Genomic DNA, 144,179 nt, shown 5'->3' with positions numbered 1-144,179 from the left:
TGAATGTTCAATTGAAAGAGACCATCAGCAAGTATAAATAATTGTATGCTTATTGCATAAGAAATGGAATTAGAGGAGAGGAGGTGGTAACAATGAGTATGCAATTTCAGCAAAATGTATTCATCTGTGTTAATACACTCAGAATCTACCTCAGCCATTTACAGAGGCAGAGAGTGGTAGAGAGACAGTTTTACAAAGCATATAAAACCCTCACTGATAAAACCACACTGTGCAAATGTGTTCCTCCTCACCGTAAAACAACAGTCAATTTAATTGTTTCTCACAATATTAGAGAACAGGGCCTTAGAATTACAGAAGAAATAAAAAAAACACAGACATTTAGCTAGTGTTTCAAATTAAACTAGGGCGCCAAGCTCCAATTCCTCAGGGAAGGAGAGGTGGGGAGGGGCTCTCTCTGAGAAACAACATACAGTATGGTGAAAAAGTACAGCAGGCAAGCTGATAAAGGTTATGTAAACATGGGCATCTCCTGTTAACCACTCTGAAAGATGGAGCCCACTCCCACACAGGGTAAGCACAAGAAGCTTTAACAAAGTATATATCTCCATTCATTCTGCTTTTACTTTTGTTCCATACACATGTGGTTTGTAGAGACATAGTGTGTGAAGATTGTATCAAAACACTGCCATTGTTACCACTCTGAAAAAAAAGGTAATAGTCAATAACCTAGAAACCTATGCCTGGAACCAACCAGATATCTCATTAGCAAGCAAGTCCATTAAGATTTATTGATTCCAAGAAGAAGAAAACAACACAAAATGCCAGATGCTCTCACCAACAAAAATGAAGAATAGTGAATTGGGCTTGGATTTACTAACCAAATAGTCGCAAACATAGAGGCTATTTATGAGTGCGATGGGAAGATATTTTAGCATTTGATCCAGACATTGGATTAGTCATCTTTAAGTCAATTGGCCAGACAGAGTAAAACTGGGCTTTTCTTTGGCAGAGGGGCAAGACTTGAGACTTTTCAAATAGCACAAAACACAGAGTACATAGCTTTCAATTTCTACAGGACATCGAAAGGGCTGAGATTATGGAACAGCATATAACATGTCTGCAAGAGCATTTCGCTCCCAGATAGAGGGAGAGAGGGAGCGAAAGAAATACAAGACCCCAACACTGTAATTCCACTTCTGGAGGCAAATTAATGTTTTTGAAAATGAATGCAAATGTATGCAGATTTTCTCTATCTCTTTTCTCTTTTTTCTAAACCTTTAGTCTAAAACTGCAGGCAGACAACAGCAAGCTGTTTAAAATTCATGAAACATTTATTTAATTCACTGGGCATAGACCTTTCCCGACAACCTTATTCTTTCCCTGCTTGAGTGCTGCTAGGATGGCTTGACATTTGTTAGAGCTGCATTGGACATGATGTATGTTCGAGGACAGATTCCTTAACTGCATCATTCTCTTGGGCCTCCCCCCATTCGCCAGGTAAAATCTACATTACCCACATAACACATTGCTCCCACTGATACAACCATGAGTAGGGTTAAACAAACATACACATATATATAATACAAACATATACACATAAACAAATACACATACATTAATGCACACTGAAATGAACAAAGTTAATTTTCACCTGACTATCACACAACTGTTAGTTGGTGTAGGGGCTGTTCTACAGGTTATGGCCCTGTCACTTGTGGGGTAAGGCAAACCACAGCTGGCCATGGACCGCTCCAGTGTGAGACTGACGGGGGGCTGCAGAGAGAGGCACTAGACCGGTCAGTGTGGATGTGGTTCCTTTAAAGCCGCCAGGTTCTTTTCTTTAAGCCCAGGCTCTGTAAAACCCTATCCATGCCCTCCTTAACCTCCTCTTCCCCTGAACACCAATCCCCCAACAACCCCCCATCCACCTCCATATCCTGGCTCCCTAAGCCAGTGACCCCTCCATATCCCACTCCTCCAAGGAGCACACAATCTTTCCAATAATCCCCAAAGGAAATTAGTCAATACACTATCCTCCACCTCCACATGGCTGTAGGTGTGGTACAGAATTTAACCTGGGTAAAAGACAGCCCTGCATCCTTTTATTCTCCTGGATTTAGTTCAGAGAAACACTCCCTAACCATATGGACAGAGCGACAAAGAGGTGTGTGACTAAATGGCAAGATGAACTCAAAGAAAGTAGGAATTTACACACCAACTCACAAACAGAGACTGGTCCTTTCTGCTTTCACAAAACTTAAACGCCACTTGAGGTACTTGAGAAAGTAAATAAGGTGTTTAACCCCTATAGCTGAATATATTTGTGCCATCTGTTTCACAGAGCTTAACACCCATTGTGTTCAACAATCAAAGTTATAAGATCAATAAGGGTAAGATGGAGGATTCCCTCTTCATATGTTACAGTATGTGTACAAAGCATTAGTGACACACACACATCTTCCATTTATACAATTCCTATGAGTGACAAGATATTAACACAATTTTAATCAAACTGAATCCAAAACCTCCATCCCTCAAAAAACATCTCAAACACCCCATACCAAGTGACGATTTCAATTCAAATATTCAATGCACTCCATCACAAATGTCATCTCAAATCACCAAACATAACTACTTCTCTTTCTTTCATAAGGCAATATTCAACTGAAATCAAAAAGATGCATCATGTGGCACAAAATAGTCATGACAGAAAATGTGAAGTGGAGGTGGGGTCAAAGTAGAGCAAGGGGGATATGGAGAGAACCATAGTGATGTGAAGAATTACACCACATTACTTTCTGAATAATTTGAGAGAGCCAAGGGCAGTCTTGCGGAGAAGGGGTAATCTGGTGTGGCCAGACCCCATCTGGACCGACAGCAGCTTAGTTCCATAGACTTCAGACCCTGCATCACCAAAAAGTAAAAGTTAGCCCTCCTTGTCACGCTCCATCAGATGCCTGAAATTTGTCCATTCTCCCTGGCTAATGAAACGGGCTCCCCACCCCGCCACACCACCTCTGGCCCGTGACTAAGGCCTGGTTCATTATGAGGGGATGGAGGCGCCCCAATGTCAAGCCCTGCCACGCACAAAGACAGCTGAGGCCAGAGATGGGAATGCTGCAATTTCCCTCCATTTCACCCCGGCCAGCCCATGTCCACAGGGACACGGTGCTCCTGTCTTTGATCCTCTCAGCCTCCCCTTTCACCAGGAGAGTCACAGCTGCCTCTCAGCCTTAACACCCACATGCATTTAACACTGCTAGAGGAAAAAGGTAGTCAGCTAAAAAAAGACTGTCAATTACACACTGTCCATTACAAGACACACCCGCAGTATGGATGAATTGCATAACGATAGCCATTTATTTGGTTAGTATGTATAGAATGTCACTTGATAAAGTCATAAGAATGGATATCTTAATTGTATGTTATATTGACTGAATGGCTGATAAGTCAAATAGATGGTGGACTGGCAGTTTCAGAAGGTAATGTATTGACTGGTTAATGGTTAATTGATTATCCAATTAAATGGCATGCTTTTTTGATTGGTTAATACACAGAAGGATGGTTGATAACACACTTTGGGAGCTCGGCTTATTGACTTGAAGATAAGATATTGGATCATCTGAATGGTTGATTGATCACAGACAAGGACAACAATAGCACCATTTCCAATGATGAGCCACTAGTTGAAGACCTTGGTAGGTTTATATGACTTGGCTCATTAGACCATAATGTTTTAGTGCACCAACAGACCAACAAAGAGAATAGAACGAGAGAGGGCTATAAGGTAAGAACAAAACATTTCTAGAAATTCACAGCTGTTTAAAATAAGTTAGCTTAATGTACTTGTTAGACATCTCTTATATTCATGTGTTTAATATATGTTGACAGCCACAGTACAGAGTGTAATAGCTCAGGCATTTAGGGATCCAGCTAATTCACTCCTCATGAAAACTTAATGAATGTGCTCTGTTATGCAGAATATAAATGTGCATGCAGAATCAGAGCATGGTGGAGTTGGCCTAATTCGGAGGATACAGAATCATCATTTGTCAGTTTAGATCTCACCTTTCCATGCTAATCTCATTTCAATAGCATCATTACCAATAAAACTAAAGAAAACAGACCAAGAGGTTTTCCTCATAGCCTCTCAAGTGGAAATCTGTAAGAAAATACAGAAATGCAAAACAATGTAGTGAAAAAAAAGAAATTGATAGTGCAGGAGGGTATCTTGTAATTTCTCCTTGCCATTGATTGTCTTGGGGGAAAATAGAAAATGAGTTGTGGAGAATCACCCTCTCTATGCGCGCTGCTGCTTTTTTTTCACTTAGTCATTCCGTCTGGTATTACACCACCTGATGGCATCAAACTGTCCATTACTCCCTGGAGGCACCCTCCGTCAGCCAAGGGCCTGATGGTAATTCTTAACGACACCCCTCTCAATCCTGAGAGAAGGTAAAGAAGCACCTCGATGATATCACTGATATTAAGTTTCAGAGAAGTCATCACTCACAGTCTGAGGGTCTGGGGATGGAGGCAGGGTGAAGAAAGGGCAACTGGGCTGATAAGAATCTCTTTGTCTCAGAGTGATGACCTGCACTGCTGGGTCAACTTCCTGTGGAGCTGGTTGGTGTGAGACATTTTTCACCATGGGAAGTTGCTGATACATGGAAGGGTGGTGTGGATGGGGCTATTGGGTTACCGCAAAGGGGAGGGGAGGGGTGAGTGCTTGTCTGGTGCCCTGAGGCTTTTGTAATGGAATAAGAAGCCCAACAGCTCTCCTCTTTCTCCCTTAGGTCCATGATCTGCAAACGTGTGACACCTGCCCCTTCACACCTGACTCAAAGCCAGCCAAGGACTGGTGTTAATCAAAACCTCGATCTTCACATGCAACATTGGCCACACTGGTAGAGGGTGAGAAATGTTGAGCTATTGTGTTGAAAAACTTGGTCACGGTACTGACCACGGTACTGACTGAAGTCAGGCTTCAGCCAAAATCAAAATAAATACACAGCCAACATCTCGAAGTCCACCTCCAATGATCAGGGCTCAATTTCCAGAAGGCTTCATAGAGAAGTACTTAAAAATCCAGGACCACTCATCTTCTAGGAAATTTCTAGCAAATCTCCAGCAAATTTTGTTCACCCACAGAAGATTGACCTGCAAACATTGATTTTGCAATTGTTACTCTCTTGGGGCTTTGCAGCTGGGGTTGTCGGGAGAAATTGAGCTACAAAGCTTTTGGGAAACTAACCCCTGGATGGAAAGAACTAGTGTGGAGAGACAAACACACACACACACACACACACACACACATACACAAACATCCAGATCTGAGGGCCAGCATACAGTACAAACTGATAATCACAAACAGACAATTACAAACGCATGACTTTTGAAGGTCATGAAGCAGAGAAAGGAGCTGTTATTGCTTGTTCACTGTGCAGTGCTGCTTACCCTAACCCATTTCCTCCCTTGATTGCTATTTGAGTAAGGAAGCACAGGGACAGCATTCTCACTCTCTTTCACTCTGATAGAGTGGAATACTTGGCTAATGAAACAAAAGCTTCAACATTCACTCAAGCCTTGAAGCCCTTTTGCCATCTCTTTTTGGACAGTTAAAAAGAAAGCTGGTGAAATGTGCAATGATAAACATCCATAAAGATGTCTCATTTTACTGCACAACTATTACAGTGCCATACTGAGAAGTGCTTTCATTCTACTACAGTTAGTAAGCCTAGTCTCCTCATCTATAAAACATGCAGGTTATGATGAGAGGTAGCTGTAAACTGCCAGTTTGCTCGTTTAGAAATGTCTGGGGAGTGGAGCGATCAGGTATTCATCTTCTGCCTCCTGGCCTCTCACTGTGGCCCTGACTGGGAGGAGACAGCCTCATGGTCATAAATAAATAAATGAATGAATGAATAAAATCTGCTGTCTATCAAAAACAATTGCAACAAATAGTTCATCTTGTCTTGGTTGAAGCCTGGCTTTGTTTTCCTGTGTGGAAAGAATAATACTAAATATGGCATATTTGGCATATTACCTTGTAACAATTCCCATCATAAAGGTTTAAAACAAACCTGTTGAACCATACCTTAATACCATAACTTGACATTGGAAACCATGAAGAATCGTACAAATGCTAGAATGTGTGGCAGAACACTTTCTCTCCATTTGTGGTATGTGTTGTGTTCATGGTCACTCTGTTAAATTGAGAGTCTCTCTTAATCCAAGTTTCTAAACTCCATTCTCCTCGGGTTGTTGTCTGCTTCACATTATGTGGCCCATGAATCACAGCCATAGACCCAGAAAAGTCCCCTAATTGAAAAAGTACATAGTATCGATGAGAAGGCTATCCAACTGGCCTTTGTGCAATAACAATAACAATGCATTCAGAGGGGGAGCGTGGAGAAGAATCTGTTAACCGCTAATTACAATCAGTGTATTTTCCAAATGAAACCTGGCCTGACCCTAATGTGTGCCTCTGACCAGAACTGACTATCTGGAATACTGTGTGTGTGTGTGTGTGTGTGTGTGTGTGTGCATGTAAAGATTTTAAAAATGCATAGAGCTTTTCCTAATATATCAGTTGTATAAGAACACAACTTCTAGTCAGGTTTTAAAGGTTGACTACCGGTAACTATTCTTATTAATAATTGGGAGGCATGACTCAATCCTCTTTCCTCTCTAGTGACCCATAAATGTCTTTTTTTTTAAGTAGTATGAAATTAAATATTGAATTCTATGTGTGCAATGATGGAATAATCAATTCACCCCTTCACCTGATTTGTATGTCCCTCAAATCATGCCAATTAAAAATGTGGAATGTTTCAGATTGTTGAACTTTAATACTACTTACATATGATTAAATATTTAACAACCTCAAAACTACATAGGAACAAAACTGCCTCAAACTGGATTCATCTTATATCAATTGAAGTTACAGTAGCATGCCCCAAAGAGGCCTTAATAAAATAATCTTGCTATGGGTTCCCCTGTTCAACCACATAACAGACCTTTCAGCAGCAGGCTTTCCTATACTGGCTTCCTATAATTTGTCCACAATTGATGATAATTGATAGTTGATGATACGTTAAGGCATCCATCTATGGGGCTTTTCTTGACTGTAACATGCATGTGAATACTGTTGTTGTTGTTGTTGTTGTTGTTGTTTTTTAAATTAAGCCTACTGTATCTCAAATCTTTGGGTTACGGTATGTAACCCTGGTTCTCTGAAGGAGATGAGGGAGACATCTCACTATGGGATATGCACCCTTACCAAAATAAATTGTTTGCAGTAAACTTGCAGCTAACTTGTGCCATATTTGCAGCCACAAAATATTGCCAGAAGTTTGCAGCACTTTGCCAATAGCAGTGAATCTTTAACAAACCTTTGGCAACAATGAACATATTGCCGCTATAAGCAAACATGTATTGCCACTCGAGGCAAAGAGTTTCCCAGTAGCAGCAATCTTCCAGCCAACCTTTTGCAACAATGAACATTAATTGCCACTAGCGGTGACCAGTTAAGCAGAAGTGGCAAAAAGCGGCAAACCTCCAGCAATCCTTTGGCAACAAGGTAACAAACTCTAATAAGGTCACACAATAAGGGCAACAGTTCTAAACCTGATTTGATTTTGTATTTTTTTCCAGTAGCTTTTTCATCTTTTTCACTCTCCTTATACATCAATTGTAGCAGTTCTATCTGAACATCACTTTTCTCCCTGTAAAACCTACCTTAATAATAACTAGATCTTTGCTCTTTTTCTTCAATATCATGGTTAAAGGTGAGTAGATCTTCATAATGCATGCAATGAATTCTGGAATATTTTTGTCTTTGTACTAAAGTTGTTTTATTTATTTTTTTAAATAAGTTGAGTTATGCAAAGTATGATTTTGTCCTGTGTTCACAGATCAGTCCATGTATCACCACAAATGGTAGAACGAAGTGTTGAGTTCTCTTTTAGAACGAAGTGCTATAATTACTTGCCAGAGATTTACCAGAGGTTTGTCACAAAACTTTGCACGTGAAAATATTACCTTGCCACTAATTTGCAGCAACATCTGCCAAAGGTCTGCCACAACAGTGTGCCAGAAGATAATGCAATTTGATAAGGGCACCACTGTGTATCCTATTAGCTGAAACCCTATTTAACAATGCCAGGAACGGCCCAGCCTAGCCAATAAGACGATTGCAATGCGTCCCCATTTAATTCTGTCAACCACCTCTTCACAAGCCCATAGAAAAGGTGCAATCTGGTGAGATGACTCATTCAGAGAACTGTGGTTACATACCGTAACCCAAAGTTCTCTCAGTTCAACATCTCACTATGGGACATATGCAACGCCCCGATTGCCAAAGCCCATACAGAAAACTTGAGTGAGTACATGCAAATGTACCTAGTTCACCCTTCAAAGTTCCAGTGCCAAGGACCGTATGAGATAGAGGCAGTGACATCCAGGTGGTAGAATCTCATGGTGGCTGCAGGCTTTTAGAACTGTACACTTCTGCAATAGCTTCTACTATACAACGGGAAGGCACTGTTTGGATAGTGACCTACCCCATACAAGGTTGGCGAAATACACAAACACACACCCTGAAAGCCTCAGATCTGTCCATGTAAATGAGTAGTGCGCGCACTGAGAGTGTTCAGACGCCTATCCTCCAGAGAAGAAAAGGTGGAAGGAAAACAGTTCAGTAGCACTATTATATGTCATAGAAACTACTTTGGGATTGAACGTGGCATTAGGATGCATCTTAACCCTTGAGTCACCAAGGGCAAACTCAGTGCATGAAGGATGAACCATGGAGGTCGCTACCGTGCTTGACCGTGGTCAAGGCTAGCAACAAAGTCTCAAAGTCAACATGGGACTACCACTATTAGGAGGCCATGTGCCCAAGTAGCCTCAGACACATCCAATATGACTGCCGTGGCTAGACGAAACGCTTCGAAGCATAGGCGAAAAGCCTCTCTCCTCCACGATGGGGGCAGCTGGAGCCCAGAGTCACTGACAAGGTTTGTCCTTTGGGGCGGTAAGCTTTTGGCATGATTTATCCAGAAGCCTAGGATGACGAGGTGCAACACCAGGAACTCTGTGTGCTCTGCTGTCTGATCCAAGGTGTCACATATCAACCAATCGTTGATATACAATCACCGGCCACTTTATTAGGTACACCTGTTCAACTGCTCGGTAACACAATATCTAATCAGCCAATCACATGACAGCAACTCAATGCATTTAGGCATGTAGACGTGGTCAAGACGACCTGCTAAAGTTCAAACCGAGCATCAGAATGGGGAAGAAAGGTGATTTAAGTGACTTTGAACGTGGCATGGTTGTTGGTGCCAGGCGGGCTGGTCTGAGTATTTCAGAAACTGCTGATCTACTGGGATTTTCACGCACAACCATCTAAGGTTTACAGAGAATGGTCAGAAAAAGAGAAAATAGACTGATGATATGCAATGATAGGCAATCTTGAAAGCCAGGCATATGCATACGCATGAATGGGGGCTTGCCTGTTTCCAGTGCAACACTCTCCACAAAGCTCTCGTCAGATTCCCAAACCTAACAATTGGGAGCAAGCTCACCAAAAGAAGGATAGAGAAGCTGTCCTCCTGTGTGTAACATCAAGGCAAGTGGGACACGTGAGATGAAAATCCCATGGAGCCTCCGGAATTATGAGCAATATGCCTTCCTCACTCTGTTTTCTTGGCACTGATTACTATTGTCCTTATTCGGAGGACGCAAATAAAGTGGTATGGAGATAGCCCTATTGACAACCACCCACCTCAGCGTAGTAGTCAACGAATCTGACCATGCACAGGGTAGGAGCGAAGACTGAAGCTCATCACCAGGTAAGTTGAAATCCCCTATGGCTATGTCAACAGTGTGACTTCTGTATGCTAGCAAGCTCTGAATGCATGCAAACAGGCCAGTAGCAACACGTGTAATGTGTCAACGCACTGACAACGCATCTGACAAAAATCTAAATCACCTGAAAGGAGAGAAAGTAGCCAGGTAACGGTTTATAGTAATTACCTAGTGTGGGTTTATTACTATCCAACCACCCTGTTGTTAGCCAGCTAGCGTAGCCTCATGTAGTGTGGTGAATGCTAGGTGGTATGCTGTAAATCTTGGGCAGATCCTTTTTTCTCCAAACTTTCCTCTTGCAAACACTCTGGTACATGATAAAATGTGTGTTATCTGTTTTAGAGACATCTACAGGTTTTTTTAGCTACTTTTTAGCAAACTGTAACCTGACCATCCTTTTTGAGGATAACTAGTGGTTTTCATCTTGCAGTGAAGCCTCTGTAGTTCAGCTGGTGAAGTATTCTGCGGATGGTAGTCTCACATCACCTCCTGGAGAATGTTCCTGATCTGTTTTTTTTTTTTTTTTCTTAATAATGGTGAGCATGATTCGGTCATCCACTGTAGAAGTCTTTCTTGGCCTACTAGCGTGTTTGTGATTGCTGAGCTCACCAGTGCTTTCTTTCTTTTTGTAATAACATTACAAACTGTTGATTATAAAGTATAATGTTTTGGCTATGTTTCTGATTGATTTGTCAGATAATTCAGCCTCATAATGGCTTCCTTGACTTTCATTGACGTCTCTTTGAACCTCATGTTGACAGGCATCAATAGCAGACTCCTGTCACAACCACCACCACAATCCACATCCTCAGCCTACCAATCACCCTCATGTGTCCCTCATTAGTTCCCAATTACCCTTTGTTCTCACTCCCTTTATATTCCCTTCAGTCTCACTCCACCTCAGGCAGTATTACAGTCCCCACCTCGGTGTTTCCTGACTTGCCTGTTCCCGCATGGTCCCGCCCGTGCCTTTTGATAGCTTTGTTATTTTTGACCACTTTGTTGCTGAACTCTTTTCTAACCCTTACTACGGATTTTGCCCGTCATGTTTTTGTACCTTTGCCTGGATTATAATAGATGTAATTGCCTGCAGTTGTATCCTCTGGAGTACTCCAAAGGCAAATGCAAAGCCTAGAATCAATACTAGACATTGACAGCTCTCTTATACCTGCACAAATGATGTGATGGAACACATCTAAATAACCAGAAACACTGGTCAAGTCAATTTTCCAATACTGTTGGTGCCCTGAAATAGGGGGACTATGTATAAAAAAGGGTTGTAATTTCTAAATGGTGAAACCAATCTGAAAAAATAAAACACTGAATTAAAGCTGAGAATATCTAATTTAACCTTGTGGTAATTGTTTGATTTCAAATCCAAACTGTTGGAGTATAGAGCTAAATACTTACTTATACCAATACTTATGGAAGGCACTGTATATTGAAGAGTGACATGTAAATATGAAGTTTCTAACTCTGCATGGCAGGTGAAGGAAACACAGACCAATGCTAAATGCTGTCATGAGAGAGTGACATGGTAGGTACTGTAATGGCTCCCAGCTTGGCTTTAATGTCAGCCTTTGCCGTATTGTTAAACAAAAGAAATGGTAAATGCATCCATGGAACTTTCTTTTAATAGTGCCATATGTACCTTTGAGTGCTGCATTCTTACAGGCATCTTTTAAGAAAAATAAATCACAGACATGTTGCCTTTTATGATGACTAATCTTCCAAAACCAAGGTTTTCAATGCCTTTCTGTCTGCTTGCTGGGTGCAGTGGCAGGAATCAGGCAAAGGAACACTGTGCAAATGAAACCCACCCCCACCCCCACCTCACCTCCCATACACCACAACCACAGAAAAGTGAGTAATATGCATCAGATTAGCACTGCAGCACCCACAGACAGCTACTAGGGTCTTTATCAAAGCCCTCAGAGAAGACATGAATACATAAGTGGCAAGATAGCGTAAATTAAAGTTACAGGATTTAAAAAAAGGGAATGTATTGTAATGGCGATGTTTGAAAATCCCTCTGTGCAGACCACACTGTCTGGCTCTAATGTTCTAGATAGGCTGGATGCACGCATACCGGGTATTGAATTAGGTGATCAAGACACAAAATAATGATTTGGAAAATGAAAGAAAGAAAAATCTGATATTGACAAGAGATTATCTTCAACATTAATCAGACATTACCGGAGGATATTCACAATCTGTATGAAGTAGTGATAAAGTTACAGTACACGACTGGTCAGCCATCACCATGGTAACCCTTACGGAGGAAGAGAAGTAAGATAATGAGGATGAGTGGTGAATAAGACCACACAGTAGAGCACACTGTCCATCAGCAGTTCTCAGACACAACACCAACAACCCTTTCTGCATTATCCTACTGTAGTCTCTATATGATATTCTACTTCATGCATGCCTCTGATTTAATATTTGACAGATTCAATATATGATCGGCAGCATCACATAGTCTTGACAGTTTGTGCCACATATTGCAGATCATGACTTATGTTGACCATAATAAGCAAACATGAACAAGGAATATGTCATGAAACTTGTTCACATTGCAACTTGTCCTTCACAATGCATAAGTAAGTGAGAAAATGATGCAGTCATCATTAATATTATTGTCAATACTGTCAGGGGCTTTGTTTGATGCAAATGCAATATAACCTCTGGCATGCAGGTTAAAGCAGACAGAGAAATAGAAACCCTTCTCATCCAGATATGTTTACATACCACAGCAGAACGTTGTGATTAAGATGCCAGCTGGTGTTTAGAGTGAGAGACTAAATCCAGTTTGCCATAATGATCCACTCAAAAGGATGCAGTTTTACTTAGCTTTGTCACACCTCCAAAAATGTAACCATATACACAGAGATGGAATTTGGGACCACTAGTGTGATCCTACCAGTCATTCCTGCTCAGAGTCAATTCTCCTTAGTGGACCCATGTTTACTGGGCTAGAAAGATACTGAAAAGAGTAGAACATAAGAGAAAATTATTTGGGGGGGCCACAATGTCTCGATGGATTTGTAAACACAATTTTCCAATGATACATTGCTTGTTGTATTGTCTATGGATGGGTTAAGCTGTGATGAGTTGACCAAGCTGTTGCAGAGTTGCAAACCACACACTTAAAAAGGTGACTGAGAGCAACCGTGTGTTTATTTGCAATCCGCAAATGACTTACAAAGTAACCTGTGTAACATTGCCTGGTCATGATGACCCTCGTTCTCTCTCCTCCTCTCTCCCTCTCTTTCGCTCTCGTGGGGGGTTGGAGGTATACAACACAATCAGATAATTTAGTCACTTTGTAAAACGGTTCCCAAATCAGCCCATTTAATTGCAGAACATACAATCAATGGCAATTGCCTTGAAACTCCCCTTCTCCTCCCTCACCATTGCCCTATTTTTTCCCTGTTCTTAACCCATTCTTTTTAAGATAAAAACTGGAGCATGCCTAGAATTAATTGCAGTTAAAGGAGTATTTATCTAAATGAAAATCTTTTTCTTAAGTCAAAGGAGTATTTATCTAAATGAAAATCTGTTTCTTGTCTTTACAGTACCCTGTAGTGAAGCAGTTTTTCTTCTTTTGGCTCTATACTCCAAAAGTTGGGATTTGATATCAAACAATTACTATGAGGTTAAAGTATAGATCCATCAAAGCTTTTTTTGATGGTATTTGTGTGTACACATTAGTTTCACCATTAAGAAATGTATACAGAGTTCCTCTATTTCAGGGCACCTAAAGTAATGGGACAGATTCATATAATGTCCAAATTAAGCACTCATGTTTAGTATTTGGTCGACAATACTGTGCATTGACCCCACCAGATGCTGGGTATCTTCTCTGGTGATGCTCTGCCAGGCCTGTACTGTAGCCATTTTCAGCTGACAACTGAAGAGTATAGAGCCAAAAGAAGAAGAAATGCTTCACTTTCCCATTACTTATGGAGGGCAATGTATTTGTTGGGAAGGTTCAGCCTATTTTCATGTTTAGGTGAAATATCATCTTACCCTGAGTTGTCCTCATAGGCCAGTAAACTTTGGAACTTTTTTGAAGTTTCTCTGAGGAGATTTTGGCATGTCATTTAAATTATGCTAACTTAAGGTCCGTCAGAATCCTGTATATCGGAGAGGGTGCTGCCAAAGCCTCTTTAAAGGAAGCCAGTTCACTCCACCGCAATGTTGGCAACAAGCTCTTTTGGCGCTTATTTACAATAAGTAGACTAACACAGTTAGATAGGTCACCTATGGGAAGGGCAGGACATTTGATCGTTAAATGGTAAAAGACACTTTATTTGGCTTTGCTACGGAAATGGCAAGGCTAACTAAAATAAACTAATCAACATTTTTGATGGTAATTGGTCTGAAATGTATGCCCAAGTGGGATTAGCTCCATCTTCCCTGTGTCTCACAAACCAATAGTAAATCAAGCAAGTGGCATATAGTTGTGGGTGTACTATTATGGGGTGTGTCCATCTCATGTCTATGTATGCAATTGTTCATGTCTACCTTTCCCTACCCGGTGTGTGCTCAGTACCCTGTTTGATATACTAATGGCTTGCGTCTTGCTCTACATGCGGTGGATATTATCCCGTAGTGTTGGAGCTAGCAGCCTTGTTGTATTGTGGTACACATTATTATTATCACTAAACCGAAGATAAACAGAACAACAGGTTGTCATGCATATCTCTCGCCTCCTGTGAGTATTCTTGTATCAAGACAAGAAGATCCTGATTGCTATTTGGATAAAGTTACCTTGCTAGGCTGTAGTATAAGACAACAATAACTCATCATCATTACAACCCAAAACATGACAATATATCTAGTATATACAATCTCTGGACAACCCAGGGTAAGATGACATTTTACCTAAATATGAAAATAGGCTGAGCCATCCCTTTAAGGCTTTGTTGTACATTCAATGCAAAATGTCATGGCACAGCAGAATGCAACATGAAAAACAGAAACAGCACAATAGTATAAACCTGTTGTACAAAAGCAATAACACACTCAAGGGTGTGCTATATTATGGATATCGCAACCACTGTGATGCGGTCATAGACACGAGGCGCAGCCGAATGCCGTCGACCATAACAGTTGTTCAGATATCCTAAATATAGAACACCCTTGAGTGTGTTATTGCCTTTATACAACGATTTACACTGACAGCAACAATTCTGACAACAAGAAGCAATGGTGCTAGTTGGTTTTTTACAATACATATTGTATTTGTTTATGCCCTCCACCTATAAAAGTAGTTCTTAAAACTATTACTGTACTTTGAGAACGTTCGTTGATAGTTGTATAGCTGTATGAAATATCAATGTATGTGTGAATGTATGAAATATCACTGTAGTTAGGGATGCAGGTTGGTTGATAGTTCTGGAACGCATGGTCTAATATCATTGGCATGGTAATCCAGTAAACAAATCTCAACCTGGCTGGCTTATAAAAGCTAGCTAGCCAGTTCAGTTTTTGAGGAGTGTAGCAGCATGAGGATGACAAAAACAACTATGTATGATCCACCTTTGTCAGAATCCTTCCATTGGTCTAGTAATGTTCATTACTGAAAAAAATGTTTTAAAAGAGCTACAATAGAACGTTTATGCTGTATGTATACATTTTGGGTAACACTTTATATGAAAGGGGTGTACCTAACATCTGACAAACACTTTATAGCACCAAGCTGTAATTGTTTCTAGAATGCTTTAGCTTGTTTTCTAATTCATGATTGAGTTTATGATGTAAAATGGTGTTTAATGTGACCTGTCTCTGTTTTGGGCTGCAAGGAAGCTATATGGTTTAACAATTTTTAAAATCGTATAGAATGTTGCATTGTGCCCATTTTGTGGTCAAATATTGATCACAGATTCACACTTGGCTTCGCCATGACAGCTTGAGATGTACCCCTGAGCAATCCCCTTCTACATCCATGAGGTCATCTGCATCTACTCTGCAAACCCCCTGACATGGTAAGGCATTGGATAATGATCAGTCATATAGGCACCTCTGATTTCTAAAAGGGAGTGGCAGGAAATCTGCAACTCTCACACATTATCACATGACATCAGGTGACTTCCATTGTACAGATCAAAATATACAACTGTGCCAGCATGTTTGCATTTTCTCATCAACCACAAACGACTACCCCTATGCATTTGTGTGGGCCTGAGAGTGGATAGGTGTACCTAGTGAATTGGTGTAAATTTAACCTGCCCTATCAGAGAGCTAGATGAAATGACTGTCATATTACTTACACCTTTACAATCCTCTCAGATCTCTGCAAAGTGGCTAGAGGGTAGGGGCTTGAGGTTGTTATCAGATCTCTTTGAGCAGGAACTCATCTTGTAGTGTAATTGTCATTGTCATTGTCATTGTCGTTGTCATATTGCTAAGTCTACCTAAAACACTGATGGCAACATAAATAGGATAATGAGATGTATACGATGGATAGCTATATTCCTTTCCTTTAACACATTTTTGGGTTTAAATCTGGAGGACCATGGAGGACTGCCCGACAACATTTGTGCCTTAGAGATGCAGAAGCCCCCCTCCAAAACCATGACATCATCTACTCTGCAGACCACCAGATGTGGTAAGTCAAATACTACAATGATCAGTCATATTATAACGTGTGAAATCACTGTGACTTGTGAAGTTAGTATGATGTGAAATAAGACTGTTAGACCTGTAGAACTAGGATCCATTATGTCTTGCTCATTGTGTACAATAATAATTCAAGGAATTCATTTAGCATTATATTTCTGTTTTTCTGTTTTTATTTTCCCGTCTCTGTTCATGTGGTTGCTGCAGTCATGAAAAATGATTCACAGACAATCGGCAATGAGATCAAGGACTATCTTAGTCCTCCATGGCCCTCTTTCACCATCTTTTCAACTTTAACATACAGTATGCCCCTGAAATTAATGTGGCATCAACGTTGGGCATAGACGTCTTTCAAATGTTGAATCAACAACAAAATGTTTACTGGGATGCCATGATTCACTTTGATTGAAAAGGTATCCTCATCTGTTCAGTAATGGAGGAGAGATGTAAGAACACACACTTGCTGCATCTGTATTCTGTACAGCAATTTGTTTAGGTGGCTCTGTCTCAAAGTGAGCCCTGGTGTTTTGGTTTTGTTTCATCAAGTTTTGTTTTATCATGGCATATTAAAAATAATACCCTTTTTTCTTCTTTTCGTCAACTTTTTTATTGACTCCCTTTAATATCCTTAATACCTCTTCCCCTCAGCTTATTGAAGTATTCATAGATATAGAATTGTAAGTCACTTTAATATGCAGTATCCAAAAACTTCTATAGATATGCTATGAAATTGCCATTTCATTCAAGTAAGTATATCAGTTCAGTTAATTACATAATTGTGATAAAAGGGTAAAGACCAATTATTGGGTGTATGCAATTTCGGACAGAAAAATGTATAGTTTGGGGGGACTTTTATTTTGACATCCAGTCCCGATTTAATCTGACATACTGTTCCACATCTGTCATATAGGATATAGATGTTACATACATACTTTAGAAAAGGCTGACAACACTTATGAAGGTGTTATGAAGTGTTCATGTCAGATGTTATGAATGTGTATAAAAAGTGTTACCACATTTTGTGAAAGTGTTGAGGTAGCCGTGCTGATATCATGGATATCGGAACGACTGGAATCTCGGCCAATCACAATGCTGTATTTTATCAACCCGTTGTATGAATCTAAAATAAATATACCACAGATGTCACCCCTAATTTAATCTAATGATGTATACAAAAAGGGCCCCTCTCCATAGTTGAACAGACAACACCCCTGTAGCATGAAATGTTTTAAAAACTTGGAAGGTAATTTGTTGATAGGGAACATGTCTATGTGTTTAACTGGGTTGTGGGTAGGAGGGAAGTGGGGCTAACTGTATGAAAGGCTCCCATTTCAACAAGCCAAAGAGGGAATCAAAATTAGTCACAGTTGTTGTGAGAGCCTTTCAGCACCAAGGGCAGTCAAGTTTGACATCACTCTTGAAGTAATATGCTTACCTGCTCCGTGGCTATCTACAAAGGCTTGGATCAGACGGATGTCTTTGAAGTGTCACAACAGGAAAAACAGCTCTGACTCATATTTCTCACAGTGAACATTTATCACTTTACAAAAGACATCTATATAGTTGGAACTCAAAGAGCCATTTAGGGAAAACACGTTTTCCAAACTATTCTCAAAAGAGAATACACCACACAAATATCCTACAGGTTCTAGTCTTGTATACAGTCCTATCTGACAGTATGTCCTATCTACTCCTACAGTTTAAAGTCTAACACCCACACACACACACCCACACACTGAGATGACGGCCTAAACAGCAAAAGCATGAAAGCACAACAGCCTGCTGTACTCTATAACACTTCATCAATACAGCCCCTTGCACGGCACCCACAGGACTGGCAGTTAGATGGCAGCATGGTGCCTGATTATCCTGGGAACATGGGTAATTAAATCTGCTGAGAGTACACTAAATCCACGTCTGAGTCCCCTGCCTGTCACTACCTCCTATCTCTCCTTCTCGTCTTCTCCTAGCAGTGTTTGAAAGTATACCTAAAAATATACAACACGTCTGCACCTTGTCTTCATGTTCGTCAGAGTAGTGCAACCCATGACAAGAAAACACCCAAATGACAAAAATGTGAGATTGTCTCCAGGACATTTTGTTTCTCAAATTCCAAATTTTCGTACCAAATGACACTTTTCCACATCAATCAACACCTGCTCACCGGAAGGACTGCCAAGGCAAAGAGACAAAAGAGAGTCTTTTTAGTGCTCATATCAAAGGGAAGACTGTGAGGGGACTGCTGAGGAGCTGACTACTTATGACAGACAACATGGCCACCATTCTCCGGATATAATTAGCTTCACCATCATTCTGAGGCTGTACTATTGAAATAAAGCAGCAGAGACAGCACTATGGCTTTCTCACTGTTCCATTAAAAGTGTGATGTGTCTCTCCATATAAATGATACCCACCGAATTAGGAATTATATTCCTTCATAAAGGCTGTATGGTCTATGCCTTATTAGGAGCCTAAATCTCCATTGTGTGTATGTGAGGGAGGGGGTTAAGATTCTATTAAAGAGATTAAATTGTTTCCATAGACAACTGCACCATCAAAGGCCAACAAAACAGCAGCCCTTTACATAAAAGGGCTTCGCTCAAGTCACTTATTTGTCCATTTCATCATGCTAATGGTGGGAGCCATCATCCCATTATACCACCAGAGCCCAGGAAGGTTAAGCAAATGCAGTTTGTCTAAGGTCACTAGTTTTAAATCAGGTTTCACTGCTCTCCTCTGTACATCATGACAAATCATCAGCTTGTCTATATCTACTCTATATGAGCAGCCTCTGAACTCCGCTGCAGTACTCTGCCCTCTCTCGCTCATAAGCATTCCCTAACAATTCTCTCACTTTCTCCCCTCCTTTCTCCGCTCATCTTTCACATTCTCTCTCTGTGATGGATATAAAGCCTATTCATTGATATACAGCCACATTTTTGATAATCCCAGCCCCCCTACCCCATCCCCCCCACCACCCACACACACACACACACACACACATTTTAACAGGGACAATTAATTGAATTAATTAGCCCGTGTTTACAATAAAACCCTGTTTTATTAACCCTGTTTTATTGTTCCCTTAAAGACATGAAAACAGGCAATTTTGAGAAAATAATTTAAACAATCCTTTTCCCCTGCCAAAGACTGCAATTACCAACATTGCAGACGCTATTAGGTCATACTTCAGCTACAGTAAATGGAGAGCGTGTCTGGAAAACCGATACACCCCACGCTTTTTCTGACAATCCAAACTGTTTTTACCTACTGTTGCGTGAACAAGGGGTATCAAACCCGGACATCTCAGTGACAGAGGCAAGAAGTGCTTACCCTATAACTGATAGATCTCTACAGCCAATACAGAGATTTAACTGAGGAGAAAGCTTAACATCTGTTTGTTATAACACAGTTGTGTTAAGCTCTGAAAACTAGTAGTAGTGTAGCATCTCCCTCACATTTCACAACACCACCAAGTTGATAGAGAGGGCACTGGACTACTGATGCCCTATTCTCTAAAGCAGCTACTACTCTGTAACAACAGAATCAGTTGTGTCAACAGAAGCCAGAACCAGAACCATGTCTTCAGGGGGTCCAGTAAGTTAAAGCTTAATTAGCATAGAAATACAAGAACAACTACTATATAGCCACCAAGCAAGAGAGGTTGTGGTAAGTTCAATTAATTCACTTGGAGTGGATTTTCATTATGATTACAGATCAAGCAATACTTGTTCAATTAAAACCTGATCACAGGTTGTTTTTTATCAGGCTGAAATATTGCATCATAACAATTCTCCAATGCTCTGATATGTAATTGCTTTTTAGAGTAATGATAAGGAGGATACAGAATAACACCACATGGTAAGTGTTGCATTCAATTTAAATAACCATCTAAATTTCACCCCTTAATGTGTAGCTCTGTAGCATATGTTTTAATATTATGGATTGTTAATTAAAGCACACTTCAAAAACATAACAGTATAATTCATTACAGGCGCTTAGCGGTCTGTCCTCCATATGTAGAAGCGCTCAATCTGAAACAACTTGTAAATATTCGGATGCCAAGCACTGAGGAGAGAAATATTGAGATCTCCTTTTATGATTGATTACAGAGGAGAGTTAGAATAAGTCAGGTCGTCAATGTACAGCTCGCTCAGCAACACTGCATTTATTATGTGCATCTTATTTCTAAAGCCAAGACAGCAAACAATTTTGAAACCCTCAATTTGACATTTTCAAACAATTCAAACAGTTTCAAACAATTTCAAACAGTTATCATCTCCTCTGATATGGACATTGTACAGCAGAACCGAAATAAACTCAAACAAGATTTTTAGCGAGAGGGAATATTGTGTACATCAAAGCAAATAGAGTGTGTTCTTTATAATTTCTACCTATTTGTGGTAATGGACTGGCCATTACCTAGACAAGCCATTATGGAAAACCTTTCCACCGCAGGCCAGCAACCAAGTACCTCATCAGTGTTTCTGCTAAGGCACACACTTCTGCAGGCTCTCTGTGTTGATGGCTTGCTTTCACATGTTTTAACAAAGGTTTACATCATCCACAGGGCTACCGATTAGCTGCCAAAAATGAGGGAATTGAAGAAAAGAGTGAAAAAAAGAAATAGGGGTATTGTGGAGGCCAGTGGAGTACCAGATGGTAACCATGCAGATATAACTGCTGGGGAATTGTGAACATCAAAAAAGTGACAAGGTAGTGCATAAATACTAACTTGGTGACCCCGCGAGACCATTTTGACTGGCAAAAAGCACTTGTTTTTCAAGCAAAAAATAAATGTGTGTTCAATTATTTTAGGGTTGAAAAATGACTTAACCGTATAGAAAATGCTTAGAAATGATTGTGTAGAATAATTTTTTTTCCTTAGTTTTGGTTTGTATCCTATATTTTCAATATTGGTGTGATTCCACATTGGACATACTTACATGAAGCATCAAACATGATTAACAAATCATCAAATGAAACAATGATGATATTAATCATGTATGAGTGTAACTTTATAGTAGTTCATTTGTAGTAAATGATTTGTTAAAAATGTTGCATGCACGCACGCACGCACACATGCACACACACACACACACACACACACACACACACACACACACACACACACACACACACACACACACACACACACACACAGTATCACACTCTCACAACAGTCAAAACTCTCAAAGCCAGGCCAATCTTACATTTCTATCCTCTCTCTCTTTTTCCTCAACTGTAGCACACCTCTCCACAATCCCTGGTGTTCTTTCAGGACTAGACATGGAAACAACAAGGCAGTATAATTTCTCATAGGACGCAAAAATGTGCCAGCAAAACACAGATTCAGAGTGTTGCATTAGAATGATGTCGCTGTCGGAGGACCATGTTGTATACCTACAGTACATCTACCTCCTGGATCTGTGTTGATTATTCTCCCTCATAATCAGTTGTCATCATGAGTATATGAGCATCTTTGTTATCCTTTTATCTTTCTCTCCTTATTCCCTTCTCTTTTCCTGCTCCTTGTGTTCCTTGTATGCATGTTCATATGTAGGCACACAGTAGGCACTTCATGTGCTTATCTAGACCGGGTCCATATTAGCTTTCCTCAACACCTGTTTTGTGGGTCTCTGTCTGGTCTTCTGTGTGTGATTGTACTGGACTAATACAAAAGCAAATTGTGAGGTGTTTAGAAGTAAATATTAAAAGAAAAAGAAAAGGCAGCATGAAGTCAAAGGATTTCTAGTGGTCACACAGACAATGCAAACAAAACATCTAGGCAGAGGGAGGACGAGAGAGAAGAGATTTAGCAGTTTCAAATGCCCCCAGCAGCTCACTCATCTCTCCTCTCCAGACTGCCGTGTTCTTGATGTAGCCATGGAACAACAGTGCCCCCTACAGGCCGCCAGGTAGACCAGCGTGGCCTCAGAGTCAGTTTGCCTGCTTGCTAGGACACCTGCTCTGTGAGAGCTTTACATCCTTCAGGGAACAAAAGAGCCTTTCATTCTTCAACAAGATGAGTTATTGAGAGGTTTCACACACACAGACACACACACACACTAATTTCTGACTGGAGAGGGTCTGGATGTGAGTCATTGTTTCAGTACCTACACTCTCCACTCAGACAGCACTCTGCTTTGTGTCTCAGCAGGGAGAGCTCTAATGAATATGATTGGACCATCCCAGACCCACCACCCAGCCCACTATGCCTGTGGGGAATAGGAGGCGGAGTGAGTATTGAACAAGATCAATGAACTGATGTAACACTTACTGCGGTGAACTTAAATAAATTCACTCTAATTGTACTTGTTTCTACTGATGTATTTAGCTCTTCTCCTCCTCCAAACTTCCTCACTATTCTTTAAAAGCAGCTCCTGATCTACAGATGGAAAACACAGGGAGTACAGAGGGGTTGTACGTAATGCTAGAACAATGGTTGGATAGAGAGCCCTTCCTCCTCTCAGACAAACGCCTGTGTCCCTGTCTGAGTACCCTCCCAATTACTCAAGGCCATGATGGATGGAGACTGGCATGTCTGCACCAGGGAGTGTCCTCAAAGTGTTCTTTTCAGGGAGGGGAGAAGGGGAAGAGGGGAGGAGGCTGATAGCTCCTGGTCGATGGCTTTTAGGGGACAGAGAGCCCCCTCACCTCCATAATGATGACTTACGTTCTCTGTTAGACAAGGGGAGAACAAGTCAAGACCTGCCCTCCTGCCACTCAAGGGCCTCTTCATGAACACTGTCAAGGCTTTGAGTAATACGTCACTTTTGCTCTCTAAACACTCCATCCAAGTGTGTGTGTGTGTGTGTGTGTGTGTGTGTGTGTGTGTGTGTGTGTGTGTGTGTGTGTGTGTATACTATCCGCGCTCTAAAAAAAGCAAAACATTTCTCTAATTCTCAGTACATCATGACAGCAAGGATTCCCCTTATTAGTTTCCTTAACCAACTTATCATAGGATAGATTAGTTTGTTGAGTTTTAGTATAAGAAGGTGTAAAAAGTTATTTTGGCACGAGATTAACAAAATTATCCAAAAATCAATCCATCAAATTATAAGGAATTTAAAGTTACAGTAAATAATTACAAGAACTGTCGCAGCTTGAACATAACAAGTCTGTACCAGCACAGGATGGCTGATGTGAGGGTTCAGCTATTCATGTCTGTGTACATACTGTATACTGTAGCATACACTTCAAAAGCAAGGAAAATCCAATCCCTGTACTGTATCTTTCTTGTGTCACTGATACTGTGAACTAGGCTTTTTAGAGCAGGATTCAATGCAGCTCTCTCTCCGCAGTCATTTCACTGTTCAACAGAGCAGCAATTTCTCCCAGCCAGAGGCATCGATTTTCATTCCTGGTGCAACAGTGCAACAATCACAAGTTTGTACAAGAGGTTATTGTCCCCTGTCCATCCCACAGCTAAAGAATATGTATGCATGTGATGAGAGTGTGCATATGTACAGTATGAGTGATTGTATGTGTGTATGAGGAAGAACATGCAGAGATAACTGCTGGGGAATTGTGCACATCAAAAAAGTGACAAGGTAGTGCATAAATACTAAATTGACAAGATGATTTTGAGTTTGAATTTGAATTTTTGCCCCCAAGCAAAAAATTAAAAAATAAAACACAACTTAAATTCTTTTGGGGTTGAAAAATAACTAAACCGTATATCGAATTCTTAGAAATGACTGTGGAACTATTTATTTTTTCCTTAGTTTTAATTTGTATCCTATATTTTCAAGATTGGTGTGATTCAACTTTGGACACATTTACATAAAGCATCAAACATGATTTACATATCATCAAACACACACATGCACATAGGAAGTAAATCTGTTGAGAGATACATAGACAGTCCTCTCAAAGTCTCTGGGGGCAGCACGTGTTGGGCAGCCTGTCCATGGTCTAACAGCATGTAATGGAGAGAAGCTGAGTTATATCACAAGCTACACTTCACGCCAATAAAGGGAACAGTCTCTGAGACACCCAGCACTGTGATCTGAGTCACTGAGGCAAAACATACTCTAGGTCTACACATAGTGAAGACTTATAGTATTAAAAGTAGCCTACAAGATTTCCAGTTATTTCAAATAATGAAACACTGTATTGATTATGATGAATATGCCCCATAGATAACTTGAAACTTGAAAATGCCTTTTCTAATCATTTAATTTAATAATAATCTTTATGGTGGCCTTCTCTTTGAGAGAACTTACAGTGTATCGTTAAGCTCTTCATTCCTTTGTCACATTAGTAAAACAAGACACGGCTAGTGATACAGTTTGGAATATGAAATAAATATGTTTCGCAGGAGAGCATTATGCTTTGCTACAGTAAATCCAGAGACAATTCAAAGCGTCAGGTGATATTTTACCGTTTTACCGTTCTAACATCTTTATGAGAGAAAGAGCATTCAAAAAGCGCTCATTTTGAGTTTGTCTACAGAGTGCACTCAGAGAGAATGGCCTCTTTTCACTCTGTAACTCCTCTCTACGAAGTAACCATTACAAAAGTACTCAAAGCCTTCTTTATATAAATATGGAAGTGCTCTCCATTAAGGCTGGAGACATGTAATGTGCTTTGGACATTAAACACCATTACGCAATGTTGCATCTGTGCTGTTACCATAGTTGACTGTGCTTACCACTGTGTCACGAAGGGGGGGGCTCCAATATATATATATATATACACACACACACACACACATATATATATACAAAATATTATATGTATATATACAAAATACGGTTGCTTTCATACAAATAGTTTGTGTTTTCTATTTAATTCTGTGGTGCTTTTTCTCATTTTTCTGAGTCTAGTGAAACCCTTGTAGGAATAACTGCAGAGAAAAAAACTATAAACGTGTCCTTGTACTGACTGAAGAATATCGTTCTTCAGTCGTCAGAATGAAGAATATCGTTCTTCAGTCATCTGGCGCTCCATCTATTCAATATAGGCTACAACATGTAGGTGCAATCACGCCAATGCTTCAATTACCAATCAGTAACTAACAATACAGTCTGGTATTTCTGAGATTCTAGCATTCCTACACTCATCCAACCCAGTATGCTCAGAGTGAATCCCCTGCACATCACAAACAAACAGAAGTCAATCTCTGGATCATGGTTTTATGCCTTCTACAGATCACTAATAATCTCATCTAGGGATGGACTGATCTGTTTATTGGGGCCGATACTGATAGATCTTCTGCCTGCAGTATTGGTCGATAGCGATATCGGTCAGGAGGGGTTTCTTTGACTGTAGTGAAAGTTAAGTATCTCCAGTATATTGGCCTATTTATTGTCCAGAAATATTTGTGACTGTTTTTAACTATCCAATAAAGAAATGTAAAATAGTCAAAAACTAAAGAATGCTGAACTGAAATGTGTTTAAAATAAACTCTGACAGTAATTGAGTGATATGTACAAGCAAATTATTTAGAATGTATTAAACCACTCAATCAAATAACACAGTCAATGATTGCTATTCAAGCTATGAAGCTATTCAGATCAACAGTAGAGACAAATAAACTTTTAAAATGTTGTGAAATGTTGGACCTTGGACACAAGCTGGATGGCTTAGTCAATATGCTTCCCTGAAAAAACAACCGCCCATGTTTGCTAGCAATATAAGGCATAGCTGGAAACCATGACTGGTGCTATTTTGGCAAAAAAAAGCCTTTGTTCTGTCACTTTATCAACATTATTGTCTGTGAATGAATAAACAACAGGCAAAAAGGAACAGATAACGCTTCTCTCCGCAGCTCCCTTTGTGTGTGACGTGTCTGTCAGTGTGTGTGTGTGTGTGTGTGTGTGTGTGTGTGTGTGTGTGTGTGTGTGTGTGTGTGTGTGTGTGTGTGTGTATGTGTGTGTGTGTGCGCAGCCCCTCCCCCTCGTGTTTTCTCACAGTTTAGGGGGGAAAAACTGCTTTGAGACAACTCCTCAAAACATTACTCCATTGTATAAATACCGAAGGGCCCAGTGTAGACATTTTGTTTACATGCACCAGCAGCACCTATGACAACTCACTGTAGAGAAATTTTGGTAGATCGGTTTGCTGTATCTGAAAAATGAAAGGAATATCAGACGATTACGGATCTCATATTTAGCAAGAAAATTGGCCGATTGATCGGTCCATCCCTAATCTCATCAAAAGTGTGATGCATGCTATATGAGTGGTTGCATACTCCGGAATACCAATAACCTCTCTGGCCCTCATCTCAGTTCAGACCCCTAGGGTTATTTATTGTGTTCATAACCAGATGGCCTGCACACTAAATTGGCTCTTATGAAAAACTATCTAATACAGAAGGATGGGAAAGGTTTACAATTGGTAATTGATCCAATGTCAACCCCTCTGTATAATTACAACAGTCATCATTATAGTAAGTCCTTTCCACTCCACACTGCTATCTTTATGACCTCATTCTGGTCAGAATGCAGGAGGATGAACTTCAGACGCATTCCTTGTGAAAGACAGGGAGGAAAATGATGGGCATTAAATTATGTTGTTGGTTCAAAAGGAAAATAAAATAACATGGATTAGCTGTAAATCCTGCAAGCCTCATTTCATCAATCCACTGGGCCCCAAAATGCAGCATGAAGTCACAACTTGAAATCTGCATCATTTCTCTGTCCATCTAACATTGCAAGATGCCAGATCCCACTGACATAAGCCTCTAAATGCAATGGATTAGCAATCAGTGAAATTGCCTGATAGATTTAACAAATCTCTGTGGGATCACACAAGACAATGTCTGCACCTGTTCCTTAAACATGCCTGGGCTCACAGACTAACAAGATAATTAAACATCATCTATAAGGGAATCCAGACATGCAGTCTGCCAGTCAAACCCCCTGGATCAATAGCTAAGACAAATCAACCAAGCGTTGTCCATAATCCCAATGAATTTAATGAACACATTAGCAGTATGTATGATAGTGTGTTGAATATAAAACCTGAACAGTAGGCTAGTGGTAGATTTGAGAATCCACTACATGTCGTCCGTGTATAAGAGTTGGTTTAAGAACCACACATTCCATTACAGGATATCATTTTACTCTGTAAAATGTTTAATCAAGGCCACTGTTTGTCAACAGCGTTACCAGGATGACTCACTATGCTAGAGAGAAAGTCCAGGAATACTTATGCAAAATAGGAGGGGTGGGGCTGCTCTAAGGGGGATGAAAAAGGGATATTGCTGGCAACAAAGAGTGAGGTTAAAATAAGAGATAGTGTGGAACAAACGTAAATAGAGGATATAAAGCATCCTGAGATCCTTTAAAAGCTATTGAGAGCTGTAAAAAATAAACAATATATGTGACCCAAATCATGGTCAACATATTAGTTAGCAAAAAGGTTTTCTGTGTTATACGGCTGTTTCCCATGTTAACCTATAACAATGTTATTGAACTCAACTTTCTCTGCAGCCACACTCCTATCAAGCAAACATTGTTTATCTGTAAAATACATGTAGTCTTATCCAGCTCCCAAAATCACTAGTTTATGATATAGAATTATTGTATTGTAATGGCTGAACTGAATATGACCACAATACAATGCAATCAACCAGAAATACATGGGTCCCTATTCTGCAATGTTTCTTAAAATTAACAAATCTTTCCAATTGTTCAGAATACCTGCCATAGGTGGTGAATAACAATTTACAGGAAAGTCAGCGCCTGTGTTCTAATCTCTCCAACCTCCTGAACACAGTAACAGTAAGAGAGGAACACCACTGTGCCAAGGGGGGGGGGGGGGGGGGGGGGGGGGGGGGTTAGCAGTCTAAATGAAGGCTAAATGAGTGCATGAAAGTCTGCATTATCGTAACAATGTAAGTTACACACAGTTTGTAAGCACTGTAGCTCTTGGAATAAAGGGTTAACTATTACCATACTAATATGGTGTAATGATATCTGATTCCTGATTCTGACATCTGATTTTCTAACTAAAGCAGATGGCAGGTTAACAACCAGACACACATGAGCAGTACACAAGACTAATCTAACTGCCACTTACAGTTTATAATACCCCACACCAGACCCTGTAAAGTGTAGCCCTAAATGTAGTCTCAAATACCGTAGTGTATCATAAGCTTTCACAATAGGACAAATCACACAATATGTGGGGGTTGTGGAATGGCACAGGATTCATACTTTCTCTTATATCACTGTATTTCTGTCCAAGCACAAAGTATAGATAAAGCAGCACGCAGCACTTTAAAGTCAATAACTGAACATGCATTGTCCGATTAATGTCATGTGAGCAGATTATGACCACAAATTCTGCAGAAGTCAACACTTTCCATCTTCCAACACTGGAGGGCAGGCAAACACAGCAAAATCATTTGATTGTTGTGAATTTGCAGTTGTAAAACGATTTCCCACAGTTAAGCTAACCAGGGTTAAATCACAACCACCTGCACAAAAAATTAATGAGTCGAAAAGAAAACTCCTTACCAGCATTCACTATGGCATCCACTTCCAAGATGGTGATGTCACCTTTGTAGAGAGATACTTTGTCACTCAAACGGTCCTTTTCCTCTGAATCCTCGTCATCGCTCACTAGAAACAACAAGATAATGTAAGCTACTTGTTGTGAAATTGCAGACAGGTACTGTACACAGACACATTATGTACTGTCACACACACACACACACACACACACACACACACACACACACACACACACACACACATACACACACCTGTATAAACATCTTTTAGGATATTTACTGTATGTGTGAGATAAAGTCACCAACTATCACTACTGTCTGAATCAATGATGTGTAAACAGAATGGACACATTGAAGTCTGACGTCACCCGATTAATTTCAATAGTGGTAGCTTGTGTCACTAATCCGCCAAAGAAATGCGTACTTCCTTGTCACCATTTTGATCTGTCCACTCACTGAACATGCTTAGTATTCGCTCTTGTTTAGAACAACGCAAGAAGAACCTTTGAGCAAAAGGCGACCCCTGGGCAGCCACGTGCAGGCCTCTACCGATCAAGCATGCACACTGGGTTATCAAGACAAGAAGCACACGAGAACACGCCTCAGCCCTCAGCCAGCAAGCAATGTTGGCAACAGGGCAATACAGATACAGCACATCATTCAGCTGATATAACAATACCCGCTATAGAACTCGCTTTTCTTTAACCTAGGCTAAAGCACATAGAGATAAACTGCAGGAACCTTAATGGGTAACCTACATCGTAATTATTGATTGTATTTATTTTGTAGGTAGCCTACATTGTAATTATTGATCATATTTATTTTGTTCTAACGTTTAATCATTTACGCCCTATTAGAATCAATGATTGTAACAGAAACATACTCATAGTGTAATTTATTCTGATTCTGTGCAAATCCTTTTTTTGTATTATTTATGAGAAGCTCCTAATCTGCCTAGGTGTTCAATATATACCAATATATATACCAAGCGATTAGTTTCAATATAGCCACGATTCATGATATTTAATCAACCAATTTATTGTCAATCCCATCTAGCCCAAATCAAAATCTCATTTTATTCTTGATAGCCTAATCCGAAAAGTACAGGAGTTAGAACAAGTGAGAAACTTGAGTACTGCATTCGAAGTTAACTCAAATGGTAATGATTTGAGAAATGAATTAACTGTTTCTTCCAAAGCATATTGATCGTGAGAGGACGGCAAAGTGTACTTATAGAAAGACTTACCTTCAGCCATGACATGTACAGTGATTATACACTTGATATTATCATCCATAAATACCATCCCACAGGAAACATAGTCCAAATATCTCTGAATTTTAAATGGCCAAATAAGCCTTCTTAATATCTTCCATCACTAGCCACGATTGACAAGTTATTGATCTCAAACTCATGATGTTCGCAAATGTGGTAGACCAATAACGAATTGTGGAGCAATTACAGTAAATTAATAATAATGATATATGATTACATATGATATGTAGTCATATAATATATTTCTACACAATTAGTTGGACACATTTAATTATTACAACTTCATGCAGCCTAATCATCGCTGTCATCATTTATTAATTTGAACTCTTTAGTAGAACAAATCATAATAATAATTTCATTGTCCTTTAACTGCGCCATCATCTTAGGCATCCAAGTAATGGATTGCCATCAAATGATGCCCTTTGCAAATTCATAATTTATATCACATATCATAACAGTCTCATCATTTTCAACATCAGTGTCTTTGTCATAATTAACTATTTATTATAGTCATTAAAATTAATTAATCATCATTACATTAGTATTGGGCTCCTATATTGTCATCTTGCATTCATGATATGGGGTATAACTACATGTTACAACTATTATTGAGAATATACAAAAGAATAATGCATGTACTGGCCTATACTGCACACAGAATGTGAATTTATTTACTTTAGTGTTAGTGTTCAATTGTTGCGGCACTTCTGGATGCAACGCGCCAAAGTCTAGTACAGTTCCATGCTCGTCCTCAGTGCCACACTCGTGCTGATACAGTCTCTGCGTGTTCCCGCCCTTTGGCTGGCTCAGACTCTTACATATGAGTCAGCTCTTTATAGAGGTAAGAGAAATGCTTCTATCGTCTGATCTGGGCTATAAAAAAAATTACGATGGCCAAGGCATGAATTTGTATATTTTAAGTAATTGTAGAAAGTCACCCTGGAATCGACCTCATTTGGCCAGGAACAATGCTAACTCCACCATTGGAATTACATTGGAAATTGTCTTTTTGGGCAGAACTACAAGTGAAAATTACGACCAGGAGTGGCCACTAGGTTTTACGACGATTGATCCCCTGGTGTGAATAAATTCATACAGTCTCAAAGTCTCAAAGTTGACAGTCACCAAAGGCTCGCTTGATCACTCATAAGCGCATCGAGAACAATAAGTTCCAAAATAAGACAGATTGCCTGGAGACCGGATGGAGGTGGCGTGCTCCCCTCACAAAACAAGAGATAAGGGGGTGTGTCCATATAGTCGTTTCACCAGGACCTACATGGCACATCCAACGTGCCATGTAGGTCCTGGTGAAACGACTATGGCAGGTCCTGTAAGAAGAAAAGGGCTGTGGGAGTGAAGCACTGAAAAGGCACCACACCCCGCCTCTCACACCAACCCTCAAACGCCCTCCACTTGAGATTAAATAGACTGTGGAGGGGGCACTAGCACCCTGAATCACAGCTGAATCACATTTGGGGTCAAGCCCTCAGAGTGTAAGTTGGACCTCTCATGGGTTTCCCAACCACCTTGCCCCCCCAAGGTAAAGCCACAAAGTCAGAAAATATGACGAGGGATATCTCTCTCGGGTTCAGTGCGGAGGAGCGACCAGTGTGTGTAGCCCTGTAAGCTGAAGCGTCACCTTGAGACAACACACCCAAATGATGCTGACAGGCCCCTTGACTTCTTCAAGAGAAAGCTCAATGAATACCGAGGTCAGCAGAGTCGCTTTCCTAAAACGGCATTGTGGGGGGACATGCAGCGTTCGGCCTGTAGAGAGTGCTACAGGACGTGGCCAAGGCGCGGAAGCGAGGCTTTGTCGCACACCTGTTGCGAATGAAGCCTCGTTAACGAATGGGTTAAGATGTGTGTGCCTCTGCTTTCAGAAAAGGAGCTGGAGAGCGTCGACTGAAAAGTCAACAAGGGTTTGGAGGGCTGGAAAGCGGGGACTGAAAAGTCACCCAGGTCCTGACAGACAAACATAAAATAAATGGGGTTTCCCTCAACAGAAATATCGAGTCCGCCTCTGTGTCTACGAACTCTGTTACATTGGCGCCCAACGTGGGGCACAGAGGAAAAGATGGAGACATTAAGCGCGGCCATCGCCAGGATGACCCTTATACTGGAGCGGCAGGCCCACCTGCAGCAGGAGCAGCAGTCCACGGTGGGGGAGATGGTGACAGCGAGGGCTGAGGACCGTGCACTCCTCTGGGAGCCCGTCGGGGCCATCAAGGCGGGACTGGCGCCCGGGTCGGCACAAGGTCCCCCCAAGGTCCACCTCCAGAAAATGGGGGACCTGGACGACCCGGAGGCGTTCCTCGCGGTGTTCGAGGGGACAGCGAGGATCTCGGGGTGGCCGGACGGCGAGTGGGCATACCATCTGCTGCCCCTCCTGTCAGGTGAGGCGCAGCTCGCTGCCCACAGCCTGCCAGCGGCCGCCCAGCGGGATTATCCCTCCCTAGCCCGGGCAATTCGAGACCGCCTGGGCCTCACCCCGGAGGAACACCGTCGCCGGTTCCGGGCCCTGATGATGGAGGAGGGGAGCCAGCCCTTTGCCTACACCCAGCAGCTGCGGGACAGCGCGTAGCGGTGGCTGGACCCGAGGAACAGCTCGGCGGAGGAGGTCGGGGACCGGGTGGTGATGGTGCAGTTCCTCACGGGGATCCCGGTCCAGTACCACCGGCCCCAGGATCTCGCGGCCGCAGTGACCTTAGCGGAGGACCATCTCTCTCTCCCACCGCGGGAGCCCCAGCGACCAACCCTGGCCCCTCGCCAGGGGGCAGGGGCAGGCATGTCGAGAACCAGCCCTGGCCCCACAGGAAGCACCCCGAGTGGCAGGGGGGGTGTGTTGGCGATGCGGACGGCCGGGCCATGTTCAGGCCAATTGCCCAGTGATGGAGGTGGGGCAGGTCGTCCGCATCGGCAACATACCGGGCCCTCCCCCGGACCAGGAGAGGCGTATTGTGTTCCGGTAAGGATACAACACGATACACACCAGCCGTTCTTGGATTCGGGCTGCATGCAGTCCATGATCCAGGAGCGCCTGGATCGACCAGGGGCATTGTTAAGGGCATCGAGGGTGTTGGTGAAGTGTGTGCATGGGGACATTCACGAATACCCTGTGGTCCCTATCGAAATTCATTATGAGGGAAAAAAGCATAGTGTAGAGGCGGCGGTTAGCCCGCGCCTCACGCATCCCCTTGTTCTGGGTGTAGATTGGGAGGGGTTTCCTCAAGCGGTAAAGCGGGCTACCGGGGTGCGTGCATGACAGAGAGGGAGGTGTGAGGCGTGTAATGTGCTCTGCGCTGAGGCGGTGCCTCGCGACACTGCCGAGGAGCCGGGGCCGGCGGGGGGGTCTCAACCCGAGATTTCCCCGCCGAACTATCCGCTGCTAGGTGACTTCCCCCTCGAGCAGTCTCATGACGAGACCCTACGATCGGCCTATGACCAAGTGATAGCGATTGATGGTACTTTGGTATGGCCAGACACAGTGCGCGCCCACCCCTATTTTGCGATCATCAGCGACAGGTTATACCGAGTAAGTCGTGACTCACATAGTCAGGAGGAAGTAACCCAGTTGTTGGTTCCCCGTAGCCGCCGGGAAATGGTATTCGAGGCGGCTCATTTCAACCCCATGGTGGGCCATTTAGGTTATGATAAGACACTAAACCGTATAATGGCTCGATTTTATTGGCCGGGAATTCGGGCAGAGATGCGTAGGTGGTGCGCTTCCTGTCACGAATGTCAGTTGGTAAATCCCCCAGCCATTACCCGAGCCCCGTTGCGGCCCTTACCATTGGTCGAGAACCCATTCGACCACATTGCCATGGATATTATCGGGCCATTTGATCGGTGTAACACAGGGATATCAATTTGTGTTGGTCTTGATAGATGGCTGGGTTCTGGATTGGAGTGGAGCAAGAATTGCCCCTCATTGGCCACAGAGCAGTGGCAGTACTACTTCCTTTTGCCACATCATGTGATAGAGCATGGCATTAACAATGCTAAGGTTGTGGGTTTGATTCCCGCTGGGACCATACATACTGAAAAATGTATGCACTCACTGCAATGTAAGTCACTTTGGATAAAAGCATCAGCTAAATGACATATATTATATATCTCTGTGAGACAGGCTTTTCTGCTGTTGCCTCCATCATTTCAAAATACAGATAAAAACGGAACATTGAGAATGAACTGAGAGTGGCAATCTCAAAACAACAACCCCGCTTTGAGAAGATTTGCAAAGGAAAACAAGCACACCTAAGCCACCGAATGTGTAGAATAGCAATATGGTGCAGGGAAGATCAATAAGTTCTGTGTAGGCTTTTTTGTGTAAGATAGGAATATGGTGTTATTTGTTATGTTACTTGTTATGTTAATTTTCTCTCCACAATTTAACTATTTTTAACTATAAAAAAGTTTTCACTATTGCATCTTTGTATTGTTATTTATAGAGAGAAAATGCCGGTTTGTACAACTATGCAACAAATACAATTAATTTTACCAAGAAAGATCATGTAGTGATCATGTAGTGTCATGTAGTGAAAAAGTTTGGGAGCCACTGGGCTAACCAATAGATCTATCAACTCAGGGTGTAGGTGGAATATTTGGGATAAATAGTGGGATAATAGTAGGATAAATAATATAGTGTGATTGGGATAGCAAGTCCCTGTGCAATGGGAGGCGCCAATGTCAGGTGTAAAGAAGCTGTACTAGCCCACCCACCAATGTCTACCTGGCCAATGCGGGGCAATCAGGAAAAAGATAGACTGCAAGCCTTCAATGTGTTCAGAGTGGGAGAAATGAGGCTGACAGGAGACAATACATAAAGGAGCATATCTGGTTACTAGTGAGCCAGTGGGTCCATGTCCAGAGGAGCGTTGCGACCCTTTATCGCTGAAGACAAGCAGCAATGCCACTTTGTCCTGTGATGCATAAAGATCTACGGTGGCCCTGCCGTGACATCTCCACATCTCCTGGATGACATCCAGGTGGAGCCGTCATTCCCCTGCTAGGACAGCAAATTAACTCCCGAATTTATTCTGCCTTGTACATGTGTTGCTCTGAGAGATAATAGATCCAAAGCAGCAGTCCCCGCGGTGCGGCTAGAAGCTGCTTGGATCGTGTCCCTCCTTGGCATACGCCACTGAGGACGCGTTGTCCGTACTGACCAGGACATGATGTCCCTGTAGTAACGACTAAAAGTGCCTGAGGGCGAGTAATGACACATTTAGGACTAGTAATTGATTCCTATGCAAATTAGAGACCCTATAAAAACAAAGTATTATATTAATATTAATTCCAAAATTACATGAACTATTATCCTTGCATGAAGATTCACTCAATTCAACTTATTTAGTGATTTGTTGATGATATTTTTGCATTTTAGCTCATTTTAAGAGTGTCATAGCAAAGGGTCTGAATACTTATGTACATGAGGTATTTCTGTATTTCAAATTTTATAAATTTACTGAAATTTCTAAAAACTTGTTTTTCGCTTTGTCATTCTGGGGCATTGTGTGTGGACTGATGGCAAATTCTTTTAATTTAATCAATTTTAAATTGAGTTTATAACACAACAAAATGTAGAAAAAGTGAAGGGGTCTGAATACTTTCCGAAGGCACTGTCTGTCCATATAGCTGAAATGCGCAGAATCAACTGAGAAACATCATATCCTATGAGTTAATTAATATGCAATTTCGCAGACACACTGCCACATATATTCCATGTCTGACATCATTTTATAAAGTGTCCATGAAGACATAAATTATTTCTAAATTAAGGTTCATCCAAAGACATCATCACCCCCCTCACAGCATTTTAGGTAGCACCCCCTCGCAAAATATATTTGCACTAAAACATTTCCCCGCTTCTCTGCGCTGTGAGAGAATGCTTGATGATGCTATGAGAGTAGATAGGAGTTGGTCCCATTGATTGGTCCTCGTTAAAATATCCAGATATTTAAACCATTTCCATTCTTTATCTCTGCAATTCATTAGCTGCTATAATAAACTTCATTTTGCCAATCTATCTGATAAGGCAAACCATTCTCTTAGTCATAGTCTCGGTAGGTTGAAAAGGTTGGTCTAGCTTGTATACAGTAGTATGACTTTATCTTCAATTTTGCCTGTATTGGATATCCGACGAATTTATGTGAGGGGCTGAAGGGGGGCTGTGTTGTATATCACATGTTAATCAAGCAATTCTGGTGACTTTTGACGGAAGAATGGATGAATGGAATATTAATGTTATGGAGGACGGTTATTGATGGCTGGTGCCATTCAGGATTAGGGAGGACGATTGGGAGTGTGGGGGGGGGGGGGGTACTGATTACAGGGTTACTGATTACAGCTAACACATACTGCATGACTCGTATTATTCCTTCTTGTGAAATAGACTGCCTACAGTACGTCCCTTCCTCCAAGTATTTGAGCAGAGTGGGAGTGAGTAAGTATTCATGTTAGTGTTAAAGTGTTAAACGCTCTGTGAGCTCACTGTTGGGTGGCGGAATCGGGACAAATGCGAGGTGGTGCACGGTGACATACAGTAGGCGCCTGCTACTGTAGATTGCAGTGCATGATTGGAAAATTTCATACTTTTCACTCACACTAACCACTATGTTGTTCTCCCATCAAAAGTAACGGAATTTCTTGTTTAACATGTCGTATACAACACAGCCCCCCCTTCACCCCCCTCGCAACATTTTAGGCAGCACCCCCCTCATTGTAGCCCCCTCACATCTTTTCCTGTCCTTGATACTGTATATGAGCTTCAAAACATGGTGTTAAAGTAAAACTGCCCCCATTTGGCTCTGACGAAGGTATATCTTCTCATGTGAGATCATCCCCTGTTCGCGATGTAGTGATTACAATTCACAATTTATCACATTACGTGTGAGCTATGTAATCCGATGGTGGTTATTGTTTTGCGCGCTGTGAAATGCGTGTTGACAAATGTAAACAAACAAGAATGTTTACAAGTGCAAGATGCATATCACACAGCTTTTCACAGCTCTTGTCACCAACTTGTGGTGGCTTTCGGCAGCATTTCACAACGTGAACTTTCTGCAGCAAGGGGAATTAGGCCCTGCTGAAATGTCAGCCTGTACCTATTAAACCCCTACTACTGTATATAATGCTCTAAACAAGAGGAGAGTACAACCAGTGTGTAATTGATTCCTTTGCAAATCAGAGACCCTATAAAAACAAAGATATTAATTCCAAAATGACATTAACTATTATCCTTGCATGAAGATGGACTCAGTTCAACTTATTGAGTGACTTGTTGATGACATTTTTGCATTTTAGCTCATTTTAAGAGTGTCATAACAAAGGGTCTGAATACTTATGTACATGTATTTCTGTATTACAATTTTAATAAATGTACTGAAATTTCTAAAAACCTGTTTTCACTTTGTCATTCTGGGGTATTGTGTGTGGATTGATGGCAAACTCTTTTAATTTAATCCATTTTAAATTTAACACAACAAAATGTGGAAAAGGTGAAGAGGCATCCACAATGTCCCATTCACCTCAACTCCTAAACTAACCCTGAAATGCTTAGGCTCAATGGGATTCCTCTCAAGTAGACTAATTAAAATAAAGCATGGTTGATACTGAATTAAACAGGCTATGCGCTACTACAACTTGGGCTACGAATATAGTAACCTGCCCAAACTGCACTCTCATCATGACTCCCATCTGACCCAAATCTGTGGGCTGATTTCAAATAATGCTATTTAATAAATCAAGTTTAATTCACTACATCCACACAAAGCAAAGAATCACTCATGTAAATATTTTGTTTGTGTGTTAATGTGGGTTAACTGGGTGAGGATAGGTGCCAGACTGCGGGACAGAGGGCCAATAGCTCAAAGGTTTACAAAAATAAACATTGAATGATGCTTGGCAAAAATACTGTCCATGGGCTCCGAATGAATTAAATAAACACCACAACATGGCCCTCAAGAGGCAACAACCCCTATAGAGCAAGAGATGGGACAGGAGAGAAAATGCCTGATAGGGCTTCTTTTGGAAACAAAACTTTTCTGTAGGCATTGAGCTCTAGGCAGGATTCGAACAGTAGCCTATAAGCTACCTCGCACAAACTATGTGCCTCTCATTATCCCGTTCATCATGACTCCCAATTAACCCAAATCTGTGGGCTGCTTTTAAATAATGCTATCAAATAAAGTAAAATAAATACATGAATTCACATGAAAGAAGCACTAGGCTACAATGTAGGCCTAGTCTACAAACGTGAGCTTATACCCACAATTTCTGATTTGAACCACCACGTGTAATTGACTTTTGACTAACTGTACGAGGGTCTGGGAGTCCTGCAGGAAAATGTGGTCTACTGTAACCGCATTTCATGCACTTCTAGGCCTACATAGTTTTCAGCATGATTTCTAGTCAACAGTTGTTACGGAGCCAAAACACTGGGGGAAAAAACCCTCTGAAATGGTCCACATATAAATGTTTCCACTAGAATTGTCTGCAGTCAACTGGCGCGTTGCGTTCTTTTGTCCAATGTTGGTTATTATTGTTACATCATATGTGAACATGGGGGATCAGGGAACCATACAACCTCACCCCCTATTTAGGGTGAAGCGGGGTTGAGACGGCATTATTATCTTGTGTGCCCTTGTGCTCCTCCCAAATAGGCTACATTTCGGTATCGTTAGCCTATATCAGAGAATGTATGTCTCACCTTTACTTCCCTGTCTCCAGGTGGAGATCTTGTCCAGGCACACATAGTCTGAACGGCGATACTCCTTGCGCCTCTCCTCCAGCTCCAGACTGAGCAGTCTGGCTGTGGAAGACAAAGAAAAAAGTTGAAATCCTGGTTGACAAATCATGTAACCATGTAATTCATTTTTATTCTCTCTACAATACCTGACATAGAGTAAAGTATGTGCTTATTTCATGGGTCCTTTGTTTGACTTATTGAAATGTACTGTGATTGTGTATTTGTGATTATATATTGTGAATAGCTACAGTATAATCTGTTCTGCCTGTCCAGGGACTACAGTAGAAAATTTGCTGTTTAGCTAACTCTGGCAATTTTACAATTCAGTGTTGTCTCACATCTTATTGTGCAAAATAAATAAAACAATACAAATAAATAGATACATAAATAATGTTCAAAAATATGCATGTATTACTGTAAAAAAAAATGCAACAAAATTTTCCAGCAAAGATCTCAATTAAGATGAAGTATAGGCCATTGGGTTTTTAACTTGAAGCAAGTGAAGGGTTTTCCAGGTTAAGAGAGGCTAAGAATACTGAGAAAGCACCAGTGAGAAAAAAAGTTTGTTGTGAAAGTTGGGTTGGGTTTCCTCCCTAGGCAACTAGGTGCATTAGAGCTGTGGTGTTTCGGGCATTCCCTTATCATCCCTATGTTGCTGTTCAACTACTCCTCCCTCTGTATGGTTACATTTGAGCAGCTTTTTTGTCATTCACCAGACTGCTTTTATTCTACATGAATGAATAAAGGCAATGCTTTGGGTCCTTGAACACAATAGTGCTCTTTGGGCTACACCACTACAATGGTCTGTTACTAAAACTTTTAGTTGACCCCTTCTAACTTATTCATACTAGTGATCGACCGGAATAGACCACTGCCAAAGACCAAAAAAAGGCAGCATTATTATTTATTATCAAAAGGTTAGTTAAGATGTTAAGTCAAGTATAGTTCCATCTGTCATTCCTGTAAGTCAGTGAGCAGTAACAGACCTGGGTCGAAATAGTATTACAATTACTTTCAAGGCTCTTTCAACCGTTATTGGAACATTCGCATTTTAAAAAGTGAGTAGTTTAATATTGGAATGTATTTGGAAATGCTTTTTGAAAAAAGAAAATGTAGCGCATACATAAAGCAGTTCACCACTACCCTACATCTGGATTGCTTCATCTTTTTCTCAAAGGGACACCTCACTGATGCACCTTTCACATGTAGGCATGTGAAAATGGCTTCCAAATGCGTTCTGTAGAGTAAACTTAGGTATTGCTGATTTTTACCCATGGTTTTGAAAACTACAACAAGCTTTAGGGAGGAGTGAGCTCACCCGTCCCGAATTAGCTACTGCCTGATTTGTTTACATCCCTAAGTACCGTGCTCATGCATACATCTATCATCTGTGTTAATGGACATTGTAGGATTTTATCATTCGTACATATTACTTCCTGGTTCAATAATCATGTGTGCAAATCTTTTTATATTTCCTGGATATAGACAACAAAGACCAATTATAACTTGTTATTGAGTCATTGTTACCATTGGTGAAATTTCCTTTATACTGTATGAGCTGTGCATAAGTCTGTTAGAAATATGCCATCTCTGGCCACCGAGGCGAAATTCAATTTGAAATTCCAAAGAACAACATCCTCTCTAATAATAATAATATAACCCCCCGAAATGAACTTGCAGTGTCGGACATGAGCTGTGGAGTTTCTGATTAGAAGAGGCTGCGAGAAGAGACAGAAAGGCGAAAATCTGTGAGTCCACTCCCCTAGAATAACCCCTGGCCAATTGTAAACAAACCTGTGTCGCCCTAGACACTCGATTTTAAAAAGCATTTTCAAAACTATCCATAGCTAATATTTAAAAAGTGTTTATAAACTGTGGGAACAATCATGTTTTTTATTGGCTGCTGAGTTACATTTCGTCAGCAGCACCCATTGTTTGCTATGCAAATGACATGCAACAGGAAGCATTAAAGGGTGTGGACACACCTCTACCACTGATGCTGTCAGAATGCAGTTGTAGTGTGTATCTAAGAATCTCCCAACTTTGCTTTTTGAGGTTTTACTACTGTGTGTGCATAGTTGCATTGATCAAGTGTGTGTGCATAACCAGTAAGTACTTAGATTCATTGATAGTTTCTGTATACACTGTACATATATACACTATCTATAATCTACTATATTATGGTATGGTTAATTGTCAATTGTCAATTGTCGACTTGTTTGTTTTATGTGCAAGACGGCTGACACCATATCGCCATGTGGGCATGAAACATGGGCATTGTAAGTTTGGCCACTTTGAACCACTTTGGGTGTTTTGTTGTGCTGTAATGGTGTGTTCAATCACATTAAGTGTATCATAACACAATTTATGATGTATTGGGTTTACATTCAAACACCATTCAAACACCAGATCTTAGCTTACTGTAGGCACATCACTTTTTATGGTTTCGAAACACAATACGCTGTTTTAAAATAAAAATACTTTCTTCAAACAGTTTCTTCAAAATGTACGCTACCATATGGCCATCTTTGGGAGGCATGTAATCTAACAAACTTGCACTTAAATTGGTAAATCTGATTGGTGTAGTAGAGAGAATGGTTGCCTGAAGAACATATGATCAGTGTTCAAGCCCAATCATTGCAGATTGTTATACTATTACTTAATCTATAATTCTTCATCCTACAAATATCATTACTATGACACTGTACATATGTTTTCTCTCTCATAGCTAATGTTACCATTGACTGTTCACTTATGGTATTTTAATTTAAAAATATATATATATTTAAAGGGATGACACAGCCTGCCAAAACATAACATATAAACTGAGTTTTAGTTTTGGATGTTGCTTTTAAATACACCAAAAAACTAAATGTGTATTCACAGTACTCTCTTACCACTCTCGCTACACCAAAATTCAGATTTAAGAACTACTTTGCGTGTTTCGTTGAATTGTAATGGTGTGTTCAATTACATTCACTGTATCATAACACTTGTATTGGGTCTACATTCAAACACTATTCAAACACCAGATCACTTTTTATGGTTTCGAAACACAATACGCTGTTTTAAAATGTTTTGAGTGACTTTCTTCAAACAGTTTCTTCAAAATGTACGCTACCATATGGCCAACTTTGGGAGGCATTTAAAACATACCAAAACGCCTAACAGATTAAATCCAACTTTAATCACTAAGATCGTATCTAAAGATATTTCATCTCTATATTATTTATATTAGGCCTAGGGCTTTTATTTTAGAATAAGAAGTAACAAGGTCTTGTAACAACTTCTTGTTGTTATTGGCATCATTTAAATAGCCTTTCTATCAGTAATAGCCAAATAAAAAGCATTTCTAACATGATCTGTGAAGTTTATGTAGGCCTACAGTATGTACCAGTAGTGTAAAGAAAACAGAAAATATAACCTGAATTTAAAAATGGCATTCAAATTTGTATAACACACTTGACCATTGAGACATCCCAAAATTAGGGACTTTTTCACTTAACTTAACCTGAGCTCTGGAATTTATAGGGACTCTACTTGAGATTTGCCCATTATTACTTGGGACTTAACTTGAGACTCTAAGGTTAAGACTTGCTTAACACAAAATTGTGACTTGGTCTCATCTCTGGTATTGACATTCATGACAACAGTTAAGTCTTACAGTTGCAGTGAGGTTATTTTTCTCCACACAAACGTTATCTATGGTATAGGAGTCAGTTGCTTCCCACTTAAAGTTTAAGAGATACTATTAAGGGCCCATGCATTCAACAAATGTAAACATTGGTATTACTCGGTTGACATTGACAGTCCCATTAATTCATTGAATGACATTAATGACATTAATTCACCTACAACAGTGGTGGTAGTTAAGCTGTGTGAAGGCTAGACATGATCTCTTATTCACATGATCTCTTATCCCCCTCCCCCCCCCCAACCCCCCCCCCCCCCCTCCCCCGCCCCTTCATCATTCGAACAGGTGAATTTGCTCAAATACACGGCCTAGTGTACACGATTTTAGTACATTATTAGCTTCAGTGAACGTGCGCAATACAAGGTAGACTATGTAATAACGTGGGGCACTGTTTTGACAGTGGTGTGGCGCGAGTGTTAACCATGGTTCAACGGAGACTAGGCAAAGAGAGAGTCGCAACCTAAGCACAACATCTGCACACTGTTAATACTTCGGGTTGCTTTCTAGATATCTAGAAATATTATAATAACGGGCTCAACACATCTTCAACTGACAAACAGAGCGGTTGTCAAGCTGTTAAGGCATGGAATTCAGGATAGAGATTATATTCCCCAAAATAAGGCTTAGCCTACCTTTTTCTGTTTTCCAGTCCTTTTTCTTTTTGCTCATACTGCCGAGATGATTGGATTTCGAGTTACTGTTTTTTGACTGTGACAACCCCAGGCTCACAGCGAGTGTGTTCCGGAAAGTGAAAGGGAAAGTGTAGAACCCTTTACGATGTCTCACCTGTGAAGCTGTCAAAATTCTATGGACCTCAGTTCATGCAACCTAGCATGATAGCGCCGTAAATTATGTGTTGAAATTACGGCTAAATGATTGGCTGTCGAAGACAGGGAAGTGGGTGTACGATAGGACCGCCTGATATGGCACTCAGATAAAACCCACACACGCGTGAGGTAGGGTAGGTTGATTCCAAGGGTTCATCCTTCGAGCGTGTGAGGTGGTAGGGTAGCAACGCCGGGCTAGTGATGCTTTCAATCTTACTGCAGGATATCGGATGGAGTGAAAATTCAGGGATGCATGCATGATGCGCTGAGCTTGGCGCAAGTGAAAGGCAAATGAGCTAGTATTTTCTGTAGTCACAGACAGGTTCAAGAAGATCTGATCTGACCGCCTCACATATTGTTCTTTTACATGATTGAAGAAGTTGAAAACGATTTATGATATCACATATTTTGCAATAGGCCTTTTGTCCATTGAATTGTTGCACAAAATCCTACCGCTTAGCTCGTGCTGGATTTTTGCAAACTATTAAAGGTGCAATATATAGCTTTTTCCCCTTGAAAATGTCACAAAATAACCATGCTGAATCATTACTTAAGATTCATTGGCAGTCTGCCATGACCCTGCCCTTCTGCCTGAATTTGCTTTTCCAAAATGTTCGGGACGTTTCTGGACGTCTACCACTTGCTGCGGGAGTGTAACCTGTGACTTGCATTTGTGTGGCTCATTGACCTACTGCCTGGAAGCTGCAATCATTTCTCAATGCTGGAAGCCGACCTAAGCAACGGAAACCCTGTGTGCAAATACGTTTATAAGATTGTGTATATGTATACTGATTATTCTTAGTGAATGTCTTGTTCGACAATACAGCCTTGTCTGAGTTTTGTTTGAATGAGGGGATTTGTTTGGAACTTCGGGTTTAGCAAATGTGAATCTCCGCTGGCAGGCTCATTTGCATGTTGAACATTTCCAAACTAAATAACAGCTGCACTTTCAAACAACCTTTGTCTCCTTTGCTTTCTCTCAAGTTCATGCAACTAATACACTGCTGGATAAAAACAAGAACATTACTCATAGTTTTATTGTTTCAGTTAGATGTAGTTTGCATTGAGCAAGGGAAGGGAGAGAGGAGGAGGAATTATTCTGAATTGTCATTGGAATTCCCATTGCAGTCAAAAGAGGGCGCAATCCTGCAGGTGTCTTTAAAATAGATAATATGCATTAAATTGATACGCTTGAACTCCATTGCTTGTGCCATACAATTCGATTTTAAATTGATATGGCACGTTTATTCAGAGTTTCTCAAACATTTCAACATATTTAACCGTATCACGCTATGATCACGTCAATTTGATTAAAATAGAAAATAGATGTGAAAAAGGCTTTTGTTTCATTTTCAATTCTTGGGAAGAACAAGGGTTATGAAGGAACGGAAAATGAAACTTTGTAACTATCCCTCCAGATAACACAGTTCTCTAACCATTTACTTAAACATACAGGTACTGTAGGGTTATAATGTGTTAATAGGCCATATAATATATTTATAATAGGCTATATAGATAGATAGGTACTTTATTGATCCCCACGGGGAAATTAAGGCGCTACAGCAGCTCACATCACAAACAACCAAACCACAACAATAAAATAAAGTGACAATCGAATAATAGAATAGAATAAAATAGACATCTGAAACATTATATACAGTAGGATCAGTCCAGTATGATTTGACATCCCCCAGCCTGACTCTGATCACCCCGATCAAGCCAGCCGGAGGAGGAGTTGTACAGTCTTTTTGCAGCAGGCAGAAAAGATCTCCTATAGCGCTCCTTCGTGCAACGTGGCAGTAGTAGTCTGTTGCTAAAGGAGCTTCTCTGCTCTGCCACAGTGTCATGTGGGGGATGGGAGGGATTGTCCATGATGGCCAGGAGTTTGGTCCTCATCTTCCTATTGGCCACCTCCTCCACAGTGTCCAGGGTGACACAGAGGACAGAACCAGTTTTCCTTATAAGATTGTTCAGCTTCTTGGTGTCACCTTTCTTAATGCTGCCCCTGATTGGTAGAACATGTTCAGCAGAGCCCTGCATATGCCAAAGGACCTGAACCTCCTCAGGAAATAAAGCTGGCTCTGGCCCCTCTTGTACAGGATATTTGTGTTACCAGTCCAATCCAGTTTATTGTCCAGGTGCACCCCCTGGTACTTGTAGCTCTGGACCACCTCCACGTCCTCTCCCCAGATGGAAACAGGAGACTGGGGGACCCTAGCCCTCCTAAAGTCTACTACCATCTCCTTTGTCTTGCTGATATTGAGTAGCAGGTGATTCTCCTCACACCACTCAACAAAACTATCCACCAGTCCTCTGTATTCGGTCTCCTGGCCTCCACTGACACATCCCACAATAGCAGAATCATCCGAGAAGTTCTGCAAATGACAAGTATCTGTGTTATGCCTGAAGTCCGAGGTATAGAGGGTGAAGAGGAAGGGAGCCAGAATTTCCATGCAGCCGTACAACCTGTGGCCTGTTGGTCAGGTAGTTTGTAACCCAGCAAGCAATGGGGGAGTCCACCTTCATCCTCAGCTGCTTATTCACAAGTAGTAAGGGCTGTATGGTGATAAATGCATTGGAGAAGTCAAAGGACATGACCCTCACAGTGCTGCCAGCCTTATGTAATTGGGAGTGAGCTCTGTGTAGCAGGTAGATGATGGCATCATCCAGAACGCTGCCGCTCGTCTGGTGTTCAATCTCCCCAAATTCTCCCATGTCATGCCCCTCCTCCGCACCCTCCACTGGCTCCCGGTAGCAGCTCGCATCAGATTCAAGACCCTGGTGCTCGCCTTCCGGGCAGCAAAGGGAACAGCTCCTCCCTACTTGCAAGCAATGGTTAGCCCCCAAACCCCTGCATGATCACTGCAAGGGGTTCAAGGAAGTCTTCAACAGACGCCTCATGTGTGCTAGCACCAGTCTGGACTACAGGAAGCGGCAGGGAGCCGGCAGGGAGCCGGGCACGCCCCTATCACCATCAACGGGACGGCAGTAGAGAGAGTCAGCAGCTTCAAGTTCCTCGGGGTCCACATCTGCGAGGACCTGACCTGGACTCACCACACCGACGCCATCACAAAGACGGCAAGACAGCGGCTCTTCTTCCTCCGCAGGCTGCGGAGGTTCAACATGGACTCCAGGATACTCTGCAACTTCTACAGTTGCACCATAGAGAGTATCCTGACTGGCTGCATCACCGCCTGGTACGGCAGTTGCTCCGCCCTCAACCGTAAGTCATTACAGAGGGTGGTGAAAGCTGCCCAGCACATTACCAGGACGGAGCTGCCATCCATGGAGGACCTCTACACTGCAGGAAGAAGACCAATCGGATTATTAAAGACCCTCATCACCCCAGCAACAAGCTGTTTCAGCTGCTCCCGTCTGGCAGACGCTACCGCAGCATCCGGTCTCACACCACCAGACTCAGGGACAGTTTCATCCCACAGGCAATAAGACTGTTGAACTCCTGAGTTACTTAGCTCACCACAATGACACTTTAACTATGCCACTTTATAACATGCCACTTTATAAAATGCCACTTTATACCAGTCGACATCTGGATAAAAACGTCTGTTTACATTTCACTTTTTACATTTTACATTTACATTTACATTTATTTAGTTTTGTATTTAGGTAACTATTGTTATTGTTGTTGTTACTTTTATTTTTATTATTTACACTTCTTATTGCACTGTTGGAGGAGCCCAAGGCTTAAGAATTTCATTGCCAGCGATTGCTCTGTAATTGTTGTGCATATGACAATAAAACCATCTTGAATCTTGAATCTTGAATCTTCCATGGTCTTTCATGATGTGGGATCATTCAGAACACTGGGGTTCCTTTACTTTGATACTGGTACCAGGCAAGATGTTTTCCACATTGATGGGACCTTTTCCAGACTGAGGCTCAGGTTAAAGAGGTACTGGAGTACTCCACACAACTGGTCCGTGCAGACTTTGAGCACCCTCGGGCTCACACCGACAGCCTTCCTGGAGTTTCCCCAGCTCTCTCTTCACCTGAGCCGTACTGAAGACGCTGGAGCGGGGGGGGGTGGGGGTGGTCATTGGCAGTGGCAGTGGTGTCAGGGGCAGAATGATGGGGAGCCCTGAAGAGTTGTGAAGTGAGGAAATGATGGAGCTGGAGGAGGAGGGGAATGGAGGGGAGGTGTGAATGGAGTCAGAGGGGCTGGAGAGGGAGAGGGAAGGGAGAGGGTACTGGACAAAGGGGTAGGTGAGAGGTGTGAATGGGTCCAGACAGGACAGGGGGAGGGGAGGGGAGTTGGTCCGGTAGCTGAGAAGGGCTGGAGGAGCTGGGAGGAGGAGAAGGAGAAGGAGGACAGAGTGGAGAGTCGTTGGTGGAGCTGGGGGGAGGGAAACAATGAGCCCCCGAGTCAAACCTGTTGAAGAACTGGTTCAACTCGTTGGCTCTGTCCAGCCACTTGCAGGTCGTTTGCCTGCTTGTAGCTGGTGATCTTCCTCACGCTGCTCCACACCTCTCTTGTATTGTTGTCCTGCAGGCTGTCCTCCATCTTCGGCCTGTAGGTGTCCCCAGCTTCTCATTGAGTTTCCTCTGCACCCACTTCAGTTCTTCCTTGTCACCAAACCTGAAGGCACTCTTCTTGAGGAGGGCCTTTAGATCACTTGTGATCCAAGGCTTGTTGTTAGAAAAACACTGCACCCTCCTAGTAGATACGGTGTTCTCCACACAGAAGTTAATGTAGTCCGAGATGTGACTCACAGAGAACTTCCAAGTCCGTTGTCTCAAAACAGTTCTGCAGAGACTCATCAGCCTCCTGTGTCCATCTCCTCACCGTCCTAGTGGTTACAGAGTGCTGCTGGACTAGAGCCTCATACATAGCACTACTAATTGCACTACTACTGTGCCACTGCTCTTACTCAATACCACTGCTCTTCTGTACATATCTGTCTATACTGTTCATAATCTGTCTATACTTTTCATAATGCACATATCCCTATATTTTCTTTAATACTACTGTTAATACACTGCACATATCTGTACATACTGTACATACCTGTTTATACTGTTCATACGGCATTCCATATTTATATTTATTCTGCTATCTACCTTATGTTACTGTTAATACATATATACTGCTAGACTGCATTACCTATACAGCTCATATGCTGCTACACTGTTCATACTGCAACCTATTTATTCTGCTTATAATGCTACTGCTTACTCATATACTGCTTACACTGCACTACTTATACTATACTGCACTACTTACTGCTCATATATTGCACTACCTGTATATACTGTTCATTGCACTTTCTGCTATTTTGCACTTCTGGTTAGACGCTAACTGCATTTCGTTGTCTCTGTACTTGTACTCTGCACAATGACAATAAAGTTGAATCTAATCTAAAAAAAAAAAATGTAATAGGCTTGAGGTGGACTAGGTTGTGGTCCGATCTGCCCGGGTGGGGGCGAGTGCTGTAGAGATGTAGGCGTCCTAATACTTTTAGGATATGGACGTTTGTCCATGAGGGTTTTTTTTCAGCATAAAAATGGCTGCTAATTTCTCAGGATCATTATGATATGATATATAACACATCATAATGCAGTTTCCTGCTTTGAAAAATTAGGAACCCATTGTGCCTATTGCTCTAACTGAAGCGTTATAGGCTGCCAGTACATTGCCAGGTTAGCCCCATTTGTGACTAGACATACTTATTTTTAGATTTTATTTGGATGTTGTATGAGCAGATGTTAATGGATGCGATTTTATTTGTAGAAATGTCTTCAAATCCGTGATGTGAGTCATTGTTTAGCCGTCTGCTACGTTTGAAGTCACAGCATCCCCTGTGCCTACCAATCTGTGACTACACTTCTACAACATTCACATGTAAAAAGTAGTTAGTCTAGTCACAAATGGAGCTAATTGCCAGGTGTGGGAAAGAAGAGGAAGTGTCAAATCTAACTATCTAACACAACTATAACAAACACTATATAACACTTCACCACTTTGTGCCATCTGTGCTTCACGTGAATTGCTTGAAAATATACTGTAATGTCACCGAAGACTTCTCCAACTTGGGAAACAGTAAACTGATCTTGTAAAGCAGTTGCAGATATCATATCATTACAAGCTGTGTTTACATGTGTCCCATAAGCACTGGCGCAAGTGTCAAGTTTACTGTATTATTTGCAGAGTCACCTTTCCTGCTGTCCTGCGGTGTCATTTTTAACCCATTGTATTGAAGTCATCAGAATGGCCTCTGTATCGTTGATTGTTCTCTCAAGGAAGTGTATTTATGATTACGAAAACAACATTTCAGCAAAATTCAAAGCCATGTTGTTTCAGTTCAAGAGAGCCTATTTCACCTTTATAACCATACTGTAATAGCCCTACACTTTGTATGCTAAAGAGATGCCCCGACTATCTGAGTGTTAATACATTCGGTCTCAATCAATGCTCAATTATCTGGCACATTTTGGCTTACATAGAAACTGACTTTTTTTCCCCTTTTTTCATCTTTTCTGATGCATCATAAACCTCATCTCTCATCCCATCTCATAATACTGTATCATGTACTGTACTGAAGTTAAGATTCTAAAAAGGATAACAAATTAATAATGCTGCCGCTGCAGTCCTCACAATCCATTTTTTAAAATCAGTCCTTGCTCCTTTGCTAGTAGCTCAATGATGAAGAAATGTCATTATTTTTCTCATATTCTGGCTGTATGTCATTTTTGAATAGGCTAGGCTACAGTCTTACTATAATGGCTAGGCCTCAGAATATAGTATATCTAGGCCTATAATACACCATAATGTGGTGTTATTTCATGTCATTGCTTTTAAAATATGTTAATTATCCAATGCCTCTCTTGCAACCACTAGCTGAACACTACTCAATACATGTGAGTTTTATTAAAAAAATAGATCTCAGTTAATTCTCAGGGCCCTCCATGTAACAAAGATCTATTTCATGGCACCCATTTGATGAAACCATACCACAGGACACACACTCTGCCACTGAAGTATCCTCATTCGAGAATTGTCTGTCACTCAGGTTGGACTGGATCTGAACAGCTAGCACAGGCTGTCATGTGTGCAACAGAGAGAGAGCCGTGTTTTCACCGTCTGTCTGTCATCTGGTGTGTCAGCGCTATTCTGATAGAAACCCATCTGCTCCAGGGCCCACAGGAATCAGCCGCTGTTTGCTGAGCTGCCTCCAAGAACATACTGTACAGTATGGACTGTCTGGATCTAGTACTCCAAAGGCTGACATACAGTACAGCAGGATAAGTAATGAGCCAAGAACCATGCTACCATGCTTTTCTTGTTTGCACTATTGTTCAAGAGCAGCAAAATAACAGTTTAATGCCTCTCCCATTACAGAGACTTGCACATGTTTTAGTGACTGGGATGAATAATAGTAAGAGTAAGCATCTTCAAGAGGATGTTATTGTTTTGTTTTGTAGTAATATTTAATTAGTTTTCACAACACAAAAAAGAAAGGAAAAAAAAGCCCCACAAACAACTATGTTGAGATTTTGACATCATGACATTACATCAACAACACTAAGAGCTACCTGAGGAGTGCCATTCAAAAGCTGCCTTCCCCCTCTGTACCATGTCTACCTCATAAGTGTTTTAGCCTGGAATGAAGAATGTAATAGTATGTCTACAACTGCAATTAGATCCATGTAAGGGTTACATAGAATGGCCAGTTGTTTTGCTAATACTGAGACTGGATGAGGACTCAACATGATCTCAAAATAATCTACATGAAGGCAACCATGAATGAATGCATCAAATATAAATGGGAGTGGGTGTGTTTGTATTGAGTGGGGGGTTGGGGACCTGGCATGCCTGTGTTCCAGAGAGTGGGATGCCTTCTGTTTGGGGGTGGGGGGGGGGGGTGCCTGTTGGGTTGTCATCTGTGTGTCCGGCCTTCAGGACTGTCAATGACTGAAAAACGGTATCCTTTATTGACCTCCAAACCCCACAATTATATAATAACTTAAAGTAGTTCTTATATTGGAGGAACAAGCTATATTGGTGGAACGAGCTTCCCACTGCTGTCATGACTGCAGAGTCACTACCTATCTTCTGCCGTAGATTGAAGACCCATCTCTTCAGGCTACATCTTAACTCTCGCTCCTAAAGACCTCTTCATCCCCACTACCACACTGTGCAAGTTTCTCTCCTGTAAATAAATAAATAAATAAATACAATCTTCTAGCATTGTGACTGCCAATAGCCCCTGGTCCTAGCATAAATAATTGTTTCTTATGATGACTGATGGATAGATGATTCACTTACTTAGTCAAATGTATTTGTTGTAAATCGCTTTGGATAGAGGTGTCTGCTAAATGCCATAAATGTAAATGTAAATGTAAATATTGTAGAAGTGAGGTGACGTATTTCTCCTTGTTTTATGCAAACACATCTGCACATCTTCTCGAGCAGCTCCTACCTTTAGGATAGTCTTAACGGCTAACCAAATGAGATGTCTCCCACACAGTCAATGTTTGTCAGTACTAATCTACATCTTTCTCCATGAAATTAAAAATAATTATCTTAGTGAGCTGCTCTCTCTCAGAAATTAAGACTAAGAATTGGAGTATCACATACTGCATATATTGTTGACTTTTTTCTGCCATTTCTATCCATCCTAAAACATAAAACCAGCTAACATACTGTCACAGATACTGCTTGTATTCACTCATGGACCTGTGTAGCATCCTCCAATGCTCATGTAATGGCCCTCGAAACAAAGCAATACTATGTAGTTAATATTACTGTATGTTTATTCATTATGTAGATACAACATAATAAAACAAGTATTACTGAACACCATACATTGACAGGGAAGCACACAGCTACAGCATAGGACATATTGTTGGCTAGTGGTGTAACGACAACAACCTGGCTCTCAACACCAGGAAGACCAAAGAGCTCATTGTGGACTTCAGGAAGTCAAAAGCTGGCACACACACCCCCATCCTCATCAACGGGACTGAGGTGGAGCGAGTCACCAGCTTCAAGTTTCTGGGTGTCCACATCTCTGAGGATCTCTCCTGGACCCTCAACACCTCTACCCTGATCAAGAAGGCTCACCAGCGTCTCTTCTTCCTGAGGAGACTAAAGAAGGTCCATCTGTCTCCTCAGATCCTGGTGAACTTCTACCGCTGCACCATCGAGAGCATCCTCACCAACTGTGTCACAGTATGGTATGGCAACTGCTCTGCCTCTGACCGGAAAGCACTGCAGAGGGTGGCAAAAACTGCCCAACGCATCACCGGTTCCTCACTCCCCTCCATTGAGGCTGTCCAGGGCAAACGATGCTTGCGCAAGGCACGTAGCATCGTCAAGGACACTCCAACCACAGACTGTTCACCCCACTCCCCTCCGGGAGGTGCTACAGGTCTCTCCGCACCCGAACCAGCAGGTTCAGAGGAAGCTTCTTCCCTGCGGCTGTCATCCTACTGAACTCTAACTCTGCAACTAGGTGACAACCTACCAACCCCTACACCCCCCCCCCCCCCCCCCGGACAATTGCACTACTCTTACCCTATAGTATTACTATAAACTGTACATACTGCATCCTCACTTGTACACACTGCTCTTATACTACATACTACTGCTCTTCTGTACACATCTGTCTATACTGTTCATAATGCACATATCCTTTTTTTTTTTTAATGCTACTGTTAATACACTGCACATCTGTATATACTGTACATATCTGTTTATACTGTTCATACTGCATTCCATATTTATTCAGTTTATTTACTTTGCTTTAATGTTACTGTTAATACATATATACTGCTTATACTGCACTGCCTATACAGCTCATATGCTGCTTATACTGTTCATACTGCATTCTATTTATTCTGCTTATAATGTTACTGCTACACTGCACTACTTATACTTATACTGCACTACTTATACTGCTCATATACTGCACTACCTGTATATATTGTTCACACTGCACTTTTCTGCTTTTTGCACTTCTGGTTAGACGCTAACTGCATTTCGTTGTCTCTGTACTTGTACTCTGCACAATGACAATAAAGTTGAATCTAATCTAATCTAATCTAATGACTGTGTAGCTGTGGACTACAACTTTCCCACTGCAATTGAAAATTCTAACCACTAGATGTCGATCTTGCATTGTCAGTGGCAGACACCAGGGTCAAAATATAGTACATTTGATCTGTGCTTGCCTGGTACAATGGAACCAAAATCAAGCCCACCTAAAATGTTTGTCCCAATTCTTCTTGATCAGAATTGGTATAACATAAGCTATAACATGTATCTTTATCTTGATCAGAATTGGTATAACATAAGCTATAACATGTATCTTTATCCTGGAACAAAGTTGTTATGTTGTAGCCAGCTCTATAAAAACAACAACACAAAGACCTTTCAGTTAGGACTGCAAGGGTTGCAGTTCCAGCCAAATTTAACAGTCTCAATTAACCTTCAACATATTTTCCATGGTTTGTTTTTCCTTCTTTGACAAGATGTAGTAGAACGGTAGAACGGAGTGTTTGTGTTGGGGTTTGCGGACTGACCATTGCTTGTAGATAGGTAGAGGCTGTTCCCTTTGTTGCCCTGTAGGCCACTGTAGCAACATGGAGTTTATTTTCTTTAGATAATTCACCTGCCAAATTCCAAAAGTGTGTGTATAAACACAGTATGCTCCCACAGTTATGTGGGCCTGGGGCTCTACTGTTGTGCTCTTCTCTTAGTAACATTACTAACAAGCTCGCACACCTACGTTTTGGCAAGTTGACACTGCGGCTTCGAGTTAAGCTCAACTGCAAAGCTCACGCTAAAATATTTGCATTTCACACGACTGAATACGTCCTTTAATTGGAATGAACTTCCAATAGCTTACCAGTGTTCTGGAGTGGGATAGGATTTGATATAGCATTTTTGGATATCATAATTTTGGTGAACACATGAAAATATAAGCATTAACAAAATCGCTGTTTCCTGAGGTCCAATGTTATAAAAAGGTCATTGGACAGAAGGTCAACCTTAGGATATGTTTCACATACTGTACAAGGATGTTTGGGAGTAAGAATGCTTTTGCTCATATGTTGCCAAGCACACACCCTCCACTCATACACACACTCACACTGCCTTGTATTGTTATGGTTCCTGTAGTTCTCAAACAGGTTTATTCTGGACGACATGATGTTTGATGAGCAGCCAAGAGATGTTGCGGCAGATGTGGACTTGGCTGCCTTCACCTGGTGAATATTTCACTTCGTCAGCAATGGCAGCTTCAAAGTTAGAGCAGGGCAGGGCAGGCTTGTAGACTCCAAAACAGAGGACACTATAGCAAAAATAATGATAATGTTATTTTTCCATAGTTACAGTGTATGGATAGTTCTGCATGTTGCTCTTTGGGGCTTCAAATTCTGCCATACAGGTCAACACATTTTTCATAAAAACTGAGCTAACATACATAGATTTTTTTTTTTTTACAAATAAGATCAAGTTCACACATGCATTACTGACAAATAATGGGCACAATCAAAAAATTTAAAAGTATAAAAAGTATAGTATGCTGTCTACCATCATATTGGATCTCTTGGATTGATCGTCAGACACTAAGACAGCTCTATACATTTCATGGTTCCTGTCGGGGAGAGATGAGGGATAACAGAGAGGGAACTTTTGTTATCAAAAGCCACAGATGAGGATTGACTACAGTTGCCTGCGTGTTATTGATTCAAAGTGGATGAAGATCAACATAAGGAGACATTAACTGGTGGATCAGGTGCCTTTCATCCCTAAGTCACATGTGAAATCTTGTGGAGACCTGAAAGCAGACAAGACAAACCAAGTCTGCCCCCCTTCGTTTGATCCCTTCCCCTGATGGGCCAAATGGCCATTGTAAACTCATTCAGACAAAGGGATTGTCTCAATTTAAGTTCATTTAAGATTATGTTTAAGTTTAAAAATTTCTCAACACACTGTAGATTATATACAAACCAAACAGATTAAGAAAACATATAACATAAATAAAAGCATATGCGTAGGCTATACAATAAACTCGACATTAGGGAATGGGGAAAGGCAGTGGGGAGGGGAAGTTGTGATCGTATGCAGCTCTAAAAAGGTGGGTCTTGAGGTTAGTCTTTAAAGTGGTAACTGTCACTGTCCCCCTAACAAGGGCAGGTAGTCTATTTCTCAGAAATTGCACTCGATAAGAAAAAGCCCTGCCTCCAGCTGTTTTCTTTTTGTTATCAATTGTTTATTTTTATTTTAGAAAGGAGTACAATGATGCACACAAATACAACAAGTGCAAAATAAATGTACCCCTCCTCATCCCTCTATCCCACTCCAATCACCCAAACCCTCCCTCCCCCAACCCAAGTGGGACATCCCCCTCCCACCCCTCCCCACGAAAGATCTTCATTACAGGAAAAACAAGATTATAAAATACAACAGGATAAAATGACATACAATACAGCCCACCAATAGACAAAAATCACTACAACAAATCCTTTATCTCTGCATCAGCAGAGGCCCATGCTTGGACTGTTCTTTTACTGGCCTCATGTATTCTAGCTACGGATTGTTCCATATATAGAATGCTCAGGAATTACTGCAGCCAATGAGTATGTGTAAGAGTATGTGGAGGATTCCAGAATAAAAGGCTAACATTGTTTTGGCTGCAGTCAACTCAGCAAGCAGGATATGTGTTTGAGAAGCAGACAGGTCCAATGATGAAGTGTCATTTAAAAGCAACAACCTGGAACAACAAGGTACAGACACCCTCAATACATCAGAGATAATTAGAAGACACCAATCTCCAGAATGACGCCACCCCAGGGCACTCCCAGAGTGTGTGGTGTGTAAGAAAGAGCCCACATGACCAAGAGGACATCGATCACAAATTGGAGAGGATGTGAGTTTCATGAGGTGGCGCTTTCTCGGAGTGAGGTATATTCTGTGTAGATTAAAGTGAATCTGTTTGTGGTTGGGGTTTTGCTCCACTGAGGAAAAGAAAAAGGCACACAACCAATTAGAAGGGGAAAATTATGAAAAATGGGACTGTGTGTATGCCACTTTAACTGGGAATGAGAAACTCTAGAGAGTGTGGTTCTGATCAAAGAAAATACATTATAGGCCCAAGCTTAACCTTGAAGCATTTAAGTGATAAACCTGAGTATACTAAATCTTGTAACAGTGGAGGCCAAGTTTGTGGATGCTTCTCCCTCCAAATGAACTTCGATACAAGACTATGAATCTTGTCCCAGTAACCCACAGGCGATGAAAAGGGTAACATATTAGAATAAAAATTCACCCTGGAAAGAATGTCCATTTTTACAATGGAGACACAAGCTTGAATGGAGTTTGGGAGAAGCGGCCATCTTTCCATGTCTGCCTCCACTCTACTTAGAATGCCCTGGAAGCTAACTACTGGAATGTAAGATGGCTTATTTTACAGTGTTACAGTGCCTTCGGATATTATTCAGACCCCTTCACTTTTTCCACATTTTGTCATGTTATACACTCAATTTAAAATGGATTAAATTAAAAGAATGTTACAGAGAAGGTCTGAGGAACCAAACGACAGCACACAGAGAGGGTAGATGAAGCCCGAAGGTGTATTTAATAATAAAAAGGGGAAAAGGGGTAGGAGAGGGAAGGATAATCCAATAGAGAGTAGTCGCGTGTCGGTCCAGGGTTCGGCAGGCAGGCGGGTAGTCAGACGAGCAGGGGTCGGGCAGGCAGGCGGGTAGTCAGACGAGCAAGGGTTGGGCAGGCAGGCGGGTAGTCAGACGAGCAGGGGTCGGGCAGGCAGGCGGGTAGTCGACACAAGAATGGGCTAGGTCCGTGGAAGGGAGACGAGGGGGAATCCGAGGAAGACAAGGGTTCTAGGGGATCACAGGAGAATGCGGTGAAACAAACACTGGAAACACGGGATATGCAGAGGCTGGAAGCGTATGTGAAACTCGAAGGGTTACCGTGGGACACAGTACGTTCTGGCACTGGAGTGGAGTTCAGGCAGAGTTCTCGTAGGGAGGTGATTGCGGATGGTTCACAGGTGTGCTGAGTGGAGACAGGGAACAGGTGCGCTGTCGACTGGGAGGTGGACGCTCCAGCGATGATCGCCGGGGCCTCAAGGTGGTGCCAGAGAGCCGGTCAGGGAGAGGGACCATAACAGTACCCCCCCCCCCCCTTACGGGAGACACCGGGCGACCGTCCTGGAGCATCGGGATGGGCCCGATAGAATTCGTCCAAGAAGGAGGGGTCGGCGAAGTAGGAGGCTGGGACCAAGTCCCGGTCCTCAGGCCCATAGCCCTCCCAGTCGACCAGGAACTGGAACCCGCGGCCCCTACGGTGGACCGCCAGGATCTCCCTCACGGTCCACATGGGGTCGCCATTGTCCACTACCCGAGGCGGTGGAGGTGCTTGACCTGGGGGACACAGGGGGCTGGAAACTGACGGTTTAAGCTGGGACACGTGAAACACTGGGTGAATTGAAATGGAACTTGGGAGGGTAAGACATACCACGGTGGGGTTGATGATCCGTTCGACCGTGAAGGGGCCCACGTAGCGTGGGACGAGCTTCCGGGAGGTGGAGGGGAGGTTGAGGTCCTTGGCCCGTAGCCAAACCCGTTGACCAGGATGTTAGGTGGGGGCGGGTCTGCATCTGTGGTTGGCGGTGCGTCTGGACTGCTCGGTGGCTCTCTCCAAAGCAGACCGAGCGATCCTCCAGACCCACCGACACCGATGGAGGTGGGCCCTGGTGGACGGGATCGCAACCTCTACCTCCTGGCTGACCGTGGCCCCAATGCCCTTGCAGAAGGCCTGCCACACCCGGGAAGTGAATTGGGGACCACGGTCAGACACGATATCCTGGGGAATGCCATGGAGACAGACAACGTGGAGCACCAGGAGGTCGGCAGTCTCAGGAGAGGAGGGGAGTTTGGGAAGGGAAGTGGGTGGACTTCGAAAACCGGTCAACAATGGTGAGGACCACAGTGTTACCCTGGGAGGCAGGAAGACCGGTTACAAAGTCCAGGGCTATGTGAGACCAAGGGCGGCTGGGGAAGGATGGTGCCGGGGTTGACGGAGCCACCTCCTCCAGGGCCAGGCAGGAGAGTGCGTCGGCCTTGGTGTTAGTGGAGTCCGGCTTGTAGGTGATGGAAAACTCAAAGCGCGTGAAAAAGAGGGCCCAGCGTGCCTGGCGGGAGTTGAGCCTATTGGCCAACTGGATGTAGGTCAAGTTCTTATGGTCGGACCAGACCACAAAAGGCTGCTGGGCCCCCTTGAGCCAGTGTCTCCACTCCACCAAGGCCGCATACACTGCCAGCAGCTCCCGGTTGGCCACGTCATAATTCTTCTCTGCCGGTGTCAGCTGCTGGGAGAAGTACGCACAGGGGTGGAGTCTCTGGTCCTCCGCGGACATCTGGGACAGGACGGCCCCGAGGCGTCGTGAACAGACTCTTCAGGGTCGAGAAGGCGGCCTCTGCCTCCGTGGTCCAGGAGTACGGGCGGAGTGTGGAAGTGAGGGCGGTCAGTGGGGCGGCAACCTGGCTAAAACCCCAGATGAACCGCCAGTAGAATCCTGCGAAGCCCAGAAAGCATCTTAGCTGTTGGCGGTTCAGGGGTTGCGGCCACTCCAATCTTCTTTTCGTTCGCCCGTAGCTGACCCTTCTCCACGACGTGGCCCAAGTACTCCACGGAGGCAGCGTGGAACTGGCACTTCTCGGCCTTCACAAAGAGTCTGTTCTCCAAGAGTCGTTGGAGGACCAGATGGACGTGCTGCTGGTGCTCCTACTCTGTCCTGTATAACACCAGGATATGTTCAACATGTCACGCAGCACGTTGTTCACGAAGGCCTGGAAGACAGCCGGGGCATTAGTGAGCCCGAAAGGCATCACTAAATACTCAAAGTGCCCCAGGTGAATGTTAAAGGCCGTCTTCCATTCGTCCCCCTCCTTTATGCGCACCAGATGGGACGCACTCCGGAGGTCTAACTTAGTGAAGACAGCTGCGTGACGAAGGGGCTCAAAGGTTGAGCTAAGGAGAGGGAGGGGATACTTGTTCCTCACAGTAATGGCGTTGAGGCCTCCGTAATCGATACACGGCCGGAGGTCTCCTCCCTTCTTCTTTACGAAGAAAAACCCCGCTGCCACCAGGGAGGAGGAGGGCTGGATGATGCCCGAGGCCAGGGACTTGGAGATGTACTCCCGCATGGACTGCTTCTCCGGGAGTGAGTGATTGTACAGTCGCCCGGACGGGAGGGCGGCACCAGGGACGAGGTCAATAGAACAATCGTAGGGGTGGTGAGGAGGAAGGTATAGGGCACGTTCCTTACTGAAGACCTCGGCTAGATGGTGGTAGAAGGGAGACACGCCAGATAGGTCCGGGGGCGGGGCGACCGGTCTGGGAGGTCCGGGTGGAGAGGGGACAGAACGGAGGCAGTTGGCATGACACCCCACACTCCATCCCAGGATCCTCCCAGTGGTCCAACATACCTGGGGGTTGTGCCTCTCTAGCCAACGTCTACTTAACACCAGGGGGGCCGTGGAAGCAGGGATAACCTGGAGCCGGAGTGTTTCGCTGTGATTCCCTGACAGGGTGAGGGTGAGGGAGATTGTAGAATGGGTTATGGTGCCCAGGGGTCGGCCATCCAGCGCCTGAGCCTGAATGGGGGTATCCAGGGGAAGTAGGGGAATCCCAGCCTCCTTAGCCAGGGTGGCGTCAATGAGGCTGTCATCGGCCCCGGAATCCAGGAGGGTGCCCAGGCCATAAGACTCCTGGTTCCAGGCGAGGGTGGTTGGTATGAGCCAAGTTCGAGGGGTGCCAGAGTGGGTGAAGGTGGTATGGCTTGCCAGGACCCCCTCTCTTGGGTAAGCCGTGTCTTTTACTGCGGGAGGGCGAGGACGCAATAGAGGCAACGCTGATCCCGGAAACGCTGCTCGCGCTCCGCTGCAGACAGATGGGACCTGCCCACCTGCATATGTTCCTCCTCGACCCTGGGAACAGAGGTGGTCATAGGGGGCGCTGTGGGGACGTGAGCTTGGGGAGGTCCGGGGAGGAAGCTGGGGGTTACACGGCCGGGGATCGGCGTCAGCCGGGGAGATGGAGTACGCTCCTGGCTACGTTCATAGCGACGCTCACGTAGACAGACATCCATCTCCAGGGTGAGGGTGACCAGCCCATGGTAGGACGAGGGGCGGTTCTTGAGAACCCAATCCTTGATGTTAGGGTTAGGGTTTGTAAGCACTGAGGAGCGCCTTATCCCCCCAGCCACTCTCAGCAGCGAGGGTGTGGAACTCCATGGTGTAGTCCGCCACCGAGTGAGTCCCCTGGCAGATGACGTGGAGGCGGGCAGCTGCGTCGGAGCCCTCCTGGGGATGATTGAATATAAACCAGAACTCCGCCTTGAAGCCCTCGTAGTTGAGCGTCAAGGTGGAGTTATTGCCCAGAGCAGCGACGGCCCACTTCAGCGCACGCCCGGTCAGTAGAGCGACGATGAAAGCCACCTTGTCCCCTCCGGATCGGAATCTGCAGGGCTGGTACAGGAAGACGAGCTCGCATTGGGCCAGGAAGCCGTGGCAGAGATTGAACTCGCCTCTGAAGGGACAAGGCGGCACGAGGTGAGGCTCCCGGAAGCTGGGGGAATCTGGGTACAGGGTCCGGGGGCGAGGCTTGTCTCTTGAGATGGCGGTGCTGGTGCTGAGGCTTGGGGTAGGTTCGGGGCGTTGAGCTCGAGTTTACGGAGCCGTTCGTCAATGAGCCAGAAGGCGCCGTCTAGTTGGTCCGTGACCCGGTTCAGGAGGGTGCCATGATGGTGAACGATGGAGAACAGGGGATAGTCGATGGCACCGGCCCCTGCCCCCTCCAGACCTGGGTCCCTAGAGCCGTCTGGTTCCAACATTTGGTGGCTAGAACGTTCTGTTACACAGAATGTCTGAGGAAACAAACGACGGCACACAGAGAGGGTAGATGAAGCCCGAAGGCGTATTTAATAATAAAAGGGGAAAAGGGGTAGGAGAGGGAAGGATAATCCAATAGAGAGTAGTCGCGTGTCGGTCCAGGGTTCGGCAGGCAGGTGGATAGTCAGACAAGCAGGGGTCGGGCAGGCAGGCGGGTAGTCAGACGAGCAGGGGTCGGGCAGGCAGGCGGGTAGTCAGACGAGCAGGGGTCGGGCAGGCAGGCGGGTAGTCGACACAGGAATGGGCTAGGTCCGTGGAAGGGAGACAAGGGGGAATCCGAGGAAGACGAGGGTTCTAGGGGATCACAGGAGAACGCAATGAAACACAAAACAAACACTGGAAACACGGGAGGATATGCAAAGGCTCGAAGCGTATGTGAAACTCGAAGGGTTACCGTGGGACACAGTACGTTCTGGCACTGGAGTGGAGTTCAGGCAGGGTTCTTGTAGGGAGGTGATTGCGGATGGTTCGCAGGTGTGCTGAGTGGAGACAGGGAACAGGTGCACTTATTACTGCCTATGGCCCCTTGTCTGAGCATTGATTACTTTATCTTATGATGACTGATGGATAGATGATTCACTTACTTAAACAAATGTATTTGGTGTAAGTCGCTTTGGATAAAGGCGTCTGCTAAATGCCATAAATGTAAATGTAAATGTAAAGTATTCAGACCCTTTGCTATGTGTGGGGGGACATGCAGCGTTCGGTAAGGGAATCTCTCCCGTTTATTCATAAAGTTAATCGTCACACTGTTTGGGCTTTCCAGCCTCGTCAGAAAGTCTCTCTCTCTCGTCTCGCCGTTCCCAGCTCTCCTCGCCTACTGAAATGGCAGAAGCACACACATCTTAAACATTCGCCAACGAGACTTCATTTGCAGCAGGTGTGCAACAAAGTCTCGCCGACACAACCCCGGCCACGGTCCTGTAGCTCCCTCTACAGGCCGAACGCTGCATGTCCCCCCACACTATGACACTCTTAAAATGACCTAAAATGCAAAAATGTCATCAACAAATCACTCAATAAGTTGAATCGAGTCCATCTTAATGCAAGGATAATAGTTCATGTAATTTTGGCATTAAAATCTTTGTCTGATTTGCGTAAGGGTCTCTGATTTGCGTAAGAATGCTTACAGTAATCTATTTTTCAGGAGAGTTGTATTGAAACCCCAACGAGAAGCCTTAGAAGGCGTGTTTAATAGGGTAAGTTTGACCATGACAATATAGGGCTAGTAGACATTACTGCGCTCTGTATTTCAGATTGCTGACGATAAGAATATGTAATCTATACAAGAATACGTTTTATGTATTGGAGAAGAGACTGTATTGCCTAACTGAGGGGTTAATAGTTCTGAATGCATCCAAAAGATTGAAATCTGAAATAACACTGGACAAAGAGGCAGATGTTGAATTTTGGGAATGAGAATGTTGTTCCTGAGGATGTGAGCGCTCTAAGGCCGGATTTAAAACTGAACTGTCCAGAGGAGTAGTGGGGGGTGAAGAGGTCACCTAGTGGGGGGTGAAGAGGTCACCTAGTGGGGGGTGAAGAGGTCCAGATGGGTAGTGGGGGGTGAAGAGGTCACCTAGTGGGGGGTGAAGAGGTCTTAGGGGAGACAGTCAAGATGGGTAGTGGGGGGTGAAGAGGTCTTAGGGGAGACAGTCAAGATGGGTAGTGGGGGGTGAAGAGGTCTTAGGGGAGACAGTCAAGATGGGTAGTGGGGGGTGAAGAGGTCTTAGGGGAGACAGTCAAGATGGGTAGTGGGGGGTGAAGAGGTCTTAGGGGAGACAGTCAAGATGGGTAGTGGGGGGTGAAGAGGTCTTAGGGGAGACAGTCAAGATGGGTAGTGGGGGGTGAAGAGGTCTTAGGGGAGACAGTCCAGATGGGTAGTGGGGGGTGAAGAGGTCTTAGGGGAGACAGTCAAGATGGGTAGTGGGGGGTGAAGAGGTCTTAGGGGAGACAGTCAAGATGGGTAGTGGGGGGTGAAGAGGTCTTAGGGGAGACAGTCAAGATGGGTAGTGGGGGGTGAAGAGGACCTTTTTTTCTCAAAATTTCATCCTTAATGTACGATCTTCTTTCATCTCTGCCAGTTGCTCCTGTGCCTGCATTGGCAGGTCGGCTGCGTTCTCCAAAGCGCACGAATTCCAAGGGTCACGGACCCAGTCAAAACCAGCAAAGGTCTCAGCTGGAAAATACTTATTAAATCTCTCGTCAAGGGTTTGCAGATGCTGAGAGATAAGGCCAGAAAGTTTTTTGCTGTTTGGATGTGCACTGTACAGGGGAAACATCTCAACTCTCCCGTTTCACACAAGAGCCCAGAGAGTGAGTTTAGACTTGAAGCCACGCAATTTGTCTGATGAGCTTAGTAGATTTTCCTCTTTACCTTGCATTTTAGAATTAAGTTCATTGAGGTGCTTAAATATATCGGCCAGGTATGTGAGTTTCGCGCACCATGCGCATCTGCAATGAACTCTTTATATGCAGAATTCTCTCCCGCTAGAAACACTCTGACTTCTTCTCTTAACTCGTACAGTCGGTCCAAGCACTTTCCGCGTGAGAGCCAGCGGACATCCGTGTGCAGCAACAAGCTCTGATGCTCGGCTCCCATTTCTAGTGATGGGCAAATGAAGCTTTTGTGAAGCACTGAACCACTTGTGCCAATTGTTTCGAAAATGGGTTCATTACTCGAAGCTTCAGTTACAGTGACCTCTCCTGGCGAAGTGCAAGGCTGCAGTCAAATTAGGCAGGCTAGTTGGTGGACAGGAGGCTTTTAATTACACGCACGCACGCACGCACGAACACACACACACCTCAATGAGCAGTGTTGGAGAAACTACTTTACTTTTGTAGAAAAGATCTTTTGTTCTGAAGCATCTTTGCTTTGATCAACCTTGGATTTAAAGTATTGTAACGACCCTGTGAAAGGCCCGTTAGCAATTCCGCCAAGGGAGTTACCGCTCTTGGTGTTGTGGCTAGCGCGGCCGGTTTGTAAGCGAAAGATTGCGAGTTCGATACCCGCTTAAGGCAAGCTGCTCTACCACGCCGTTCGCTACAGCATCTTTGCTTTGATGAAATTCTTTGATGCACACACACACTAAGACTGAATATCATGTTCTATTTACAAATAAAGATTGATGAATGTGTGTATTGTGTTATTGAGGAGAGAGTGCTGGGGAAAATATGGCATAGGTTGGGTGTGTTTGTGTAACTATGGCAGGGGGTGATTATGTGGGATGGGGAACACTCAAAGATTACAAGAAGAACACTCAGAGAATACAAACGCAATACCAACAACTCAACAGCAACAACGCACCTACTACGACAATCCACAAATTGTGCATTGTTTAGAGCGGTTATAAAGTGTTGAGGCACTCAAATTCAAAACTGTCGCAACCTATCACCTGTCAGAATCGAGACGAGGCAGTGCCAGTGAATCACCTGATTGGACCGCGAACCAGTCAGGTGATTCATTCAGGCAACGAAGCAGTTGCTGCTTCGGACGTCATATGTCACGTGATTTTTTTCGCACCAAAGCAAGCTTTGAAGCAGTGCTTCGATAAAATTGTTGGTCAGTGTTTGAAGCACGTATCGAAGCTTCAGTGTCAAACTGCCATCACTACCCATTTCCTCGCATAGAATGGAAAAAAGACGGGACTTTAACGGTCGCGCCTTTATGAAATTAACTATGTCCACTGCCCTGTCTAGTACATCTGAAAGATATTTCGGTAAAGTCTTGGCAACCAGTGCCTCCCTGTGAAGGAAACAATGCGTTGTGCGAACATTTTGGTTTTGCGCTCTGATCCTGCTGATGAAACCTTTGACATTGCCGGTCATCGCAGCAGCGCCATCGGTGCAGACACTGATACAATTTTTCCAACTTAGACCTCCCTGTTCAAGGTACTCTGTTGTGACACGATATATTTCCTCTCCCGTTGTTTTGTGCGGCAAACACTTGCAAAATAAAAAATTCTCACGAATTTCTCCTCCATCAATAAATCTCACAAATCCCAAAAGTTGTGCGTGGCCACTCACGTCTGTTGATTCATCAATTTGCAGAGAGAATTTCCCACACAGCCTTATTTTCTCTAAGACCACGTCTTCTATGTCTGCCGACATGTCATTTATATACGCCTTCCAATGGTAGAGTTCTAAAGTGGTACCTTTGCGATCTCTTTAGCTGCTTGTGGGCCTATCATTTTGTTTACAATAGCCGTGCAGGCTGGCATTATTACTGATTCGGCAATGGTGTGAGGCTTTTTAGCCTTAGCTATTATTTCGGCTACCAGGTAGCTAGCCTCCAGTGCATTGTTTGAGACTTTCGCACACTTGAACATCACCTGCTCCTGTCGGCTTTTCAACGGCTTTTCGCTTTTCAAACGAACAAAGTATTCAGACTGTGGAGCTTTTCTTTTCAAAAACTCCATGCTGCTGGCTAATTAACCGCTGCACAACGCTATGACAACTCATCCGATATCGCGCGCTGTAAATAAAAGTATTTGCCTACGTCATGCAGCCTACTTTCCTGATTGCAGCGTCGGTAGGCTACTAGAAAATTAATCCGAACTATTTTCTCTGATGTGTGCCTCGATTTACTTAACTGTATGATACAGCTAAAAGAAAGATTCCAAAATGATGCATTCATTTATTTCAATTTCACTATATTAGCCTAGTGTCAGCCACGTTTCTGCGGCACCCCTAAAGATGCCAGACGGCACCCAAGGGTGCCGCGGCACCCCTGTTGAGAAACACTGGCCTAAAGAGATGGGTCTTCAGTCTACGGCTGAAAATAGGTAGTGACTCTGGGGGACCCGAGTGGTGAGGGCACGTGAAGAGGACAGCGACCTTCTCCACATCACCTGGTAAGAGTGATTGGCCAGGTAGGACGCAAACCAGGAGAATGCAGATCTAGAGATGCCTAGCTCTGAGAGGGTTGAGAGAAGGATCTTGTGGTTTACTGAATGAGAACAGAGGAGAGGGAGGAAGCTCAAGCAGAGTGGAGGGTCTCCGTCACAGCAAGGACAGCAGTCTCAGTAGAGTGCCCAGCCTTAAAGCCGGATTGGTGAGGTTCAAGGAGGTTGTTCTGAAGGAGATAGTGAGACAGTTGGTTAGAGACAGCACGTTCAAGGGTTTTAGATAAGAAGGAGGGAAGGGATACCAGTCTGTACTTATGGAGAGCAGATGGGTCAAGAGTTGGCTTCTTGAGAAGAGGCTTGACTCTGGCTGTCTTAAACGCAGCTGGGACAGATCCTGTGGATAGAGAGGAATTGATTATGGTGGTAAGGAAGGGAAGGTCTTTGGAGATGGATTGGAAAAAGGGTGAGGTGGTCGAGAGAGCAGGTGGTTGCCCGCTTTGATGCGACAAGTTTTAGGACATCATCAGGGGAGAAAGAGTTGATAAACCAGACCGAGGGTAGCACACTGGGTTTGGAAGGACTGGTAGCAGTGTTGGCGAGAGGTTGAGTGAAGGAGCTGCTAATGTCATCAACCTTCTTTTCAAAGTTGGTGACAAAGCCATCTGCAGACAGGGAGGGAGAGGGTGGGTTGATGAGTGAGGACAATGTGGAGAACAGTTTCCTTGGGTCAGAGGCACAGGATTGAATTTTGGAATGGTAGTAAGAAGCTTAGCAGCTGATGCAGAGGTGTAGTTGAGGAGGAGAGAAAGAGGGTTTTAGGTCATCAGGGAGGCGGCTTTACTCAATTTCCTCTCCGCTGCCCGGAGCCCTAATCTACAAGCTTGCAGACAGCCAAGGAGCACGTGGAGAGGATAGTGCTGGCCTTGTGGTCAGTGGACAGAGATAGTCAAAGGATGAGGAAAGAGTGGACAGGAGGGTGGAGGAGGCAGCATCAGTATATAGAAGGGAGGGTAGGGAGGACAAGACAGAGGAAGAGAGATAGGTGAGGGAGTATGGGTGGAGTCGGACTGAGAGGGGGTGGATTTGAGGGGAAGGGAGAAGGATACACAATTATGGTCAGAAACTGGAAGAGGGGTAACAGTAAGGTTGGAGGTATGGGAGGATCTTGTGAAGACATGGTCAAGCCTTATGAGTCGAAGGAGAGTGGGAAAGGGTAAGGTCAAATGAGGAGAGAAGGTTAAGAAGGCCAGACGAGTGAAACTTCTCTGACTGGATGTTAAAGTCATCCAGTAGTGTGAGCGGTGTGCCATCGTCAGGGAAGAAACTGAAAAGTCCATCTCTTCCAAGAAGTCACCAAGCTAGCCTGGGGGACAATATATAACAACAATGTGAAGTTTGACAGGAAAGGTAATAGAAACAGCATGGAATTGAAAGTTGGATATGGACAGGTGTGACCTTTCTGCGAAGGTAATCTAGGCAAGCTACATGCTTAATTGGGCCGCTCTGGCCCCAAGCTTGTGAGGAGTTTGCCTGGCTGCCTTGAGGATTCTGTCACGGTCAGTAAAACGTAGCATTTTACAAATGAGTATCCGTGTGCCATTGGAGTTGGCATTGTGGGGAAGGGGGATACGGTGCACCCACATGATTTCCATTCTCTGATGGCCCAAGCTGGGGAACCATTTAGGGACATTGGTGGAGATGTACTGGTTGGCATTAGTACCCTCTGCACCTTTGGGTATTCCCAGCATGCGAACGCTGTTCCTGTGGCTACGATCTTCCAAATCTGCTTACTTGGTTACAACGTCCCCCAGGTTAGCCTTGTTGTCCATTGTGCTTTTCTCAACTTTCTCCATTCTTTTATGAAAGTTGTTGCAGTCTGTACGGAGCTTTCTCACATCTTTGGTACAGCCAGCCATGTGTGCCTTAATGTCATCAAATCTTCCATACAGGTCAGTGAATTGCAATTAGATGAATTGGTGCTGTTTTTCCATGGCTGCTTCAATCATGGTGGTTAGCTTGTTTCCCTCGCCTTTGGTCTCATCAAATATAACTTTTTGGTCAGAATCTGATGGCTTGGTGGATCTTGTGTTCGGCGTTTTGATTTACGAGGAGTTAGTAAACGATTGCCAGAGTTAAAATGTTGAAATAAAAGTGATCTACAGGTATTTTTAACTAAAAAAGGGGAAAAGGGCAGGAGCAAAAGTGCTAAGCAGCCATCTCTTCTGCAGGCCCCCCCCCCCCCCCCCCCCCGCAGCTATTTTCTTTTTGATGCAGGGGACGACCAGCAATCCAGCACCTTTCGATCTGAGGGTGCAAGTGGGTTGGTAGGAGTTGATCAGATCTGCTAAATACTCAGTTGCGAGACCGTTATGGGCTTTATATGTTAAAAGCAAGACCTTGAAGTCTGTGGTCATCTAGGCCTACCAGGAAAATGTGGTCCTCTGTCAGCGCATTTTGTGCAATTTTGCAGGTCTCACTCAGAATGCAATGGCACAGCCATTTTAGTTTTTTATCCAGTTTTGTCCATACAACCCCTTAATGATGTCAGTCACTGTAACCAGGCCTACTGTAGCTGATCAATTGTCCCTTCTGTTGTAACATTTGCAACAATTGCTTGCGGTGAGGTCTGTGCACTCGTTTTTACCCCTCATGAGTCGAAAAGAAGGAAAGATGACCAGAGCAGAGATGTGTACTAAACTGCCTCTCATAACAACAGATTTTTCTTGTTGTTTTCCCCAACTGGCGAGGCTGCCAATTCGCAATTTCACCGGTCAAACAGGGTGGCAGGTAAATAGCCTAGGCCTATTTGTCAGCATCTATGCCATGATAGAGCTTCATCATCACTGGACGTGTAGATCTCCACAAATCAACAAAGGTGTCCAACTGCACATCCATATCGGATAGGCCAGAGGTTCGTGCCAGTCGTCCAATGCGCCTTTTCCGTGTAGGTCTTGCATTTCTGCTTTCAAGCTAAAATGAAATGCTTTAATGCAAATACAGACCTAGAACTTGGCCTGGGCTGCCGCACCCAGATAGTAGGACTCACACTGGAAGCATAAAAATCCCGGAAATCTGAAGTTACACCCCTCTACTGGCGTATGGAAGTCAATTTTCCCTTTTGACCCTCACTACAAATACCTTACCATTGGCCACATTCGATATTTGCTGTTGTTGTTATTTTTATGTTTCAGAAACTTTTTCATGAATTTGGGGCATTATCAAAATAGTTAGCATTCATCGCCATCAATCACCTGCATCATAGTTAAAAGATGATTGTACCCCCCTGGAAAACGCACTTCCGTACCCCAGTAGAGAGCTGTGAAATGTAACAGTAATCGAGTCTTGATGATATAAAAGCGTGAATCAATTTTTCAGCATCCTGTAGTAAAAGAGAATTTCCCTAATTTTGCATTATTGCATAGGTGGAAATAAGCTATTCTGTATGTGCTCTTTATGTGAGCGTCCAATGCAAGGTCAGAGTCAATAATAATACCAAGATTTGTTACTTTGTTTTTGGAGGAAACTAGACATCTCTCTAAATTGAGCGCCACTTCTGTGAAATTTGACCTCCGATTTCTTGGCCCAATGACCAACAGGAGGAGGAAGTTATTTACCATCCATAACTTAATGTCAGTCACACAGGATTCCAGGACAGTAAGCGACATTACAGGTTTTATAGCAACATAAAATGTTGCCTTAATGGAGGTATTTGTTTATAATGTAATAAAAGCCTTAATTAATTTATTCTCACTTGACGATTCTTGCTCTAGTCAACCCAAACTCCACAATTCTTTGCACATAGTGTTAATTAATTGAAATGGAGTCAGATTATTAATATTAAGGTTGCCATAACAGGTTGTACCCAGAGGTTCATCACATGTCAAACAGGAATAAATACATAATAAAGTGTTCAAAAAGTATTTTTGACTTATGCTGAAATGAAAATGGCATGTCTTTGTACTAATGAGGTAGAGTGTCTTCATTGGAATTCCTTTGTTCAGCTTCTGCCAAATAACAACTATAGAGCATGGTTTGGGGGAACTGTCAGTAATTTATCACATAATACAATCTGGTGGTTTGTGTGGCATCTTTTACCTCTTCAGTCAAACACGTCCCACCCCGATCCTCTGTTGTGTCCTGTCAAACATCATACTCATGTGTTCCACAGCTGCAAAAAATCTCTTCATTCTGACTGAAAGGGACCCAAAAAGTCAAAACATCCCACTCAATAGAAACAAGCTTATGCTTATTTTGATACACACATTTACAAATTCAGACCAAAGACACATTTTATACAAACTATGCCATTGTAAATCATGTTCTGGTTCAAAGCCATTTGCCTGCATATCCAGTGTAACACTTATGATGTATATTGTATAGGAGGGGTCAAAGCTTTTATGACCATCCTAGCCGGGGTGTAGTGGTCCACTTAGAGAGAGTCCAGACTGTGTGCTCAGGCTCAGTTTATGGTCAGACAGCAGTTTAGTGCTGAATTAAAAAGGCATCACCTTCTGAGTGTTTTCCTGCAGGATTCCTGTGGGTTGTTGCTTTGGCAGAATGTGTCATAACGGCTCCCTCTGTTTATTTTACTCTGTTTAAAAAAGCATTCACGCAGCATGTCTCTTCACACCAAAGCATGCCTTCTCCTTCACTGCTTTGACGAGGAAGAATGTTTCGCTGATCTGTGGCCTTGTTCTTTAAATGGTTCAGACACTTCATCCTTTACACAATTTCAATTTGATCATATTGTCCTGACTTATTTAGCTGAGGGTTCCACATGTGTATGTGTGTGTGTGTGTATGTGGGGGGGATTAAAATCATTTTCCTACACATATGATTAAAGAAAAATAAGCTTGTTTTTGGTCCCTAGACCCCTATTTTGATCAGAAACTCAGTGTTAACTGTGAGGTGTATGTACTAAAGCTATCACTGTCTACCTAAAGGATAATATGTGTTTTACAGAAGTTCTCTCATCTCTTCTGCTACAATCTCCTGCTGTTGTGCCTTTGAAGACCCTTAGACACAAAGGTCATGCACTGTGGCCGATCCTGTTCTCTCAAATTTGTTAATGCTTTTGTGTTGTCTGGGGGGTTGTTACAACTGAACTAATAAAGTTGTATTGTGTTGTATTAAAAGACTACTGTAGTTGAGAAAAGATGTCTGTGACCTGGACCACCTACAGTTTATTTTCACAGAGGGGTACATTTTATTGTGAAAGTAGGAATGTATGACAGCATTTATCTTGCAAACCATATGATTAATTTCTGACTCAAATCCTCTGCTGTCATTTTCACCTTAACAGGCCTTGGACAATGAAACTTCTATACACATGTCTAGACAGAATGGAAAATGCCTGGAGAATTATATATGTGCTCTTAAAAATGATTGGGGTTTACCTTTTCCAGATTGAGAGAGGTAACCTCAGTGCTGAGGTCTGGTGTTTCTGTTTTTGGCTAGTACTGAGTCGTGCCTGGATAGAAGGGTTAATTAAACGTTTCTTGGCAGGATTTAACAACCTGCTGACTGACAGACACTCTTAGGTAATCCCCATCCTCTCCTCAACCATTGATAACATCTCCAGGCTTGTACTGGGGAAAATTCAGCAACACTGTGTACATTTGAATTTCCTGCGAGATGAAGACCCATTGATAGCAACTACCACAACCTGGTACACTACATGAGTTCTACATGGGGGATAAATCATACTATATATATATATATATATATATTTCTTTTTTTTTGGGGGGGGGGGGGGGGGGGGCATATTGACAATAGCAAAACATTAGTATAACAATGTACATTGAAAAGAGATAATAAGATGAAATGGACCAACATGATGTCTCTAAAAGACCTAGACTGACCTTTCATAACCATCACTTGAGGTACATTTCTGTGAGGATTGAACAAGAAAAAACTACAGAAACATTTCCATTTCCATTGAAGGAACACAAAGATATATTATTTTTCCCTCCAAAGAACAACATTGTGACTCAAATAATATGTTAAATATATTAAAAGGTAAGCTGGTTAGTTGGTATAAATGTTAAAAGGGTTCAAATCTCCTTGCTCATTGGAGGAAAAGCTCTCTTTTTGAAGTTTGTTTTTGGGGAGAATATGCATGTAAAAATGTTGTCTTTGATGTTCAGCACATACAACATAAGGAGAAATACTGTAATGTGGAACGAACGCCTCTTGTGGCTGGGTCATTCCTACAATCTGGTGCTTTTTGGACATTTACATTTACATTTACATTTACATTTATGGCATTTAGCAGACACCTTTATCCAAAGCGACTTACAACAAAGGGTGGACCTCGTAACTTTTGAAAAGTTTTAATTTCCCATTCTTGAAATACAATTGAATCAGAAGCAGGACATGTCAGGTACTTCAAATAATTTCTAGGCATATCCCACACAAAATATGTCCACCCTGTTACTTTACAGTATACAATACTAATGCACTGACCAGATAACAGTGTGGACATTTAGACCTAAATGTAGCCATTACTCCGTGTGAAGAAGAACATGCTAGATCACTGTACACATATACAGATGAATTCAACAAATGTTTATCAACATTTTATTAATTTCCTTCCTAATCTAGCGTAACAGTGTGGACATGTTATGCTTGACGTAATCAATTAAGCACTACAAAACATTGAACATTTGGTGAAATAAGGCATGGATGCTTACTTGGCTGTCGACATTCAGCAGTGTAACAGGATGGACAGTCGTTTTAGGGATACAAACAAATTGGATGATTCTGATATTAAATAATGAATTAATTATGTTGGTAGAAAGAAAACAACTCAATGTAATGATAATAAAAGATGTGGAAGATTTGTGGACTTTATGAATAGTATGTTCAGTGGAAGTTGGCCTTTGCTAGACACTAAAGAAAATGTGTGAGAATATTGATAATGAATAATATTTTTTTTAAAACTCCCTGAACCTCACACAATCATATCAGAATCTACAAAGTATTTGCTCCTGCAAAATATCAATCTATATAATAACTTCTATGTTCAACGTGACTGATGTGTGCAAGCCTCAACATTGTTATTCTTATTATCTCTTTGGTCTATCCCTTGATTAGAACAACCTTCCCCACTCGGTTTGGCACAGATCTCTCAAGCGAGAAGCACAATGATTGCTTTTCTCCTCAACACGTGGGGCAATGTTTTGGGCGTGCACATTTACGTCACTACGTGTGAACTAGGAAGTGATTTAGCCAGCACTAGCAAAGAGGTTAGCTGTCAGTAGCGCAGGGCGCTAAAAGTTTATTTTGATAGTGACGCCGCTGTCTAAATAAGCTACTTCACAGAGACCTAAAAACATGTTCAGGGAGCTTGTGGCAGCTACTTTGCAAGTCTGCAAATGCTAGCACAAAGAAGTTTACAGTTGAGTAAGTCAAGTCTCCTCAATGTGGATGCAATGCCGGTGCCTGCTTAGTAAGATACTTAAATACTAGCATAGCAAACCAGCCTACAATGTGAAAGAGTAACATAAAATGTGGGCAGCATGCTAGCTACCTCTCTCAATTTTCATTTTGCTGGTAACATTTTTAGCAAGGTAGCTAGTTTGTCTTCATTCTAACATTAGCTAACTTAGCCACCTACCTGGCAAAATTGACAAAGTATCAGAAACAGAGCATGTGGCTAACTAGTTAGCTACTTACGTTATCCGTCTATATACAATTGTACATAGCTGGCTAAGATTTGAGTTTGTTATCCCACCCTCACGATGGTAACTTTCAACTTGACTGTACTGACAAAATCTGTTCCCATATTAGCAGCTAGCTGTGTTGAAATGAGTAGGCCTAGCTAGCTAAGTTAGCTAGTCCTGTTTGTTGTGTCTTTAGTATTGCATTATGTAGGCCTACACTCACTGTAGTACATGCATGTCCAATTATGTTAGCTTGCATTATTAAATAACATTATTATTACATGACATCACTGGCCAACCTACAGTGACAGCTTTCTGAATGATCCACCACTGTCAAACACCCCAGCATTATACTGTACACAGGCTTGTCATTGGGTGAGCCTGTTTTGACAGTCAGGAGGACTGTTCTGCCCTTGTGCTGTCGATGCCCCTGTTGTCCTTCTACTTATGTATCTAGCTACATTATAGACAAAAGTTGTGATTCTTAATGTGTTTGTGTATCTAAGTGGCAACCCTGCCACTTGATTTGGGAATGAATGGTGGGACTGGAGAAATGTAATGATCACTCTAGATGGAAGGACTAACAGTCCATGTGATTAATAGTAGTTTTATACAAACGTCTATTTTAAGGCTACATTGTTTGTGAAACAACCCTGTCTCACCCCATCATAACACACAATATAGGCTATTAATTGAAATGACCATTAAACAGCAGTTAATATTGCAGATTTGACCTTTAAGAGGTGGGATTGTTAGACAGTTAATGACTAGAAATGTTTTACTTTTATCCTATAATGTGTCTAGCCTATGCTTTCACATTCAAGTTAGGCCTATGTCAAATTGCATCGCCCCTGTACATTTGTTTTCTTGTCTCTTTCTTATATTCTCTCCTTTTAGGTGTCAGTCAGGATGCCATTCTTACGATGGACTGATAGGCTATGATGCATGTCAAGTTATGCTCTGCTTATGGAGAATCTAACAATGAAGTCTGCCGAAGAACGGCAACCTTCGCCTCCCTTGGCCGATTCACGGTCCACCCAACAGGACCAAGTATCAAGCAAGAATGAAACGGGGAAAGCCGTTGGGTTTGTGTTGGTGCATGCAGGTTTGTGTATCAAACATTTCATATAATTAGCCTCGTCACCAAGTGATGAAAATGATATTATACTGTTTAATAGATATAAGTAGGCCTATTACAGTGAATTACTATGCAGTGAAAGCGAGGCAAACATGATTATTGTGTGATTGGATTACTTGCTGTTGAGACAATAGGCCTAAAACAGTTTTTCCTTATGCATTTGGTTACAGACCATTTGTATGTGTGTTTGAAATAACTGTTAATTTTATCTGCTTTCAGGGGCAGGATACCACTCAGAATCCAAAGCTAAGGAATACAAGCATGTGTGCAAGAGAGCTTGCCAGAGAGTGAGTTTGCACATGATTAGCCTACCAATCTCATTACCAACTTCATTACTATTATCATTATCAACTTACCATTATTTGGTACTGATATTTTATTGAATAGGCCCGGGTCTCTAAGTATTCATGCCAGAGTCAGGGCGAATTCCTTTTAAATTACATAAATTCTGTAAATTAATTGAATTCCAATTAGGCAGGCAATTTGTTTTTATAAAAAGGGCATTCATTTTCAATGATTTTTCAATAAATTGAAAAAATCTGACCATGTTCCAATAGTTAGTTTACTGTTTACTGTGCATATGACTAATAAATATCTTGAATCTTGAATTAAAAATAAAATGCTTTGGAATTTAAATTAGAAAAACACAAGGAAACAAGGAATTTGCCTAATTCATACCCTCTTGTACATTGCGTTATTTAGGCTTTAGATTAGGTCTATTTTATGTTGCAGACACAGAGGAGGGATAGCTGATTGTTAAGAATACAGTAAATGGGGATCTGATTTGATGACGTTGATTAATGGAGAGAGAGATAAAGTGAGATGAGGCTCCAGAGCACTGGTAATGTGCAGGATGAAAGTAAGGGGAGACGTGTTTGTAGAGGAGGCACTATGTGCCAGGGAATGTGAGTTATGTGTTGATAACACTCCATTGCCAGCCACAGCTGTTCAGAGCTACACAGAGAGAGCCAGAGTCACTACACGCCTAAATGTAATGTTTTACGCTTTCCGATTTTAAGTTACAGCAGATAAACAGCAGTTTTATTTAATACTTCACCGTTGGTATCGGAGTACTATCACAATGAAATTACAGTTTTGAGTGTAAAACCCCCCATTCACCCCAGAATCAGTTGCTAGCAATGAATGGGCTGGAAATCAGTCTTTTTCCAATTCAAGTAGGCAACATCCAGAGACATGAGTGATTTTACAGTTGGGCGATGCGACCAGAAAAGGAACCAATTCTATTTTATGAAAATGTTTCTCTGCGACTTCAGCAACATACTGTACCAATTGGGGGAGAGAATGTCACACTAGCTAGCTACTAGGTTGGCTAACATCTAGATTGTAGGCTTGCAATGTCTGAGATAAAATCACGAGCTGTGTGAACTTGTGAAGAGTAAGGCTGCATAGTGAAATTGATTAACCCATAGTTTGAGTTAAATTTGCAAGGGTGATTTTCTTTTAACACCGTTTGAGAAATAACTGTACTATGCACTCCATTTCTGTCTTCCAGGCTGTTGACAGACTCAAAGCTGGTGCCCTGGCAGTAGAGGCTGTGGCTGCAGCCTTGGTCGAGCTTGAGGTTGGTCACCTTTGAACCAGAGATTGTTTACATAAACCACTATTACACACTGAATCTGAATAGACAAACACACTCAAACTGGTTTTAAAACTTACAATTAATGTGATGCTATTTAGGCCTCAGATCCATATAATGGACTGAATGACTGACAAAAATGGACTGACAAAAATATGACCAGTCTGTATTTAGCTAAAGCTACTTTGTCCTGCCCCGAACTTTGCATGCATATACATGGTTTCTGATGATGTAAGGGGTAAGTTTTCTAGGGGCAAGTTTGAAAAAAAAGGGGTGAAGTTGACAACCTCTCTAGTTGCACTATAGATTGGACAGATATATGTACAGTGCAGTAAGCAGTTCACTTATATAAGTTGTGCTTGTAAAATAATGCTTCAGGTATAAAGAAGCTAGTCATCATCACAGTAATTTGGTACAAGGTTTCAGGACAAAGGGGACCCTGTTGTTTCTTCTCTCAACTCTGTAGAAAAGTATTGTTTCCACTTTATGAAACTTTGGAAATGTAAGCTATGACTGTTTTAAATGTCTGTCTGTTACAGCATGACTCTTCAAAGTGTTTGATATTCACAGGATTCTCCCTTTACTAATGCGGGGATGGGATCCAACTTGAATCTGTCTGGGGAGATTGAGTGTGATGCCAGCATCATGGATGGGAAGTCGCTGCATTATGGAGCTGTAGGCGCCATTAGTGGTGTGTTACTGTTAATGTGTTTGATATTTATGTAATTTTAGTGTATGTAACCTACATGTATGGTTGTAGCAAGGATGTGACCTTGAACAATTCTGCTTTCCCCATGTCTCCACTGCTTCCCTTATCATACTACTGAACCGACCTGAGCTGTACTGTACTGGCCTGGTAATGCAGCCACCATAGTTGCTGGAACTGTGCCTCAAAGGACAAAGAAAATATCTGATCCAGTAAAGTACTGTTCATGTTGGCACAAACATGTAAAAAGGGGTGTAAAAGTGTATTTCTGCCATTGCTGATTCTCTTGCAAAGCCAACTTAAAGAGAGAAATACTATTGGCATCATAAATGGTATGTTGGAATGACCTCCCTAACTTTACCTGGAAGTTAACCAGCTCATACTGTTAACATTTCAGCTTGTCCTGTTTTTTAGGCCTCAAGCAAAGGCAGGTCTCTTGAGTAAGCCCACGTGATCTACTAAAAACAAGAGCCTGGAGGTGAAAGTAGGCTTTTCACATTGAGTCAGGAAAAAACAACAGATTGTTTTTGTTACACTGCATGATGTAACAGTCATCCATGAAATTGGTACATGACAAATGAAAGTTTCTTGGCCCAGATTTGAGATGCCTGTTTTCAAGCCCATGTTTCTGGGAAGGTTCTTTTTTTGAATCAGAGGCAGCATAGACTGATGCCAGGTCTTGTCTGTTCAGCTCTCTGATGCACTGTTCTTGCACCTTAAAAGTCATCAGTTAGGTAAAACCACCTGGATACGACCCCTTTGGAATGGCAATAAAAATGAATGGGAATTCATTTAACTGAACTAGTTTAACCTGACCAAGACCACAGTGTATTGGAGCATTACATCCTTGAGTTGCCACCAAAGTGGTCCCATACTATATATGCTTGGATCCTATTCATGATACATTTTGTTAGGGGAAAAACGCTTTTACTTTTCATGTATTGTATCGGTAAGAATGAATAGTTAATCATTGGATATCTTGAGCTAGGGCAAATGAAACTACTAAGCTATGGTAGACAAATCAATGGTCTCGTTAGCTGCTGCTGAGTGGTCCTATCAATCATTTGCAACTTAATGCAATCATGCTGATTCATTAATTGGTTTCATAGGAATAGCTGAATTAACCCTCTGTATGCCATCCTAGACATGGAATGCTTTGTTGTTAACAGTCAGATTTACCCTCTGTTTTTCTAGGCATAAAGAACCCTGTGTTGGTGGCAAACAGACTTCTAAGTGAAGCACAGAAAGGGAAACTGTCAGCTGGTCGAATACCCCCCTGGTGATCATTCTTTTTATTACTCCCTGACCTCTGCAGAACTCTGATGCTTTTTTTTATTCTAGATATTTTCTGTTCTGATTGTTTGATTCAGAAAGTTGATATGTTGATATGATATGGTAGAGTTTCCTCCACTAATGCCATGTTGTCCTTTCTCAGCTTTTTAGTGGGGCGAGGAGCACATGACTGGGCTGTGAGCCATGGGATACCACCTTGTCCATCAGAGAAAATGGCCACCAGTGAGTATCATCCTTCTGGGTGTCCCATCCCTTCTGGGACATCTCTTAGCAGGGGATGTTAGGTCAGGTATCTCAGTGTTAATCAGCTAGCATAACAAAAACTGTTGTTGTAAGGGAAAACAATGTCATCAACGTGCTAATGAACAACCACCATGCTAGTGAAAACCCACTCACTCTTCACCTTTATGGGAGTGTGAACTGATCCTGGCTTAGAAAATAACTTACGAGAACAAGTTGACCCTTTATACTCCAATATAAAATGCAATAAATATAAAGACCCACAAAGATTTTTGTTGGTCTTGAAGGCTATGTTCATGTTATTTGTAGTTATAGGGTGTTTGCACGCAAACGCACTGATGTGAATCCGAGTGATGAATCTGTTGTTCACAGTAAAGATCAGTGCAGTAGCTTAATGTAATGTGTTAACTGTACTGGAGAGTACTCCAGTTTTACTCTGCACAGTGTGTTCGAGGAAGGCAAGAGGGGACGATGGTTTTTGGAAACAGCTGGTACCACACATATATCTGTCTGTGTCTTGTTAAGAGCTTTTCCATAGGATTATGTAGACATTAAAGCACTGCTATACCGTATGCAACCCATTTGCACGCTGTGACATTAGATGGTCTATGTAACTGAAGTTATTTCATGTCTTGTAATTTCATGCCATCCTCTTAAACACTGATGAATGATTCAGAAGCAATTAAGTGTGTTTATTCATCTGGCACTCTCCCTCCCTCCTTAGAAGAGGCAGCGGCTACATGTTATTTTTTACTGGGCCTGATTGCATTCCATTTAATTTTCTAAATGTCGTAATTGCACTGATTGTATTCCTCTAACCCTCTTTGATTAAAAGATTGAACATGAGCAGAACAAAAAGGACTTAAAAAACAATGGCATTCTTTATCTAATAACCTGTCTGAAGCAGTTGTTTCCCTTGCTGGAGGTTTTTGAACCGTAATTAGGACTTTGTGTATTGTAGGACTTTGTGTATATACTGTCCATTGTTATTGGCAGTTTATATTGAGCGTAGGTCTGTTGAAGACTGCTTCATAATGCAGATCGCTCAATCTGTCTTCTTCTCTTCATTCAGTGTGCATAGAGCTTGTCTTTCAACTACATGTATTTGGTTAGTTTTGATCGGGATGAGTGAAATGTGTGTCTGGTTACTAATCATAGTTAGTTAGCAGAGATATGGAATGTTTTTATTTGGAGAAATCATGCTACAAGTGTTTGTCATATCCTTGAGAAAATGTTTTATGTTTTATGTAGAGTTCAGTTTATCAGCTTACAAGAGGAACAAGCGCAAGATGGCGCTAGCAGAAAAAATGGACACAGGGTATACGCAAACAAAGAAAAGAAGACAATCAAGTGAAAACGTGAGTAATGCCACTTGAAGCAAAGAAACTGCACTTGAGTTACTCACAATCAAAGACACATTCTGTACATATACACTCACTGGACACTTTATTAGGAACACCTGTACACCTTCTGGTTGAGGTGGTGTAATGGTTTGGGGAATGTTTTCTTGGCACACTTTGGGCCTGTTAATACTCATCAATCATCCTGAATGCCACTGCCTATTTGAGTATTGTTGTTGACCATGTGCATCACTTAATGGCCACAATTTACCCATCTACCCATTACCCATTTACCCTGCTAATGGCTACTTCCAGCATGGTAATGCACCATGTCACAAAGCAAAAGTCGTCTCAAACTGGTTTCATGAACATGACAGTGAGTTCAGTGTTCACTGGATCTGAATGCAATAGAACACCTTTGGGATGTGGTAGAACGGGAGATTCACAGCTTGAAAGTGCACCAGAAAAATCTGCAGGAATTGCGGGATGCAATCATGTCATCATGGACCAGAATCTCAAAGGAATGTTTCCGACATCTTGTGGAATCAATGCCACGAAGAATTGAGGCTGTTTTGAGAGCAAAGGGAGGCCCTACCCAGTATTAGTATAGTGTTCCTAATAAAGTGTTCGGTGAGTGAGTATCTACGTACAGTAGTGAGTATCTACGTACAGTAGATACAGTGCCCTGTGTAAGTGATGGGACAGTGAAGCATTTTTCCTTCTTTTGCCTCTACACTCCAAAGGTTTGGATTTGAAATCAAACAATTACTGAGGTTAAAGTACAGATTAACAGCTTTTATTTGTTGATATGTGTATAAGTATTGGTTTCACCATTCAGAAATTACAACACTTTTTATGCATACTGCCCCTATTTCAGGGTAGCAAAAACTGATGGGACAATTGGCTTGACAGGTGTTTCTGGTTCATCAGGTGTGTTCCATCACATCATTTGTGCAGGCATAAGAGAGCTATCAATGTCTAGTATTGATTCTCGGTTTTGCATTTTCCTTTGGAGTCTGCTATTGGTGTCTGTCAACATGAGGACCAAAGAGAAGTCAATGAAAGTCAGAGAAACCATTATGAGGCTGAAATATCAAAACATAGCCATAACCTTAAATCTACAAAAATCAACAGTTTGGAATAAAACTTAAAAACATCATTAAAAGGAAAGAAAGCACTGGTGAGCTCAGAAATCAAAAACAGCCTGGGAGGCCAAGGAAGGCTTCTACAGTGGATGACTGAAGAATGCTCACCATGCTTAAGAAAACCCCCAAAACAACTGTCCCACAGACACTCTCCAGGAGGTAGGTGTGAATGTGTCAGAGACTACCTAAAAGAGCCTGCAGAGTTCTGGAAAAAGGTCTTATGGACAGCTGAGACAAAGATTAACATGTACCAGAATGATGGCAACTGCCCAATATTCACAGCATACCACCTTATCTGTGAAATATGGTGGAGGGGGTGTTATGGCTTGGGCATGTATGGCTTCCACTGGAACTGATTCACTTGTCTTCATTGATGATGAAACTGCTGCAGGATGAATTCTGAAATGTACAAGCAAATGTCACTTTTTGGTGGCCTAAAACAGGGGGACTATGTCTAAAAAGTCTCTTTCATTTTTGAATGGTGAAACCAATATGTACGCAAATACCATCAAATAAAAGCTGAGCATTTCTACTTTAACCTCATTATTGATTTAAAAATCTTTTTTTTCTAGTGTAGAGCCAAAAGAAGAAAAAAATGCTTCACTGTTCCATTACTTACACAAGGCACTGTACACACACTCTTGCATACAAACAGGATACAAGCAGTGGTTACTTGATGGCATTATTTGACAGTGTGGTGTATGAAGATTTAAGATATCTACCAATACGGGTGCACAACAAGCTTTGATTGTTGTCTAACCTTAGAGACTGTTATTGGGTTGGGAATTCAGATATACTATACAGTAGCTTTTATGTCTATTTCAGTCTTTTCTTTTAGTACAGTGTCTGAAGCATTCAGGTGAATGGTAATATCCAATGGTGGTGCATCATGTTTCAATAGTGTGACACTAAGATAGATCCAGATGCTGCTGAAAATTTATTTTATTTTTGGGAGGCTGAAACGAGCAAAACACATCGGGTAGGTTGTTGACGGGCAGCCGAGGTGTACGAGCGGAGTGATCTTGCAGGGGTTTGGGGGCTAACCATTGCTTGCAAGTAGGGAGGGGCTGTTCCCTTTGCCACCTGGTAGGCAAGTACCAGGGTCTTGAATTTGATGCGAGCTGCTACCGGGAGCCAGTGGAGGGTGCGGAGGAGGGGCGTGACATGGGAGAATTTGGGAGATTACACACCAGACGAGCGGCAGCGTTCTGGATGAGCTGCAGAGGCCTGATGGAGGAGGCGGGGAGTCTGGCCAAGAGTTGTTGTTACTTCAAACACAAATTTCACAAATAGGCTAAGGCAAAATATTTACACAGCCAAATTATTTGGTTACAAATGTGACTGAGGCCAAGTGTCGGTATTAAATTATGCTGCATAACACACTTCACTCACAAAATATTAATCCCACATTTTTTAGGCACCAGGACTATCGCATTAGGCTATACTTCTCATTCGTAGCCAGACTGAAAAGTCACCGGAACCTGTAGTGCTTATTTCATCACTTTATCAGTCTTGCTTCTTTGCATTGATTTCTTAAAATATTATTCCCAAATTCATAAGGCTATATGCCTGCTGCATTAGGCAACACTCCTAGCTCTCCACTTTGCATCCTATTAATGATGAATCGGCATCACCTTGAAACTCCTAAACAATCTCTATGGTAAGACTCATCTTTCACCATAGTTTCGTCAAAATTGGGCCAATCAGTGTAATTTTGTAAATGTCACATCTGTATGGGAAGACCCGTCATTCACCCAAGTTTCATCAAAATTGTCCCAAGCGTGTGGCATATGAATGAACAGAGACCGGATTGGTGGGGAACAATTATTATACCTTGGGTATGTTCAGCCAATGTTGTTGTTATGTCTATAAACCAGAAAGACAAATAGTTCAAGGATACATCTGTCATCCAAATTGTAGAAATCTTAAGAAGATGGAGATGGTGCGATGGCACAGTGTTGCGACGGTAGTTACATGGTAGTTACATCCTGTGCAAATGCCCCAGGCCTCAGGCAGTTTACTTGTATTTATTCAAACACACCGTTATTATTTACTCAGTTCAATTTCATTAATCCATGCCATTTTAAGCAGATATTATTTTAAAAGAAAACAATAACTCTGTTCAGCTGTTTGTTGTTTTAGGTGACTTTATGTTTCAGTTGATTTATTTAGGTGCCAAAAAACAAGTTAATGAGGATTAAATGCATTTGAATTGCTTTCCTTTGCTCCTCCCATGTGGTATAGAGAAGACCTACCTGACCTTTTAATGATTTATATGTTGTCCTTTTCCTTAACCACCACTCAATCTCAGGTCTGTTGACACGGCTGCTTTCCATTGGTAGGAATGTGGACCATTTTGTCAACCATAAGGAAGTGATGCTTGAGGCTAATGTTATTGTATACCTTATTTAAATGATGCTTTATATTTGTGTATGTCCTCAGACACATGTCAAGCAGTTGCTAGAATACCAAGATAGAGGGGTTCATAATCATAAGTTTCTATTTGAGGATTCCAGTGCTTTGAGTAGGGGCTGTATCAGAGAATCATGTGGATTTCATGAAACATTTTGATTGCATGTCTGGTTTTGATTTTCATACAGAATGTTTTTTTATGTCAAAAAAAAAAAGAAGAAATCTCATGTTTGCCAAGCCATAAAAATGTTCCCATTCGTTTCTCTTGTTTTTGATAGAGACACAAGCACCTGCTCCATAGGTGAAAGTCTTTGCAGATTATGGATAAAGATGTGGAATGGAAACTGTACTTTCTAATTTAATTCGATATATTTTACAGTAAGATTTTACTTTTTCAGATTTATAATCTCTGCCGTTCAAGAAAGGATTGACTAATGCTAAACTAATTTGTCTTTGTATGTCCTGCCTTGCCCGACCTCAATTCAATTCAATCACTTTATTGTCCCAGATGGGAAATTGGGTTATTTATTTTTTTACCTCGCAGGTGAGGCATGGACACTGATGTGGAACTAGAGAAAGTGAATCAATACATATTTCTCTGCAGCTGGAACCTCCTGAAATGTCTGGTCCCTGGAGTCTGCTGGTTCTAATGTGCCTTGAGACAGGGTTGGTTTTGGAGAGCAGAAATCAAGAAAAGAGGCTGTTGTTTTAAGAGGCTGTTGTTTTTAGCCCAGGTTCACTGGAGATGTTCAGTCTATGGTAAGAGAAGAGTCCAGATCATGTATCATAATGTCCCTCTGCACAATTACCCTGTAGTAGCTGATTTATCGCACGGTCCGGCCGCTCTCTACGATTTGCAAACAAGCCCCTTCCAAAGCAAACTGCAATCAGCGAATAAAAACAAACTTTTAAAAGATCAACAGTGTGTTACCAATGAAAAATGAAAGAGGAGAGAAAGATTAATCGGATCCCCATACAATAAGCTCTCGTTAATGTTTAAAGTGGGTAAAGTTTCAAAGGAATTTTCTGTCAGGTTCTGTGTCAGGGTTTCTTCTCAAAAAGTGGACTCATTCTTTTTTTTCAAGAACTTCTCCCAAGTCTTTGTGTTAATAATCTGATAATTGATTCTCCTCCTATTGTGACTCTGTTTTTCCGTAGGAGAATGGCTCTGGGTGTTTGGACACAGTGGGTGCGATAGTGGTGGACCGGGAGGGGAACGTGGCTTCTGCAGTATCCAGTGGTGGCCTGGCAATGAAACACCCTGGCAGAGTCGGTCAGGTAACCATGGCCATCCTTCTACTTCATACAACTTGAGCATGCATTTAATGTTCAACTTTTAGCTATATGTTTCCATAAGAGATGTTACATGTTACTCAAATCTTCCTGTCCCCTCTCCCTGTCTGTCTCTCCCTCCCACTCTCTATTCATAGGCTGCTCATTATGGATGTGGCTGCTGGGCTGAGAATGCTTGTAATCTGAACCCTTACTCTACAGCAGTGAGTACCTCAGGTATCAAAAAGTTCCCTCCATTGTTTGAATGTTTAATTTGACCTATGTAGAGTGTAAAGAAATCCAACTCTGGCCTGCTTTTACTTGCTTAAAGTTCTGATGAATCGTTTGTTGAGCTTCATAGTACTCAGATACAGATACTGTATGATTTAGGTCTCTTATTTAGCCACACTGAGTCATGGTTTTGATGACCGCTAATGCTCTCCATCCACCCCCCTTTTCTGCAGAGAGATCTACATCAGTTACTTCCTCAGTTGATTGGGTCATTGTGTAGTGCCCTTTGTTAGTCAGCTGCATGCCAGGTGGATTGTGAGGCTCACTGGTTTTGCAGTAAAGTTTAACACGGGACACCTGCAGTGGATGTGATAATGTCTAGGCAGTATTACTCCTCCATGGCCTGGCCCTCTCAAGGTCTGTGAAAATAACCTCAAAATCAACAAGGTGGCTCATCTGGTGTGCATTAGCTAGATGGTGGTGACATCTTGGTATATAGGCCCATTGTCCTTGCATTTGATGTGTGACATCTCCTCACATTGCTTTTTAACCATCAAAAACAACTGCTTTTTTGTATTTTTATCAACCAAGCGGTTCTGTTTTGTTAGTGTAGTGTTTCTCTTTCATGTCTCTCTCAAAGTGAGACGGATGAGCTGAGCATAGCTGGTGGGTCAAGAGAAAGAGGGTGAGGGTGAGGGAGAAGGAGGGCCAACTAGGGAGTCTTGCAAATTCACAGCTTTCCTCAAAGTCAAAATGTGTTTATTTGAGAGGTTCAGCAATAGAAAGGTCATACTTTTGTAGGGGTCAATGAGAGTTACTATGCTATTTTTCTGTAACAGAAGACAGAATCAATTATAATTTGATATTAGGATAACATATTCTACAGTTTTTTCCTCCTCAACTTCTGAACTAACTACTCTTTTATGTCCTGATTATGATAGAATGGTGTAATTTTAGGGGAGGGTAGAAAACATACCAGCTGTCCTGAGCTGCCATAGACAGGACTGTTGGAGAATATGGTGCCGCAGAAACAACAGCATTAGCTTGAATTAGACAAGTGCTTCATTGGCACAGACTCTTTTCTTCACTTTGTTGGAGAAGGCTATAGACAGATTACCAAAATTAACTCAGGGTCCATTTTCTGTCTGCAAAAGTATGCATTTGCAATGTGCTTGTGGACAGCTACTATTTTGCCATTTTCAGGTATTATTTTAAACTATATGCTACTTCATTTCAATATATAAAACAGTCTAAAATGGAGCCTGCTGTACAGGAACAGACACTGGTGTTCATCAACAATTGAATGACCATGAGTTGATCATTACAGTTATGTCTTGTGTGCCGTAAAGGAATCTGCTGAATTTTATTTATTTTTATTACCAAAATGTAAAATGTCTTAGCCACATGCTAAGTAAGTACATATTTTTTAAGCAAAATAAGATTTTCTGCTTTGCCTCTGGTTCTTGTCGAGAGAACCCTGAGGCAGTGGGCTTTACATTTTCAAACTAACGCAGCCTGTCACATGAATAAAGAAACCCTTCCTTTTCATATTGTCTGTACCCATGCCAACAAAGCAATGCCATGAGTGTTTAATGTATTTATACAATGTATATGTGCATGCCTGGGTTTGTGTAGAAAAAGCGGTTTTGATAGTGAAAAGAACACCACTATTCATTTGCTGTGCATAAAGGTTCTTCTGAGATGTATGTTTCTGAATAGATGCTATATTGTCCCTCTTTCTTTTAAGATGGGTAGACATGGGTTTGCATGTAGGCTAGCTTCTGGGAACATTAACTCTTTTGATGTGTACTCCCAGCAAAATGCTTTTCTCTGCATGGAAGCTGATTTGATCAGACAAGCTTAAGTTTGGGTCATGTGTTTTTGGGCCACAGAGATAACTGAAGTCTCTCAGCACCCGAGCGTTGAGTGGACTTAATCACGCTTGATTTCGTCACCACAGGCATACAGTGAGGGATTCAGGTGACTGTGCCAGGAAACACTGGAAAGGACTTGAGTGAAAAGGGTGCCTATGATTTTATTAAAATAATTATTTGGGGCAGGGAAGTGACTTTAACAGCGAGACACCCTATAAAACTGCTACTGACGTTAATGTGCTTCCTCGTGCTGTAATCAGATGCACACCTCATAGCTAGAATGTGACACATACTGCCAGCGTTACTCCTTATGCTCCTAGACCCCTGGAAACCTTTCACATTCATCCTGAATCACAGGCTTGTGGCTCATGTATTTCTGACATAATACAATACAGCCTATTCACCCGCAGCTACAGGACTTTATCAGTGCATTGGTCTGTGATATAGTGGTTTAGGGAGCTCACCACTGAAGTAATGTAGCTTACAGTCTCCACCAGCAACATGGGGATGCAAACGAGATAATGCCCCCATTGGCGATTGTCATGGAGCTGTACTATAGCTAATATGGTCTTGACCCATATTGTATAGAATCTAGATCAAGCTCACTTACACATGGTCGACTGCACAGAGGCTAGTCTGTATTAACCAGCTGAATCACGACAGAAGTGCCTTCACTAGTTTTCTTCCCCTCCAAGACAAACTTCATCCCTTAAATTTCCTCCTTTGGAACATGTATTCATTAGCCACTTAAAGCCATATTGTTATGTGTTTGAATCTTCTAGGTTTACAAAAACACAACCAGTTATTTGCCCTCTATAGTTTGTCACCTACTTCCCCATCTTCCTTTAGCATGGGTATTCCTTTCATGTGAGTCACAATTGAAAAAGCTTTCTTATGGGGATGGGGAGCATGAATGTGTGTTCCAGTACAACACCTGTTTTTAATTTCCCAAACTTGAAAGGCATTCCCATCAAAAGAAGCAGAAATTTAGTTTCTGACACATGGAGTTTGGTCTAGTTCCCTGATCCTCTCCACCCCTCTCTTCTCCCCCTCTCCTTTCTCGCCTTCATTCTGATCCAGTTTGTATGCAGGGCTTTCTTCATATGTGGGTCTCTTTGTTGACCTTGTTGTTCGGTCTTTCTTTTGCTGTGGTTGCCGCGAGTACGGTTCACAAGTCGGCAGTGTTTCCTCTCACAGTGGTTGGCTGTGACACTGTGTGTCAGTTTGTTTTATGTTATTTAAATGTCTCTCCTATATATGGTCTGGGAGCTCTCACAGTGCTCTTTTCTTGTTAAAGCTCCAGTTACGCTGTGGTTGTGCTGCCATAATATCCATTTCCCTTGGGACAGTGCAGTTTACGGTAAACAGAGTACGGAGGGCAAGGTACCGGGCCAATCCAGCATTTTGCTCTCGTTAAGAAAGAACTCAAAATTACTTCAGGCATCTGGTTGCCACAGTAACCAACCGGCATACAGTTTTGTTGTAGTTACCTGATATTTTATGGGGCCTTCATTTGTGTTTACAGAAACAGCAAGGCTATTTTCTTTAGTCTTTATGGGTTTTCTCTTGAGTGTTTGCCAGACATCTTTTGTTTTCTTTTTCAGTTTTTTTTTTTTTTAAATTTTATTTATTTGTTATCCTTACCAAAGTGCTGGCTGGCTTCCTTTACCTTTGGAAGGGAGCATGTTTTAAGTATCCTTATGTTAACAGCATATTTATATATATATAAGGGGATTTTATGTTTTGTTCGCAAGATGTAACAACACCTCAATTGTAGATCATTTGATACTTTAGTATTGCATTACATCTGACATCTACCTGTATACTGTACACCTGCTTTGTCTTGAGTGGGAGGTGTGGGGATTAAGGTGCGACATCTGTATGGACTTCCCATGCTTTGTGCTTTTATGACTGGCTTGTTAAAGTACTGAAGAAATTGCTATTGTTTTGAGCTGCACTCTGCCACATATTAATGGCAATCGACCTGAAGAACATCAAACAGCATCAGGGAACTTAACATCAGGATCTTAAAACTCAGTACCCCAGAAAAACATCACAAGTTGTGTACGTATACGAAGGGTGATTTGTGAACATACACACAACCTTACTGTGGAATCATTTTGTTTTCTTTGGAGAGCTGTATTTCAGCCATCACTGATAAACTCTGAGCAGTGAGACATTAAGTGTGCTGGTATGTAATTCCCTTACAGCAGTGTGGCATGTCCTGACTCCTCCTATTTGACTGACAACTCTGTGCTCCAGCCAAAGAACATGTGCAGAGATGTGTTCTGTTTGTTGCATTGTGTCTGGCACTCCATTGATGCTGTAGATGAGCAATCTGTGAAATTCAGCCAACTATCACCCTTGCCAGTTTTAGTTTTGGATTTTCCAACAAATCTTAATATCAGGGACTTGACAAAGTTCAAACAGACAGTTCTGCAACTGAATTGAGATAGATAAGTATCTGTCCTATGTTTCACCCTGTCTTCTCTTCCTGTGGTTGTATTGCCAGGCTGTGGGGAACATCTCATTCGCACCATGCTGGCACGGGAGTGCTCTGCTGCCATGCAGTCTGAGGATGCCCACCAGGCGCTGCTGGAGGCTATGCAAAACAAGTTCATCAGTAAGTAACCCAGTCCTACGCTTACCCACCAAGGCATTGTCAGCCAAGCATCTGTTTACTGAAACACAGGGCTCAGTCAGCATGGAGAAAATGATGGTACAAAATTGAAGCAAAATAAGAAATAGCTAACTGGAAACAATGGGCTCAAACCAGACAGCTTTTGATTTATGGATCAATTACATGTGTTCAAACAGGGCCCACAAATGTTCCACAGATTCATATTTGACAGCTGCAGTTATTTTCAGGCGACATAAATATTTTGTTGACAGTTCATTTGAAGTTGGGTTTTTATTTATTTTATTTTCAGAAGTGGTCATTGTTTAGTAAGCCTTGTTAACTGTTTGGCTCTCTCCTCAGAGAGGCCTATTAGAGTGACCATTAGGATTGCACAAAAAGCAGGAAGCAGAGAAAAAAGGACTGCAGGCTAAGTGTGGAAACTAAATTTTGTGAATTTGGCCTCGTTTTAGCCTCCGTAAGAAGTCTGTTGCCATTGGTTGGTTTTGACATGACATCTGTGACACTAGGACAGTTGGAAGGGCAAGATGTAGTAATTTTGGAGCAGCTTATTATCCTTTTGTTGTCTTTCAAGCCTCACATTAAGTCAAACAAAGCTCCATAAATCCTACTGTAGTGGGGAGCCATGATGACTGTCTCTTACATGATCCATTAAAGAAAGTTCTCTAAATAGAATATGTATTAAGGCCCAATCCCAATACACCCCTTGCCCCTACCACTTAGCCCTACCCTCCGGTTTGCACGTTCACGCGTAGGGGTAGGGTGTCCCGATTCTTGTTGGGATAGAGGGGTAGGGTGAAGTGGTAGGGCTACATGACCCTCCAAACTGAGGTTTTTCAGAGGCACACTCAAAACCGAGTGTTATAAGAAATCTCCCAGAATGCTTTGCGAATCATCGGCAAGATGGTGGTGAACGCTGCACAAGCAACAAAAGAAAACCACAAATGTAAGTATTTTCTTCGTTAATAAAGATTTAAAAAATTATGATAACCATCGTATTATCTTAGATTAATGTCGTTTCAATGTGTTATAGACTTTTCTTTATAACAAGCATAACAAAAAAATCACTAGTATGCTGATGTCTCTAGTTAGCTAGCTAATGTTACAACATTGTTTTAAGGCTGATTTGTGCATGATAGCCCCGCATTTTGACACATTTTCTTGTTGCATTTGCATACTGATGACGTGTCACGGTCTTGAAGGGTTGTCCCATTTCATTGGGGAAGATATCAACCACTACCTTGTAACTCTGTTCTGAGGGGCAAATCGAAAAGCGAGGGGCACTCGAAAAAGTGGGATTGGGCCTAAAACCATCATACTATCAAATTAGTTTTGAGCTGTAACAGGCATTTCATATCAAGTACATAGATGCTTGTTTCTGTACTTTAATTTAAATGTTCAAATAAATCATCATGCTATATAGTTAATTGCAAGACATGTCTGGAGATTGAATGTTGAGTTTGGCAGATGAATGTAGCTACATATCAGACCCACAGAGGATCCAACATGACTTCACAGTCAGGCTTATTCCAGAATGGAAACATGCACTAAGAGATAACATTTCAACACAGCATGTCATGTTATAGAGCAGGTTGCTGTTGCGTTTCTCTACGTAGTCCATTCTCGTGTTGATCGACTGATGATGAGTAAACTTGCAAAAGCAAAAATAACACATTCTTCCTGTTTTTAGATTCTAGCTGGACACTGCTTTAGATGTGATTAGCATAGCTACCCCTACCCCGTGTCTGTAGTCCAATCTATTCACACTCTTTTACACTCATACAAGCAGGTCATTACACTATTACATTACACTATCTCTGTTCCTTGTACTATACATGCCCTCATTCAGTATCAAGAGATTTTTGGAAACAACCAGTGCTGAATATGTTTTGTTCTCTATTCCTTTTACATGTAAAGAGGACTTTACCTTTAATTTAGCCGGATGTTTTCCTGTAAATGAAGCTTCCTGGTGAAATTACACCACCTATCATTAACCTAGTATGTGTTAAAACCAGCCCTTTCAGATGGACTGGACTTTTTAAGCCTGCTTAATAAAACAAAAGCAGTGGACAAAATAATTGCTTGCAGTTGTTTGACTTGGCCCAGAAAGATAGAGAACTTTAACAGTACAGAAAGATTTGGAATATTGATAACTCTTAGCTCAGTTGAATTTGTCAAGTAATTTCATGTTTTTTCTACTCAAAATGTCCTTCAGAGTGGACCTCCATACATGGAAACATGACGATTGTTGAAACGTATCTGCTTACCCAGAAACATTCTCTAAACATATTTTAAAAGTTGACACTTGCCCCTCCCTACTTAAAAGCAATGGTCATCCCCAAACCCCTGCCCGATCGCTCTGCTCTTCCACTTTGTCTGGCCACCTGGCACCGCTACATCTATGTGGATGCAGCAGTCGCGCTATTCGGCCATGGCTTTTCACTGTCCTTGTGCCCTGCTGGTGGACTGAAGACCCATCTCTTAAGGCTATATCTTGACTGTCCCTCCTAAAGACCTCTTCATCTCCTTTCTTCTAGCATTGTGACTGCCAATAGCCCCTGGTCCTAGCATAGATTTGTTTTTCTTATGATGACTGATGTATAAATGATTCACTTACTTAGACAAATGTACTTGTTGTAAGTCGCTTTGGATAAAGGCGTCTGCTAAATGTCTAAAATGTAAATGTAATACTCAGTCATAAGGAGAGTTTTTCATTTCTGTCTTGTGACTCAGGATATGCTAATGTTTACATTTTCCCCATGGCTCCAGGCTCCCCCTTCCTGGCCAGTGAGGACTGTGTTCTCGGTGGGGTCATTGTCTTAAGGTGCTGCAGATGTGTGGAAGACCAGGCATCGCAGGACATCCAGGCTATACTAGGTAAGCCCCAGCAATCACCTCAAACGTAACCTTATATAAACCCACCTACCCAACCAGCAGCGAAGAATCAGCAGTGGTTATTTACAAATCCATTATCAGTTAGGATAAGTAGGCGGGGATGGAGGGTGGAGCTGTGGCTTTCCTGGCGGGTGGTCTGTGTTTTTAACCACCACAAACAGGCTCTAGTTTCACACCCCTAGTCTCAGGTTCAAAAGAGACCTCCCACAAAATCAGCTTCTAAACCTCAGATAAGAGCATCTCTGTTATCCTTTTTCTCTCCTCTGTTTGGTCCAGTTGTTTAGGCTCCTAAACCACGTGTATGAGGCTCATACGCCACAACATGTTGTAGATAGAGCTATCTGGTGGTTCACAACCACAAACAGCTGGCCTATGGTCATCCTTATCACTGTGCTGTTATAGGAACAGGTCAGGAGAACCTCTCATCTGGCTCCCATGTGAATTGCCTTGTATTGGGCAGACAGCATCCTAACAGATATCTTTATAGTGCTGTTTTAGGATGCCTCTAGAAGAATTTCAGGAACATGCATAAAAACAAACTGAGTAGATTACTTCGCTTCCTCTACTTTTTAAGACAATGACAGATGATTTTCCCCAAACATCCTTAAGTGTAGGTTCTTCCAGAGCAAACATCACAACTCACTAATTTTATTGGAAGCAAGCATTAACCGTACACACGTACGTGAAGCCTGAGCCACAGAGAAAACAATAGAGCCTTTGTTTGAATAGCAGAGAAGGATTGAGCAAGGCCAACTGTTTTACTGTCATAGGAAGACATCTTTATTTAGAATTTACACAGATGGTCGACAGCCAACAAAGGTCTATTCATGTTAACATATTTTCTATCATCGCAATCAATGACATATCCCAAAATACAATTTGCACAGTGATTGACTGCACCTTTACTACACTTGGCAGAAGGCTAGATTGGAGCTGTTTGTGGATTGCAGTCCAGACCTCGTTGTGAAGTGAATATGGACTGTATCCACCACCACAGAGTAGTACACTGGATTTAGTGGACAGGGTGAAGCTCTGATTTACAGGACTAAACAGTCATTCTTTATCTTAACCACATCCTTTGTTGTTGTAATTGCATTTTACATCCTGTTGGGTTTTTTTTTGCTTTATTGAGTGTATTACTCCTTAGCTTCTTAGAAACTGGACCAAACTTCAGAATGAAAAGCATCAGCCTTCCTTCCTTGCTACCGTCCCTCTCTCATCTTCTTTATATTTCTCCTCTCTCACTTTCTCTTCCACAGTTGAGTTCCTGTGGAGCCACACCACAGAAAGTATGTGTGTTGGGTACATGTCTGCCCAGGATGGTAAAGCCAAGGTGAGGTTCAAAAGTTATCACTTCAGGAGCCTCACCACTTCCCACTTCAGCCCATGCTCACAAGGAAGTGGGAGGTCATTTGGGGGGCCATTATGCAGTGCAGTGTGGGAGAGGGGTTAGAAAAGACATTGCTCCCATTTTCAAAAACTCTTCATATTCATCTTGCAATTTACTAGTTTGACATGTTAATTATTGCAAAATAAATGAAATATGATTACATTTCATTGAGGAGTGACAATGGCAAGAAATGTTGTTTTCATAATTTATGAGTGCTAGTTTTTTTTTAAAATTTTATAAATGTTTTAGTTTTCATGACTTGTGGTTTGAGTCATAGACTAGCTGCAGGCCTGTTGGATGTTGTTTTACATAAAATGTTTCCAGAATTTATGTGAAAGAAGAAAAAAAAATCTTTTTCTGAAAAAAATCTGTTCAGTTTTCATAGTGGAGCAGGTTTTTGAAACGTACACTGCTGCACAATAGAGTGGAAGATGATTGTGTAATTGAACCTGGGTTAGAGTCCTGCTGGCTGTTGGGAATATTCCTCCTGAGCTCAATTCACTGGCTTGTGTTAAAAAAAACCCTCATCCAACAATTAGAAGAAAATGAAAGGCAGAGGTGACAGCAGGTCCCTATTAACCTGAGACATGAAACTAAATGTTTGATTCTCACTTTGTTTACCTCTGAAATCCATACTTTGCCCTCTAGGAAATGAACAACAGAGATCATGTTGGTAGAGATTATATGGTCCTCCTCCTACTTGCCTCTGCCCCTTTCACCCCCCTCCCCACACCAGTCTGCTTCTCTCACTTGCCCCATACGAGTGAGTTCAATTTGATATCTTTCCAGTGGATTTATGGTTCAATACGGCAGATCGAAACCTGCTGTGTTGTTTGGCATGTATTATGTGCTATGGGGTGCAGGATGGTGAGGCTGCTAATCATTAGCACAAAATCCTATGTGGAAAAAGAGCTGTGTTTGAAACACATGGTGGATGGTGTCTGAAGTGTTGGTGTGTATATCTCCCAGCTCTGGGGAGGGTGCTGGCTGTCCCCTGACTATCACGCTGATGTGGCTCTCCCTCTCCCTCTCCCTCCCATACTCTTTGGTCTTACCTGTTTCTTGAGCAGCAATGTACAGGGTTTACTCCAAGTCAGTATATGGATATCAGTATATCAGTATTGCTTGCATGTAAGCTCTTTTTTCAAGCCTATGCCAACTTAACTAAGTGAACAGAACTGAATACACTGCTGTTCTGGGGACTTTTTTTTTTAAAGGCAAGATAATCAGTTTACCCTCATCAGCCACCCAAATAATTTATCCTAAGCGACTCCGATGCAAAAGGTTATAAGTTGCATACAAGCATTTACTGTAGGTCCAAGCCACTTTGGCCTTGTGTGAAGCTACCCATGCACCACCCAAGACCACCCATGAATTCTAGTGAAAGGCTATGTGAGTTCATCAGGGCTGTGTTCCAGGCCTATCTCAGTGCAGGATGATCCTTGTATGGACTGAAGGTGTAGGGGCTGAGATAGGGGACTACACAGTAGGGTTGGGTGGTATCCATTATTTCACTCCTTTATAAGGTCCTCAAATTTTACAGGGGTATTACCGTGAAAAATAATAAAATAACATCTCAAGGGGCTGGCGGGAGCCGTCTTTGCTCCATATATTTAAACTACGTTGAAAAACTGAATTATTTATGTGGTGACTGCTATAACGTAGGACATTTAGCCTAAACACTCATTTAAACTTTACATCCCGATTACAGCTTGACAAACTAAATGAAACAGTTGGATAGCATAATATGATAACTTAATAAGAAGCATCACAGGCTGCATTCATAATAATATGACTTGTCTCATGTCCTATGTCATATCGCCTATAGGCAATCATTTGTCTATAAAATACTGATTTAGGTACCATTATGAGACTATGCTCTGGGAGTCCTAATTCCGCTTGCTTCTTTTTTAGTTCTCTTTGGGGGCCAGCTGTGAGAGACGGCGGCGGTAATGGCACGGCAGACTCCGAGGGCATGCTCTGTCTGTTGCCTCTGGTCCTGCATTGCATTTGTCACTGCCAAATTGAGGTTGTGGCCAAAACAGTTGAGCCATGGCCAATTCAGAGCCCTGATGGCAGTTGCAATGTTAGCAGCATTGTCAGTCGTTATGGCCGAGAGTTTATTCTCATCTAATTTCCAATCCATAAGTGTAGTTTTCTGGAAAAAAGTCAGTCGAGTGTGGCAAAGTGGACGGTTAACGACATGTATGGTGTCATGTTAACTGACGACCACATATCCGTTGTCAGCGAATAACTGTTTGAACCCAACAGCAGCACTTGATACAGACAGATCCCATCAGTGCAGCTGTTAATGGGTGTTTCAGTTAGTTCAGTTAATTAGTTCCCATTAGTGTTTCCATCTCTGGCCGTCATCTTTTTCATGCAAATCATGGAACCCAAAATGCTGCCATATAGCATTTTTTAGGGACCAAGTCATTAGCCCTTAGCATATTTTTCTCCTTCTCTAACCTTAGGTGGAAGAGGTTAGGGTGCAACACTCCAAAAGTTACACTCCTGAAATTATTGTAATCCTACCACACTGGCAGCGACGCTGTTACACATTGTGAATTGACAAACAACGCTTAATTTGGCAGTGTGATAGATAATGGAGCAGAAATGTTATGACTGTATTGAAAAGCACACCGTATTACCGTTATACCGTATTACCGTTATACCGCCCAACCCTACTACAAAACAACTCTACCATTCCACAGACATTCCTCCCATTCCTCCTGGCATCCTACTGGGCGTTGCTGACCAGCAAGGGTCCTCGTTCCCCTGCTCAGAATAAGAACATTAAAGGCCTGATACTGAGGACCAGAGGTATTTAGGACAGAGGTCAGACTACATCTGTAGTTTTCATCCCTACAGGATTGATAGTGCAACTAACTTAGTTATAGTATGCACAATTCTTGTAGGCCCCATTCAGTCACCTAAGTTGAATTTAGAATATGAATGATGATTTGATAGAAGCATCCCATGTTTTGATTTAGTTATTATGGAAAATACCTCCCACTCATGTTAGGATAGTGGATATTATTACGATGTGGAAGCCACTACACTTCTCCATAACCATTGTTTGACTACTGTACATTTAGATTTTCCAGTCCATGACACTATGGTGATGAGTGCCATCGACTCTAACACCAACCCAGGCTAAAGTTCTGTGTGTCTTTGCTCTTCCTTGTTTGGCACTGAGTGTAAACTGAAAACAGAGTGTAATGGTCATGGAGGGCTCCTTTTAGCCTCTTATTCTTCAATCTGGCCACTGTATTTAAGTGTTTCTTCAGTTGCTACAATTCAGCCATGTGTTAATCAAGGGCACATATCTTAATCCTTTTGGCTTCAGTCTGTGTGAAGAATCAATAAAAACACACTTGGGAGAAAAACGATGGGAGAAGAAGTCTGGTTTCATTTTAACACTCACCTGTGTTTGTATTGAGAGAGGTGCTGGTGAAAACAGTCAGCAGCAGCTGGTGAAATATTTAATTGTCATTGCACAGATACAAGACAAGTGTATAATACATGGCACCATATTATCCTTCTCTGTGTGGTTCAGTTCCCTCCTCCTGGCCAGTTTGACCACAGTAAAGCATGTTGGACTTGAAATTGTACGATAAGCCAAAGGAGTTGCTGCTTCGTCTGTTATTTGACAAATGTGTTTTATTTAGGCACATTTTGTTTTTATTTTCCATTTCTTATGGAGAATAAATGGTGTCTGATTGTTTAGAGTGGAATAGAATGTGAAAACCACAGCATAAAAGCAATAACAATGTAATTGAGCTAAATTTACACACTGGCCTCTGTGGTGTTAATGTGTGGGTTTTCAGCTCCTAAACACCATATCAACAAAGCATGTTGTTTTTCACAGAAAAGTTTAATTTTCACATTTTATTTTCACTTAACAAGAGTTCTATTGTGCGGTCACTTCAATGAATCACTGGAAAACATCGTCTTCATTGGTTTGTCAGCAGTTGGTCGGATTTAAGTGGCAATGGATATCTTTCAAGCCTGTGTTTACCTTATTCTGCAGTAGAGGGTACCACATAATTTAATTAAAGTATTGTTGGTGAGCTTTCCATAAGTACATTTAAGAGTGGTTGGCTTCTATTTGCAAATGCAGGACATAATTGGTGTTACTGTAGGTCTGTTGTTGTATTGTAGTTTGATAAGCATGGTCCCAGTGGAGTGATGCTACTTGTTGATATGGACCAGGCCAGACGGCACTGGAGTGGCAGGACACCTGTTCTCATGTCAGCATGAGCAGAATAGCGCTCCCTCCAGCAGTAGACTAACAGTGAACTGGGACAGCCCTGGGACACATGTGGGCCCTAAGCAGTGTGGTTGGATAATTACTCTCATGTTTGGTTTACAAAGCCCTAGAGTCTTCCTGCTCACTAACTCAATTTCTCTGTGGTGTGGGGTTTAAACAAGAATTAAGATCTCAATAGTGTGGCATGTGTACAGTATGCATCTGAGGGTTATGTTGAGGACACATTAGTCTTTCACTATTTTGCTGTTACCTTACTATTGATATCTTATTGTGACTGGTTACACCATAATTATTGTATTATTTGTACTGGCAATGTCTCAGACATTTGTAAACGCATTAAATGGGCGAATAGTAGGGCCTGATGTGTGCCTATCCTTGGGCTGGTAGGAATTCAAATCTATTTAGGCAAGTCTTTCCCTCTGTCTTGAGCATATCAAAAGGAGAGCATTTAAAAAGACTCCCTCACTCAACTTCATATTCAGTCATAGGTCGTCTCTTCTAACCATTTAAACTTTCCCCCTCTTTAACCTGGGCTTAAGATGAAGGGAAGATGATGAACACAAAAAGAGGAGAGTAGACATTGCAGGCCCTGTGAGTGTTGCTTTGTGAGTGTTGCCATGTGTGTACTGGGCCTGGTCTTTTCGGGCCGTTGTCCCACAGTAGTGACAGCTGCCTTCTGGGTGCCAAAGGGTAGAGTTTAGCCCTAAAAAAGGCCCAGCAGAGATGACACTTCCTAATGCAAGAGTGATTTCAGGGCTGTTCTGTATCCTGGTCAGGGGCTCTCTGTATGTTCCCCCAGGGGGCTTATCTTAACCTCTGTGGAGGGAAAGGATGGAGCATGCATTTGTTGGCACAGGGAGAGACGGTTGCCTTTGATCCCTCAGAGAAAGACTCACTCCCAGCCTCACAGCTGTGTTTGCCCCCTCACCTCCTCCCCCTCTTTCTCTGACACTAAACACTGGCACTCTGTCCCATCTCCTCACCACCGCTCCCCCTCGACCCCTGGATCTTATTGTTTATATCCCTCTATCACACTTACTCTCTCATTCTCTTCCTACAGACTCACATATCCAGGCTGCCACCTGGAGCTGTTGCTGGGCAGTCACTGGCCATCGAGGGTGGAGTGTGTCGACTGGTGACCACAGTGGACTGAGCTGCGCTCACCCCTGCCAACGGGCCTCTTCAGCAATATTCAAATGCAACCTCTGCCCCCCCACACCCAGCAGTTAATAAGCTTTAGCTGTTTTAACGGGTGTTTGAGAGGGAGGGGGTGTTAGCTTCTGCTTAGTGCACTATAGAACTTTCCTTAGCCACTGTCAGCCTCCAGCATGTACTGTATGCCAACTTTCCCTCAATACCCCCAGCAACACCTGGCCTCCAGTCTCATCTTGGCGAGACTTGACGTACCATTGCTTTTTTCTTTTGATTGTTTTTTGATTGATTGTTTTTTGTTTGATTGTTTTTTCAACTAAGGCACCGTCCTTCCTAATGTACTTTGTATATAAGCTATTGCCTAGGGTAACAGGGTGGATATTCATTTCTATAGTTATTTTTTTCTTGTTTTTTAATGTTTGATATTATGGTTATTTCAAATGGTCAAGTGCATTGAATGGTCAAGTGCATTGAATGCAGAGCTATTCATTATTTTGAAGTTTTAGAGGGTTTCAGGAATGCACACAGAAAGCCTCCTACACCAGGGCGGTGTTCCAATTAAAACAAAAATAATGTACTTGTGTGTGGGAGTTTTTATGACTGTGTGAGTTGAAAAATGTGATCAAATGATAAAAGCAATTTCACAGAGTATAACATACATACAGTTCACAGTTCATTGAGCTTAGTCTTTCCACATGTATCACTGATTGGTTCAAATGAATCATTATCAGATCTGATTGTACTATGTAGCCCATAGCCTTAGTATGTCACCGTGTCACCAAAATGTTTGACAGTTGCAAAAACGAGCAACAAAAGCTGTAGAAAAGAGAACTGCATGTACAAAAAAGAACCTAAGCCAACCTCTAACTATACGTAGGATGTTCTTGTTTGCCTGTTGATACAGGCATGTATGCACTTTTCAGTGTGATGCTGAAATTATAGTGCTCAGGTAGTGTTACTGGACCCCATCACTAAACAAGACTGTTAGTCACCATTTAAAAACACAGTATATATTTGTAGTCACATTTGCAGATCAGTATTTTGTAGTCAAGAGAGAAATAAGAATTGATACAAATTGATTTATGCATTTGTAATGCCTATGAAATGATGCTGTTCAGTTAAGTGCTGTATTTGTCTATAGGAAAGGAACAAAGGGTCTAATGCATGCTTTTCTTGGGATGAATCCAAATTGAAAAGCCTTGGATATTTCTTTTCTATTTGGGTTTGTTTGACTATTTCGCTTCATTAGTTGTAAAAAAAAAAAAAAAAATGTATTAGTCAATGTTAACAATATATGAAGCTTTATGTAATATTACTTGAAAATTGTATTTAATATGAAATGTCATAAGCTATTCTCTTGTAACTGATTCTAATTATAGTATGTGTACTCAGCTCTCTGCAATGCTCTGTATCAAAATAAACATCCTGTTGCTGATTTTCTTTTTTACTCTTCATTATTCTATCATTGCGAAAGATGTATGAACATTGCACTTATTCTTGCTCCGTCTCATGTAGGTCTATAGCATGAAGTGTAATTTTCCACCTCCACTGCCTTGTCTGTCTTTCATTTTGAAAGGAAAACAATATGCTATTTGTAGAGCAGCTTTTGTTTTTTAGGCCTAACAGACAACTTAAAGGTCTGTCCCTGTCCTCTTCTTTCAGCAGTACATATCATATAATCTTAACTGTGGGCTGCCAAAGATTTATAGTCTAGAAATAAATTATATACTGGACAATAACCCTTAAGCAAAAAATAGAATTCTGCACAAGGGCTTGTGTAAGTGAACATACAAATGATTTAGTCTGATGTCAAATTACAGAAAATTGTTGAGTCTACAAGTGGGTTTCGCTTGTATGTTGTTTTTCCTTTTTTCTGAAAAACTCTAAAAATGCTCTCTGCCCAGTCGTATGTGCATTGAGGCTTTTTTACTGAGACAGACAGACAGACAGACAGACAGCTTTCCTTTTTTACTGAGACAGACAGCTTTCCTGCATTTGCTGTGCTGCAACTGTGATTGTCATTTCAGCTTCAGTGTCACATTCTTATGATTCATTTCATAGATCGAGATTAACTATTCAGCCAGCATGTCTTCCATTCTCTCCCCTCTTTTAATCCAGAGTATCATGTGTGTGTGTGTTGTTTAGCTCATACTGTAGTGGACACTATAAGATGTCACGCCAATTTTTCCACATTTCTACAGTCCTCCTAGGCACAGTTTCATGATCAGAGTGAAATCTAGAGTAGCACATCCTCTCTTGGATATCTGTGAATCACTGAAAACCACAAATGTCTCACTTGCTGGTTTGAATCCAGGATAATTATGTATCATCTTGTTGCATTTCATCAGTCCAAGACGGCCATGTTTGCTCAAGGACAGATTTGTTCCAGGTTAATGAAACAGCCCATGTCGAGAGGAGTAGGGGCAGTTATATTTAACAATTGTATCAGTCTCCTCTAGGGCCACAGTTTGTCCAGCTCCCGGCTCTGGAACGGGGCCACTGTAGTGTCTTGGGGGAATGTGCAATAGAGATGTTTAAGAGGATTAATATATTCTCTGTTCTGGGGAAGAGATGCCTCCCTGTCACTGCACTGTGCTTGGCCTCAGGAGGGAACCATGCACAGATGATATCCCTAGCCAGCTTGCCTTTCAGGTGGAAAATGTCGCAATCTCTTAACATCACTAATGTGCAAAATACAGCTGACGGGTCAGGAGGGTGATGGGAGAGGGAGGTTGGTGTGTATACATTTGATTTTACTTCAAAGCTAGACCGGTCTGATGTCATATTTGCTGGTCCATATAGACATGTGTTTCTATGTACCCACACTCACATGGCAGCACCATTTGGTTGATTGTGTGTGATATTGCAGAGAGCATTTATCTGTGGTGCTGGGAGACCCTGAGTCACATTCAGCACAGTAGCCTGTCTTCCAATATCATCCCTCTCTCCTGGGTCCCCTTGGCTTTGAAAAAGGATACTGGGTCTTTAAAAGGGGACGGGGTCTCGAGCAACTCAAGGTGTATCCAATGCCTCTTGCTCAGCAAGACTCCTAAATTCAAAACAGACGGCGGAGCAAATAAAGATCAAAGGCAGCAGCAGCCTTGCCTGCCTGCCCTGCTGTCCTCACATGCCAATCGCTGCTGTCAGAGTGAATCACAGCCACACACACACACACACACACACACACACACACACACACACACACACACACACACAGGCTAGGCCTGGCTAGAAATAACCCTATTGGCTCCTGACACATGAGCTCAAGCTGCACTCTGGCCCCTCTCTACTCATCAGGATGTTCTCTGCTCTGGCAGCAGTAAAACAGTGGGCCTTGAGGAAGACGCCCCCCAAACACCAACAGGCTGCAGTGTTTGTCATCGGAACATGAACTCTGCCCCATGTGTTTCCTGCTGGATTTATTACTGACTTATCCTTATACCCTGTGTTCTCTTATTATGTAATTACAGTAATTGGGTAGCCTATTTTGCAGAAACTTGATATGTATTAAACCATATCTGATCAGATATACACTCACCAAACACTTTATTAGGAACACTATACTAATACTGGTTAGGGCCTCCCTTTGCTCTCAAAACAGCCTCAATTCTTCGTGCCATTGATTCCACAAGATGTTGGAAACATTCTGGTCCATGTGACATGATTGCATCATGCAATTCTTGCAGATTTTTCAGGTGCACTTTCAAGCTGTGAATCTCCCGTTCTACCACATCCCAAAAGTGTTCTATTGGATTCAGATCCGGTGACTGGGAAGGCCACTGAAGAACACTGAACTCAATGTCATGTTCATGAAACCAGTTTGAGATGACTTTTGCTTTGTGACATGGTGCATTATCATGCTGGAAGTAGCCATTAGAAGATGGTTAAATTCTGGCCATGAAGGGATGCACATGGTCAGCAACAATACTGAAATAGGCTGTGGCATTCAAGCGATGATTGATTGGTATTAATGGGCCCAAAGTGTGCCAAGAAAACAGAACTCTTTTGTCTCACTGCTATGTGTGCATTATTTTATACATGGACCAGCAGAACAGTAAAGAACAGTCCTTACAATGAGTCTGACCCTAACCATTTACCCATGATTGTGATGATATGAGTCTGCAGGTTTAGAGTAGGTTTCTGTTTACTTTATGTGCTCGGACTTCCTGCCTCTCCTCTCCTCTCGTCCTTCCCTACATGGCGTGGCTGTGGGGACCTGCAGCATCTCAGATGATGACAAACAGCAGGGGTTGAGTAAGGCCCTGTGCCCTAGCAAGAGCTCCACAACTACTTGACCTGTGTGTTCAGCTGTGCACCAGGGCAGATGTTTGCCTCCCACTCCCTCCACCCCCTTGTCCCTGTGCCAAAGATGCAAGCCTGGGGTGGGTGCAGGGCCAACAGCCCCAACCCTGTCCTGTTGGGGGGACAATGGGTACTGAGGGGGAGGGGCAGCCTCAGCGACCTTGTGGTTAAGGTCAGCTATTCAAGATTAGAGGACGTAAGGCAACCTTTTAATTAGGCTTGCCATGCAGCAAAGGCTCTGTGGTATTGCGGCCCAGACACTTCCTGAAATGTGCTACACCACCCATAAAGTGGCAACGTGAAGGAGTGAGCGAAAGAAAGAGCGAGGCTAAAAATGGCACTGCCACATATGCACCACGTCAGGAGACAAAGATCTGCCTGGTTGCCACTGTGGGAACTGTCTATAGCCCTGTGGGTATAGACCTGCCAGGGTTCATAACAGTGAAGTTATATGCAAGGATCTCTCTCTCTCTCTCTCTCTATCAGTGAGGTCCTTGTCAACAATGGGTTCCATTAGAAGACCTTGAGAAATCACAGAACCAAGCCTGTCAGACAGGATATATAAGGACAGTATAAGTGAATTGGAAACAATTTCACTCTCGTAAGAAAAATAGAGGCAAAATACCAACAATCATATCTTGGTAATGCTAATGACTCCTTTCAGTTTGTTGACAATATACCACTTATATACTGGTTTGAATCATTTGACACACACCAGAGGAAAAGACTGGAAATAGAAACACATAAAAGCTAAGCTTCAGGAGCCTCAGTACTGACCCAATGAGTCCTTGTTTTCTTGTTTCTGTTTTCTTGTTGTGCAGTGTTTGTGAACTGTATAAACTGTTTAGACAATCAGTCATATCAGCTTCAGTAGTAAATATAGTAAACATTGTGCTAAAATGCTCATTGCACCATGCAGGCATAGGGATCACCTTGTAAGAGTACAATGACACAGGATGTTGTTGGTGGTGGTATTTGTGGTGAGGAGAGAGATGTGCTGGGTGAAAACAGAGAAGGGGTGTGGTGTAATTGCCTGCCCTTGAGACACGTGGAGACTGTCTAGAGACAAGGAAAGGGGGAGGGACAGCATGTCACCACTTTGAGCCTCGACCTGATGTTTCAAAATAAAAAAGAGCACCTTCCTTTGATGTTCCTGGCCTGTGCAGCAGACAGTCTGATTAGATAACGATCACTGGTGCCTTTTCCCCCCTGGTTACTGTAACTTTAGCCCTACACTGAGGTGCTTTTAGTTATGTGACTGGAGACCATAACACAAGACAACAGTTTCAAAATGTTTTTTTACACGCTTTTCTCTCTAAGCTAAACACCATGCTATTCTCTGTCTTCCTTTGTCTGTGCTAGGAGAAAGGCTTCTGGTATTACTCAATTACTTACCTTAAGTTGTTTTCTTCACTCTTTTTAAGCAGACAGCGTAATGCTGTATATTGTATTTCATAAAGGAGATTCGTAGTGCAACGAATCAGTTCTCTATTGAATAGTGTTATGACTCCAAATATGACTCTAAATATTTGCCTGATATTGGCCTGGTGAGTAGAAAGTGAGATATGTGAGGGACTAGTTAGAAATTGTGTCATAGAATAGGCAAGTTGGTTGAAGCGGGTGGTTAAGTGTTGGCTGGATGTCGTTAAAGGTAGAATTCAGCACATGATAGTATGAGGACCAACACAGTGAAGAGATGCACACAGGAAGGTTCAGAGAAGTATGAAGTGGCTGAGTGGTTGTGAGGAGTGCCTGAGGGGTGTGGAACGTGCTGGGGCCTGCATTAGAGAGACAAGCCCAGCACAGCGCCAGCTGAGCTAGAAGACGGCAGGAATGAGGGCACAAAGAATGGGTTTCTCTGTGTCACAATGACTACAGCACTCACAGAAGAGGGAATGGTCAGAGGTCCAAGCTGTGGAAAAAAGCAGCATTCAGTCCTCTGTGTGTGTGTCAAGGGAACCTCTTTCCCCCCAAATATCACAATCCCATCAAAAGGCCTGCCTGAGTGCCATGCTGGATGGAACTAATTGGAGTCTTGTGTACTGGCTTAAGCTATTGGAGTAGTTTAATTTCTGGGATTGTTTTTTTCCTCAGATGAATTCTCTCTGACAGCAGGGGAGGGAAATCTAATAGTAGGTGATCCTGCTCATGAAACCTTAGCCTGGGCAGATTTGATGCTAATATTCTAGTTATATAACCTCATTATGCTACAGATGAATGGTGAGAGATAAGATCATTCTGATCTTCATCACAATGAACAGAGATCTCAGAAGACATCAATGCATACATATGGGAAGTAAATATTTTTGTGACATGTTACTTTTTTTATTTAAACATTTATATCTCAAGAATCTCAAGAATCTTTCCATACAACTGTATTCTCACATTTCCTTATTATCTAATGGTCAAATCCTAACTTGAGATGAGAGTGTAACTCAATATTTGTATGCAAGTCTCTCATTGACATCAATGAATGATTTCTACTACTATTTGAGTTATGCACATGTACTATCTCAAGTTAGCATTCAGCCATAAGTCAATCAGCAACCACAATCATGGACACCCAACACTGGGACATAGCTACAACTTAATAAATACTTTACAAAAATAATGCAGGCTTTTTACATGGGAGAGAATTATCTGGACCAGAGGACAAACAAATATGAGTGTAGATACTGTGTAACAAAAAGAAAAGAAATGCATGCTAAATAAACAAGCTTACAAGCATACATGGTAACCTGAATATTATTGCTACCCAAGCCAACACTAGAAGAGGATGGACAGAGGGTGCTCCATCCCTCTGCAGGTTTTGGATGGGGTCCCTGTACATTATTACCCCCTCATACACTTAGCTCCTCTGGGACAATAGTATTCTTGTCCACAGCACAGACACTTGGGGTCAGCATGTAACAAAAAACGCTGAGGTACTGATCATGATACCCATGAGGGATCCCTGGCCTCTCCTTTTCACCAATGATAAACAATCTAAACAGACAAATCTATAACACCAAGAGTCATTTTCCCTTTTATGAAACTAAATTGAGCTCTTCCTTTAAAGCCCAGAACTGTGGGGCGGTATCCCGGACACAAATTAAGCCTAGACCTAGACTAAATCTCCATTGAGGATGCTTTTTAGTCTAGGACTAGTCTTAATCTGTCTCTGGGAAACCAGCCCTGACAGAATTATGGGACAAAATATTTGCTAAAATCATCATACAATTTACCTTGAATATCATTGAGAGGCATATTTCAAAGCAATAAGTATCAAACAGTACTTTGTCTGTGGTTATGGTGAAGACAAGAAACGTTCCTTGTGCCCAAGTGAGAGAGTGAGAACCTGGCGTCCTTATCCTGTTGGCTGAAATAAACAGACAGTCCTGTTCAAGACAGCCCCAGAGTTGATCCAACTCCCTTTGCCCAAAAAAAAGAGTCATGGTTGCAGCACCATTTGCTATATTCATAAGAATAATTAAGTTGTGGTTTACCTTCACACTAAAAGAGGGCTAGAATTCACGGGCCTCCTCAAACTGTTTGTAGTAGTCCTCATCCGGGGGGTTGTCAGGGCACTTCTGCCCATTGTTGGGTGGCCTGGCTTGGTTGTAGCGGCTCCAGTCGCCCTTGCAGATGATCCAGGGCAGGATGTCCACCTTGTAGTGCAGGTCTGCAGAGAACTCTGTGCTGATGAGGTTGGGCGTGCCCGCCCCCTTGCCACGAGTGATGAGCTTCATGCTGTCGTCGTAGCAGCAGTGCTGTGCGGCTAGCGTGGTGGACTCCAGTGTGAGCATGGAGCGGATGCAGTACCGCGCCGTGGGCTTGTAGATCTCCAGCTTCTCCTTGGGGCTACTGGCGTCTTTCCAGCGGAAGTCTCTTCGTGTGGCAGCGTCATGCACATCAGACGTGCTGTACGCCACTTCCGTGGGGTAGGAGCAGGGGCAGCTGGGAAGGTCGTTAGCCACCTTGGTCATGTACTTCTTCAGGAACTCACTCTTGCAGTTCATCCATCGCTCACAGCTGTCTGTGTCTGGAAGACATTTGGTTATGGTTAATTTGAATCTTTCTTACTGTTATTCTCTCCTACTGCCTCAACAATGAAAATGAAAACAAAAGAAGATGAAGCTGTGTGCTGTGTTCTTTTCTCCTGGCTAACGGCTGTGCTCTTCCTGTCCTCCTGCACATGTCCATCCCTGGACAGGAATGTGGCACAATGAATGCCTGAGGAATGTTAAGTGGGCCCAGGAAGGCTGGGCAGTTGAGGATGGACACTAATTCCAAATGGATCGGCTGGGTCTGACAGTGTAAGAACCTGGCGTCAACATGAGGGACAAGCAGAGTGAAAAATGAATATGAAGAGTAATGAGATAATCTTACCAACACCAAAGAGCTCTGTGGCGTTAAATTCATCAGTTCCAGCCAGTAGGCTGACTTCAGTTGCAGCTGTCTTAAATGCATCCTCAATTCCTGAGGAGAGAATAGTGGTCAGTAAATGATATGACAGAAGAACGATGAAACACTAGAAGCCCAGAGTGAGGTCCAGAGACGTCCATTTGTTGATGATAATGTAAGAGTGTAATCATTGAATTAGATAAATACCATGCACAAAATAATGCACTGGTTGTGTTTAGTCAGGACTTAAGAATAATTAGAATACCACATTTTGTATTTTAAAGAGCTTACATATTGAATATAACATATTGACATAATTGGTGTAATCGGTGTAAAAATGGTCAAATGTGAAGGGCCAATGGTTGACAACAACAAATCTGAAGCAATAATGACATGTAATTAAATATGTTATACATATTTGCAAGAAGGTCGACTGTATACAAATTTGAAGTGGACACAAAATCGCTTCTTTTTACAGTGGCAATGCACCTTTACACAAACGAGTCAGTAAGTCCACGGACAAATCTGTTCACTCTTATGCTCCACCATGCAAACCACATTCAAAACAAATATTGATGTCTCCTCGGTTAACAAGCATTCGAGTTACGCACAAAACTGTTCCAAATGTCTATAATCGAGACATCTCCCTGTACGTGTATCTCATGCCCTTATCATCAATCAGACACACATAGGCTACTGTAGCATACAGTAACATACACCTAAAGTGCATTCGGGAAGTATTCAGACCTCTTCACTTTTTCTACATTTTGTTATGTTACTCTAAAATGTTATTCTAAAATGGATTAAATTAATTTTTCCCTCATCAATCTACACACAATACCCCATAATGACAAAGCCAAAACAGGTTTTTAGAAATGTTTGCTAATTTATTACAAATAAAAAACTGAAATATCACATTTACATAAGTATTGAGACCCTTTACTCAGTACTTTGTTGAAGCACCTTTAGCACACTACAAGCTTGGCACACCTGTATTTGGGGAGTTTCTCCCATTCTTCTCTGGTAGAACCTCTCAAGCTCTGTCAGGTTGGATGGGGAGCGTTGGTGCACAAGGACATTCAGGGACTTGTCCCGAAGCCACTCCTGTGTTGTCTTGGCTGTGTGCTTAGGGTCGTTGTCCTGTTGGAATGTGAACCTTTGCCGCAGTCTGTGGTCCTGAGCGCTCTGGAGCAGGTTTTCATCAAGGATCTCTCCGTACTTTGCTCTGTTCATCTTTCCCTCGATCCTGGCTAGTCTCCCAGTCCCTGCCGCTGAAAAACATCCCCACAGCATGATGCTGCCACCACCATGCTTCACCGTAGGGATGGTATTGGCCAGGTGGTGAGCGGTGCCTGGTGAGCGGTGCCTCATCCAGACGTGACATTTGGCATTCAGGCCAAAGAGTTCAATCTTGGTTTCTTCAGACCAGAGAACCTTGTTTCTCATGGTCTGAGAGTCCTTTAGGTGCCTTTTGGCAAACTCCAAGTGGGCTGTCATGTGCTTTTTACTGAGGAGTGGTTTCCATCTGGCCACTATACCATAAAGGCTTGAATGGTGGAGTGCTGCAGAGATGGTTGTCCTTCTGGAAGGCTCTCCCATCTCCACAGAGGAATTCTGGAGCTCTGTCAGAGTGACCATTGGGTTCTTGGTCACCTCCCTGACGATGGCCCTTCTCCCCCTATTGCTCAGTTTAGCCGGGCGGCCAACTCTAGGAAGAGTCTTGGTGCTTCCAAACTTCTTCTATTTAAGAATGATGGGGACTACTGTGTTCTTGGGGACCTTCAATACTGCAGACATTTTTTTGTACCCTTCCCCAGATCTGTGCCTCAACACAATCCTGTCTTGGAGGTCTATGGTCAATTCCTTCGTCCTCATGGCCTGGTTTTTGCTCTGACATGCACTGTCAACTGTGGGACCTTATATAGACAGGTGTGTGCCGTTCCAAATCATGTCCAATTGAATTTTCTACAGGTGGACTCCAATCAAGTCATAGAAACATCTCAAGGATGCACCTGAATTCAATTTCGAGTGTCATAGCAAAGGATCTGAATACTTATGTAAATGTGATATTTCAATTTTTTATTTTTAATAAATTAAAAAACATTTCTAAAACCCTGTTTTGGCTTTGTCAATATGGGGTATTGTGTGTAGATTGATGAGGGATAATAATTTAATCCATTTTAGAATAAGGCTGTAACATAAAGTGAAGGGGTCTGAATACTTTCCGAATGCACTCACAGGTGAAGAAAAATAAGGTCTAATAGACTGAGAGCAAAACTATGTTGTGTCTTGAGTAAAACAAATATAATAAGCCTGCCTTTCAACATAGGGGTGTGATGATTCTTCGCAGGCTGGGTACGTTCTGCGTGGGCTTCTATTCACATGTAATCGTTTTAATCATGCAAATGACTATTATTGTCTGTCTATGTTGCTGATGTCGCCATTGCAGTTGAAATGGGGAAGCCATTCATAACTGTAAGGTCACTTTCAATTCATTATGACGAGGGTAAAGCTATGGTGAGGAGCGCAATTTGACCATTTGTGCTTTGTTTTTTTTTCTATGTATGATTTTGAAATTGTAACAATGCTATTATGTTAAAAACAGACATTTAGGAAAAGTCAGGGAAGGAGGGGGACATGGGTTTCACAACGGCAGAGTTATTTTATGTGTCACATCGCACCGGTGAACCTCCGTCTGTGCCACTCTGACATCCTACAGTATATTACTACTATTTTTAAGATGGTCTGGATTCACACAGACTGCACTCAGGCAGGCCTTCTGACTCACCTGGGCAGCTTGGCATGTCACAGGTACGTGACTCGGTAGCAGTGCAGGCGTAGCCACATGACCTGGTCCTCTTTTGGTTGCCATTGCCACAAGTGACACTGCAAGGTGACCAGTTGCTCCAGTCACCCTCTCCATCTATGTAATCTAGATCAGAGTCACAGAGAGAGAGAGAGAGGGAGAGAGATAGATAGAGAGAGAGAGAGAGAGAGAGACAGTCAAACCAATGATCCCAGTACAGCACTGATGTAGACCACATGCTGTATGTACTCAGGCCTATTAGCATGCCTCACTAATAATAAGTGGCTTTTGCAGAGTGTGGGGGGCATAGGGGGCATGGGAGGGGGTGGGTAAGGCCCAAAAGTTTGCTTTGACTTTGACCCCAAAACCAGATGCTAGGCAAGCTTGAGCACACACAGACACACACACACACACACACACACACACACACACACACACACACACACACACACACACACACACACACACACACTACCGAGTAGGAGGGTTGAGGCCAGGACAGAACGAGTTTGTTATGAGTGTGTTATCAGTCATCGAAAACATCAGGAAGCATTTGTCAGAAAATATATATTTTTAAATCCAAAGAAAGTGTGCTTGGTGGTTGGTGGCCAGTGTTTCCAGGTGGTATTGCTCTCAAGTGATGTGTGAGAAATCTAATCAAGTTCTCTTGGCACAAGTTACATTTAATTTAACTTTGTGTCTGTCTGAAGCTCCTTCCTCAATGAGAGTATTAATGCATTATTTTGAAATAGGAGTTGAAATGGCGATAAATCCTTTTTAGTTCCAATTATCATTCAGGGATCAGTTTAATGGGAATACATGGAAACACTTACACTGGGCTCAATACAGAATGCTGCCCAGTATCTTCACATATTGGGAGCAATTTACTAGAATAATGAGGAGAATGACTCTGGACAAGCCAGAGATGGGAGCTTTTCCCATCCCAAGCCACTGTCCAGACCACTACACCCCCCCCCACCCCCCGCCCCTCTTTACCCCTGACCAGCATCTGCCACACATTATCATCATTTCACAAGAGTAAGGGCTAGATAGCAGCCTTACCCCACCCCTTTTCCCCCCAATCACAAATGACAGCCAAAGCACTGATGGCAGTTCCTACAGGGACAGAGAAACAGAGAAAGCAGCTCATTCATGACCAGCACTGAGCTCACAGACTGGTCATGCTTCAGTTCCGCTCAACTCTGAGCCACTGCTGTGACTGTGGCCTGTGACTGACGGTCACTACAGCCAATCCACAGTCAAGGGCATACATTACCATGACTAACTTCAGTTAACTAACTTGATCAGCAAACATACAGTGGGATAATATGATGTACTATGTGCTCTACTACTATTGGTAGAGTTGTAGTGGTATTGAGCTGAGATGGAATGGAGTGTTGTCCACAGATAAGCTTTTATGGGGTTTGGTTTGAGCAAGAATGCAACAGTTTATGAAAGCTCATTCCTGACACCCAAAACCAGATGGATAAAATGTAATTTCTTTGTGAACACACACATTCCTCTTCAACAGTCTTGGTTTGGGCATGCAGTGACATGGTAGGGATGGATACTGTATGAGAGGGAGAGCAAATTCTTTTCCAGCAGATTTATCTATGGGGTCACTTTTGAAGAGTGTTGTGAGAATGGTGTGGCAGCCTAGCACTGTGTCCTGGCCCTGTTCCTGCCATGGCACTTTGATGTTAAGAGGCGTTTAAACTGTGTCACGTAGCCAGCTCCACGCCACAGAGGAATCCATCTCATAAAAGAGTGTTAAAGGCTTCAATCATGGGCTCCCAGAGCCTGGCCTGGAATTACTGTACTTATTATGGTGACAGTTTAAATCAGCAAATCTGCAAATTACAGATTCCACATCAGACTATGGCCATTTGTGGAGATGGGATCAGTGTTCAAAACGTAGCCTGTGCATCAAGCTAAATATTCTTAGTGACTCACATGCACACATGCACACTCACCATATTCAGTTTGAGCTTTGCTGCCTCCTCCTGTGCCTCCTCTCCTGTCCCAGTCCCCCAGAGGTTTGAGGAAGTTACTGTCCTCTGTGTTGCCCCCTTTAGAGGGGTCCTGTTCATCTGCCCGGCGGGGGGTAGAGGCTGAGGAGGTGGAGGATGAGGAAGAGGAAGAGGAAGAGGAAGAAGAGTGCTGCCACCAGTTCCTCCAGTTGGGAGCAGCCCGGCTTGGTTTGTTCTCTTTGCGAAGGCCCTTCTCCGTTTCTGGCCCCTCCAGTCCATCCACCACTTCAATAGTCACCTGTTATTGAGGGAAGCAGGGCAAAGTCAATACCTGTCTGAAGACCACAAACAAACACCACAACTCAATTTATGTGTCATTCATTGTAAATGTGCACTAATGTTTTATTACATTCAATGATGAATCGAGTTACGGTGAAATCAAGTGAGATTGGGTAGCAGTCAAGCTTGATGGGGCATTGTGAAGAGCTGCTGTTGTGAGTTGACACTCTCTGGTCCCCCTTCCTCTTTTGCCCCTTTGCCCCCCCCCCTCATCCTAAAACATGTGCCCCCCAGATGAGGGGGACCTCCACCCCTGCACCATACCCACCCTCCCACCACCCTCGCTCTCTCCACCTAAACACTAAGTTCAAAGGGCTGCTCAGCCTCCTCCAGACCATGAAAGCCAGATGAATCCTAGGATCAAAGACGCTCCCCCTCTCCTCCCAGACCCTCACTCACTCTCTCAATTGCTCGCCCACTCTCTTCCCACATCTTGAGATGTTAATACACTTTGTCCATTCTGGGATTTAGCTGGTCAGATTCCATCTGATGCTTAGAAGTGGAAAGACCCCTTGCAGGATTAGACAGGAGAATGATTTAAACATGGCAGCGGTTGCTCAACCATCTGCACAGTGAGGGACTTATGGGCAAGGGCTAGCCACACATTTACATAAGCTGCAGTCTCCCTGCACATTGGTTAGTGGGCTACTGAGGCACAACTGGTTAGTGTCTGCTTTCAGCTGTCATTATGATGGACATGAGATTTGACCTCAGTGTCTATCTTAAGCTTCCCTCTGAGAGGGAGTGTGTAAAGAGAGAGAGCGAGAGAGCAAGAGTGTGTGAGAGAGAGAGAGACAGAGAGAGATAGAGAGCAAGAGTGTGTGAGAGAGAGAGAGACAGAGAGAGATAGAGAGCAAGAGTGTGTGAGAGAGAGAGAGAGAGAGAGAGAGAGAGAGAGAGAGAGAGATAGAGAGAGAGAGAGTTGAGAGAGAGAAAGGGGGCAGTGATGTGCACCAGAGTATTATGCCTCTTCCTGTTTGTTCTTCCTGCTCTATGTGCTTGGGCAGCCATGTCTCACACCTACGCATGCTTGTGCGCACGCGCACACACACACACACACACACACACACACACACACACACACACACACACACACACACACACACACGCACACACACACACACACACACACACACTAGTAAGAGACTGGTGGGTTGATTACCTGAATATTAGGATTCTGTCCATTTATGTCAGCTTTAGATAGATCAGGAAAGTTGTGTAGGTCCAGTAGGAAGGCCCCAGGCCCGTCCCTCTGCAGGCTGCCTCCAGTGCCATGATTCTGGGCCCAGGGGTGGGCCGACCGGTGCTCTGGACCAGATCTCCGGTCCCCAGGACCGAGCTGGGCGGACAAGCTGCTCTCTGCATTAACATTATTCTGGAGAGAGAGAAGAAATCTTTTAGATACAAATATATCATGAGGATTTAAATTTAGCTTTTATTCAGAGGTTAAGACTTTTGCTTAAAGCGTTCAGTAAAATAAAAAGACAATATCTGATTATTTTCACAGAAAGCATTTAGTTACAGACAAAATACTGAATATTCTGACCACAATGTAGCAAAAGAAAGAGCTTTGGACAAAGTTCAGATTATCCATCGGCTGAATAATACAAACAAGTTGACTGTATGTGATTCCTACCAGGTATTTGACAAGGGTATGAGACAATGTATTTAGTGCAGTCAGTGTATGGACAATTTATATCCCAGATATACTGTCATTTTTGCGCTTGTTTGTTAATGGAGGTTGTCTTCCCCACTACCCACTCTACCCAGCTGCTACCTAACATGCTATACTACCTAAAAGTAATGCAGTTTTATTTGTAAGTTTGTTCAACATTTTCGATGAAATGAAAAGATGCCAGACCTTTTGAAATTCCCTAAGCCTATCTTTCAGCACAAATCTGATTCTTTCTAGATGAAGGGTACTGGTTAGATCAGTGATCCACAATTTCACTGTGGGTACTGTCTCCTTTTTCCAGAACAAGAGAATGTTTCTTAGCAGTAATTAAACCATAAGATATGAGATGTTGCTGAGGCACACTCACTCTTCCCAGACCTTCAGAGACATCCAATATAATTTAAACTGGCTCTGGGTCAATCTGAACCCCAAATACCCTAGAGAAAACCCTACAAATTCAAATCCAGTAGTTTTGTATTCTAGGACAAATGGCATAGCTGTGAAGTAAAGTGGCTTCCATTGACTGACACTTGTCACACTTCAGTGGGACATCTGGAAATATTCTTTACAACCTTGTCTTAGAATAGTGTAACCTATGCAAGATCTTAAATTTTATTAGACAGTGTCTAGTGTTAATCAAGCATATGTGAATGCAGCCCAGGCTCGCATCCTAAATGCCATCAGTGATGGGTTCACCCAATTCCTCCTCCCAGGCCAGTTTAATGGCATCTGTGGACGGCTGGTTGGTAGCCTGTAGTGCATTAAAGAAGCCGGCAAACAATTTCAAACATCAATCAAGTCTATCAGGCCCTGCAGTTTTAAAATTTGTTAAATGCTTTCTCACATAATCTCTAATCTGTAGGTATCTAAAGTGTCTCCCTGGTAAATGATATCTCACTCCATTGGGTAAAAGCACCATCCAAAGTGGAAGGAGTGAACGAGGGATTCCCTGCTAAAGGCAGAAAGAAGACATTGTCTTAAGGTAAAAGTGGGTCGTCACTTGTTTCCAGATACGGATGGTGCTGTGAATGACGATTGATTTTTTAAGCACTACAGGGGACATAATGACTGCAGCAATTGAGTAGGGCAGAAAATGCTCTCGTTCAATCTCAAGCCAATTGGACGACACAGCTGAGTCCAGCCAGAAAATGATGGCCCTCCATTTATCTTATACTGCAATGGTGTTTTTTACTTATTCTATGTGCTTTGCAGTTGAAAATAAAGGGGAGCACAACAGAATCCAATTGCTTAAAAAGTTTTGGTTAAGATAAATCGGGATGTTTTGGAGAAGATACAAAATGTAATGTTTGTTTTCAATTTAGCCACCAGGGGGGAGAAGTTAGTTTCAAACAGAGAAGAATACTTATTTGTAACCTCAATCCCTAGATAGGTAAACCTCTATGGTGACACCCTGAAAGGGAGGTGTTGGAGCCACACATGATCTTGTAAACGAATGGGCATTATCTCACTTTTACCCCAGTTAATTCTATAGCCAGAGAAGGTTCCAAATACTTAAATTAGACTCAAAATAGCTGGAATACTAATTTGGGGGCTGGATAAATATACCAAAATATCGTCAGCATACAGCGAAACTTTGTTTGAAGTATACATTGTGTTGTACCCATGTATAGCAGGATGAGTCCTGATAGTCTCAGCAAGAGGCTTAAGGGCTAGCGCGAAAAGTGAAGGGGAAAGGGCGCACCCTTGTCTAGTACCCCTATGTAGTTTCAGGAGATCATATTTGATTTTTAAGTATCTTAGTACAAGGGTTGTTATATAGAAGCTTAATCCTAGATATAAATGTATCTCCAATCTCCAATTTCGACCTGGTCGAATGCCTTTTCGGCATCCAGTGAGAGCATGGTCCTCTTGAGGCATTCTGGGAGAATACATTATATTAAAGAGGCACCTCAGATGATTAAACAAGTTCCTCTTAGGGATAAAGCCTGTCTGGTCTGGGTGCACAGGCTTACTGGCCAGCAGGCTGAGTGTCCTGGCTAGTGTCTTAGCTAGAATCTTTTGGTCCGAGTTTAGAAGTGAGATTGGTCTATGCAACCCCACTTCCTTTGGATCCTCCAAAATTACAGTGATAGTCACTTCCTCTAATGTCTCTGGCAAAGCCCCTTCTTCATGCGCCCCAATAAACACTTTCTGCAGATATAGGGATAGTAGATCCTATAGATCTTGTTGCAGAATCCATCAGGACCAGTTGTTTTTGCCACATTTTTGTGATTTTATTGTATCTTGAATTTCCTCCATTGTAATTTCCGCATCAAGGGTGTTACGCTCGTTTTGGCTCAGAGAAGGGCTAAAAATCAAAAGATGTCTGCATAGTCAGAGGATTTGCATTTGTTTTGGACGTGTACAAGGTCTCATAGAACTGCTGAAATTAGAACTGATAATTTGTTTATATCCTTAGGTGTGGAGAGTATGGCAACAGCGCTGTATGGCTGCAGTTGCTAGTCACAGAAAAGTGTCACGTTAGCCACATTGTGATGGGCATAAAAGCCACCAGCAACGCTGTTTAGGCACAGCCACGGTGCACTCTGGGACAATACTGGCCCTGCTCAGTATGTGAATGGATTGTAAATGTATGTTCCCTGGACTAATGCCAGGAATACACTGCAATTTTAAAATGATTTTATAATAACGATTTTCTCGTCGCCAACTAATTTCTAAAATCAGCATGAAAACGTCATGAGCCCTTTTGCCAGGCATACACAATTTTAAAAATCTGAATGACGAAGAATCCTCACATTATGTGACCCTTGTCACCCTTGTCAAACTCCGTCTTGCTGTCACTCCAAGATGAGGGTTCTCTTGGCGCTTAGTGGCGTAGCACGCTAATGCGCATACCACGTAATCGCAAGGTTCCTGGTTCGATTCCGACCCTCGACATATCTTGCATGTCATCCCTCCTCTCTCTCCCATCCTTCCTGTCAAGCTCTACTGTCTCTATCCCAATGAAGCAGAAATGCCCTCAAAACATATTTGGAAAAAAAAAGATGAGGATCATGAAGATCACACTACACAACTGAATTCATACATTGACGTATACAATGTGATCAAGATTTCTGTCATCATTGGTTATGAGTGTTTTACCTTAGGAAGAGATGACAGACAGAAAGATGGTTTAAAAACAGTTGAAAGAAAAGGATTGAGAGATTTTACTGGTAAACTTGACAGGTTTTTTATGTTTTTGTGTTAAAATAGTTCTCCTATGCCAGCAAATGCACTTTCCGAAAACTGCATTTGCACAATAAACCCAATAGAAATGTAATATGCAAAATGTGTAAATATGTAATTGTAGCGGCCTTCCAAAGTTTCTTAAAATCCAAATTAAGGCCGTAGATCGAGTGAACAGGTGGTCCCTTTCAAACACACTTCCGACACTTTCTTTAGAAAAATATATCCATTTATTGCCACAAAAGATGAATCAAAATAACTTGATAATTCCAGCAATATTGTAAGGTAAACGAAAGTTAACTTAGATATTCCACAGATGATCAAAAGCTTTCAAAAGTGAGAAAAGTGCTAAAAGTGGTCAAAAAATGGTTTGTCACCACCGTCCACCTGACCCAACATTTGCGTTACCAATTCCCATTCAACCCAAAGGCCTACAAGTGACGTATATTCCATCTTTACCGTAAAACTAAGAGTAAACAGTCATATACATTCAAAACCGTACAAAATACCATATACATTCAAAATCACTAAAGAATAATTGTAGAATAACTAAAGAATAATATTCTTAAGGGCATGATTACGCATATTGATATCAAAATATCAAAATGGCTACGACAGTAATATGCACTGCGGCCACACTACGCTCATCAATAAGTAAGTTTGCAAGTTACCTAGCTAGGAGAATCTGAGAAAAATCTAACAAAACATTATGGGATGGATAGATTTCTGAACAGAATTAGGCCAAGTGATTATGGTGAAGCAAGCAAGAAACCCCCAGCAAAATGTAATAAGCCTACCAGGAGACAGTATGACGATTCCTACATTGATTAAGGGGTTTATGTCCTGCTGTGGACCTGACTATGATGTGACACCCAAATGAATGCTGTGTTTGGAACCACTTGTAAATGAGAGCATGAAGCCCTCAAAACTAAAGAAGCATCTTTTGACCAAACAACCAGAACACCAGAACATACTCATCCTTTTTCTGAGGAAACACATCATACGCCGTATCCCTCAGCATAGCCAAGGCCAAGAAGCCACACACTATCGGTGAGGAACTATTGCTCCCTGTCTGTGTAGACATGGTTGAGAAAGTGCCGGGTCAAGAGGCAGCACAAAAAATTGCAAACATCCCACTGTAGGATTATACTGTCAGTCGCTGAATCTAAGAGTTGTCCTGACATTTTTTAGGTTCACATACGTGAACAGCTTGGTGAGAAAATCCAAGCACTGAGGAGCATTGCTAAGAGCACCCAGTTATTGGCCTTTATAAGGTATAGTCTGCGAAGATAGTGGATGATTTTTTGTTTTGTGAGGAGCTGAAGGAGCATACTACAGGTGAAGCTTAAGAGAGGGCTTCCAGTGAAAGAACTGTGTGGGATTGATGGAGAAGCCACAATGATGGGTAAGAGGAGCGGGTTGACAGCTCGGGTGAAGGAGTTGGCACCAAACAGTGTTTCCAGTGTTTCCACACACCAAACAGTGTTTCCTTCACCAAGAGGCCTTGGCCAGCAAAAGGCTGCATCCAGAGCTCAATGACGATTTGACAACTTCCATAAAGATGGTAAATGCCATTAGGGCAGGGGCACTGAGCAACCGACTATTCACTGCACTGTGAGAGGAGATGGATTCTGATCATCAGCATCTACTGCTGCATTCAGAAGTGTGTTGGTTGTCCCATTGGCAAGGTGCTTACACAGCTTTTTGAGCTGAGGAGGTGCGGATGTTTTTGACCGAGTCTAAATCACCACTTGTGCAGCATTTCTCTGACCACATACGGTGCTCAAAGATCGTCTACCTGGCTGACATCTTCAGCCACCTTCACATTTTTGAACGAGAGAATGCTGGCAAATAATTCATTCATAATCCTTACATATAAGGACAAGATAGTTGCCTTTCCAGGCAAGTCGAGACTGTGGCGGACCCTATTTGGTGATGCACTATAAAAATATATATAATAATTCTGTCCTTGGTCCAGTTCGGGCCACCTTGCTTGTTCTACTTTGGTGAGAGTAAAGTTGAATCTTTGCATATTGTCTATTAATTGTAAAAGAAAGGTAGTCGTATTTATCTACTTGTGGAGCTAAAATTGATGTAGCCTTCCACAACAAGAAAGAGGGGCTGTACCCCATGAACATTGAGCATTTGCTGGCCTCCATGTACACACCAGTCTCCAAGGCAGGAGATCCAGATAGCAAAAGCCTTTGGACGGGACTGGTTGTGAGGCTGGCAAGACCGGCTGTAAGGCATATCCTTTTTGAACATGCGTGCCAGCCCCTAACCACATAGACAAACTGTTTGAGCCTAGAGAGCATTGATATCACAGGCTGGAGCCGGGCTGTAACCAGACAACCCTTCATTACAGATATGGGCCAGATCTGCATCACCAGGTGTGATTTGCCACCAGGGATGGTACATTTACCCCCCCTTCTGCTTTTGTCATCTCTTGCTCTGATCATTATCTTGGGCTACTTCTGATATGCTTTTGTACATTAATTGCCCAAATTTAATAAGCATTTTCCCTGGGCGACACAGTTGCGTAGTGAACTGCTTTTAATTTTTTTACACAACAAAACCAAACAAAAATGTAATATTGCGAAGGTCAAGTCCATATAAGGTAAAAATGACCTTATATGGGAACTGTTATGTGGTTGCAGGTAAATGGAAACTCAAAGTGGAGCAAAGAGTGAGAGACATGACTGATCCAACTCATCACTGATTGATGCCAGTGGCAGGAGAGCGAACGTTTTGGGCAAATTAACCATGATCAGCCATGATTCTTGGTGAAAATAATAGTAATGAAAACATGGGAGTTACCATGTGAGTTGCCACACAGTTTTGCACAATTTGTTCAGCTAACTTGATAAACGTATTGGTGATTGCCTGATTTTCAGACCCAGAACACGGGATAATACCGGAAAACCGTTATACATGTGCATTACAGATTTGGACCAGAATCAGCATCACTGACACTAGCCGAAAGCACCAACATTTTGAGAATTATGACATGAACCTAACTGTTGCTGGAGCAGAACATTTGAATTGAACCGCAAAACCGATTACCACAGAACTGAGGCCACAGACAAGAATTTCTTAACTGCAGGGACATCGTGAAGACATAAGAAAATAACCGTCTGCTTGATCAAGGTAAAACACATCACACTAGGCAATTTTTACCTAATTAAGATGTGTGTCTTTTTAAATCTGTTTAAATCTTTAAAATAACACTATATTGGATAACCATGCATTCAACAATCAAAGTCTTTGATTAAACAACATCTGAAAATGTGAACTCCATACCCTTCAACTCTTGCTAGCTATCTTTTCTAGCTAGTAGCAAAGATGTATACTCTTTATAGTAGCCAATCAGCCAAGTTCATACATAGAAACTAGTGCTGTAAAAATTAACGCAATTAACGCAGCTGCGTTTTGTTTACTTCCTGTGGCGGCTGACGACGTGTGCTGCCAAACAGTTAGCCATTAGCCATCCTGGTTAAACATGGATAGGAAAGCTTTAGGCGGAACGTTTCACGTTAAAAAGTTGCCCGATGGATCTTTGTAGAAAACAAAAGTAATCTGCACAGTTTGTAAAACGGAATTTAATTATCATAGAAGTAATTCGTCTTTGAAATATCACCTCAAAGCAAAACACCCTACCCAAACGATCTACAGGGCTTCGCCAATCTACATTACAGCAGTGTGATACTCGTGGGCGAATAACGAAACCTGTAAGTGAGAAGGTAACTAATGCTTTGGCTAAGTGGATAGCGAAAAACTGCCGCATAATTAGCATAATAGCATAAAGACCCCCCAGGGAACAGTTTTAAATAGGCAAAAAAGAGTAAAATATGTCCCCTTTAACATATACTCTGGGTTTTGTTATTATTTGTGTTAGTCAATATAAGAAATATGTCTTTAAAGCTGACAGTCAATTTTGATGGCCTTAATGGTTTTATTGGAAATCTATAGTCCACAGGAGATAATCTGTGTTCAAAGTTAAAAAGATGCTATTAAACAATAGTATTTTAATTTAAATATACTTCCTTTGTGTTGATTCTCCGTAATTTTACATTTAAATATCCATTATTACCAGCAAATTGTGTGATTAATTAGTTTATTATTTTTTTTAATCGATCGACAGCCCTAATAGAAACATTATCTTTGATAGAAATATACAGTGCACTGTTCACAAAGGCGGTCGTGGAAGCAGGACTTTTGAAACAATGTTGTGCTGTATGCAGCCGTGGCAGCGGGGCTTTTGATACAAATGTATACAACTTTTGAGCACATTCAGTACTACTGAAAGTGGGTGCACAGCAGTATCGGGACCGAAAGTTATTTTGGATATTATTTTGTAATAACATACTCATAGGTCCTAGATAGCACTGCACTCTGGAGCCAGTGAACGGTACCTAGGTACATGTATAATGTATGCCAGGAATACATGGTACAGAATCTTAGAATGTACACAGTGTGCTGTTAAACAATAAATGTGTCATGAAGAGCATAGTAGGCCATCTCCTCTGAGGGGATATTGAAACCATCATAATCAATAATGATAGACATGCCATAACTACCTAGCTAGATAACACACTATAATCTTAATCTTAAATTATTTGAGGCAGTAATGAACTGTAAACCTAGTAGATTCATGGCTGCCTAGTTGAATGCATGTTGTATTGTATGTCTCCAAGCACTGAGTAGTCCTGTAAATTTGATCTCATACTCTACATCAATCACATACAAACACAACCACATTATTATACATCAATGGAATTTTACTTCTTGCTTGGACTAACTCATGCTTAGCTCCTTTTCTGAATTTTCTGTCATTGTTTTATGTTTTCCCAGTCAAATCCTGTCCACTGCCACTCCCTAGCTCAGGTGTGTCAAAGATATATTTGTTAGGTTGTCCAATAGGGCCCGCGGTTGATTTGCGCAAAAAAAGAAAGAAAATAAAGCAGAATAGCAGAATAAAAAAAAAATAGTAACAGTGAAATAGTTAAGATAACACTGCTTGCATCATTTCTACTACTTTTTATTTCATTTTTCAATCCCTACCACCTCCTCCCCTTATTGGAGGACCTAAAACAAATTTGTTTAGACTACTTTTATTGCTATTTATTGAACTTGGTACATGTAATATCAAAAATGAAAAATCTACAGTAGCCTATATACTGTATCTGTCTATATTGTTAATGGTTTTATATCTGTTTTTCACTATTGCTTGTAATGGACTTATAAGTATATTGGTTAATTCATTATTAATTATATTTTTTGTTCCAACCCACAGATGAACCAATCTTGAAAATTAGGCGTTTGAGGAGTTTAAGCAGGCTACTGTAACACTGTGATATTGAGCTCTGTGGAAATGAGGCATTGGGTATAGGCTACTGTAATATTGAGTGTTGTAATAATATAAGGCTCACAACAATGGATATTTGTTTAGTTTTACAAATATATTATTTTTTCCAGTCTGTGTGAGGTTGCATTTGGTCCAATGCAGCCTGCGACCAAAACTAGTTTGACACCCCTGCCATAGATGAACTGGCTTTGTCCCATTCCTTTTGACCTCTGGAATCCTCCCCTCTCCACACTGTGAGCAGTCTTCTCATTTGTCTATATGACACCATCACATTATCACTCAGTCTAACTGCACATCTTTGTGTTTTTTGTCTTCACAGTCAAATACTGTCCTGCTCTCAATGGAAAAGTTGAGCTCTTCTCTGACACCATCCATCCACCTCAACCCCAGCCCACCACTGAAGTCAAGCCTCTGAACATCTGAACTCTTGCCTCATACCCTCATTCAATGATTGCTGTGATCCCTTCCCAACACTGTGTGAGTAGTCCTCTCATGTTTGGATAAATACCATAGTAGACCAGCAACTAACACAATCTGATTATTACACATACTGTACACCTCAATGTGATTTTACTCCTTGCTTGGACTAACTCATTCTTAGCTCTTTTGTCTAACTTCGTTGTGTGGTTCTTTTTTCTTTCACCCAATCTTGTTCTGCCCTCAGTGAAAAAGTTGAGCAGTTCTCCAACACCATTCATCATGAGGAGCCTGTCCTGCAATGCTATTAGACTCCACCCCCCAGTTCCTCCTGCTTCTCAGCTCACCTATCCCATCAACATAGCATGGATCAGCCACACTCCATCTGATGTCTACCTACAGCTGTTCATTTGGACACCAATCTGAAGTTGTTGGGTTTTTTTTTACATTTTGCTTTTTTGTTGATCATGTTATTGAAAGGCTTTATTATGGTTAATGGACTCATTGAACTGAATTATGAAAAGTGATGGATAATGAATTATTTTTTGTTGCTCTTATATCAAAGCATGCTCCTGCATCAGATGCTTATTAAATAATATGTTAATGAAAATTTGTTTAAATGTTCTGGGCCTCTATTCCCTCGTTAGTGCATCCTAAGAGGGCATTCACATGAATGTGCAAGAACGGGACTGCGCCGGATGAGCCATTGTTTTTTAATGGAAGAAGTGGCGGCAGGCGCTGCAGACTTTTAAGGTAGCACAAGCTGCACCCAGGGTTTAAATTAGTTGAACTCTGTGTGCAAGCTGCACCGTACCTTGGCTGTTCCCTAAAGCCCTTGTTGCTAACATTGCACTTGAAAATGCTGGTAAAATAACGACCGCCTCTCATACATTGTAAGGTGGATTTTTGCTCTTAGCTTACACCGACAACCTGCCGGTCAAACATACATAATTCATAGCTTTATTCACTTCCCTGTGACATGACACTCATCCAGGCAACTCTGATTGAGTTTGGTCTTCGCAAACAAGCACATCAAAGAGTTGGTGCTAACCAAGAAACTGTTTTGAAATATGCAAATATGATTATGTTATGATGATATTTTGTTCAGTAGGCTTATTTATATTTTATTCATTTCAATCATGGATGGCAATAGCAAATTGTACACATTACAGTGAACCAAATCTGTTTAATATTATAGCAGGTTAAACATTCAGACAACGATTTCACAAGAATCAACAAGCCGATGTTTGCTGCTGTCATGCTGAGATGCTCTGCCATAAGCCTAAATAATATCTCCAAGAGGCCCTGAATATCTTATTTCTGCCTGTTTTTTTCGTTTCATTGGCAATTTCTGAGTGCTTCTGACCTGTACAACAAAAAGGGGTTTGATATAGTATAGCTTATAGGAATTCAAACTGTTGTTATGTTTTACTTTTCCCAGGAGAATAATACACACTGGAGGTGAATAATAGGCGCATATAAGGACTAGTCCCGGTGCGAGTATAAGGAACTGGTTCTCCAATGATGCTGATGGTGCAGCTCTGGCCTGTTGGATATGGATGAGTCAGCCTACAGGGATGAGGTAAGAGTCCTGGCAGACTGGTGCCAGGACAACAACCTCTCCTTGAACATCAGTAAAACTAAGGAGCTGATCTTCTTCAGGAGACACCCCCATCCACATCAGCGGGGCTGCAGTGGAGAATCAACAGCTTCAAGTTCCTTGGTGTCCACATCACAGAGGACTTGGTCACACCACTCTACTCTGAGAGCAAGAGGAAGGCTGGGAAGATCTTCAGGGACCCCAGCCACGCCCTGAGCATCCAGACCCGGTCTAACAGGCTCTGGAACAGTTACTACACACAGGCCCTCCCCAGAACTCAAGCTCTATAATACCCCACTCCCCCACCCCTTGATCAGAACACATCTGACATTATTGCACTAGTACCATTGTGACTTTGTCACTTTTTGTCACTTTTTATTACTTATTATTGAATTGTTGCTGACTGTTGTTGTTGAGCGTGGAGCAAGATCCAAAAGCATTTCACTGTTACAACTGTATGCGATACATGTGACAAATAAAATTAGATTTCACCGGGTAGGCCATCTAATTTATGTTTTAATTAGTCGAACAATTTGCGTTTTGAATAGGCTAGTTATACAATAGTCAATTCACACTTTGCAAATGTAACTCTCATTCATGCCCCTATTATGCATAGGCAAATAGCATAGCACACTGGAATCTGCCCCAAGTGTGAGCTGCCAAGGGTGGCTGTGCAGAGCGTGGATATCAAAACCATTACACAGGTGTACAGTTGTATAAAGTTGGGGAACAAGTGGTGTAATAGATTGCAATCACAATCGCCCAAATTGTGCATGGGCCCAGCCAGCTGCTACTGTAGGTCGTTTGCCTATCTTGAAATTGCATTACGTCAATGACAATTTGCAATGTGAGGGCTTCCATCACACAGTTTGTACACTCCAACAACCATGAAACGTCAAGATTATAGCTCTGTTAAATCACATAGTGTGGCATATTCATCATCGTAAGAATTTTGCCGTAGTGTATTCTCTGCATTAGCTGTAGTTTAATAATAATAATAATAAGCTTTATTTGTATAGCACCTTTCATCATAAAATGCAGCTCAAAGTGCTTTACATTTGAAGCATTAAAACAAGAACAAATAAATATGGCAAGAGCAAATAAATACAACAGCATAGATGAAAATAAATTAAAACAAATTAGTATAAATAAATTTAATAAAATAAAAACTTGTTTAGGGGATAAAGCACAAGCTAAAAATGGGTTATCTAAAAGCCTTCCAGTAAAGGTATGTTTTAAGCTCTTTTTTTTTTTTTTTTTTTTAAATGTCCACAGTGCCTGCCTGTTTGATATACATGTGCAGGGCATTCCACAATTTTGGTGCAGAATACATCAAGAACTTTGAGCACAATTAAAAGTTTGAACTCAGACTCGTAGATACTCAGATGAGGACCTGTCATATCTATGCAAAACGAATGCTGTGTCTCACCGTAAGGGAGCTACACATTGGGGATGGCCCGGTGAGTTACCCCTGTACAGTGGTGAGTTCTTTGAGAGATGTTTTCTGAAATCATGATGTCACTTGACTGAAGAAGCACAAGCATCTCATATGGGTCCATACCTGTGGTTTTACAAAAAGAAACATGTAGAGTAGCCAAAGATAAAGTCAGATAAATACCTGAACTACTTTACAAGCAGAGGAAGTTCTCTGACCAATGATGCAACAAATTTGGTCAAGACATTGCATGGGACAGAAAATTCCAAAGTGGAAAAGCAAATATTGAAACGTTTAACAAATGAAGACGATGCAATCAGCACCACAAAGACCTGTGATGAACGAGACCAGCTGGGAGATCAACAGGATATTAAGTTCTGAGAGGGAAGAGTGATTTCAACACTAAGGCATGGCCCAGTCACTAGCCAATCTTCTTATGGACTTCACAAAGGCCCCTTTGGTCTTCTCAGAGAGGTTTGGCCTAAGATGCCTAGGAGATAAACCACTTTCAAGTCCCTTGCCTTCAGAAGCCACAGTTTGTAACTGAAACCCTGTGAGCAAGCACTTCCCTATTTTAGAAAAAAGAACATTGTATTAACATTGTTATTGGTTGTATCGTTGTATATCGGTCATCATGGAAAATGGTATGATGCAGCAATGTCTAAATCCCAAAAATCTATTAACGTTTGTAAAAGGCTATTGATTCACTGTCTTGTGCCAACTATAGGGAGACAATGAAAAATAATGGTAACACCATCGTACCATGTTGGTTTATGGTTCTCATTCATTCAATGTTGTTACATTGTTTATCATGGGTTGAAAATACAGGTCATCACACAAAATATTGTGACATGGTTGCATGTGGACTGTAAAGAAAGGTTTTCTACATGTCCTTATTTGACAGTCATGATCCAACATTGTAACAAGGTTTCTACATGTCCTTATTTGACAGTCATGATCCAACATTGTAACAAGGTTTCTACATGTCCTTATTTGACAGTCATGATCCAACATTGTAACAAGGTTTCTACATGTCCTTATTTGACAGTCATGATCCAACATTGTAACAAGGTTTCTACATGTCCTTATTTGACAGTCATGATCCAACATTGTAACAAGGTTTCTACATGTCCTTATTTGACAGTCATGATCCAACATTGTAACAAGGTTTCTACATGTCCTTATTTGACAGTCATGATCCAACATTGTAACAAGGTTTCCCACTGATTCCTAATCAAAGGGAAATAAAACAATCCAACAACATTTCATTACATGACGAGCAACTAGTCCACTGCTGCAACACACGAGTAATAATAGGGTTCAGATACTAGTCCACTGCTGCAACACAAGAGTAATAATAGGGTTCAGATACTAGTCCACTGCTGCAACACAAGAGTAATAATAGGGTTCAGATACTAGTCCACTGCTGCAACACAAGAGTAATAATAGGGTTCAGATACTAGTCCACTGCTGCAACACAAGAGTAATAATAGGGTTCAGATTGTGCATCAGAGAAATTAGAAACTTGGGGAAATACTTGAGGTTATAAAGACATTCCGTAACAGAATATTTGGACATGTTGAACTTTTGTAAGAAGAAAATATGTTGTTGTTGTTGTTATAGCCTTCAGCATGGTCTGAACTTTATCCTATTTTACTATTATCTATTTTGAAAAAAAAATCATTGTTTTTTTATGTTTTCAACCTCATAGAGTCAATAATTGGATAATGTAAAAATGCCAAACACTCTATGAGGTTGAAAACATAAAAAAACAATGAATTTTTTTTAGAGTGTTTGGCATTTTTACATTATCCAATTATTGACATAGGCTGTGTCATGTTAATTTGTAACTTTTTAAAATTTGTGTGCCTAATGGACAACATCATCTGTGACACAATATCCACCCACCTCTCACTCCAGCCACACAAAACAACACTTATCAACCTGAGTCTGTGAAATAGAGTGGAACCAAATGAATACAATATCTGTTTTCGATGTTACCCTTGGGGGTTACATATGGGGGATATTGCTGTGTCAACTAGCTCAGCATAGATTTTCAGTATGAATGCAACTAAAACGTGCATACTGAATCCAGACTCATAGCTGTGTAAACGTGATTACTGTGTCCTCATCACCTGTGGTTGAGAGCACACTTATGTTTTACTTTAAACCAGAGAATCTATTGAGTACCGGGTCCACACGAATGTTCCACATTCATTTTCTCCGCCTGGATTTTTTCTAGTAATTATTGTAAATTAAGTGTTCAATGAATGCTTACAAGAATTTCCTGGACATGAACATGGTCTCGTAACTTTACCATTTTAAAAGTCACAGCGGTCGCTCTTCACAAGTCATAACAAATTAGTGATTAACATGCTTCCCCAATAACAAACCATGGATTACCATTAAGATCACACTCAATAATAAAAAAAATAAGCATTCACGTCCATACATGGACAGTGTTAAAGTGATACAGAAGGAATTAAAACAAATGATCCAGGCTGGGAAACGGGACTTGAAGAACAAGATTGTTGTTGACTGAGCAACAGTTTGCATGTAATAATGTCAGGGAGGTGTGGAAGGGGACGCAGCTCATGGCAGGATATGGTGGGCATTCAGCTGGGTGAACTATGGAGGCACATGCTAATGAACTCAACCAGTTTTTTTGCATGCTTTGACAACTGTGACTTCTCCACAGAAAGAGAGGAGGTATATGGAGAGGTTACAGCAGGGGAGTTTGGAACCAGTCCTGCTATTACGGCTGAAACAACTAAAACTGACCAACGCTAGGAAGGCTGCGGGAATGGATGAAGTCAGACAATGCTCATGCACTGTGCTCATCCTGCACTTTATCTTTACATTTACAATTACATTTATGACATTTACGCTTTTATCCAAAGCAACTTACAACAAATACATTTGTTTAAATAAGTGAATCATCTATCCATCATAAGATAATGTAGATATCTTTATGCAGTCGTTTAAATAAGTGAATCATCTGTCCACCATAAGATAATGTAGATATCTTTATGCAGTCGTTTAAATAAGTGAATCATCTATCCACCATAAGATAATGTAGATATCTTTATACATTTGTTTAAATAAGTGAATCATCTGTCCATCATAAGATAATGTAGATATTTTTACTCAGTCCCTGTTTACCTCCACAGTACCCACACCATCACTTCCCAGGTAATGAATGTGTTTAAGAGAGTTGTTCTGTTAAAGCAGTAGATGCAGGGGTTTCTTGACCGCCTGCAGTTTGCCTACCAGGCCAGGTGGAAGATGCACTGCTGTTCATGTTGAACAAAGTGTATGAGTACTTGGAGAGAGCAGGGAGTGCAGTCCACAACATGTTCTGTGATTTCTATAGGGCCTTTAACACCATCCAGCCCCACAATGCAGCAGCATACCTCCACCATCATTTGGATCATTGACTGTCTCACCGACAGGCTGCAGTGAGTCAGAACAGAACCACTCTGTTTCAGGCACCATCATCACTAACACAGTGGGACGGTTTTATCACCATTCCATGTACACAGCAGTGTGCCGGCACGCTCAAGCATCCTGACAGCTACAACAATTCTCAGATGACTCAGCCCTTGTAGGCTGCATCATTAAGGATGATGACTCTCTGTACAGGGAGGACATATCTTCATTAATTTCATGGTGCAGTGAAAACTACATGGAACTGAATGTGTCTAAGACTGCTGGTGATAGACTTCAGGAGGAAGAGGGAAACCATATCAGCTGTTGTCATCAATGAAAGGGTGAATATCTGGGGGGGGTGATGGATGACAAGCTGCAGTGGAAAGAGAACACCTCTTTGGTTTTTAAAAAGGCCCAGCTAAGGCTATTTTTTTAAGGAAGCTCAGATCGTTTGATGTCTGCCCAGAAATGCTTCATATGTTTTATAACTGTGTTGTGATTAGAGTCTTGTTCTATAGTGTGATCTGCTGTGGGGAGGGGGGGGCGTCTACCATCGGCATCCACCTAGACAATCTGGAGTCCATTGTAGATAAGAGGATCCTCAAGAAGCTCAACAACATTGACACTTACACTAGCCACCCCCTCCACAGTATCTGCTTAGAGCATCGGTCAGACAAATTTTACCTGGGAGCAAGATCATTTTTACCTTTGGCTATGAGGCTTTTTAGCATGAACACTTAGTTAGGGTTAGGGTTAGGGGTTAGGGTTAGTATTCATTGATGATGTTTTATTGATGACTGCTTTTTAATGTCTGTGTGACCTTTGTTGTGTTTTTATTTTGTACTTATTGGTGTTATATGTACTGGCTGGTGAAATCAAATTTCCCCTCTGCGGATTAATAAAGTAATACTTTATCATATCTTTATCTGTGAAGTTGTTGAATGGAGGGTTCATGCTTTCAAATTTGATGAATCACCACTGATATAATGCCTATGGAGAAATTCGCGAGGAATTTGAAAGTGGACACAGGACGAGCTCCTCAGTACTCTATAATACAGAATTCCCACTCCTGTATATAGAGTACTGTATTATGTACTGTATTTCAGTCCCAAACACAACAGAGAAGTAAACAAAATATCTTTGCCAGTTATTTACATTTTTAGTTAGATGTTATTGGAATCTCCCTTAAAATGGCTGAATACCCTGTGCAGTTCCCTGCGCAGGGACTAACTGCTTGATTGGAACACAACCTATGTTGCAAGTAGGTAGGAGGTTAATAAGTACAGGCTGACATTTCAGCAGGGTATGTCAAAGTATCCCCAAAAATGTCATCATGTGAAGTGCTGCCAAAAGCCACCACAAGCTGTGAAGGATGGGATATGTGTCTTGCACTTGCAAACATCCATGTTTGTTTACATTTGTCAGTGCGCATTTCATGCAGTTCACACAAACAATAACCACCATCGGATTATTTTCATTTTCTGGAAAGTGTTTTAGTCAATTATTTGTATCACTAATGAGCTCACACATAATGTAATAATGTGATAAATTGTGAATTGTAATCGCTAATCAGGAATGGAGGATGATCTCACATGAGAAGATATACCTCCATCAGAGCCAAACGGGGCAGTTTTACTGTAATACCATGTTTTGAAGCTAATATACAGTATCAAGGACAGGAAAATATTGTTAAACAAGCAATTCTGGTTACTTTTGACGGGAGAATAACGTAGTGGTTAGTGTGAGTGAAAAGCATAAAATGATCAGATCTCAGGTTTATGACACAAGGCCTATGAACAGCTCTGATAAGCGTTGCATATATTTGTCATGCGCTGCAATCTGCAGTCTGCTGTGCAATCTGCACCACCTCACATTTTGGCTATTTGTCCCAATTCCGCTACCCCACAGCACACTCACAAAGCAAAGAACGTTCAACACTTCAACACTAACATTAACACTTACTCACTCCCACTCTGCTCAGATACTTGGGGGAAGGGACGTACTGTAGGAAGTCTACTTCGTGAGTAGGAATAAAGTCCCCAGAATTGCTTGTTTAACATGTGATATGCAACACAGCCCCCCCCTTCACCCCCTCGCAACATTTTAGGCTGTAGTCCCCTCACATATATTCGTCGGATATACAATACAGGCAAAATTGAAGATGAAGTCAAACTACTGTAGACAAGCTAGACCAACATTTTTAGCCTACCGAGGCTATGAGAAGGAGAATGGTTTGCCTTATCAGATAGACAAAATCAATCGGCAAAATCAAGTTTATTATAGCAGCTCATGAATTGCAGAGTGGAAATGAGAAGAAGAGTGGAAATGGTTTAAATATCAGGTTATTTTAACGAGGACCAAGCAATGGGACCAAGTCCTATCTACTCTCATACAATTATCAAGCATTCTCCCACAACGCAGAGAAGCGGAGGAAAGGTTTTAAAGCAATTATATTTTGTGAAGGGGTGCTACCTAAAATGCTGTGAGGGGGGTCATGATGTCTTTGGATGAACCTTAATTTAGAAATAATTAATGTCTTCATGGACACTTCATAAAACACTCACTGAACACTTTATTAGGAACACCTGTACACCTTCTCATGGTGGAGGTGGTGTATTGGTGTGGGGAATATTTTCTTGGCACACTTTGGGCCCATTAATACCAATCAATCATCGCTTGAATGCCACAGCCTATTTGAGTATTGTAGCTGACCATGTGCATCCCTTCATGGCCACAATTTACCCATCTTCTAATGGCTACTTCCAGCATGATAATGCACCATGTCACAAAGCAAAAGTCGTCTCAAACTGGTTTCATGAACATGACAATGAGTTCAGTGTTCTTCAGTGGCCTTCCCAGTCACCGGATCTGAATCCAATAGAACACCTTTGGGATGTGGTAGCCACGAAGAATTGAGGCTGTTTTGAGAGCATACAGAGGCCCTACCCAGTATTAGCACAGTGTTCCTAATAAAGTGTTCAGTGAGTGTACATACAGTAGATACAGTGGGACAGTGAAGCATTTTTCCTTCTTTTGGCTCTACACTCCAAAGGTTTGGAGTAGAAATCAAACAATTACTGAGGTTAAAGTACAGATTAACAGCTTTTATTTGTTGATATTGTGTATAAGTATTGGTTTCACCATTCAGAAATTAGAACACTTTTTATGCATACTGCCCTTATTTCAGGGTACCAAAAACTGACTGGACAATTGGCTTGACAGGTGTTTCTGGTTTGTCAGGTGTGTTCCGTCACATCATTTGGCAGGCATAAGAGAGCTATCAATGTCTAGTATTGATTCTAGGCTTCGCATTTGCTTTTGGAGTCTGCTATTGGTGTCTGTCAACATGAGGACCAAAGAGAAGTCAATGAAAGTCAGGGAAACCATTATGAGGCTGAAATATCAGAAAAAATCTATCCAAAACATAGTCATAACCTTAAACCTACAAAAATCAACAGTTTGGAACATCATTAAAAGAAAAGAAAGCACTGGTGAGCTCAGAAATCGGAAACAGCCTGGGAGGCCAAGGAAGGCTTCTAGAGTGGATGGCAGAAGAATGTTCACCATGATTAAGAAAAACCCCAAAACAACTGTCCCACAGACACACTGCTGATGTCTTGGGCTGAATAAATTTGTCAGATATACAAGTTAAGCTATACAAGCTAGACCAAACTATTAGGCTACTGAGGCTATATGGCTCAAAACGCGCAAACATCATTCACAGCTCTTATCACCACCTTAAAGTTAAGCTACTGTATAAAGCTAGACCAAACTTTTTAGCCTACCGAGGTTATGATACTGTACCAAACGCAGCTCGTTTGAAACAACTTATATAGCAAGCTACGGTACAGTACTCTTGCAATGTAAACATATCCATCATGCTCAACGATCCCTCCTAGTGGTTGTTTTGCGAGGTGAATGACCTGAGAAAAAAATAAAATCACTGGGGCCGTTGCGGGACTCCCACAACATTGTCACACCAGTGGGGACTTTCTAAACTCCTACCTACTGTACTCCGGAAATCACTTCACTTCCACTAGGGATCATGCAAATTGCAATCTTGCTTAAACCATGTAGGTTTAATGATATTTAGAGCTATTTCATTTTGGAATATAAACCACTTTCAGTAAACATTTGTTATTATGAAATTTTGAAATGCCCTATGGTGCCACTATCATGTATTGACGTGATTTTAAGAGCAGTTCAGTCAGGACACTTAATTGTTAATGTAATTTGGTTTAATGAAATGTACAATTATATTTGGCATAAAGGATGGCTCTGCTCTGATATAGCTCCCCACTTGAATTAAACACCATTATAATACAAATAATATACATAGCGGGCAGTGCCGGTTTTAGCCTGTTATTTTAGAGTGGGCTGGTAGAAATAATAGGTGGGCAACTTGGGCGGTAGGTAGCCCAGAGGTTAGAGAAGCGGACTAGTAGCCTGAAGGTATATGTATAGTACATCAGTCATATATCCATTTCTTTATTTCTTTTTATCCATCCATCCATCCATCCATCCACAACATCAGTCTCCTGTTTCCCTTGGCAAAAATTCTAACAAATTCATCCATGTCTAAGGTATTTGTTATTGATTTCTCATGGGCCAAGATCACCAAATTCCCCTTTCTTTCAAGTAACATGTGCGACGACAGGGGGTTAGGACTCGTGACAGTATGGAGAAGGAACTCTCACATGATGCTGAAAACACACCAATTACCAGGGCTGTTACATACAATTTATGCAACACAGGAAAAGCTTCCTTATACTCCTGCAGGTGTTTATACACAGTGGACAGGTCTGTTTCATTTGGACATTTCTTGACTAACATTGGTTTTGCAACAAGAATTTAATTTTTCAGACATTCTTCTTGGAAAATCTGTTTTCCATTTCTGAAATTACTCTGTCAAAGATGTTGAGCAAGGATCTTTTCAGAGATGGGGTGATGGTGGGATCATCAGAATCTGTATGACCCACAGTTGAGAGCACAACACTTTCACCAAGGTGTTTACTCAATGTTCTCCTTCTCTTTGGAGGATGTGAATCATCCACAGCAGGTGCCTGAGAAAACTCTGTCCAGCAATCATCTTTACGGATGTCTTTTAAGGACTCCAGTGATGCACCAACAACCTCACAAGCAGTGCACATATCCACAGACTGAGACTGTAGAATTGTATTCGCTGCTTCAAGAGGCCTGATGCCTCAGTGCACAAATCAACTGTGGCATCATCATCCTCTGAGATCTCTGACAGGATAGTGAGAAGACGGTCTTCATTCGCAACAATGCACCTTGTCACATCATAATGGCTTGTCCAGCAAATTTCAAGCAGTCTTTTGAGACAGGAGCATCATACCTTTCTGACACATAGTGGTGACGGAAGAAGTTATACAGGGAACTAGAGAGGTCGAAAAACTTTTTGGCACATGGCTCACCCTGCATGGCATGCACAACTACTAAGTGCAACTGGTGGTTATAACAATGAATATATAGAATATATCTAGCAAGCTTCTTTTGAAGCAATGCTTGCACACCACCTCGTACTCCACTCATCACCTATGCACCATAATAACACTGGCTAACTATGTCGTCAGCACTGTAGCCAGCATGTCTCAATATTTCAGTGGACATGTACTCAGCACAAAGTTGATGCAAGTCAAGCAACCCAATCAAATGCTCCTCTGGCATGGAATTACATACAAACCAAATCATTATGGACAAATTCTAAACATTACACCTGTCCCTAGTCCCATCACTTTTCATGCAAAACCCTGCAGAGTCAGCATTTGCCTACCTTTTCCTGACCTCTCCAAGAACCATGTTTGCCAGTGTTTCAATTATCTTGTTTTGAATATCCTTAGAGGTGTACTTGGCATTTTTAGGTATACCCTTAGCAATATCAGCTAGCTTGTCGTCCTTCTCTAAGGTATATTCAAACAATTTTAAAAAAAGACCCGCAGCAATGTCTTCAGCATCGGTGTCCCAGTGGTCACACTTTAAGGTTTCTGTTGTTCCACAGAGCCCTAACTCATTCACACACAGAAACTTAACTACACCACCAATGCTCTTGACATAATATTGGTTCTTTTCAGGCTGTGTTTTACCTACAAGCATACAGTCGATGGTTTCCCCTGTTGCCCCTCTGCATTTGTGCTCAGATCAGGTGGCTGCAGCCTGTACATGACTGTGGCTGGATGCATGCTACTGTAACCCCCTGTCACACTCGAGTGCCGCTTTCCAGTTGTTAAAACCACGTTGAAGTAAAAACAACATCCCTCACATTGGCAGTGACATATTTCCGACAGGGGAAACAGAAGCATGCATCCCGCAGAACAGAGTATTCCAGCCATGGTCGTGTGCAGTACCAGAGAGGATTCAATGATTGTAATATAGCACCGAATGCACGCTTTGGGTAGCTAGCTAATGTTGGCTGGGATGGTACATGGCCATTCAAGTCGCTAACCGCGTGAGGTGGGGCTGATGCAGTCGAGAGAGGGAACTGCTTTGGAGCAGTGCTTGTGTAGGATGCAGGGGCTGTGCTTGCGGAGGGTACAGGAGCAGTAGTCGAAGGCTCTGATGTGCTAGCAGCAGCATCGTTAGAGGCAGAAGCAGCACTAGACTTGCTTATAGGCTTAAAAAAATTATACACCGCACAGCAAGTGCTGTAAGTCACTTTGGATAAAGTAAATTAATGTAATGTAATGTAAAAAAAAATGATGTAGGTCAAACTATGAGCTTTCGCTAGCAGCACAGCGTTCACAAACTGAGAGAATGGGTAAACTTTCTAGAAAAGTCAACCCAAAGTTAAACTAACATTTAGAACACTAATTTGTTCCAATCCATACACAAGTTAGAGCAGGTTATGCGTTTGAGTGTGTGCATTTGAGTTCACGAACAGTGGGACCGTGTGTGTGCTTTTACGTGCTTTGCCTTGTGTGTGCAATCTAAGCCATCAGAGTTCATAATTGTCATAGCAACACCACTCCCCCTCGGCAGGCTCCGAGAGACACTCTGTGCAGCAGACGGGTTTCAGAGCTCTGTGTGTTTGTGCCTGAACACGATGAGAAGAGGGGGTGGGCAGTGGGCGACTGGTACTGGTATTTTCTGTGCTATTTTTCTACTGGCTAACAACAAATAAAATACAAATAAAATACAAAAGCGGGGAGACCATAACATTCAAACCAGCCATAGGTAGGTAACAACAGAGCTAACCTGCAGGTGGAAGCTGGGGTGGTGGTGGGAAGCTCAAAGAAATGGGCAGCATGAACAACTGCTCAGCTATGGTGGAACTAACATGACTGGCTCTCATAGCATGAACATGTGACATGATCAGAAAGTGACTGGCTCTTATAGCCTGTCCCATGAACATGTGACATGATCAGGAAGTGATGGCCAGCTGCAGCCTCCTTCTTGTGCCTGACTAAACCTATGTGATACTTCAATTAGTTTTGCCATATTTTGTGAAACACCAGGCTAATTGCACAAATAGCATAGCATACTTTGCACACTAGCCAATTGATGTTTTCCCTATTTGTGGTTAGTCACACCAATAAAGACGAAATAGGATGTACAATTATTGATCCCAAAAATGTGTTAATAATGGAAAAAGAACACACTTGCAATGTCAGAATTCAATTAAAATGGCAATAAACTTGACTGTCAAGGCTCTTCTAATGCTAGAATTGTATGGTGACGATTGTGAAAGAGAAAGACAACAACCAGCATCATATTGCAATACATTTTTGTTCATGTATCGGCTCTGTGTTGTCAAGGTTCCAGATTGGTGAGACTCAACTTGCAGTTCTCCAGACAGTTCTGCTGACAGTCAGTTAAAACCATGATTAATTTGACAAAGCAATCACGAATAAGATCACCTACAGCTGCGGTATAAACCTGTCAATTAACTGTTTTTTGGGCTCAAAGCATGGCTATGCTAGCCTGATGCTAGGTGACACTGCAATTGCCCTATAGTTCAACTCTCCCGAAAGGGGCCTGATGTTTTTGGGTTGGTTTCAAGAAATGTATCTGATGAACGCAGGGCTTGATGGACAGAGACACACACTGGTTGTGGTGCTGCTAGCTAATACCGCAAGTGGATAGTAATTCCCCACATTGGGATTATGAGGTCTCATGGAGAGATACCGCCTGAAGATACCCACTTACACTGCCTTCAATCAACAGCTGGTTCTGGACTGTGTCCACAAAATTCTGAGGCTGAACCCCTAACCAGTAGGGATTTTGTATTTATCACATGGTAATACCAGAGCATTTGTAACTGTTTATTAACTTATTTAGTGCCAAGGGTGAATAAAGTCGCCCAAACTGTCAACATTCTAGAGTGCCACGGGTGACTTTATTCACCAAAAATGCATAAATGATGATGCTTCATTTTGTAGCCAATCAAAGTATTTTTGCTAGGTAAATACCACATAAAACACTTGGCACTCGAGGTGGTGAGTGTTCCAGAATTCTTTGGCAGTTAGTGGGTTTTTTTGTGTTTTAGAAACGTGCCAATTTTTATTTCTAGGTATCAGTGCTCACTTCAAAGACATGGTCTTTCCTCTTTACCCCAATGATGTGGATATACAGTATGGAGATTACCTTTAGGAATCTAAGGAGGCATAATCAATGATTCCATTGCCTCCCTTTATGTGAGTTTACTAACTAGCTTAGTGTAGGTTCTTTAGGCCTATTCAAATTAGGTCCTTCTCACCAAGGAAGTGCTTTAATTTGAAGATCAAAAGTGACATACCATTCCTCGGATCATTTGGGGCCTCCCAGGATGTTACCCCCACCCTTAAAACCCATGAATGAAACTCACACACCAGCCACCCCCCCCTTCCCACTACATCTTCCCCCCTTGCCCCCCCCTCCCCCCTTTTCACTTGTGAGGGCTGCTTAAAGGAGCATGACTCCATTTTCAATTGGGAATCACTCAGGGGGCCTTCCCCCAGGGAGACAGGCAGGAAATTAAGGCAATGCACATTGTACCAGATGCTTTTCAACCCGACACTCAGGTGGAAAATAAAATTATCTTTCCTTTGTCACATGTCTCAAACTGTGTGTGAGTGTACTGCTTATTCACTTGATCAATTAATATAAAAAAAGAAGGAAGACTTTATGCTGAGAACAGACCTCAATGATAGTAACTAATTAAATGCAAATAGCCTAAACAAACAATTCGAGAGAGGGGAGTAGTACCCTGGTCCAATGTCTACAAATTCAATACATTTTCTTTGACTGAATCACTGTTTTTTTCTAATGTCCCTCCATGGTGGCATTATTCGTATTTCCTAAGCAAGGCTCACTGTAAAATGAATATTCCTTTGAGAGTCAGTAATGATATTGTTCTCCTGTCACCAAGCTTCCGCTGGCTCTGTGACTAAAGGGTTTATTCTCCCCTCTACAGGTGCATAGAGCCGAATCCTGTCGTTTGTGTTCCAGTGAATGGCACATTAAATATGACACCTCAGGATGACAATAACCCCCTGGGCTGTGACAAGGTCAGGCAAAAGATGACATCATCGTCTTCAGTGGCAGACCAGTGAACCAAATTTGGACATGGTCAGAGTAGTCCATTCATGAGCACAAAACCATTCAAATAGTCCTTGGTTGGTCCTCGGCCGCCCCCCATGTAAATGTTCAAAGTGGTGGTGTGGGATGTAATCTACAGGTTGCAGCAGTGAGACAGCGGCTTGCTTTGTGCGTTAACTAGCTCTGTGATGGTCACCCATGAAGTATTCCAGGTTCATACATTGGGCTGTGTGACAGTGAATTCCTGGAATATTTCATACTGCCTTGCAGAATATGCAACTACAACCAATAAATTGAGAAATACTGGACAAAAGACTGTACACCAATTATCTATAGGCCTATGCTGTTGTTGCTGAATAATGTTTGCCACTTGTAATAAGCCAAACATTTAATATCATCTAACTAGACTCACACTGTTGGTAATTCTCCTCTTAACCCAGATTAACAGAAGCAATTCTTTCCATTTGTTTTCACACGTCTCAAATAAACAATTTTTTCGAAGGACACCATTCCTTTCCTGCCGCTAGACATAAACATCAATTTATCATTGTGTTATGCAGTGGGCAATGAGTGACAAGCGTATTTCAGTGGCATGCTAAAAATACATCAAAAAGAAGTTGTGATGCTTAACTGCCTCAGAACAACTCTGTTGATCCCATACCCCTCTTAACCCTGAGGTCGGGATTTTGAGGTCTGGTGGAATCTGTGTGCTTAACTCAGTTGGCAAAAAGACAGGGTAAACTGTTCAGCCTGCCTAAGGTTGCCTGCTGCTGGTGTCCTGTCTTTTCCTGGTCCAGCTGCATGAAGTCGTAGAACAGTTCCCCTGGCCAACATAGTCTGGGCCAATGGAGGATATCAGTTCAAATGATTCTGCAATGCTGATGAGCCTACTGGGACAAACTATATTCTGCTTTTGTCTTAAGTGTTACAACAACACTAAAATGTCAGGTGGATCAAGATAGAAAATCACATGGAAGGATATGTGTTCTTGATATGTGATTGATCGAGTTTCCCATTAATAAATAAAGATAAATAAATAATGAGATCCAATTGCGAACTGTTGACCTTTAAAGTTATATATTTTTATTTACTGGATCCGGCTTAATTACATGTAAAGAAAGCATGGGAGGTGAGTGCTCCAACAGAGGTTTCTAAAAGCCATGGTAAGTCTGATAGATATTAGAGCATCCCTAGGCCACACCTTTGGGCTATGGAGAATGTCTTCAGGGAGTAGGATGTCTCTTCCCATGTCTCTTCAACGGGATGCTAGGATGACTCTGATGAGCTCATGATGACAGAGCACTGCCTGTAGCTAGCATACAATCCCCCGGCTATAAGAAGTGTGTGTAGGAGGACTCGATCTTTGACCCTTCCTCATCTTCTATTTCTCCTATTACTGCCAGCCATTCCCAGGAGAGACCCTGTACGGACCTATGTCAACCCCACAAGACTCAGGAAGACCCCCAGGGATTGTGGCATTATTACCTGTGCCATGATGATGTGGATGTCTGTTATCAAACTCACATGTGTTTATCTATTAACATAATTTACATGATTTTGTATACAACGTAAGCTATATGTAATTCCTAATTCAAAAATAAAATAACTAACTAAAAGAACAACAGCTCCCTATGGGCCAATTCCTAACATCACCTTGATATTCAGTCCTTATGAATAGCCTATATTCACAGAGTCTCTGCAGCTGAAGCTGCATATCTACAACAACTCATAAGCATACAGAAAATACACTCACCTCTGCGAGCAATGTATCCTGATCCAGGCTCAAAGTTACATTTCCTTGGTGCAGCGGACTGCTCCGTAACACCGTTATATGCAAAGTAAGAAGTAGTAGTCCTAATAGCAACAAGAGTTCTGCCGCCAGTCGAACCATCCTTTTCACACGACCGGTTTTCGGACCCTGCGATGTGGCAGGGGTTCCAACACCGCCTCCTCCCGCTGCAGATACTCCGATCTCCGGATCCGCTGCGGACGAGGAGACGCAACACCACTTTGGAGCCACTTCGGGATTCAGAAGTACAAATTTAAGGGGAAAAGGATTGGAGAATACAGAGTTGAGAAAACAAATCTGTAAAAGTGAAGTCTGGGGCCAAGTGTTTCAGTTCTGTTTACTCGCTCCCTTTGAATGACCTCTTTAGAGAACAAACTTCAGTGGGCTCGATTCAATACAAAAAGATGGTTATGGTATACGTTTAAAGTCCATTCACCGAATCCTCTGCTATCACTGTAGACTTCACTCTGTTGGCGTCGATTATAAAAGTTATTTCTTAAAATATTGCAAGGGCGAGTGTGTAAAACTGCCCATGGGATAAGTTGCATTAATTGCGGGACTGCTCTACAACGCGCAACGTTATTACTATGTTATACGCACGTATTTCTTGTTGCATTCTCTTGAGAATTTCTCCTCGATTAAGAGAATTGCAGCCCAGTTGCAGCCCCGTGATGTCCCCGCCGCATTCTCCCCAGTTTGCCAAAAATAGCTTCACAATTGAACCTTCTTGTTTCCTTCCCTCTGGTCCGTGGTACGCACTTCGTGATTTGGCCACATTCTTCAGTGTGCATTACCTGGGCATCTCCAAAATCCTACAGAGTAGTAATTCGTGTCCTAATTGTGTTTTAGAATGATAATACCTGGTTTTATGAGGATGGGTACCATTCGTCAAGTGTAGTGGATCCCCAAAATGATCTGCTACTTTGAAGAGTTCTCCTTCTTAAGCGCAATGTTCAATACAAATAATAGAGTCATGCTGCTGATAGTGCGCGACATGGACAGGACCATGCGTAGGCCTACCTTACCGTGCCCAAGTAGTGTAAAACAAACGTCGGTCAGCTCACAGTCATACACGCTGTTTTTCTCTAGCAGTGCGCTTTTAAGTGTTTCTATACGCCCCTCTGCTGGTTTGCTGTCAAGTCCCCCTCCCCCTATTTTTAACCCTTCCACCCCTTTCAGTGCCCGTGACGCGAGGCTGTAGCAAGTCACCATGGCGCGAATAACTGGAAGGCAGCACATTCTCTTCATGCATATTCTGTACTGGAAGTGTTACAACCTGTTGAAAATAATAATAATAACATGTGAAAATATTCTTACATTCAACAAGATAAGATAAAAAAAGTTCCTTCAAAAACAGAAGCGGACGCGCCTCTGAAATGGAACATTCAACGCACAATGTGCCTACTGAGCGCGGCTAGGTGACACTACTATCAATTTCGATGAGTTACCATTTGCATGTGAAGGCTCTCCGGACTCTTGTGATTTACACATTATCACGAAATGTGTGGTGGCTGTCACCTCAGCAAGACAAACGGTGCGCGAAAGTCTGATCACCCTTTAGCGCTTTGTTTATTGCCTGCTTCAAAGGACCAGATAGCAGTGTCAGGTTATGCAGCCAGTAGGATAAGCCTACTTAATGGGCAAATGGTTGCCCACTAGGCTACTTACTGAATTACTGTCACTGAGGGACACAAAGAGTCACTTCATGAAGCAGCACGAATATGCCTCTAGATACAGTTATATTCCATGTCACTGTTGTTGTTCTTTTAGCCTTGAGACCAGATGAAAAGTAGACAGAGGCACCTGCACTGTGATCTTGTCTGACACTGCAAATTGCCTCCACCTCTCAGTTTGCAATCTCTTCCATAATATTTGGGGAATCCAGGACTATACCCTCTCTAAACCAACCCTCCTCAAATAGTTCTTGCCCAACCACTTATGAATTATAGGCTGTTCAGGCAGTCTTTCAAGGCACCATGACTGGAATCCTATGCAAGTGGTTTTTTACAATGTGATCAGACATACATGTTGCATTATGGGTAAGACAGGAGTTTTGGATACCAGTCCTCCAAATACATCCCACTCCCACTTACTTGATTGTTCCCTCATCTTGATATTCAGCCACAAGCAAATATTTGCCCCAGCAAACAGTTCTAATTTCTTTTGGCAGAGCACAGCTGTCTCAAACATGTAAAGCTGCCCTTAGTCTGCTACTTCACCTACAAAATCGTCATAAAGGAGAAATAGAAAACAGAGAATCTGCAGCCTTGGACACACTGCAACTTCAAAGGTTGGGCTACCAGAGGATCCCCTCCAGAATAGCAGCCACATGCCATTTCAATAAGTGCATGTGCACAGATCTGCAGTTCAAAAGAGCAGTGCAGGAGGGTTCGAGGGGCCTCGCCACCGAAAGTCTGGCTGGACAGATGTTG

At 42.1% G+C, this 144,179-nt stretch overlaps 3 protein-coding genes across 14 annotated transcripts in view; 1 reads left to right on the top strand and 2 right to left on the bottom strand.

The window, feature by feature from the left end:
• The window catches only part of macrod2 (mono-ADP ribosylhydrolase 2), a 455,899-nt gene extending 412,488 nt beyond the window's left edge, over positions 1–43,411 (bottom strand). For all 10 annotated transcript variants that reach the window (XM_083695577.1, XM_083695580.1, XM_083695579.1 and 7 more), the window contains exons 1-3: positions 43,276–43,411; positions 38,911–39,012; positions 28,932–29,036 (exon numbers count right to left, since the gene is read on the bottom strand). In XM_083695577.1, the coding sequence (XP_083551703.1) occupies positions 28,932–29,036; positions 38,911–39,012; positions 43,276–43,312 (244 nt within the window). In that variant the 5' untranslated portion in view covers positions 43,313–43,411. The remainder of the gene's footprint in view (positions 1–28,931; positions 29,037–38,910; positions 39,013–43,275) is intronic.
• A 30,093-nt stretch (positions 43,412–73,504) lies between these two features.
• Positions 73,505–126,056, top strand: tasp1 (taspase, threonine aspartase, 1). Of its 3 annotated transcripts, XM_083695988.1 has the most exons (14): positions 73,505–73,661; positions 74,819–75,026; positions 75,279–75,346; positions 76,573–76,641; positions 77,227–77,347; positions 78,557–78,641; positions 78,798–78,877; positions 80,147–80,253; positions 84,951–85,070; positions 85,223–85,301; positions 89,682–89,792; positions 92,577–92,684; positions 93,962–94,035; positions 99,426–100,945. In XM_083695988.1, the coding sequence occupies exons 2-14, from the start codon at positions 74,867–74,869 to the stop codon at positions 99,516–99,518; spliced, it is 1,275 nt and encodes a 424-aa protein (XP_083552114.1). In that variant the 5' UTR covers positions 73,505–73,661; positions 74,819–74,866; the 3' UTR covers positions 99,519–100,945. The 3 variants fall into 3 exon arrangements, 2 of the variants coding, with proteins under 2 accessions (XP_083552114.1, XP_083552113.1); XR_014554930.1 differs by lacking the exons at positions 92,577–92,684; positions 93,962–94,035; positions 99,426–100,945 and adding exons at positions 123,863–124,020; positions 124,208–126,056; XM_083695987.1 differs by lacking the exon at positions 93,962–94,035.
• ism1 (isthmin 1) lies at positions 106,121–141,849 on the bottom strand (the record flags this gene model as incomplete). The annotated part of the gene is made up of 6 exons (XM_083695985.1): positions 106,121–107,840; positions 108,188–108,277; positions 110,991–111,134; positions 112,982–113,276; positions 114,480–114,692; positions 141,712–141,849. The coding sequence occupies 6 exons, from the start codon at positions 141,847–141,849 to the stop codon at positions 107,323–107,325; spliced, it is 1,398 nt and encodes a 465-aa protein (XP_083552111.1). The 3' UTR covers positions 106,121–107,322.
• Positions 141,850–144,179: the final 2,330 nt, after the last annotated feature.

Source organism: Argentina silus, assembly GCF_951799395.1.
Source record: "Argentina silus genome assembly, chromosome: X".
NCBI classification, from domain to species: domain Eukaryota; kingdom Metazoa; phylum Chordata; class Actinopteri; order Argentiniformes; family Argentinidae; genus Argentina; species Argentina silus.
Note: the sequence above shows the minus strand (reverse complement) of the source record. Positions and strands in the feature narration are given on the sequence as shown.

What these genes read in the sequence shown, in the direction of transcription:
- tasp1 (XM_083695987.1), top strand. Translation starts at nt 74,867, where the DNA reads ATGTCAAGTTATGCTCTGCTTATGGAGAATCTAACAATGAAGTCTGCC. An exon ending in GCAAGAGAGCTTGCCAGAGA is followed by an intron (nt 75,347 to 76,572) that starts GTGAGTTTGCAC and finishes TCTGTCTTCCAG; the next exon opens with GCTGTTGACAGACTCAAAGC. An exon ending in GGACATCCAGGCTATACTAG is followed by an intron (nt 92,685 to 99,425) that starts GTAAGCCCCAGC and finishes CTCTTCCTACAG; the next exon opens with ACTCACATATCCAGGCTGCC.